This window comes from Budorcas taxicolor, chromosome 5 (genome assembly GCF_023091745.1).
Source record: "Budorcas taxicolor isolate Tak-1 chromosome 5, Takin1.1, whole genome shotgun sequence".
NCBI classification, from domain to species: Eukaryota; Metazoa; Chordata; class Mammalia; order Artiodactyla; family Bovidae; genus Budorcas; species Budorcas taxicolor.
In genome coordinates, this window is record NC_068914.1 from 68091307 (window position 1) to 68192671 (window position 101365).

Sequence of the window (101365 nt, forward strand, 5' to 3'; positions counted from 1 at the left end):
CAAGAGTCTTCTCCAACACCATAGTTCAAAAGCATCAATTCTTTGGCACTCAGCCTTCTTTATGGTCCAACTCTCACAAAATATTTTTTAAACTCAGTACATAAACAGCACTTCACAGAAAAGATTATATTTTAATAACACTAAAATTTAGGAAAAACACAATGTCAGAATAAATGACTTTTATTCTTACATTTAACTTTAAGATGACATTTTTATTTATACTTGTTTTTCTCATTTCTCCATGGAGCAGTGAATACGTTATTTGTTCACTGTGTTTGAGAACCACTGGACAGCCATATTTTCCAAAACCCCTACATTTCTATTTTTTTTACTAATTCATAGCTAAAGGTTTTAAACTTAAAAAAATGAATCATAGGATTTCAACAGTAGCTTTTGTGAACTATGCAAATAGAAGATAATAGAATCATAAGGTCAGCTTTGTGACTTTGCAAGATCCAAATAATAGAGAAAAAAACATTATTTTTATATGGTTCTAAGAGAAAATAAAAGTGAAACTTAAACCCATTCTTTGGCCATGAAGCTTGAATAGAAGCTACTTCTGTTCTGAGAGGAATTCCTATAAAGTTCTTGAAGTAGAAATGAAATTTCTGAGTATGTAAGAGCCAAATCATTTGTGAAAGATCCAGACCTTGAACTAACTCCAAGCAAGACCTAGAAAGGAACACAGAATTCTTAGGGAAACCACATAAACTAATGGCAGCAAAGACATTAACCACCGATCTCTCCATCCATAATTGTCTCCATCTTGAAAACAATTTGATTGGGATGAAGGATGCTATTGCATGATTTGTCAATCAGCTTTCCAGGTCACTCACTAATTTTCAAGTACATATTTACCAAAGAGCTAATGGTAACAACTAGCATTTGATGAGCACACACTAGGTGTCTTGCAGTGTTTGTGGCCTCCTCTCCTTTTATCATCACGGCTATTCTCTGTGACATGGCAATATTGTTCTCATTTCTATTTTAAAGGTGGGGGAACTGAAACTTGGAAGACATTAGAAACTTGGCTCAAAGTTTACACAGATGGAACCAGATCACAAACCGATATAGCTAACTCCATGGTCTTACTCTTAACCATGGTGTCACACTACCGTTCTAGATCCTATTTTATTGTTTTTAAATCTTAAGGGGAAATAACAATAATACTTCCTCATCTCACAAGAAGAGAAAACATGCACCAGTCATAAATGAGCATCCTGGAAATGACCTGAACTACAGGAAATCTTCCATCACAGGCCAGGCTCCCTACTTTGTTACCCTTGGCAGATCCCAGCCTTGGCGTTCTCAGTTCTCTCTTTTTGAAATGAGTGATGTCTGAACAAACAAGGAATTCATAGGGGCAAACGATTCAATCAATTTTTTCTTTCCTTAAATTCAAAGTTGGCTCCTAGTTAACAATTTAGATGGGGGATAGTGTAGGAAAGGAAGAAGATGCTAAGATTCTTCAGTATTATTTTAGGAAATTGGCAATCATTTCATTTCTTTTAATTATACAGCTGCTGCTAAGTCATTTCAGTCATGTCCGACTCTGTGCGACCCCATAGATGGCAGCCCACCAGGCTCCCCCGTCCCTGGGATTCTCCAGGCAAGAACACTGGAGTGGGTTGCCCTTTCCTTCTCCAAATTATACAGCTAGTAAGGCCATTAGACCCAATCAAAAAATGGACAGAAGACCTAGAAAGACATTTCCCCAAAGAAGACATAGATGGCCAATAGGCACATGAAAAGATGCTCAACATCACTAATTATTAGAGAAATGCAAATCAAAACTACAATGAGGTACCACCTCACACCAGTCAGAATGGCCATCATTGAAAAATCTACAAATTACAAATCCTGGAGAAGGTGTGGAGAAAAGGGAACTGTCCTACATTGTTGGAAATGTAGGCACTATAAAAAACAGTATGAAGAGTCCTCAAAAATCTAAAACTAGAGTTGCCATATGCTCCAACAATTCCACTTCTGGGCATATATCCAGACAAAACTATAATTCAAAAAGATACATGTACTTCAATGTTCACAGCAGCACTATTTACAATAATGAAGACATGGAAGCAATCTAATGTTTACTGAAAGATGAGTGGATAAAGAAGATGTGATATATATATTATATATATATAATATATATATATTATGGAATACTACTCAGCCATAAAAAAAGAATGAAATAATGCCATTTACAGCAACATGGATGGACACAGAGATTACCATACTAAGTGAAGTAAGTTAGAAAGAGAAAGACAAATACCATATATCACCTACGTGTGGAATCTAAAATATGACACAAATGAATATATCTATGAAACAGAAACAGACTCACAGACATAGAGACTTGTGATTTCCAAGGGGGAGGGAGAGTGAGGGAAGGGTGGATTGGTAGTTTGGGACTAGCAATGCAAACTATTATATATAGAATGGATAAACAAGGTCCTACCATATAGCACAGGATATATTCAATATGCTATAATAAGCCGTAATGGAAAAGAAATTTTTAATTTTTATTAAAAAAATAGTAAGGTCATCAGAATGATAGGCACACATGAAGAAATTTATTTATGAATTATGGTACTGACAGCCAAGGACTGTGAAGGCTCTGAGATTATGCCCTGCAAATTAACCTGTAAGCCTGCCATGGATTCATGAATGATGGTACAAACCATGATACTCCTGAGTAAGACACAAAAGAATTTACTACTCAGACCAATACTGCTAACCAAAGTATCAGCACATTCTTGCACTGGTTCCCAGAGTCCCAGAGTTCCCACAGGATGACAGGAAAGGGGCCAGATAACATCTGCACAAGCACTGGTTTGCATGACAGGAGAGGAACCCTGACTCTTTCACACCTTTCATTACATGTGTGTGTTCTGTCGTGTCAGACTCTTTTGCAACCCCATGGACTGTAGCCTGCCAGGCTCCTCTGTCCATGGGATTTCCCAGGCAAGAATACTGGAGTGGGTTGCCATTTCCTTCTCCAGGGGATCTTTCCAACACAGGAAGTGAATTCGTGTCTCCTGCATCCCCTCATTGCAGGAAGATTCTTTACCTCTTGAGCCATTGGAGCTTCCAGAATCTTTCATAATTGGCAGCAAATAAACCTGTTCCTTTGCTGCAGGAAGTAGTACTTCTATTTTCCAAGGCCATTTACTATACAAATATCTTTGAAAAGAGGGGCTAGAACCAGTACAATCAATGCCTCTGCTCATAAGACATGCAGAAATGTGAGAGACCCATGGGAAACTATCACCCAACAACAACCATTCTGCTTGTTACAAAAGTACATGTTTGAAGGCTGTATCTTGTTTAGACTCACGGACTTTTCTAAATGCTGCAGCACCCAGAAATTATTTGCCACGCTCTTGGACTATTCCTTTTCGAAAGGGTCTGTTTTGCCACTACGCTTGTATTTTATGCAGATCCTAATGAGTCAAGATGGCTGGATGGCATCACCGACTCGATGGACGTGAGTCTGAGTGAACTCTGGGAGTTGGTGATGGACAGGGGGACCTGGTGTGCTGCGATTTATGGGGTCGCAGAGTCAGACACGACTGAGCGACTGAACTGAACTGAACTGAATGAATCAATGGATTCTAGAAATAAAATGTTCACACAAATGCAGTGTGGAAACTGACCCAGAACATTCCAAGTTAACGTGCTGTAAATGTACAGTGTAGGTGGTTATACCAAGAAGACTGTTGTATACAATTTTCAATAGCAAAATGATCTCAATAAACAGTGATGAGGCTCTTTTTGGCCCCATGGTGTGGCTTGTGGGATCTTAGTTCACTGACCAGAGATTGAACCTGTGCCCCCTGCACAGGAAGCATGGAGTCTTAACTACTGCACTGCCAGGAAAGTTCCCGTGAGGCTTTTTTAAAAAGTATGATTCTTAAAGTCCAGACTGGGGCATATTGAATCCCCATCTACTCATTATCTCTTTTGAAAGATCAACTAAAAAGTAAAGGAGTATCCTCTCTTAAGACCAGTTTTCTTATATGAATCCAAAATTTTGAGCTATGATATATATTGCCTACTCTACCCTTTATATGAACCAGAAATTAGACCTGCATTTAACAATCATTATGCTTAATTATGAATAAGAACACTATAAACATATTATTCCTTTATGATAGACCAAAGTATCACAGACCAATCTCATAGATGAGATTGCACATATTTGTTCAAGTGAATAAAATAAATATTATTTTCTTGTATTGTATTGACAGTCTCATTTATTTATTCAAGTCATACCACACAGCATGCAGAATCTTATTCACCAGCCAGGGATCAAACTCACATCCCCTGCACCAGCAATACAGAGTCTTAACCACTTGACTGCCAGGGAAGCCCCAATAATGATGATTCTTAATTGCACTCAAGTCAAACTAAATTTTGGACAAAATACATTCATGTTAAAATGACATGGAAAGGCAGATGGTGGTTGTCAGTGTCGGGCCATGGGGTGGGAGAGGTGAAGGTGGTCAAAGGGTGTAAAATTTCAGTCATAAGATAAATATATATATTACATTGGAATTAATGTACAGCATGGTGACTATAGTTAATAACGCTGTTTTGCACATTTGAACGTTGCTAAGAGAGTGGATCTTAAAAGTTCTCCTTTTAAGATAAAAATTATAACTGTTATTGTGGTAATCATTTTGCTATACACATATATCAAATCATTATGTTGTACACCTAAAACTAACACAGTGTTATATGTCAATTATATCTCAGTTTTTAAAAAAGAAAGAAATAGAATGTATAATGGTAAGAATATACCAAAGCCTATAAGTCCCACTGGCATTTTTTCAGATTTACCACAATCCAGTAAAGGGCCTCACACATAGTTGAAGTAGATAGTTGTCAAATGAGGAAAAATATTGATGTAAATGAATAAGCACTCTTCTCTGTCATTTATACCTTGCTTACCCCATTTCCTCCTAAGGAAGATTGGTTTCTTTTCCTCTCACCCATCAACACTATCCTCACCCAGAAAACTACACTAGTTCCTTCTTCCCAGTGGCTCACATGCTTCTGAGTCTCACAGAACCATCTTCCAATAATTAAAAGCTTAATATAATGAGGTTCAGAGATCTATATTCAGAACATTCCTTGTAAGTATTTCTTTTGCTTGCCATAACTCTAGATAGCAGGCCTGAATTACAAAAATTAGAACAACCAATGAAGCTTAAAGGCAAACCATTCTGTTCCTCATATCCATAGGTTTATAGCTGAACTCCATGCAAGGCATTTTCATTGTCATTTCTCTAAATCTTTTGAATGTTGCTCTAAGTCTTATACTTTCCCATTTATTCCCACATGCAATGCCCCACATCATTCATAAAATGAAACAGTAGCAAAGATTTGCTGCTTCAAAATGAGGACATACTGACATTTCCGTAAATTCATTTTACCCAGGTATAAATACCCAAATACTGACAAAAAACATGGGAAAATGTGTCGTGATATAGAATTGCACCTCAAATATAGTTTTTTGATGGTGTTTATCTGGCAGAGTCCTATATATCTGTGTTTCTGTAGCTTTGGATACACAGCCCTATAATACATGAAATAGAATTGTCTCCTAATTTCAATAAGGCCTGCTTTGGCAAATGGTCAGAAATAAACCCAAAACTGACTGAAAGACAATTTTTTGATGTTTTAAGAAATGCAACATTCAATGGAATCAGAGGTTAGTCTCAAAAGAGATGTCATTCTCCTTCTTTGAGTCTCATAAAACACAAACACACACAAACATAAATATACACCCTGGAGAACACTTACCAAGAGCTAAGCTCTAAAATTAAAGAATCTGTAGAAAATACAATGATGCACCTGAAAATATTGCCTCAGTATTTCAGTATTCAAGTTTTCATTCTCTCTTTTGTGTGATATTCAATTACACAGAAAACAAATGGAGTAAACAATGAAAATGGCATATGGGATTTTTTTCAATTACTATAAACTGCACTCTAAAACAAAAAGACCATTTATGTAGCAATTGCATCTAATGATGTGCATTTTTCTCCTGTCAGGCTACCCTTGATTTTAAAAATACCTTCTTTGGAGCCTCAAAGTACTAAACCCAGTCATTAACTCCTTTATAACAACAAATTATTTCTCCCCATAAATGCAAACAATAATAATCTTGCTCTAATCTTGACATTTCTGTCAAAAAAAAAAAAAAAACTTTTAAAACTTTGACATTTTACTAAGAAAGACTCAGTAAGGTATTTACATCTTTCTAGAAATATTTCATCAAGCCCACTGTGACCATTCTAAAAGAGCAAAAAGGAAAAGTATGAATCTTATTGCTTTAATTTAATGTATTGCTTTAGAATAAGAAAAAAGAAGCTACTCTTATATACAAATGCAACACTGATGAAAATATCAAAGCATATATCTATAAGATTAATCTTCTAGAAAATTAAAATACTATAATTCTTATTTAGATTCACTTAAATGGCAATATTTAAGAGATGACTCAATAACAATTAAAATTTTGCTCCAAAAGATGAAAAAAACTAATTTAACACATTTAGACAGAAACTCTATATAACTCTCTCCATATAAATATATATATATAGCTATATATGTAACTATATATTCTGTGTATAGAATACATGCAACTGTAATGATATATTTATATAAGTAATTATATATTATATAAGTAACTATATATTTATATAAGTATAGATAATGAGTATATATTCATAAAAGTATTTTTATATATTTATATTATACATGTAAATTAAATATATATAAGGGTTCAATCCCTGGGTGGGGAAGACCCCCGGGAGAAGGGAATACCCACTCTAGTATTCTGCCCTGGAGAATTCCATGGACTTTCCATGGGGTCCCAAAGAGTCAGACACAACTGAGCAACTTTCACTTCCACTTTCAAGAACATATATATGTATATATATTCACTGTCTAACTTACATCATTTGAACTTGAACTGGTAAGTACTTACCATAGATGCCCACTCTCCCCCCCAAAATTTCATATTTTAATAGGAAACATTCCTTTGAGTCAAAAAGAACTTAAATATCAATGACAAGCTAGCGATGACATTTGAAACTCTTCTGCCACATGGAAAGCAAACTCTAGCACCCATCTTCTCCCACACCTCAAAACAGTACTACGTACCTGCAAAAGTTTTGGAGTTCCACCCATATACACCTGCCACAATGGGGCAGTCAGATAACAGATGTCACCACCAGCCAGTCTTCCTCCTGGAGATGATGCAGTGCAGTTCAAGAGCAATGGGCTCTGGAAGCCACAAACCTGGAATCCAATCCTTTTGCTAATGTTGAGTCTTGGACTGTTACTTCACTTCAGTCGCTCAGTGATGTCTGACTCTTTGTGACCCCATGAACGGCAGCACGCCAGGCCTCCTTGTCCATCACCAACTCCTGGAGTTTACCCAAACTCATGCCCATTGAGTGAGTAATCCCATCCAGCCATCTCATCCTCTGTCGTCCCCTTCTCCTGCCCCCAATCTCTCCCAGCATCAGGGTCTTATCCAATGAGTCAACTTTTCGCATGCAGTGGCCAAAGCATTGGAGTTTCAGCTTTAGCATCATTCCTTCCAATGAACACCCAGGACTGGTCTCCTTTAGGATGGACTGGTTGTATCTCCTTGCAGTCCAAGGGACTCTCAAGAGTCTTCTCCAACACCAGAGTTCAAAAGCATCAATTCTTCAGCGCTCCGCTTTCTTCACAGTCCAACTCTCACATTCATACATGACCACTGGAAAAACCGTAGCCTTGACTAAACAGACCTTTGTTGACAAAGTAATATCTCTGCTTCTCAATATGCTATCTAGGTTGGTCATAACTTTCCTTCCAAGGAGTAAGCGTCTTTTAATTTCATGACTGCAGTCACCATCTGCAGTGATTTTGGAGCCCAAAAAGATAACGTCTCACACTGTTTCCACTGTTTCCCCATCTATTTCCCATGAAGTGATGGGCCCAGATGCCATGATCTTCGTTTTCTGAATGCTGAACTTTAAGCCAACTTTTTCAGTCTCCTCTTTCACTTTCATCAAGAGGCTCTTTAGTTCCTCTTCACTTTCTGCCATAAGGGTGGTGTCATCTGCATATCTGAGGTAATTGATATTTCTCCCGGAAGTCTTAATTCCAGCTTGTGCTTCTTCCAGCCCAGCCTTTCTCATGATGTACTCTGCATAGAAGTTAAATAAGCAGGGTGACAATATACAGCCTTGACATACTCCTTTTCCTATTTTCTTTTTCCATGATCCAGCAGATGTTGGCAATTTGATCTCTGGTTCCTCTGCCTTTCCTAAAACCAGCTTGAACATCTGAAAGTTCATGGTTCACGTACTGCTGAATCCTGGCTTAGAGAATTTTGAGCATTAGTTTACTAGCGTGTAAGATGAGTATAATTGTTCGGTAGTTTGAGCATTCTTTGGCATTGCTTTTCTTTGGGATTGGAATGAAAACTGACCTTTTCCAGTCCTGTGGCCACTGCTGAGTTTTCCACATTTGCTGGCATATTGAGTGCAGCACTTTCACAGCATCATCTTTCAAAGGATTTGAAATAGCTCAACTGGAATTCCATCACCTCCACTAGCTTTATTCATAGTGATGCTTTCTAAGGCCCAGTTGACTTCTTATTCCAGGATGTCTGGCTCTAGGTGAGTGATCACACCATCGTGATTATCTGGGTAATGAAGATCTTTTTTGTACAGTTCTTCTGTGCATTCTTGCCACCTCTTCTTAATATCTTCTGCTTCTGTTAGGTCCATACCATTTCTGTCCTTTATCAAGCCCATTTTTGCATGAAATGTTCCCTTGGTATCTCTACTTTTCTTGAAGAGATGTCTAGTCTTCCCCATTCTGTTATTTTCCTCTATTTCTTTGCATTGATCACTGAGGAAGGCTTTCTTATCTCTCCTTGCTATTCTTTGGAACTCTGCATTCAAATGGGAATATCTTTCCTTTTCTCCTTTGTTTTTCACCTCTCTTCTTTTCACAGCTATTTGTAAGTCCTCCTCAGACAGCCATTTTGCTTTTTTGCATTTCTTTTCCATGGGGATGGTCTTGGTCCCTGTCTCCTGTACAATGTCACGAACCTCCATCCATAGTTTCTTAGGCACTTTGTCTATCAGATCTAGTCCCTTAAATCTATTTCTCACTTCCACTGTATAATCATAAGGGATTACTAGTTGCCTTCTATCTCTGTGAGTTTCAGCTGTCCTCATCTGTAAAATGAGGAAAATAAAACGAGCCTTCAGTGTTGTAGTAAAGGTAACACATACAAAGTTTCAGGCAGAGTTACAGGACAGAGAAAGGTAGGCATGAGGGAACCCTCCTGATGGGGGAAGTAAGACAGTTTCCAAAGTCTGAAGCAACGAAAGTATTTGTGAGATCTCCAAACACTTTGTCTTGGGCCAATCCTGAACACCATTATTAAGGATGGAAATTATTTTCTTTCATGCATTCACTCATCTGTTAGGTCCACAATTACTGAGCTTCTTATCTATGGTAGCAAGGCTAACCCTAACCCTAATATATATACATATATATATGTATATATATATACATACCCATATATAACTATAATATACTATAATACACAGATGCTATCACTGGTGAAAGGGTGAAGAGAGGGCTAGAGATGACAGTCAGTGAGGCCCTAAAAACAACAGGGAACATTTCAGGTCAAGTCACATAAAGTCAAAGAGGGATTAGTAGAAGGACACTCCCAGTGGGTATCAGGGCCACATACAAGTGGTTCACACCAATCTCTCTAGGAATATGAAGCTGGGAGCAATTGTACCAGAAGATCAGTGGGACAGTCCCTCCATCAACATCGTGACAGGGACTCAGATGAGGAGTGGTCTGGCAAGTGGTGCATTCAGGCCACAAGGGGTTCTAGGCCTTTTCCAGACCAGCTGGACCATCACAATATGAATGTCCTTCAGTTCAGTTCAGTTGCTCAGTCATGTCCAACTCTTTGTGACCCCATGAACCGCAGCACGCCAGGCTTCCCTGTCCATCACCAACTCCCAGAGTCTACCCAAACTCATGTCCATTGAGTCAGTGATGCCATCCAACCATCTCATCCTCTGTCATCCCCTTCTCCTCCTGCCTTCAATCTTTTTTTCCAAGTGAGTCAACTTTTCGCATGAGGTGGCCAAAGTATTGGAGTTTCAGCTTCCATCAGTCCTTCCAATGAACACCCAGGACTGATCTCCTTTAGGATGGACTGGTTGGATCTCCTTGCAGTCCAAGGGACTCTCAAGAGTCTTCTCCAACACCACAGTTCAAAAGCATCAATTCTTCAGCTCTCCGCTTTCTTCACAGTCCAACTCTCACATCCATACATGACCATTGGAAAAACCATAGCCTTGACTAGACGGACCTTTGTTGGCAAAGTAATGTCTCTGCTTTTTACTATGCTGTCTAGGTTGGTCATAACTTTCCTTCCAAGGAGTAAGCGTCTTTTAATTTCATGGCTGCAGTCACCATCTGCAGTGATTTTGGAGCCCAAAAAAATTAAGTCAGCCACTGTTTCTACTGTTTCCCCATCCATTTGCCATGAAGTGATGGGACCGGATGCCATGATCTTAGTTTTCTGAATGCTGAGCTTTAAGTCAACTTTTTCAGTCTCCTCTTTCACTTTCATCAAGAGGTTCTTTAGTTCTTCACTTTCTGCCATAAGGGTGGTGTCATCTGCATATCTGAGGTTATTGATATTTCTCGCAGCAATCTTGATTCCAGCTTGTGATTCCTCCAGCCCAGCGTTTCTCATGATGTACTACTCTGCATAGTACAGTACAACCAGTCTGTTGTTCTTAGATACCAGCAATTCAAGAGGGTAGGTTAGTTAGAAAGAAGAACCTGCAAGGGAGTAGAGAAAGATTTCTGGTAATATAACCTTCCAGATAGAGTGAGGGAATCAGACTTATTTTATATTTGATAATATGAATAACCAATCTAAAAGTATCAAATATAAATTAAAATAGAATGATGAATGATAAAGTGATGTTTATTCTGTTTGATTCTATAAATTTCTGATTGTGTTAATTGTGGTGATGATGATAGAAAATAATAGCAGTTACCATATCCTGTGTATTTCCTGTGTCAGGAAATGATTTAAGTGCTTAGTATTTACCTTTCACAACAACCCATGAAATAGACAGTATTACATCGCCACTTTAAAAATGAGCAAATGTAGAAACTGAGAGGGTAAGTAACTAGCTGAAGGTCACACATATAGTAAGTGATGGAGCTGGTTTTCAGACCCAGAACTGCCTACAACTTCAGAAACTTCACTGTTTCTTACTGCTTATATGCTAACTGGATTTCTAAATGGCTCTGCGGACATTCCAAACAACAAGAACTTAACAAAGTGCTATTTACTAATCTTTATTATCACATAAATATTACTAACATTACTATGAATGTGATAAATTTCTATCTATCTATCTATATATATATAAAGAGCTTTAGGTCTCAAAGTGACCTTTGAGGTAAATTTAATCAACCCTCAAATCTACAAACAAGGATCTGAGCTATCTCAAGTTTCATTGAACAATAACTAAACCACCAATGGTTCACATTAAAGTGCTAGACAAAGTGAAACTCTGTTTATATTTGTTGACAATGATGATAATTACAGTTTGAAATAAAATGACAATGCACTAACAGGATAGGATCTGCTTACTCTGGGATTTGACACAAAAGGTTGAAAAGTTTTCAAAGCTCATTAACTAACTTTGTTGCTGAACAACATGACAAAAATCAAGGGGCTTCCTGGACACAGGTTATTTGGCTATCTCTTAATCATTCTGAAATTATCAAAGGTATGTCCTGGTTTAAATTATCCTTAGTGAATTAATTTTTATTAAAAAACCTGGTTGTCCAAAACTGAATTTATTTTTCTCTCAAGCAGAGCAAACCCTTTCTAAAAGTAATTGAAAATAAAAGCATTATTGAAAAAGCAAAAACTAATCAAAATCAATTACAGAATAAGGCCAATATCAACCATTATAGAATAAGACCATTGGCTAAAAGTAAGAGAGAGAGAAAATTTGACTAGTGGCTTTTAAAAATTATTGTTGATTTGTTTTTTAATCTCTCCATCTTTAATAGAATAATTTTTTCCCATAACCAGTTTACTAGTTATTTGGAAAATGTATTTTTTAAGAAAAAATTTACTATCACTATAAAATGACAAAATTAATCCTCAGTTTTCAACCTCATTAATAATAATAAAAGACTAAAATGAGATACCATGTTTATGCTGTGAAATTGACAATGATAAAAGACTTTCCCCGCCCCAAATTCTTTATGTTGGTGGGGGTGTGAGAAAACAAGTTTATGTGTTTTAATAATACTAGGAAATAAAGTAAGGCAGTCTTTCTGGACTCCATTTGGCAATATTCCTTACAGTGTGTTTTTTCAAAAATATGTACTTTACACAACAATTCCACTTCTAGGAATGTGATCCTATGTTGCCTTGTGTGCAAAGTCTTGCTTATAGAGACAGTAATATCTGGGGTGTTCATTATAGCAAGAAGGAAGGAAGGAGGGGAGGGAGAGAAGGAGGAAGAAAGGAAGGAAGAGAATTTAAAAAATCAAAATACCCATCAGTAGGAACTGCTTAAATAAATAAATATCATGCAGTGCATTCATAAAAAATCAATATTATTTTTCCATTAAAAGCGATATTGTGGATAAATGTTATTGAAATAGAAATGACTCACCTATGTTACTATTTTTTAAAAAATACAAAACTCAATGTAACTGTATGCTTCCATTTATATGAATTTCAAGAACAGGCAAAACCAGTCTGTAGCAATAGATATCAGAAGAGTGTTTGCCTAGGAAAGTGGAGAGCAGGTGAAGAAAGCAGACTTATTTGAAAAGAGGTGAGGGAACTTCTGGATTGGTGGAAATGTTCCAACCTCGGAATATAGCTGGAGAGGGAAGAAGAGGAACAGGGTAAGTACATATGGCTTAAGACTCATCAAAAGGTATGATGATTTGGAGAGGACTCTTGGGTGCTGGAATTATGTTTGTTTAGCTTCCTTTTTTCTTTTTTTCCAAGCTTGTCAACCAGCATTTTAATAGTTAAAATAAACACAAATATACAAATGTATTCAAATAAGCATCAATGACCCTGAAAAGAGAAAGTGTTAGTCACCCAGGCATGTCTGACTCTTTGTGACCTTATAGACTCTAGCCTGCCAGGCTCCTCTGTTCCTGGTATTCTCCAGGCAAGAATAGTAGAGTGAGGAGTCATTCCCTTCTCCAGGGGATCTTCTCTTGCCCTTAATCCAGACATTCCTTCCCACCATCTCAACAGGTAGTGTGTGGATTACCCAAAGCATCAAGGAGCTACTTGAGATTCACGGAGCCCTACGTTTCTGTGGAGGGATACCACTGAGTATACCTGCTGGGTGGAGGTCCTTCCTGGTTTGCATTCGCCAGTCATTTGTTTCATCTTCCAGATAGCTTCACACACCCAAGTCACATAAGAATTTGGTCATTTTGAGGCGTGCTTTAAGTAGATCTTATTAATAGAACCCAAACTCCTCTTAGGTCCAGAGGAGAAACCTTCAAATTACTGAAGGCAATGCAAATGCTTTAGGGCCCAGAGAAATTCTTTCACAGGTGTCCCGCAACCTTCTAACTATGATTTTGCCATTAGTTCCAGCACCATGAACAGCTGAGCCTGTAGAACACCATGAACAGTAGAGGGGCCTATTACAGAGAAATTAGCCCATCTTTACCAGACAGGGAAGCCTTCTGTGCCAGATATGTTCAAGGCCAAGGCTGGGTGTCTGCCACTTCTTGCTGGAAGACATGTTCACATGCAGTCCACAACTCTCAGCATGGGCTGCTGGGTGGTTAACCATGCAGTCACAACTGCCTCCTAGCAATAATAGCACAAACAACCTTGGGGCAGTTAGTTGACAGGTGAAAGAGAGAGGGAATAGTCACAAGAAGATGAAATGTAATTACATTCCTCCTCCTTAAAACCTCTACAGGATGGATACAAATTGAGAACTGAGGTATTTGGGACAAGTGAGAATGGAAGTCTAGCGTCTCCTTGGGATACAGCCAAGGAAGCTGGTGAACAAACAGAATTAAGAGAAGCTTGGGCTCAACAGTGTGGCTTGGGTCTGGATCAGGATGTCCACAGGATCTGTCTCACTAGCCCGCTAGACATCTTGCCCATAGGACCTTAGATTTACCTGGTCTCAAATTGAACATCCCTGCATTGCCTCTGTCCCGCTACTTCCTTTGCAAAGCCATCTCAGTGAATGATACCCCAATCTACCGCTTTATCAGAGAAAGAACCTAGAAGCCATTTTATACTTCTTCCCTCTTCTTCCACACCTATCAGTTACCAAGTCCTATAGATTCTATCTTCCTAAATAATCTTTCTGACCAGCATTTCCTTCCAGTTTGTGCCACCAGCTGTCACAAAACTTGTTCTCTAATGTATGCCTGACCTTATTAAATTACAGATTGGATTATGCCATCCTAGTCCAGTCTTTCCACGGCTCTCCATCATCTACCTGGAGGTTTCTTGAGACAATGCCTTCTGCTGCTGCTGCTGCTGCTGCTAAGTCGCTTCAGTCGTGTCCGACTCTGTGTGACCCCATGGATGGCAGCCCACCAGGCTCCTCACTGCCAGGTATTTAAATGTGCAAAGTTAATGATATGATATAGCCAAGCAGGAGGCAGTATGGACCTGGAAAAGACCTATCCCACTTAGAGGCATTCAAGCCTAAAGCTATTTTACAACAGCTGCGCTGCCCCAGTAAAACTCTTTCTGAGGTTATTTTGATACTCCTGTCTATACAACACAGTCCAAACTCCTTAAACTCCCTGCGTTTAGCTCTGTGAGGTAGCCAGTATCTGCTTCTTCGGCCTTGTCTTCAGCTATTCTCAGTAAGTAGCTTTCATTTTCCTAGATTCTTTTTCACACAGCAGTGCCTTTGAACATGATCTTCGCTTAGCCTGGGCCCCTCTTCTTTCCCTATCTTGCCTGGAAACTCTCATTTTGAGACCTCTGCTGCTGGCCTTCTGGAGTCCCAGGGGGAGTAGCACTCTGGACATCCATCTGTTATTGTTCTTCTTTCTCAACTTACAAATATTTATTTTTCTTCCCTACTAGACAGTACTTAGGGAACTTGTCTAAACTGCACAAATTATATGCTACAAAATAAACAGCAAAGGCAAAATTTTCTAGAGACAGTTTTCCTCCACAATATTTTAAAGGTTGAAAAAATATTGCTTGAATATCACAGAACACTTTTATTTATTTATTTATTTATTTATTTGGTGTTAATTTTGAGTATGTTTAGAGAGTTAATGGAGAATTTAAGGGGCATCTGAATATGCACTACTCTATGACTTTAGACAGTCTCTGCCCACAAGACTTTATTGAATATGATATTGCAACAATCTCTTTCTTAAACTTACTATTTTGTACTGCTGCTGCTGCTGCTGCTAAGTCGCTTCAGTCGTGTCCGACTCTGTGCAACCCCATAGACGGCAGCCCACCAGGCTCCCCCATCCCTGGGATTCTCCAGGCAAGAACACTGGAGTGGGTTGCCATTTCCTTCTCCAAAGCATGAAAGTGAAAAGTGAAAGTGAAGTCGCTCAGTCATATCCGACTCTTAGCGGCCCCATGGACTGCAGCCTACCAGGCTCCTCCGTCCATGGATTTTCTAGGCAAGAGTACTGGAGTGGGGTGTCGTTGCCTTCTCCGATTTTGTACTGGGGTATAGCCAATTAACAATGTTGTGACTGTTTCAGGTGGACAACAAAGGGACTCAGTCATACCGTATACATGTATCCATTCTCCCCCAAACTCCCCTCCCATCCAGACTGCCACATAACATTAGATATTGCAAAAATCTTATGCAGAAAAGCTGCTTTAGGCCTTGATCAGTTTCACAAAATGTTAACAGGATAATATTAATTATTATTGTGAATTTTTAGTGTTCAAAAGAAAGAGAGGAAGGAAGAAACTGTTACAAGTTCCAGTGCCTTTTAAAAAGTCACTTGAAGAAATAAAAGGGAACTCAACTCCACTCCCACAACTGGGTCACAAGCTCCATTGGCAGAAGCAGTTGAGTGCTCAGTCACATGAAATAGTTCTATTTCTCAGAACTTGTCCAAAGGGACCTCTCCTGCCTGCAGAGATAGAAGTAAGGAAAAAAGAATCTTTTCTGTACCTTTAAGTTTGACCTGCTTCATTTGTTTCCCTCCCTTCCTGCCCATTGATTTAAGTCATTGGAGAGACATGGAAATAAAATGGGAAGTTGGAAAGGAAAGAGACAGTAAAGGACGAAGCGGGGGGCAGTAATGGGGTCTTTCGAGGTATCCATGCCTGCAGTGGCTGAGGTTAAATGAAGTCTATTACAAAGCTACAGTAACCTTGCCACTTTCTACCTTGCACATAACAGGTTGAGCTCTAGCACTGACTTAAAGGTGAGTGGTCTGGAGTGAACTCATTCATTCGTTGTTCACCAAATCCTCCCAGAATTCTTATTTAATAATTATTGTTAAGATTATACATGATTTTATTCTATTAACCAATGTGAAAGTGATTAAGATTTGGCTGGGAAAAAAATACAAAGGCATTCTATTCTAATATAAACATGCTAACAAAAGAAAATCGGGAAAATATAGAAAAGCATACAGGAAAAAAACCCACCTATACTCAAGGATCTGTATATAATTATGACTGTATTGTATGTACTTCTTACACTTTAACTTTGTTACAAGCTCTTGCCTTGTTTTTAGAAACTAGTTTTTTTTAAATAGTTATAAATTTTGAAGTGGATATTGTAATTTATATAACCATTTATTACTAGACTTTTTTTTTTCAAAGATTCTGGAATAGCAATATGGATTTAACCCTTTTAAAAGCTCTCAATACCAGCAATGAGTAAACAAGAATGCCTCCAAGATGGTGTAGGCAGCAGTAGGAGAAAGATTTAGAAAGCTTTTAGCCATTGGTTTCTTTTACCCAAGAAAAACAAGTACAATATCATGAATTACAGACAAAAGCAGGAAATACTCTGAAATTTCCTCAAGAAAAATGTACTTAAGTCTTTACTGACTTGAAGTTCCCACCTTTAGCAAGGCTTTGGGGGAAGAGAGGAATGTTAAACAAGGAGTACAGATAAATGAGGGGTGGTGTAAAGATATGAAGTTGGGAATAAGAAAACACAGGCTCTTAAGTGACACCCTGAAGAGTTTTTCTCCCATTGCTGCCTTGGATGGTGACTAGACTATCTGATAAGCTTGCCACAAATTCTTAGGTGGAACACTTTCTTAAAGAACTTTAACAACCATTTGTTAACAGTAATCTCCTTTCTACCCTAAGTGTCTTTTCTCCAAATCATTCATCTTTTCCCACGCTCTTTATACTTTACCAGCAACGGAGTAAGGGGCAGATGTTGTTTCACAGAATGCATGTGGCTGGAATCACTACTGTGGGAAAGAATGCTTTGAAAGGAATAGAGAATTTAGAGTCTCCCTAAACAGAATTTTCCTGGACTTTTGTAGCAGTCTGGGGGAAACGTGCGACTATTGTTATACTTTCATTTGATTTTCACTTAAATCAAATTTTTTCTTAGATAGTTATCTTAAGGGACTTCCCTGGGAGTCCAGTGGTTAAGAATCTGCCTTCCAATGCAGGGGATGTGGATTCAATTCCTGGTTGGGGGACTAAGACCCCACATGCTGCGGAGCCTGTGCACCACAACTAGAAAGAAGACTACACACCGCAATGAAAGGCCCACCTGCCACAACTAAGACCCAGCACAACCAAAGATAAATAAATATTTTTAAAAAGAAGTTTATCTTAAAATTTTGAACTCATTCTGTTTTGCCAAAAGCGTTTTTAATTATTATCGCAGTTTGTCCTCATGAAACTCTGAGAGATGGGGGGGGGGCAGGTATTAATACTTCCACTTCAGAAAGAAAACAGTTGGAGATAATAAAGGAACTGCCATCAGAACCCAGAGAGCTTGTCTTTCAGCCCAGTGTGCCGTTCCCTATAGACTAGACTGTCACAGTGGCTTTGGCAAATGGCATTGTTAGAAAACCTAAGGACAAATGGCTCGTGCTTCTGTGATCAGGTATCTCACAACAGTTTTGTACTACAGTTTCAAACCTAACATAAACCCTGAGAATTTTTCTCAATTACATATTGATGTATTCTGTCTTAAAACCTCCCTGTGCACATGTGCTATATCAGTTCAGTTGTGTTCAACTCTGTGCAACCCCATGGACTGTAGCCTGCCTGGCTCCTCTGTCCGTGGGATTCTCCAGGCAAGAATACTGGAGTGGGTTGCCATGCCCTCCTCCTGGGACTCTTGCCCACCCAGGAATCAAACCTGCATCTCTTATGTCTCCTGCATTGGCAGGAGGTTCTTTACCACTAGAGCCACCTGAGAAGCCCCAAACCTCCCCTAGTTTCTTCAAATGTGAATTTTCAAAATCTTTTATCTAATTAACCCACCTATAAGTAGAAACCAAAGATAATTTTATCATTTTTTCTAAAAAGTTAAGAGAGATAAAGACAAATCTTCACATACAGTACCACATTTGAAAAACTATGGTTGAGATTTAAATGGTAAGCAAAACTATGAAATGCAAGCGTGTCTCTTAAATGCCGAAAAACTACACTATGTGTGGCTTAAATAAATGAATATTTATCCTGACATTACCGGACTCGGTCAAATAAAGTAGAACAATACTTTTTTTCTATGATTAGCTATATAAATGTTCAGCCTGAAAAATTCATCAATAGAAAACACATCTGTGTATGGATGTTTGCCTTTTAAACTAATGTGACTTGATAAAAAACTGGAATACAGAAGACCCCTGAAGAAGATAAAACTGAAATAGAAGATGTCTTCTAAACACAATACTTTAATGTATTACTAATTTTCTTTTCAAAAATGAAAGGAAACTGATCACGCAAGCTACCTTCACTAGAGATGGAGGAATCTGTGTATGCATATGTGTATGCATGTGTGTGTTATTGTCAAAGAGCAATTTTCAAGAGCCCTCAGCTAGCCTCTGAATATAGTTGTAGCACTTGAACACCCTGAATTAAATGCTGTACTCTATATGGAAATACTACTTTGTACTGTTTCACGTTTCCTGAAAAGACTGCAAGTGTCTTCAGGTTAAGAACTCGGTCTTCTATTTCTTTTGTATTCTCCACAATAGTATTGAATTTAAAGAAATAAATTCATCCAGTGTTCCATGAGAACCAGTCCAACTAACCATCCAGTCTTTGAAATAAGTTATTCTCATTCTCTAAGCTACAAAACCCAAACCAAATGTTGTCATTACTATTTTGTGGAACATCTTGACCCTACAGTAATCTGCATTTGTATGATATGGTTTCAAGTATGATGATGATAGTGATGATGACTTTCCTATGGTCACTCCCTGAAGGTTTTAAAACCTCAGACGTATTTGTAAATGTAATGAAGATGGTAAGGCAGTAACTGAAAGCAGGGAGTCCAGCATCGTTGAATCTCTTGTAGATTGTTCACAGCATGTGGAGAGACCTCTTAGGAAGGAAAGTTGGAATAATCACATAGCTATCTGGGAGCTCAGCCACATTAACTCATATTGACCTGTAAGTATTACTGGAAAAATTCTTGTCTTACTCAAATCTATAATCAATTCCTTTTCATGTGACAGGTATTTACTAAAACTGCCTTTGCTGTGTTCTATCTGGTTCCAGACAATTTCTGTCCCTATAATCTGAATTTTGATTTACAATCTTATGAGCAACTCATGACTGTAATATCTTGTTATTGAACGCCACATATGGACTGACAGTGTCACCTGATTCCAACTTTGACTCTAGCTTCCTAATAAAAAATTCAGACTTGTTTTGCCCTTGTCTGGGACTTATAGATGGGTCTGCTTCAGATAGTGGTCCTTAATCTTTTTGAGGGGTTCCCTGAAAATATATGAACACTGTAAACTCATCTCCTCTAAAAAAGATATATATGTTCACAAACACACAGAGATTTGCATACAATTTCAAGAGGTTCATGATCCTTTAGAGGCTCCTTATATGGACCATCTACTGGTAGTAACCTACGGTGTAAAAGAAAAAAACCAAATCCTACAAAAACAATGCACACCTGTATAATCTAGGATTGGTTTTTATATCTATCAATGAATAAGTTCCTTTCGACTTACAGATATAAGGGAGAAAGAGATAAACTCAGCTATGCAGAACCAAATTAATGAACTTATATGGTTCTGACCTACAAGTTTCTAAACAGCCAGAAAAGGTCAAAGACCTCCTCTGTTTCAGTCACTACAAACAGATACAATTAACCTTTGCTGGAGTTTGATAAAAGCTAGTTCTTGTCTTCATGACTTCCAAGATTTTCCTCCTAAAAAAAGTCACCAACGTGATATATGTATATTGTAGAAATGTTGGAAAGTGAGGAAAAGCATAAATAAGAATTTTTTAAATCCCTCACAATCCCAGCAATAAAGACACCCAATTGTCAATATTTTAGTGTACCAATTTTCAGTCTTTTTTATTTATATTTGTTAGACTTTCTCAACCTCCTTCCTTCAAATTCTCTTTCACTTTTATATAAGGACCTTTTTTGCATTCAAAGACTTAGTTCAATATTCAGGCATATACAAAACTTCCAGGTGGTCTAGGACTTGTCCCAGGCCTGCACACTTTTGAGCTGTGAGTGCAAATTCACCTCCCAGTTATCTTTATCTAAACAAAGCATGGTCTTTAGCTAAAGGTTAGGCATCCATAAGAGACTGCTATTGTGTCTTCTGTTTATTAGCTCTGCATCAATGTTTGTCACTGTGATGATAATTATAGTTTGGAATCCTGAGTTCTACTCTTGTGTCCACTGCCATCTTCCAGTTTTGTGAACCAGATCAATTACTTAACTCATCTGTACTTCAATATTCTCATCTGTAAATGAGCACCTGGAAAGTGTGTAGAGCAGACTCTCTAGGAAGCACTCGGCGGATGCTAGCTGTCACCATGACCATTCATACATTGTTGTTGTCTCCATTCCTCTGTGATCTTTTCTGTGTTGTGTTAGTCCTGCTGTCACTTTTGATCAGAGGTAAAGACTCCCCTTTTTAAACATGATCACAGCCCCCAAAGTAACTATAATTATTTAATATCATAAAATATTCAGTGTTCACATTTTCTAATTGTCTTCTAAATGCCTTGTTGTTTGACTCTAGAGCAAAACAAGGTCTGTACATTGCAACTGATTAATATGGGTTCTCTTATGAGCAGACATCCTTTTTTCACCTTTATTCCCAAACGCAAATGTAAAATTGTTGGGTAGCAAAAACAACCCTCTTCAAATGAAGCAGAAGTTCAAAATGCTGTCCTGGAGGAGTTGGTGAAAATGTCAAGTCATTGCCTTTGCCGAGGAGATAAGCACTCAGCGTATACCTTTCTCTGAGTGATAAAGACGGAAAAGAGGAAGTGTGCTTCCCAGTAAACTTTTTTATTAGCCACAGAGAACTGCATTACAAACATGATGCTCATGAAACAAAGTGCTCTACAGTAAGCAGGAATTGAGGAAATAGAAAATGGATTGCAAATCTGGAAACCATTCCTTTATTTCAGTGAAAGAGAAGATTCTAAATGGTCAAAACAGTCTACTTTTAAAGTTCTGCAAATGGGGGTTGGCTTGATGAATCCTATTTAGGATTTTTAATCCTAAAGCTTGAACCTATTAAGGCTTTCCCATTTTCAAACTTTTTTCACTCCATTCTAGTCTGTCTTTGGTAAAAGAAAAAAAAAAATCACTTTAGGTGACAAGAAATTAATCCAAGAGTTCCACTTTCATTGTTAAGACTGTCTGTTCCAGATTCCACCTTAAACAAAGCTCCCTTTTCATTTTAAAACAGAAAGAAACTTCAGTGTTACAACACAACACACACAAAATAATTACCATGTAATAGAAGCAAGATAAGCACACAGTAATATAGTGTAGGGGTTAAGAACCTGGACTGCAAAGACAGAACACTGCCCTCTGTTTCTTTGCCTGTAAAATGGGGACAATAAACAGGAATTGCTTCATAGAAGAGCTGCTGCTGGGGTCACTTACATGAGATCATGAGAAGCACCCAGCACTGGCTAACACTCAGTAAAGACTGGCTGTTATTATGATGAGAAAGACTCAGGAAAGGACCTTTTGTCATGACTGGTTTTATCACAGAAGTTTACTTCATGGTAACATTGTGAGTCAGTTACCACAGAAGGCAGCAAGCTCCCTGCATAGACATTTTTAAAAGAACCCAGGTCAAAGAAGTATTCTATACAGGCAGTGTTAAACTGTTTCCCTCTCTGGGGTTCCAAACATTTGAAAACTTCATTTAAAAAGAAGAGGCTCTGTGTATAATAAGTTCTAGGTAAGACAATACTGTGGTAAGTGAATTAAACAGCGATTAACTTGAAATCGGACTCTGATCCCAAAGGGAACCAGCCAGAGTAGCCCAGTTCTAACTGGCCCTGAGGAGGAAAAACAAGTTTGCATCTATCTCAACTATGATCTGGCTAGATATGATCTAAGCTTTGAACAGTGCCTTTCAGGTGGACAATACACATTAGACAACACTAAGGAGGGAGCTTTGAGCTGGGGTGTGAGGAACCGACACAGGGAAATGAAGACCTAACACGTGATTCAGCCTTTCTCTACTCCCTCATTTCAGTCACACAAGTTTCTTTTTCTGTTAGGTTTCTCTCAAATAATTGCAATAAGGTATTAAGTTAATCGGTTAACAAAAAGGGGTGGTAGTTGCTATTCATAGTATCATTCAATGCTTTGTTGCAGAATTCCTTTTAAATGAAGTTCCCTCCCTCATAATGCAAAAACCCACAGCCCTTCCCAAGGCCCTCTCCATTAATCCTCAAATCCCTGAGGAAAGGAGGGAGAAAGAGATCTTCAATGAAAATTTCCTTATTAATACCTTAATCTCATGTTTCTTTAAATGCTTTCTAGTTTTAAAGGACTTTTAGATCCATGGTTGTAGCTTAGTTAAGCTTTGTCCAAGATAGTATAAGTACTACACATTTGAGAGGTGAGGAAAAGCTACCTATGGTAGTTAGGCACGTGTGAGACTTGAACTCAAGAAGCTTTCAACCAAGTCCTACAGTCTGGAGGCAGAAGCATGTAACCCTGTGCTCACACTCACTAGTTTCGTGCTGCTGCCTTTCCTGCCTTTGGTGAGCTGATTCCGTGCATCTTCCTCTTTCCTCTCCAGTTAATCCTGATTGGTGTTTCACCTCACATAATTACTACATAGGAAGGGCTTGAGGGAACCAACATTCACCCAACCAGCATTTATTGAACGCCACCTAGAAACCAGACCTTTGAAGAGTTTTAAGCAGAGAGAAACATAGTCTTTCTTGTCACTTAAAAAGACTACAGTGAAATTAATCACTTTATCAATTTGAACCAATGATCTAAAAATAATATTTGCATGTTAGCTGTACTGGGGTCCCTACCTAGCTGTGCTCTGTCCCTGTTTGTAAATCTGGAACTAAACTTCAAGTGGCTTCTCTAAGAAAGTTAAGGCCTAGAAAATGTCTCTGCACAGCCTTGATAAGGTTTCCAATTGTGTCTTGGTAAAACCTAATTTCTCCTTATTCAACATTAAGTCATTGTACAATCTTGCACCTGCTAGGTTCTGAGGGCAAGATGAGTTAAATGCAGTAGTTCTTAAACTAAAGGAGGTCAAGGCCTAGAAAAACAAGACTAATGCCCACTCTGAGCTCTCCAAAGCCTTCCCCCTCCTCTGAATGGTCAATCCTCACAGTTCCCTGGGCCAGAAGGGGAACCCACCTCCCCAAAACCGTCTGCAGGCACACTAGTCTTTTTCTTTCATTTCTGAGGACTCTCCTCATTCCCTCCCTCTCTTCTTCGCGTAAGTCCCAGTTCCCTACGCCTTGAAAATGCTCCTGGTCAACTTAGCTCCTCCTCCTCCTTCAGCCTCAGCTCTTGGCCTGCTGCTTTTTTCTGACTTGCATATCTGGTCAAATCTCCCCATAAAACCCTCTACCACCTGAGACCTTGTCAACATTTGTCATTTTACACGTACTTGGGTGATTGCTTAATATTTGTCGGCTCTCAGGTGCCTACGCTCCGGGCAGGGCAGGGGCTGGTTTGAGATGCCAGGGCCTGGCACTCAGGAGGCCCTCCAGGAATGAAAACTGAACTGTTAGATGGGGCTGGACCTAGGCGGCCCGGGCCCTGTGGAGGTGACAGGATGGAGCGGGGTGAGGGGCTCCCCTGGGCGTCCTTACCAACTTCCTTCACATTAAGGTAGGTCTCCTGGCTCCTTATCCTGGCGCTTGTGAGAAAACACAAAAATCGTTTGTCCCAAGTCCCCGAGAGACTGAGCGCCCCTAGATAGCAGACATTCCATTCTATTTGGTGATGGCGGCCCCAACACCTGGCCATGTCTGTTACTTAGCAAGAGATACACTCAGAAGATATTAGCCGTAGCCAGCATTAATGAGTGCATTCTGGAAGGCGGGATAAAATGGGAGCCGTTATCCAGGGCTTCTAACAAACGTCTAAGCTTCAGTTGACTCTTGAAAGAATACAAGTGATGCTGCCTCCAACCAAAGATTAAAAAATAAAAAGGAAATGTGCTTTCTCCCTTCCCCTGCAAAACAAAAACAATAAAACGTCTTCATCAACGTCTTCACCTTTCCAGGCCTCACTCGTCCGCCCCACACTTGACGGGCGCTCTCTGGACGTCTACACAGTCACTACAGAGGCTGCCAGCGCAACGAGGCCTCCAGGCGTTTTCTGACCAGGAGCGATTTTGCCGAGGAGGTATGTGGTTAGGCCCCGCTCGTGGAGAGGCTATTTAAGGTCCTCGCAGGTAACATTACGAGACTTATAAACACTGGGGGAGACTTCTTTGCTTCTTTCCATTCGAGGGCACCTACCTAGAATGCCGGTTCTCCCGCGCTGGGGCGGAGCACCAGCCCGCCCGCCCCGCCGAAATCCTGCCGCCTGAAGGCTGAGGCCCCGCCCCCGGCGCCCCTCCCAAGTCGCAACGGTTCCCGGCGCGCAGGCGCGCAGGGCGGTGCGCCGAGGGGGGCGGGGCGTGCGCGGCCCCTTAAATACGGCGAAGGGGGCGGTGCGAAGCTGCCGCGGCGCTGCTGCCCAGTAGGCGCCAGTTCCTGCAACTGTCTCCTCGTGGCGCGAGCCTGGAGCCTCGCTTTCTCCGGCAGCGAAGGCGGCAGCAGGAGAGAGCGGAGGCGAGCGTGCGGCGGCCCCATGGAGAGCGGCGGACGCCGGGGCAGAGGCGGCGCTTCCACCCCGGTTCCCGGGCTCCAGTGACCGACGCTCGCGCTCTGCCCCGCGTCGGAGCGGTCGTCTGCTCCGGGACTGACCCGGCCTCGCTGCCCTTCCCCGCGCCGCCTCCTCGCTTCCCTGCGCCCCGACTCGCCCTCGACCCCACTGCCCGGCGGGGTGGCGGGGGCCGGGGCAGCAGCGGCAGCAAGAACCTTCCTCTATGATGAAGTTCAAGCCCAACCAGACGCGGACCTATGACCGCGAGGGCTTCAAGAAGCGGGCGGCGTGCCTCTGCTTCCGGAGCGAGCAGGAGGACGAGGTGAGGGCGGCCGGCGCGCTTGGTCCCCTCCGCTAGGGCGCCGGGGCGGGGTTGGTGTGGGAGTCCGCGCTGGCCGGGATAGGAGGTCTTTGCGCTTGCCCTTCCCTTTCTCCATCCCCTTCTCAGCAGACCCTCCGTCTAGCCTCAGGGCTGGAAGGGATTAGCCCCCTCCCACCTTCCCTCCCGCCCTCCCTCTCTCCTTCCTTCCTTTCTCTGGGTTGATTGTGGAAACAAAGGGGCTCACCCAGCCCTGCGCTCTCCCACGGGGTCGTGGTTAGGACTGGAGGCCGAGACGCCTCCTGGCCCCCTGGAGGGTCCCGGGCCGTCTTGCTCCCGCCTAGCGGGAGTCACCACTTTAACCTGCAAATGGAGCGTGAAACCAAATAAAACCTTGAGTGCTAACAGAGGGTAGAAATGGCGTGAATGTTGCAGCCCCAGCCCTTCTGCCTCTTGTTATATTTTCCTCTCCCCTGAAATAGCAGTTTGCGGCTTCAGATGAATGTAGGCATGATTATGGAATATCCAGACAGTCCCCGTGCTTTAGAAACCCATTCGGTCTGGTTCTATCAGTTCCACTTTTTGGTGGATCCTTTAGTTTACAAGCGCTTGGCGTATTTATACTGGATTAAAAAAAAAAAGCCTCCTCTTTTAAAGTTTTCTGACTATAGAATGATGGGTAGTGAAAAACGTGGAATCACCAGAAGGGAGAAGGTGGACTAGAGGTGGGCAAAGTTGCCATTTTCTGACGGTAATCTCTACCTTTGCATATTTATCAGAGCTTCTTTGGTATGTTTTTCTTGACATCTGGCGAGGAGCAGTCTTTCTTGTTCTAAGAGGAAGCAGCAGTCTTCTGGTTGATTCACTCATCAGCATTGGGTTGATAGTAAGGCCGTTGAGGTTTTTCTGGAGAACAGTTTATACTTACTTCTGTTTCGTTTATTTAATTTAAAAATGGTTTACTAGTTTTATTTTGCGTGGAGCAATAAAGTCGATTGGTAGCTGATGAAAATCTTGTAGCACTGGCACTTCTAAATGGTTAGACAGGAAAAGCATTAACATTGAGTTCTGTTTCCATATCCAATTATGTCCAATAAAATATTAAGCTAAAGCTGGAGGCAGGAATTTAATGGCTTCCTTATTGCTAGTCCCTGTAGTTAGGATGAGTATGACATAGTGTACTCTCAGTGGCTTATATTGTTATGCTAACAAAAATCAAAGTACCTCAGAATGGTGCTCTTCAAACTCTATTTTTTTAAAAGAAACCAAGCCTTTTAGTGTTGATCTCATGATCAGTTGAGGGTCTCTATTGGAATTTAAACTTAAATTCCAAAGGAGTTTTCTAGAGAAGTTGATGTTTTGGGGCTGGGCCTGTTTAGGAGAGCCAGAAAGTAGAGAATGGCTTTTAGCATTTACAAAGTCAACGGGCTTTTTAAGTGCATTCTGTTAAAAAGATTAGAAGGTCCTTGAGGGAAGGACCACGTTAGCACAAAGCAAACTTTAAATATAAAATAATACTTACCAGAAGTGATCAAGATAGGTCAAGAATCTTATCTGATTGGCTCACTATTGTATAATTATTTTCTTAGTTGAGTGCTTACTAGGTGCTGGGCACTGCCTGAAGACATTTAAGTTTGTTACATTTACTCCTCTTAACTGCAGCTTTATAGGTGAGGAGACAGTTGCAAATCAGAAGTACTTTGCCCAAATGAGGTAATTAGGAAATGGTAGAGTTGGAATTCAGCATCTGGTCCCTGCTGATGCTGGGCTCTGAGCACAGGGCTAGGCCCAGAGCAGTTGGGTGCACAAGGTTTGCTGAATGAGTGAGATCATCCAAGGCTGAGTTTGGAAGACTTTAAAGTAGTGACTTTGAAGTCTTGCCATAATGTGAACATGGAATTCAGGCTTTGTAAAAACGAAGGTTCCCAGGGGAAAATATGGGAAATGGGAGGAAATTGAAACGGCTTGTATTGTGTGAATGGTAAAGCAAGAGTCTGAGGAGAGCATCAGAAGTTGATCATAGCAGATAAATGAGTTGGTTTTCTGCTTTGAAATTGTTTCTACAGTAATAACGGAGAAGGCAATGGCACCCCACTCCAATACTCTTGCCTGCTACAGTAATAACGGAGAAGGCAATGGCACCCCACTCCAATACTCTTGCCTGGAAAATCCCATGGACGGAGGAGCCTGGAAGGCTGCAGTCCATGGGGTCGCTGAGGGTCGGACACGACTGAGCGACTTCACTTTCACTTTTCACTTTGATGCATTGGAGAAGGAGATGGCAACCCACTCCAGTGTTCTTGCCTGGAGAATCCCAGGGACGGGGGAGCCTGGTGGGCTGTCGTCTATGGGGTCGCACAGAGTCGGACACGACTGAAGCAACTTAGCAGTAGCGGCTACTGTAATAAATGCTAGATTCCTAGCCTCTAGTGGAATCAAGAAACTAGTGCCATTATAAAATAAAGAGCAAGATTTGAAGAATTTATTAGATAAGCTTATTACGTAAAACTTTGTAAATGTGATAACCCGGAGGTTGTGAAACCAAGTCAATCAGTTTGTTAGAGAATATCCTCTGAGGGAAGGCTCTGGAATTCTTTAAATAATGCACAGCCAACTTTAACGTCTGGTTTAGATCTTCAGGATCTTCGTTTCTGTTGTTGTGTTTATAGAGTTTAAAGTGAAGTAAAATAGTAATTGCTTTTTGACCCTCAAGCTGTGCAGTGTTCCAGTCTGGCTCTGTACTTAAAGGGGTTCTAAGTAGACTTTAGAATAGGTTTTTGTAGGACGGAAAGGTGGTCTCACAGCAGTTTTTATTCTTTGGGGTGTGGTTTTATGTATTTTCCCATTGCATCTCTTTCTTCCCTGTGAGGTAGATAATAAACATTAGCATCTGTAAAGGAAGAAATTAGGCAATGGAAGTAACTTGTCTCAAGGTCACAGAAGCTGACAGATCATTTTGAGCCTAGGCCCTTTATTTCTAAATCTCTTGTTCATTTGATCCTCTCCAACTAGTTATTTCTATAGGGAACCACCCTTTTGACAGTTGGGCTTCCAGTCAAGGCAACAAATAAGTATTCTATAGAGGAGCTGGGATCTCTGCCTTTGCTGTGAAAGTGGACAGTACATTCACGAAAGGAAACCTGAAATGGATTCCATTGAATGTATTTGCATATATGATGGTTGGAACCAGGTTGCAAGATGAGAAGTGTCGGCTCCTAAGGAACATGCTCTGTATAGCAGGAGGTTAGACAGATGACTGATATGAAAAGAAAAAAAGTCATATCCGACAGTTTGCAACCCCATGGATGGTAGCCCTCCAGGCTCCACAAAAAATTCTCCAGGCAAGAGTACTGGAGTGGGATGCTGCTATTCCCTTTTCCAGGGGATCTTCCAGACCCAGGGATCGAACCCGGGTCTCTTGCATTGCAGGCAGACTCATTACCCTCTGACCCATCAGGGAAGCCCATAAAAGGCAGTAAAGTGCTGGTGAAGTACTGTCGGGCTTCCCATCTGGTGCTAGCAGTAAAGAACCCACCTGCCAGTGCAGGGGACAAAAGAGACATGGATTAGATCCTTGGGTCAGGAATATCCACTGGAGTAGGAAAGGGCAAAATCAGTATTCTAGTATTCTTATATTACTAGTACTCTAGTATTTTTGCCTGGAGAATCCCATGAACAGAGGAGCCCAGAGCACTACAGTCCAGAGTCGCAAAGAGTCAGACATGACTGAGCGACTTAGCATGCAGGCAAAAGTACCATGAGGAGCTCCAGAGTTAAGATCCAGCATGAGTCATTTGGAGTTGGATTTCAGTGAGTGGGTAAGGAAGGACCAAACATCATAAACAGCAAGACTTGGGGCTGTGGTCTAATTGAACTGTAGCTTAGGAGAACAGAGAAAAAATAGTGGCTGAAAAACGAAGAGCACCTTCAGTGTAAGATTAAGGAGTTGCTTGCTGTATTTCAGTTTTAGATTTATTCAAGTTTGGGGATTATCTGGCAGCAAAATAGGATAGAATTCTAAAGAGAGAAACAGAAATGACTTGATCCTGGGTGGAATCCAGGCACAGTTGCAAGTGAGAAACATACAGTCTTAAGAACTCGCATTTGGACTTTTTGCTGTAATTGGCTTGTAAGCTCGCTGAGCCAGTAGCCTTGAAACCTGTGGAACTCTAAACCAGAGCTCTAATAAACAAAAACTAAGCCGTCCCTGTAGCTCAGGTGGTAAAGAATCTGTCTGCAATGCAGGAGACCCGGTTACATCCTCGTCAGGAAGATCCGCTGGAGAAGGGTGTAGTAAATAACTCGAGTATTCTTCCTTGGAGAATCCCACGGACAGAGGAGCCTGACAGGCTGTAGTCCATGGGGTTGCAAAGAGTTGGACACAATTGAGCAACTAACACTACTACTAAGAAATATTATGGCCTCTCTCTACTAGTACTTTAACCCCTAGAATCAATAAGCCTTTTCAGACATGTATCAAGAGCGTTGAGTCCTTGAATGTTCTTACTTCAAATGGAAACCACTTTCATCAGAATTAACTATCCAAAGGTGGCCTTTTCTAACTGCCGGGAGATGTCACCAGCCTCCTTCATCTGTGCCTGCAGCTTTCTTAGACCTAGAGAAGGGCTGCTTAGCCTACCCAGTCAGCCACTTCTTCAAGGGAAGGCCCTCATGTATGATTTGCATCTGTATTTATTCTTACGGATTTTGGTGTATCACCAAGGCTTTCTCCAATTTTGTGAAAGTTTATCCCATCCCCAGTGGAAAGTTTATCCCACTTCAGAACATTAACATGCTGGGAGAAAAAAGTCATGGTCAACACAGCTTACCATTATCTACCAATCCATATAATCTGGGTTAAATACATTTTCACAGAATGTGTCTTTATTTCTGATCTTACAGCACTCTGCCTCTGTAGCCCAAAAAGTAGTACTAGTTTGTGAGTAATAGAACTTCGTAGTGGCTAGTGGATATATTAACTATTATTGTAACTTACTACCTTTTAAAATGTATATGTGTGTAGTGGGTGTTCCTAATATACTGCTGCCCTAATTTTGGCCAAATGCCTATAAAACTGTTAAGTACAGTAGAGATAGTTTTAACCATTCGTGTTCTTGTTTGTGATAATGTGGGAAAGAAAGACCAACAACCCCAAAACAGCTTCTAAATATACAGATACAATTTTGCAAAATAAAATTCTTTATTCTTATATTTAGGGATCACTTAAGGGGTTCTCTGAATAGCTTTGTGTTTTCTGAGAAAGATGTGGTAATTTATAGTGACTACTTGTTCACTTCCCTGGTGGCTCAGATGGTAAAGAATCCGCCTGCAATGTGGGAGACTTGAGTTCCATCCCTGTGTTGGGAAGATCCCCTGGAAAAAGGAACAGCTTCCACTCCAGTATTCTGGTCTGGAGAATTCCATGGACAGAGGAGCCTGGTATGCTAGAGTCCATGGGATCGCAAAGAGTCGGACAGGATTGAGCAGCTTTCACTTTCGCTTGTTCCTGGAGGCAGGCTGTGACCAAGAGCCATCGTAAGGGTAAAAGCTGAACCACAGGGCAATTTGGGGCCCCTTGGTGTAGGGAACCAACAGTCCATGTACCTCCCACCTCTGAGGGCATGGCTGTATTAGGTAGACATCGAACAGCATATCCTAGTTTACACGCTTTTACACATCCCTCAGTGAGGAGGACTTGGGTGATATAGAGTAATATTATAGAATATTATTGGAATATTATTCCAATTCACAGACAAACCTTTGTCCAGCAAGATTCAGGGCTGGTTCCAAGTTGGTTATCACTATACTGTTGCTACTAAAAGTGAGAGATACCTCTGTTCCAAATCTTGAAACATTGGGTATCTAAGAAAAACACATATGAAAAATAACTTCTCAACAGTGCCAAGTGAATAGTATTTTATTCTGATAATTGACCAATACATGAAAAGAGGGATAAGATCTGATAGTGTAGTGGGAGGAATGCTGATATGAAGGTGGCCAGGTCGAATTGGGGAAGAAGTGTCTTCACTTTTCACCACTCTAATGCCATTGGCGTTAGGGTTTGAGTGTGATTCAAATCTAATCCTGCAACTTGGTGGGTTGACTAGCCTCCTTTTTATAAATCTTTCCTCTGGTCTCAGCTCTGGCTTATCTGGAAAGTTAAGTGTCAGCTTTCGTCTTTATCATCTTGTCCGACGCACAAAATCTAATAGGTCTAGAAAAGTAGTTGAAAGAGAATTTAAAACCTATGAATGACCATGTATGGACCTGTCAGCTGTTAGTGTATCCTCTTATTGAAAGAGTTTTTGTAACCTATCCTTTGTTACCTCAGTAATACCAATTATTTTAAAGCTTTGGTCATTTCTTCCATAAATAACAGTAATATTGGGGTTGGAAGGAAAGCTATGACAAACCTAGACAGCATATTAAAAAGCAGAGGCATCATTTTGCCGACAAAGGTCCATATAGTTAAAGCTGTGCTTTTTCCAGTGGTCATGTACACATGTGAAATTCAGACCATAAAGAAGGCTGAGTGCCGAAGAATTGATGCTTTCAAACTGTGGTTCTGGAGAAGATACTGGAGAGTCTCTTGGACTGCAGGGAGATCAAACCAGTCAATCCTAAAGGAAACCAACCCTGAATATTCACTGGAAGAACTGATGCTGAAGCTCCAATACTTTGTCCACCTGATGTGAAGAGCGCATTAGAAAAGACTCTGATAATGGGAAAGATTGAAAGCAAAATGAGAAGGGGGCAGCAGAGGATGAGATGGGTAGATAGCATCACTGACTCAATGGACATGAATTTGAGCAAACTGGGAGATAGTGGAGGACAGAGGAGCCTGGTGTTCTGCAGTCTCTGGGGTTGCAAAGAGTCAGACATGATTTAGCAACTGAACAACAACAAATACTGACCAAAAATATTTTGTTTGGATTTTTACAAAAATCTGAAAGAACTTTTCTCCCAACCTAATACATAAATATATTCATTCACATATATATATTTAGTGGCAAGTATCAATAGACTTACCTCATAGCAGCTGCACACCTTTTGTCTTGCACAACTTCCAGCAAATTTCACCACTTTCAGATTTTGCATCACAGACATCTAAGAACCAACCTAGGATTGTGAAGCCAGTAAAATTATGAATACTTTTTAGCTGTCTGAGAGTAGAAAGAAGTCTGTAAAGGTTAATGCAGCTGGAGTGAAGTCGTGAGGGAAGTCGCTCAGTCGTGTCTGACTCTTTGTGACCCCGTGAACCCCACCAGGCTCCTCCGTCCTTGGGATTCTCCAGGCAAGAATACTGGAGTGGGTTGCCATTTCCTTCTCCAGGGGAACTTCCCGACCCAGGGATCGAACCGAGGTCTCCCGCATTGCAGGCAGACACTTTAACCTTTGAGCCACCAGGGATGTTCTAATGCAGCTATAGAATTTAAAAATTGTGATAAGCATTATTTTGAGACAAAAGTATGGATAGAGGTGGATAGTCTGAGAACCCTTCTCTCTAGAAGTTTTTGTTTTTAGTAACACCTTTCTTAGAGCATTAGTTTGCATCCTAAAGCTGCATTGTAGATCTAGTACACTGGGGATGTTATAGAATGTTAAGATGGCTTTGCAGGAATTGAGAGGGAGATACTGAATAATAATATTCTGTGGTGTGGGTTTAGATTCTTCCAGTCTATAGTAGGGGTTTTAACTGTCCTTATCTCTGCTTATACTGTTTAGATTTCTTTTCTTAATCCCACCTACCCCCTTCCCCTACCACATAGCCTTGACCTCATCTGCACCCTCAGGTACTCAAGATGAGTAGGCAAGTACTTAATAACATACCAGTTTCCAAATCTGTACCATCACCAAAGCCTCATTATCAGATCTCTTAATCTAGTTGTTTAGATACTGATTATCTAAACATTTGGATGCTATACCTTAGGTATTACTCATTTTAAATTGATCATTTTTGGAAAGATACATTTGGAGTTAATGGCTTGATAAAATTTAATCACTTTAGAATGTCAAGGGACTCTTGCAGCACAATTTCTTGGTTTCTCAGCTAAATCATTTGGAAGAGAAGTTCAGTCATATGACAGTGATGTCCTGTAGATAAAGATTTGGTTTTAAATTGGAAGCTTAAGTGTTAATTCAGAAACAGACACAGACTGTTCTAATGGTTTTTCAAGATTATTAACCTTATGTAAATTAATTCTTAAAGACTGTTGTGGTCAAATAGGAACATATTAGTCATTGACCTAGATACATGACACTGAATTTCATTTTTTTTCAGAACTCAAACGTTATGAATATCGATGGTTTTGAAACTCCCTGTTTACTCAATGAAGATGTACTTTTCTGGTGGCTAGTTCCCTGCACCACCCTGTTCCATTATGAAGCTGATCAAGGAGGTTGCTTTTAGAGCATAGAATTAGGCAGTAAGAATTTTATCCAGATACTAGAAACCAGTTTATCCCTAACTCATGCCTAGGAACCAGGAAAAGAAGCTTCCAGCTCTGTGGTCAGAACTGGTGGTTACCATTTGCTTTTTCTATGATACAGGATATAACACTTTTGTACCTTAAACCTTTTTTGTTCTAATTTAAAAACATATTCATTTGCCAGTCTTGATATAGGGTCACAGCCTTTGAATACCATAGACAATTGGCAAGTATACTTTTTGAATAAAATCCAAAGGTGAAATCTGATTTGCAGTTCCACTTGGTATAAAGTAGGATTTTAACTTTCTAGATTTTAAAAGTTTCCTTCTTCTGGTCTTTTTTTTTTTTTTTTTAAGTAATCTTAGCCATACTTAATTTGATAGCAATTTTTAACAACCCATCTTTAATGAATTTTTGCAGAGCCTTTTTGATAACTACTTCCTGCCCTCATTTTATCATTAACGTTCAGTGATTACAAAAACAAGTGCAACTGGCAAAATCTGGGGAACAAGCTTGTCTTGACAGATGAATCCAACTCAGTTGGTGGGAAAGCAGAAGATCCAACTGTGATGGCCAACAGTACTCACAGTAGTGGGTACAGTGAGGCCCATTGTGCTTGGCCTACTCACGTGGGCTAGGATCTGAGGTATGTTATACTCCTTAACACTCAACAGTCTTGCAAGGCTAGTTACTTCTTTTTGCAGAGGAGGATGCTGTAACTAAGAAAGCTTAAATTTAAGGCTGTCTTACATTTCACTTTACCAAAATTTCTATGTTTGGACTTGGTGGTGCCCTCAATGTCAGCCATTTGGGTGCTCAGTCATGTCTGATTTCTTTGTGACTCCGTGGACTGTAGCCCACCAGGCTCCTCTGGCCATGGGATTTTCCCAATAAGAATATTGGAGTGGGTGGCCATTTCCTCCTCCAGGGGATCTTCCTGACCCAGAGAGCGAACCTGCATCTCCTGCATTGGCAGGTGGATTCTTTACCAGTGAGCCATCTGGGAAACCCCGTTAGTACTTTAGCTAAGGGTCTGGCAATTGTTAATTTACAGTGCTTTCTCTGGACGTGCCTCTGTTCTGCCTGTTATATACTCAGAGGAGTGATGTAGTAAAGTCCTGTCCAGATCAGAATTGAGAGAAACTGTGCTCAGGATTCTTGAGTGTTAGTCAGTCCACCACTATGTGGTGATGGTGTGTCTGTAGGCCAAGGCATGCTGCCGCTTTTCAGATCGAGGGGAGTTATGCATTTGAAGTTCTTCCCTCATCTCCCAACCCAGTTTTCTTGAGGTTTGGGGGAAAGGTGGGATTTGTAAACTGCTGTCAGCCTGGAAGTTTCCATTTGGGCAGATTGGGTTCTGGAGCTTACTCTTGTAGGTGAATCCTGGGCTGGCTATAAATTCCCAAGGGCCAGCCCTTTATCTGGCAGTAGGGACAAAGCTGGGCAGACAGTTGGCAGTGTCAGAAAACCAGAATCTGCACTGAGGATCAAGCTTTGCTGTCAGCTGATTATTTTCTGGAGAGAACTGTTTGCATTTGCTTAAAGGCAATATACTAAGGTAATTTTGCAGACATTTTTTCTGTTCAAGTTGGTCAAGACGCCTGCCTGTTACTTTCATAAACATCATTTGGTTATTTATCATAGTCTTTCCCCACCTCCGTCCTCTCAACTTGGGTGAACCTAACCTAGTGCACAAATTTTCACTTACAGGATGGATGTTTACTTCTTGTTTCAGATACTGTTAAAAAGTGAACTGGCAGGATACTACTCTGTATTAATACAGTATATGGGGTTTTTCGTTTGTTTTATAACTGTGTACACATTTCAAGCTTAATGCCGTTCTTGACCTGGATTTGCAGAGTTTCCTGTAAAGGACAAACAGTATTTTAGGTTTTGTGGGCCATACAGTTTCTGTTGAAATTGCCCAACTCTGCTGCTGTAGCATGAACAAATAAATGTGAATGTCCGTAGTACTTCTGGGGCTGGGGTTTACAGTTATGGTCGGGCTTGCAGGTCCTGTTGGTGAGCAGCAGTCGGTATCCAGACCAATGGATTGTCCCCGGAGGAGGAATGGAGCCTGAGGAAGAGCCTGATGGCGCTGCTGTGAGGGAGGTTTATGAAGAGGTAAGATGGAGAGTAGGGCATCCTGGGTAGGGTTCACAAACAAGGCAGTTTGCTAAGCACACCGAAGAAGAGGCATGAAGACAGGGAGGCCACACAGTGCTGTTTGGTTGTCTGATTCAACATTTTAAAGCACGTGACTACAGCTAGCACTTTGGTAAGCAGATTATTTTTTTCTACCTGGTAAAATAGTTAAAGATCAATGTGAAAATCCCCCAGAGCTGAATAACACAGTTATATAACAGTTAGTCTCATCAGTGATCAATATATAACATGATGGCCTTGCCCTAAAGCAAGGTTAGTGTTAACTGAGCAAAAATGTACAGAGAGAAAATTCATCATGTGCTACAATTCATTTTCAGACATACATATAGGAAGCCAGTCGCTTTCATTTTACTGGCTTTGTCTAAAAGTTCAGTAAAATGAGGGCACACACATGCACAGAAGCACACTTGGCCTGCTTGTCTTCTCACAACTGATAGGAGATGGAACTTACTTTTACTCAGGAGCAAAACAGCGTAGATCAAGGGCCATAAAAACTTCTTGAACAGCAGTTAGAGCATAATGAGAAGTGAGTGATAAGGCTCTCATTGGGTGTTGGTGTGTAATTGGAAAGGTTTTCTAGGGACGGGTCTTAAGGGATAAGCATTTTCAGAGAAAGCACATGCCAGTCTGTTAGTTTTCATTCTGGGTTTGTGGCACACACTGAAGTTCCAGTCTGTCACAGTACCAGGTAAAAGGAACAGGACTGTGCAGTGGAAGGGGAACAGAGAAAATAACTTGCACATAAATTCTGTTATGTAAAAATTTTATATTTCGTCTATTTTTTTTAATAGGCTGGAGTAAAAGGAAAATTGGGCAGACTCCTGGGCATATTTGAGGTGAGTTACAAAAGTAATCCTCATCTTGCTGATAGAATTAATGACTTCTTCCTTCCTAACAGGCCAGATAATCGGCAGCAGCCTGAACTAGATATTCCTCTGAAGCTACCAGTAGGCAAGGAAGTCATAAGGATTTAGGAGGGAGGGAAGTGGAAGCTGTTTGACTTTCATATACTATTACTACAATATTCTCCGTATCACCTAAGGGCTTAGGTCTCTCATGGATACTGCCTGGAAATGAACCCTTTGCCTTCAGCATGTAACACTGGATGATATGCCTAACGACTTTATCCTGAAAGGACACCGTGAGGATGCAAAACTCAGATGCACAGACTCGACACTAGGATAGACTTCTCTGCTATAATGTGTTACTACTTGAGGCAGAATGGAATTTGTGCAGAGGAAATTTGAAAGTGACAAGTATTCCATGGAAGGTGGGGAGAAATGAGGTCAGGTCATGAGACCCAAGCTGTTCTCAAATATATTTTCATACAAGATTCAGACCTAGATACATGGTATATCAGACACATTGTGATTTTTTTTTTTTCCAAGATACCCTTTAAGTGTTAGCTTAGTCCTGCTGATAGGACTATACATACAGTCCTTAAAGATTTTATCTTTTAGCCTTTCTCAGAAATCAGAAAAAATTCTGATTGTACAGCACCTGGTAAAATTGATGACTCCCAGAATACAGTAACTGTGGAAGAGTACAGTTCATAAGGTACTATAATTTTCCAGAATTCACCACTTGCCTTACCCAGTTAAATAGCACCATCTCCTGGTTAAACTGAAAAACACTGAGTCTTCTGTAACTGAGTAACCATGGTACACATTAGTGCATATGTGAATATGCTGACAAGATTTTTAAAGAAAACTTCTCATGTTTGTGTAACATGGGAAGGCAACAGTAATAAGTGCTTTATAATCACTATTTAAATTTCATAGAATCTGAACAGAAAATGGTAATCAGTGTACCTTTCCCTTTAGAAAAATATAAGGGAAAATTAGAATGTTCCTGCCTAGTCACCATGGTGATTTTGATTAGTTTGTGAACATAGCAAATAAGTGTATTGATTTTCCAGGCATAAAGGTAAGATGACAGATCCTTAAACATAATGTTTTAAGTGAGAGAGGCCTCTGTTTTATTCCCGTTCTCTTTCATTCCCAAAGACATAAGATAATGATTGAGTGAATTACTCGGGTGATTTGTGGTAAAAAAAAAAAAATTAGGGCAGTTGTCTGACGTCTTAGACTATAGCAAACAAGGTTACCTTTAGTCAAGGTGAAGATGAGCCCCTTCCTTCAAGGCCAACTTGTGTTTAATTTTGAACCTAGACACAAGGCTAGGTGGCAGTTTTAATAGGAGTAAAAACTGAGTTGGAGCATATAGGACATGGCATTCTAGAAATGGACTGTCCTCATACTATTCTCAACTTTTGCTGTGCGTAGTTCACCAGGAAGCTTTTACATGCTTAGGCCTCCTCTCAGACTAACTGAATCAGTGTCTCTTTAAAAAAAAAAAAGAAACAAACTGCATCCTGGGTGATGAAATAGATGGTCGAGGTTGAGAGGCCCTGGTCTAGGTTAGGAGGTCTGCTCATGTTTTGTCTTACATAAATGCACTCTGGTGCCGAGGGTTGTATGACTGAGTATACTTGCCTGTGTTGGCAAGAAAACTATGCTAATGTAGGCCACACTGAATTCTTCACTCGAAACATGTGCATGACTAGCTCTTGTAGATTAAAATGCTTTTCTTTTTATATTCAAGCAGAACCAAGACCGAAAGCACAGAACATACGTTTATGTTCTTACTGTCACTGAAATACTAGAAGACTGGGAAGATTCTGTCAATATAGGTAAATTCCCTTTCCTTTTGCTATCTGAATTCTTTAAATTCACACTACATGTGTATTTTCAGTTTGCATCTTAAATTAGTTTCTGGCTGCTTTTTAGAGAAGATCAATATACATCTCCCAGTTTGAGTTATCTTACAATTGTAAGTTAACTTCATTTATTTTTATTATATATTTATTTATTTTTATTTCATTTGGTGTTTTTTAGGAAGGAAGAGAGAGTGGTTCAAAGTAGAAGATGCCATCAAAGTGCTCCAGTGCCACAAGCCTGTACATGCAGAGTATCTGGAAAAACTAAAGCTGGGTTGTTCTCCCACCAATGGAAACTCTACAGTCCCTTCCCTTCCAGACAGTAACACCTTGTTTGTAACTGCTGCACAGACCTCTGGGCTGCCGTCTAGTGTAAGATAAGAGAGAATTGGAAAGACCTCTTCCACCCTGTGCAGTCTTGTGGGCAGAGGCTTCTTTATTATCCTTCACAAACATCTGAATGACGCTTGCAAACTGTCTGAATTTGCCATGCAGGATTTTCAAACAATTTGCATGTTTTTCAGATGCTTTCAAATCTTCTTTAAAAAAAAAAAAAAAAAAGATAGTGTAAAATATTTTAATAAGCCAAAGCCATGTGGAATTTTTTTTAGATGCCTTAACTGTACCCCCCTTACTCCAGTCCACCCACCCACCTTGTTATTTTGGTTGGCATTTTCACAGCATTTTTTTTTTCAGTTTGTCCATTTGCTATCCATCTGTGGGTTTTGTCACATCAGCTTATTTGTGGGTACGTATTCCCCCCTCAAATTGTTTTAACAAAGCACACACACACACAGACAAAATCATTTTCACGTATTCAACAAATCCTTCTGTTGTGGGAATTTATGACAATAATTCTTGATATTAAAGCAGTCCATCAACCCAAAAACTTGTTTCATAGGATCACAATTTTAATTCATAGATCCCAGATTTGGACTGTTTTTTCTATATGACCCTATTTTCAGGAATTTGTCAACTAGTGTCAATTTTCCCAAGTGGTATTACATCACCTGATATGGCCAATTCCCATAAAGGGACTCAACAGTCACTTTAAGACAAAGTTTAACTCTATAGAGCTAGTGATTGTTAGGCAGGTACTATAAGCAAATTGCATGTAGTAGATAACATCTTATCATGAAAACTGTACTCCTAGAATTTGCGTTAACATGCTCCATGGCCAGTTCCCTTTATCCATACTCTCTCTTCACACAGAATACATGAGAACTATACGTCCCTCAATGTAAACTAATTTTAAAAACATTTTGTTTTCTAATTTAATGACATCGGTTAAACTTGCTGGTAAAGGCCAGTCGGTGCTGACTGCATCACAGTTGAGTGAAATGGCCTTCTCGTTCAGCTGTTACAGATGTAGATTGTTAAGGCACCTTAGAACATCTCATCTTTTATAGCTGGTCAGTAGGTATTATATAACTAAATACTGGGGCTCTGGAACATACCTGGACTAAGAATTTGTCTTACACTTGTCTTTATATTCACTTAAATCCAAGAATCCCATCTAACAGAAACACATGAATACCTTGTCTGTACTTTGCTGACCAAGCAAGAAATGAGGTGGGGCAAAGTGAAAGATGATTCTATATGTAAACATCATAACTGGTGAATATAAAGTAGAAAGTAAGCATAGTTACACATTTGTTCTCTAAATTGTCAACCTTTAAAACATAATTGCTGCTAAAAATAGAATACTGTTACACTTAAGGAAAATTGGTGCCACTGTTTTGAAAATGAGATCTTGTGCCATAAATGCAGCTGAACTAAATATAAATATTAGTTCACAAATGAATGCTGTCAAAGGAATGAGTAAAGTAAAAAAACTTAACCAATGACATTTCATCCTAAATTATGTAATGTGATCAAACATGATCATCCAGAATTTTTATATTTTTCTTTGTACAGAGGTTATGTATTCTGGGTGGGTTTTTTTTGTTCTTTTTTTTTTAAAGGAAACATCTTAAATCCCACAGATTGACACTTTGTAGTTTTTTCTCAGTAATCTCTGAAGTTTCTTTAAATTATATACTTAACACAGCAGAGAGAACTGGATTGTTTTTGTATATAAGACTTGTGTCCACCTGAAATGTCAGAAGTACTGGGGGAGGGAGGCTGGGTATCTTGTATATGATATTATTAGAGGTAATAATGCATGAACTTATTTTATAAACTCTTGGACTATGTATTTGACATGTAAAATATGTACAGTATTAATGTCAGCCATTTCTTAAAAGTGAGCCTATAAATATTGTTGTATAATTTTCTTTGGTCAGAAACATTTGGAGTAAGTAGAACCACTGGGTCAGGATTTTCTTCAGTGCTGTTTAGCAAACCACCTGTCTTTAGTCTGTGCAACTAGGAAAAATTTGTATAATGCATCAAAATACTTCAGTTGTCACACTTTAAATTTCACACTTCACTATTCTTTTGGAACCCAGCCTAGCAAAATTTCCTAGAGGAAAGGCCCTAAAGAGACTTATTTCTGTTAAGAGAAAAAGCTGACTTCTGCAGACTCAAGAGCTGAACCTACTGCAGATAACAAATAGTGTCTACTAGCTCAACTCTTCAGAGCTTACAGAGTGCTGGGGCTGTCACTTGTGCTTTCTGTGGGGTAGCAGGATAAATTTGGGCAGCTAGAATTTTCAGTTCATTGTGCCTCCTAATTAAAGAAGTTTATAAAGTAACTTGTAGACACAGAGTAGCAACTGGCTTGCATGTTTGTTGCTGGGTTGTTGGTTTTTTTTTGTAAACTGGTGAAATTTTTCAACCAGGCATATGCCATTCAATTTTCTGTCAATCACACAGAACTGAAGGGGAAATGATTGTTGTATACACTTTGCTTTGCATGGTCTCATTTGAGATAATTGGTGTAAGAATCTTGACTTTTTTTATATTTGGAAACATCAAATAAAAAACGGAAATGAATTTTTTTTAACACAGTTTAGCACTGTCAAAGTGAAAACTTGTCTGGCGTTGCACAGTAACAGCTTTACTCACTGTCTTCCCATTGACGGCCATATAATTTTCTGTTAGTCGTTTATTTATACACTTGCTTTTTATGATTCTTACTAGTGGAATTAACCAACATAAAAGGAAGGGCTCACCGGTAAGGTGTGGCCATCACTCTCCATTCTTACGTTTTCCATCTTATACAGGACATCAGTCATGCCACTGTGGTTGTCTTATTTATTGCTGTTCTCCTTTCCTAATGGAATTTGTGTTAAAGTAATTGTTAATTTTCAAGGGGCTTGGCTTATCCTGAGTACTTTGGTGTACTGTGTTGCAGATACTTTCTACACTATGGTCACGTTAATTATTACAGCTGTTTTAAAAAGGTGACGGGTGAGGCCATTTACCCAAAATAATTGTTTACGTAAGATGAACTTTAGAATCCTCACATAAAAGTTCTACTCAGATCTCATTTGGTTTTGATTAAGATTGTTGAATTGGGAAAGAAAAAGCCTGGCATTTTCTAATGTCTTCACATTGGAATGCAAGAATCTCCTATAGATCTCTTACATAGAACTAGTTAGTTGAGTTTATTAAAGTATGATTTGTGACAGATATGTTACAGCTGGAATGTTGTAGCTGACTGTCCTCAAATGAAGCTTCCATCCAGTACAGTCCCTCGTTTCCTAAATTCTTAATGCAGCATTCACCGTTAGCTGCACAATGGTCAGCATTTGCTTTATGCCCAGCGTTAGTGCAACAGCATAGAAAAGTTTCTACCCTCAAGGAGCTTATATTCTAGTGAGGCACAGAGATGAGTTATTTATACATCAGAAAATGTCCTGGAAGATGTAAGCTCTATTTTTTAAGACATGTACCATTTTCAAAAACAGAATCTTTATTTGAAAATGTGATTCCCCATCAAATACTCTCATACATTTTATATGGAACTGTAGGACAAAACTCAGGTTGAAAAGTGATCTCATCCCTGGTGCTGCTCCTCTCCTTACTTTTAGTACCTTCCTGACTAAATTCCCTTGCGGCTCAGCTGGTGGAGTCCGCCTACAATGTGGGAGACCTGGGTTTGATCCCTGAGTCGGCAAGGTCCCCTGGAGAAGGGAAAGGCAGCCCACTCCAGTATTATGTAATTCCATGGTCTGTAGAGCCCATGGGTTCGCAGAGTCAGACACAACTAAGCAACTTCCACTTTTACTTGACTAGTTCCCTTAGCTAAATTCCAGCAGTAAGATGGGAAGGCCCCAAGTGCTATCTTGGCACTGCATTATGGCAAAGACCCTAATTTACTCAGAAACAGTCTTCTATTTCTCTACTTTGATGTGATTTCAACTGATTATGATCCTAAAAGTTACTCTTCCCAATATGTGGAGTACTACCCTCTGGACATCACGTTATCTGGTTCTAAACACTAGTGCCAGACATAGTACTGTAAATCTTCCTGCTTTTCTCAATTTTTACTCAAATTCATTCCATAGTCCATGAAATAAATACTTTATTTGGCTATTACTGTAAAACAAGAGGTATGTGGTAATTAAACATACCTTTTGATCAAGTTACTACACCAGGAATCTCATCTCTAGGAATGCAGACACAAATGTACCTACCAAGGTAAGGGAACCAAACTGGTGAGGCATGGAAATAAAATGCCCAGGCCCAAAGGCGTGATGGTTAACTAGGAATGTGTCCACATGGTGGAATATTATACAGACATAAAAACGGTATTTAGGTTAAAGATGCCAGAATAAACTGGTATGGCAATGTAGTACCACTATTAAATTTTTAAATGCAGGCCTCCCTGGTGGCTCAGTGGTGAAGAATCCACCTGCCAGTGCAGGAGACACAGGTTTGATCCCTGATCCAGGAAGTTCCCCACATGCCATGGAGCAGCTAAGTGCACGTATAGTCATTGAACCAGTGCTTTAGAGCCTGGGGGCTGCAACTTCTGAAGCCCACATGCCATAAAGACTGTGCTCAGCAACATGAAAAGCCACCACAATGATGGCCCATGCTCTCCCCAGTTAGAAAGTCTGTGTATCAACAAAGGCCTGACACAGCCAAAAATTTAAAAAAAAAGAACCGCATATAACTCACCTACTTCTGGGAACCTAGTCAACAAAAATGCTTCAAGTTGCACAATCAAAATATGGTCAAAGGTGTGTACTGCATTATTTATAAAACTCACATCAACTTAAATGTACAAATTGGGTGGGGTTGTTAGTCATCTATTTGATAGATAGCAAAGAAATGTGCTGCCAGAGATGGAGTTCCTTTCAGTAACTGCTAATTGAAAAACACTACACGGAATTTCCTGTTAAAGGTCACTTTTAAAGAAGCCTGTACAGATTTTTAAAATCAAATCCTGTATAATTTTGAACATTCTGAGTTCAATGTTCATTCCTGTCAACATTGAGAAATTTGGCATGAAAATATATCACAAATGAAAAAATCAGGGCTTGATAAATGCCCAATCTGTATAACTTGTCAAAGTACGTTAATATCAAAGCAGAAAAATGAAACCTGCACAAATCATTCCTGTTACTGGAGTGACAGTTAACATATCACTTTAAAAAGGCTTCCCAGATGGAGCTGGTGGTGAAGAACCTGCCTGCCAATGCAGGAGACCTAAGAGATGCAGGTTCACTCCCCGGGTTGGGAAGATCCCCTGGTGGAAGAAATGGCAAACCACCCAGTATTCTTGCCTGGAGAATCCCTATGGACAGAGGAGCCTGTCGGGCTATGGTCCACGGGGTCACAAAGAGCTGGACACGACTGAAGCAACTTAATGTGCACACATCACTTTTTAAAAGGGGAGGGGGAGACATATCTTGCTTTTAACACAAGAGCAAGTAATCAGTCACTGTCAAGTAGGTAGGGGTTAACTCAGCCTGGTGCCCGCGTGCTCGGTCGTGTCTGACTTTGTGACCCTATGGACTAGCTCGCCAGGCTCCTCTGTCCATGGAATTTTCCAGGCAAGAAGCAAGAATACTGGAGTGGGTTGCCATTACCTTCTCCTACAAGCCAAATGGAGACCCCAGCCTGTTTTTGTATATTCCACAAACTTGGAATGCTTTTCACATTTTCAGTAGTTGGGGAAAAAATACTCTGACATGAAAACTGAAGTTTTGTCAGAGCAAAGAACAGCATGCCCATTTGTTTATAACTGTCTTCTCACCACACTGGCAGAGCTGAGTAACTGAGACAGACCCATGGCCTGGAAAGCCCAAAATATTTACTGCTTCAGAATGAAAAACAAGGATTGCAACCATTTGGTCCTACTCCTTTGGTTACTCACAGTTCTAATACTTCCTGCCAAAATATAAGGAGAAGAGCACCAACTTGAAATCTAGTGCAACCAACCTATCACGTCTAAGCTGCCTGACAGATCTAAGCAAGTCTTCTTGAGTAGTCTACTCTTAGAACATAAACCAGTATACTTTGTGAACTTACTAGATTATAATGAAACTTAGAGAGCTATTGGAATTTACTAATGATACGCAAGTTCATGAAGTGTTCCATTTTTGAGAGATGGTTGGATGGCATCATCGACTCAATGGACATGACTTTGAGCAGACTACGGGAGATAGTGAAGGACAGGGAAGCCTGGCGTGCCTGGGGTCCATGGGGCCGCAAAGAGTTAGACGTGACTGAGACTGAACCACAACAATCTAGATCATGAACTATTTATTTCAATAGGAGTCACATGGTGGGTGATATGGATCAGGAATATATAAAATGGAAATGCGCTGGTTATTCTACAACAGGGAACCTGAGCTACCTATCAAGTCTCATATTTCTAAAGCTTTTTTGTCCCATAGGTAAAAGTGATTAGCAGAAAATGTTAAAGCTCATTAAAGAGCACCATGAAATAAACTAAGATCATGGGATTCAGTTGTTGCTCTGCTACAAGAGACAGTAAGGTCTAAATATCCAGGCACTTACCGTATGCTTCTCCAACCAATCAGAAACTACATAAAGTCCACAGATGCTCAGCTTGGTTATTAGCAAGTCTGCATTCATACAATTGAAATGCTACAACTGGCACATATCAAATTAAATCAGCTAACAGGAGCAAAGATGAATTGCCAGGAGGAGGAAGGACCCAGACTCTTCAGGTTGAGTTCTATTCTTAACAAGGAAAATTTTAGTCCAAATCCCAGTTTTGCAGCCAATGGGGAACTTGTCCAATTTGTAACATAAAGATGTAGCAAAACCAACTCTTGGAACAAATCCTCCTGATTTCCGACCTCAATGATAAAAAAAAAAAGGAAATTAATGCAGGGGGTGGAAGATATAGTTAAGGAAACAAAGTATCATCAGTCTGGGTGGTGGTGTACAGATTTTTATTCTTAGTATTCCAAGTTATTACATTCAACATGTTTTGTTTTTGTGATCATTGTCATTTAAAAATAACCCCCAATATAATTTCTTAAACTAAGCGCATGCTGCACGGTTAAATGAAATGTTGCCCCCAGTCCCAAAATACATTATTCTAATGAAATTACATTTTTTAAAATAGATTGTTGAATTAGCTGCCCTATAATCATGGTATTTTACCTTTTTCTTTTGGCCAGCTTTTATAGATAAGGCTGTATTTTTAAACCTTTGCAACTGCAACTAACAAAAAGTTGATGTGGCTAGAGTTAAGTAGCCAATTCCTATTATTCCCATACCATTTAGTTCCAAAACTGTGTTAATGTTTTACAGGATTTCCCACCCCATACTCTCCTTTACTAGTGCTAAACCATAGCACCTATGGTTTTTTAGGTATAGTGTTTATTTTTAAACGCTTCTGAAATTTTGTATTAAAGTATGTTCTTGGTCTACAGCATGGTTTAAGTTATACATATCTCAAATCTAAGATCTCATTAGGCAGCTTCTGAGCAGACCAACACTAACTAGCATGGAAGTAAATCACAGCAAAGGAGACGACAAAATTTAAAAATCACACGAAAAACATAAGGCTCCTATCAACCCCTCCAGATTTCAGAAAAGCTTTTGAATGGGCAGCTGATGTTCAAGAAGCCATTTATCAAAATACTCAGATTCTTCTCCTCTCCCAGGGCTCTGCACAAGCTGGTCTCCTGCCTGGAGGTACTGAATCCAGAAGCAGTCCCTCCCAAGCGCGTACGTCCCCTCTCCATCAGAGCTGCCACTGCTCTCTGTCCATGTGCCCCACCTGCGTCCCTCATTAGATGAGGAGGTCCACGAGGGAACATCCTGTACCAGCCCCATTCACCTCATCACCCCTGACAAACAGTAGTGCATCCATAAGCTAAGCAGTTACAAAGTCAAAGGCTTACCAGGGAAAAGGATTACAGAGAGGAGCAGGTGGGCTGGGAGGGGATTCTAACCGGCCTGAGAATCACTTAGTAGAAGAATGACAAGCTCATCTTAGGAAGGCAACTACTCAGCTCCTCCCAGCAGGTGCCTTGCATAAGGCAGGTCACGTCTTCCTGTTGTCAGAACTTTAGATCATTCAAGTTACCAGAATTAGAGATTCTCATGCGACTCTCACAATTTTTCTAAAATGTCAGCATTGAACTCAAAATGTTTTGACCAACCATGCCGTGTGGGCCAAAGAGAACAGGCCCCAAAGCCAGACATTGCCACCAGTTTTCACACTCTCTCCTGGCCTCTCCCAGAGCCTTTTAAAGTCTAAGAAAGCCCAGCCAGCACACTGGCTCTGGTTTCATCCCACTGGTTGGGGAAGCAAGTATTATCAAAACCATAAGGGCTCTTATCAAAATTACAAAGGAAAAAACCATGTTGCCGTGAAATTAGGAATTCACGTTTGTACTTCTATAACTCAAAAACTCAGTAGACATCAGAGTCCTATTTTAGATACATTTTTGTAGATCAATAGGTTTAAATCTGGAATTTTATAACTTATAAACCACCATGTCATACTAGCTATCATCTGAGCAATGCCACCTGCAATAAATAAAACTAATCTCTATTTAACTGCTTGAGTGTTCACTCATTTTGGCGCCAGTATGAGATTCAGTTCCCTTAGTTGTAAGACAACCTCTAAAGAGATCAACAATTGTTACAAATGACAACTGCTGTTAAGCTTTTAAATTTATATTTGGTTATGAACAATTTTACTCTGAATTAAACTAATATTTGTTTCCAAGCAACGCATTTATTGAAGGATACCAGTTACCAGTCATCAAAAACTTTTGTATGTTGAAAATGTCATTTTAATAGATATTCTTCATCTTACATAGGAGCACAATAAAATACACCACATTCTGAAGAAACTCCAGAAGGTATGAGAATAAGAGTGGGGAAAATTCAGATCGGCTACAATATCCATTACCTTAAACTGCAAGAGACAAAGGTTCCAACCCACAGGTTAACATTTACATACTTATTTATGACTGACTACATTAATGTCTTAAAATAACAAGACTCAGGCATTAGATATGGAAAGGTGGGAAAGAACAGCTTTGTGGTGGGGAAGAACTCTGTCAATGCAGATAATTGCAGATTATCAAATTAAAGAATAAAAGGAGCTCCCGCACCAAATATTACAGGGATGACAATAAAAATCATTAACTGAGGATCTGATGCCCTCTAGGGAAGAAACCTTTCTGATGATGCTTATGCAAGCTGACTGCTTGAGATCTGCTCAGCAGGTCTGCAAGAAAGACTGATAAATGCCTCAGCAAACCCCAAATGATTACGAAATTGCTGTTTTCTAATAACAGTGGTCACACACGAAGTTTTGAGACAAGAACTAAGAGCAAGGTCATAACCCAAATCCCAGACACAACTGTGGCACAAGTAGAAGCCCCACACAAAGTCAGTCACTGGGGTGGCTGTGCTGTGACTCTCCTGAACAGTGATTTCCAAACACTGTGGCAAGACACCAATGATCGCCTAACCAATCAGACAACACACACACACTTCTTTCAAATTTCTAGGAGGTAAAAAAAAGTCACATACTGATGTTTTAGGCATGCTCAGGGCCAGCTTATAAATACTTCATTCAGTGATATATCTTAACACAAATCTGCATCAGTGAAAAGAGACTGGCAAAATCTACCTCTCACCATTCAACTTGTCAGATGGTGAAGATCAAAATAGAATGTTCCATCAGTTTTCATTTTTAAAAACGATTGTCACATTGGGAAAATGAAATAAACCCAGTAAAAGAAACTGTACAAAGGCAAAGTAGAATAACAAAAAATATTTTACTAAAACATAAGATTTACAGGAGTTTCCAGACAAGCCATACAAAATGGTCACAAGCTTTTTCTTGAAGGGAGGATTCTACACTTGACAGCAAGGTCACAATGTTATTAGTGAGGGCTGTGATGTCTGTTTAATGTTTCCATTTTGGTTCGAACAATCAAGCTTGTCCATCTACAGCGTCTAAATCAAGTTAGACTTGGCTAGAGAACATATTCTAAAGAACTGGTTAGCTGCTTTTAACCAATGCAATTAGATCACCATAAAAAGGGGGAAAGGAGCCCATAAAATTAAAATAAAACTACCTTCCCCCCCCCACCAAAAAAAAAATAATAATAATAAAATAAAGAAAAACACCCACACCCCTGCAGCTAACCCTGACAACTACCTTCATTCACAGTGCTTTATACTTAAACCATGATGGGGGAAATGAATAAAAGCAGAGAGGAGCCACTGCTTTTAAACGTTTCGCAACAATCCAGATGATACTTCTAGCCTCTGCTCATGCTTTACAACAGTGAATCAGGACAAGACATAGATTTGCTAATGTGCATTTAATCACCAAAGGATTGAAGATGTCTGGGTTTTTATTCTGTAATGTTTCTAAGACTGTGTCCATTAAATGCAAACAAAAAAGGAAGAAGTCTTGGCAGAACAGGAGAAGTGATGCACGCTTGACGATCGAATCGATTTAAATATTATTCATGGCATATAGCCTAGTCCATGCTCTAGCTGTGGACAAAAACAAATGTGATTATTACTTAAGTTCAATATGTTCCTTTCCAAATTCTATACAAAGTAAACAAACAGAATTCAGTTAATTATGAAAACAGCATGCTATAATTTCTTAAATTCATGTCATTTTCTATAATCTAGGTCAGGGCAAAAAGACTGTACCAAAACATTACAGTGGAATTCAAAAGTTCTACAAAATTCTAAAGGATGAAAAGAGTCGTCTCCTTCCTTTCTCATATGATGCTCCTCGTTAACTGTTAAAATTTGTAGCAAGAAGCTTATTGCTTTCAAACTCTCTAACTATAAACGGACACATAGTTTAATTTAATCAAACAGATTACAAAAACAGCTCAAGGAAGTTTCAAGGTCTTCCATTATCTTTACACATTGCTAAATGAATGGCAGGCACTCAGACATTCGTTATATCGTGTGTAGACCTGGGAGTCATGTAGTGGACCATAAGATGGAATCTGAAAATCTTTTGTTAAGAGGTTATTTACATACTATTAAGAGAGATCTGATCTTCTCCTTTTAACGAATCTTTTCTTTTTCTGGTTAAAACTAAAAGTTTTTGAAAAGGTGATACACAGGAATTCCCTGGCAGTTCAGCGGTTAGGACTTGACACTTTTACTGCCATGGCCTGGGTTCGATCTCTGAACTGGGACCTAAAACCCCTCAAGCAGAGCAAGACACAACCCCCTGCCCCCCCAAAAAAACCTGTGGTACAGGTTGTTCTTAAAGTGGAAGTGGTGTGAGGAGAATGAACAGTAAGTACCTGTTTCTATGGCTTGGGCTTCATTGGTCTTCCACTGCTCCGCTACGTCATTTGCTAATGGATCGTCTGGATTGGGAGCACTTAACAACGCCTGGATCGATAGCAGAACTGTGCGGATCTGCAGAGCTGGGGACCACTTATCTACAAAGGCAACAGGCCCAGAATGACCATGCATGAAAACAACAGCCCCAGAGCGGCTGTGGTTCCCTCCCATACTTCTGCAGTCTTCACATAAGGTAAGATTATAATATTCAGATTCTCAAAACAGAATGTTTACGAGAAAAAAGGAAAAAATCTTAACAGCATATGATGATAAAGATAACACTTACCTTTCAAAATATCTAAACATATTCTTCCCAACTTGTCTACATTAGGATGATAAATTTTGGTCATGAAACGTACTTTAGGGGCTGCCATTGGGTATTCTTCTGGAAGGAATAGTTCAAGTTTAAAAGTCCCTCCCTCAAAGGGGGAATCCTGAGGGCCGGCAATGACCACATGAAAATAACGGGCGTTGCTCTCATCTGGTTCTGCTTTAATGCCGGGAACTGGTTCTGCCAGCAAACGCTGGGTTTCCTACAACAGAAAAACATAACACATTTGTGAAACAAATACCATTTTGCTAAACACCAAAATAAAAATTAGAGAAATTTACTTCTTGGAATTGGATATAAAAGAACCTCTCCAATCTCTCAAACGGTTTCTATTTACCTTATAAAATGTAAAGTTCAAAGAAAACAACATAAATCATCATAAGCAGCTGCAAGCAACCGCCAGCAAATACTGATGACATCATGTACAACTGCAGCTACAAATGTCTACAAATATGTGGAGAATAAGATTAGACTAATGAAATTGATCTTATACCCATGGGAAAGAAAAGGGGAAAAAAAGAGAACAATAGGATTACTACATAAGTAAGGTAACCTGCTCTGTTTAAACTTAACCAAAACCAAGCTGTTTAAAAAGCAAAACTAGTTTTTAAAGTCACTGAAAATCTCCCCTCTGAAAAATCTAATGGAACAAAGGAAATACAAGTGCCGAGGCACTTAAACAGGGCTGGAGATCGGCTGGTCTCCAAGCTGATTAGTCTCTAAAATCGAAAATGAACCAACCTCAAATGGACCCTTACTGCTCCCCCAACAATATCATTAGTTCTCTTTTCCATCTTTCTCCCTCTCCTAATTGACTGAACATTCTTTCTCTTGTCAACCTCCAATATCTCCATCCACATCTTCACTTTTGGCTGACAACTCTGTTTTGTACTACAGGAGAAAACAGAAACCCCTCCTGAAGTTCTCACTGTCACATCTGCACATCAACCTGCATCTGTGGGCCCAGGTGCTCTGCACCTTTTCTTCCGTTACTAAGGGTGAAAGGACTGTCACTCTGGACTAAGACCAATCTCTCCTTTAGATCTTATCTCCTCACCTCCTCAAGGACATTGTTCTAGCATCGCCTTCCTCTCTTGAATCACTGTTTCTCCTCTATTGGATTTTCCCCAAACTGTACAAAGCTACTGCAACTTCTTAAAAAAAAAAAAAAAGAGGGGGAAGGAAATGACCCTGACTTGAGTCGAAGCCCCCCCACCCTCGCTGCTGCACCACTGCTTTACTCCTGTTTGAAAGTCATCCAAACTTGCATGTCTCCAACCTCCCTCCTCTGCTCTGGTCTTGAACACCTCTCTCGAAGCAGGCTTTAGCTGCCAGCTTGCTTGTTGAGGTCATCGATGAGTCCCCCATGGTTAAAGCAAACGGCTAACACTGAACCTTCATCTTAACTGACTTAAAAGCACCATCTTAGCCAGCTGGTTTGTGCTCTCCTTGCAAGACTTTATCCAGCTCCTGCAGCCACTCTCTCCTGGCTTTCTGCCTAGATGCATGGTATCAACCTCATACCAACACTCAATATAGAAGGGCACCAGGGCTCTGTCTGAGGTCTTCTACTCTGCCTACACACTCTACAGTGATCTCATCTAGTCTGATGAATTGAAATAATCAATCCACTCCATGTATGAAGCCTCCCCAAATGCATATTCTGCAGAGATTTCTCCCTGAATCATGCCCCTATTCATAACCCTGTGCTCGACAGCTACTCTTGAATCTCTAGTAACCATCCCAAACTTAGCATGACCTTCCCCACCCTTAACCTGCTCCTCCTCAGAGCATTCCTTGAGTCATTCAGAAATCCATCCTTCCAACTGATCCAATTCCTTCATACCTCACCCATCCAATCTGATCAGAAATCCTGTTGCCTTAAACTTCAGAATCTGCCCATGACTGGACACTGCTATATTTCTTATCATCACTCCACTGCTAGACTTGTGACCCAAGCCACCACCATTTCTTACCCAGCAGGCTGCAACAGCCAGCTAACTTATTCTGCCTGCTTCCGATCTTGAGTCCCTCAGCCCCTACCTAGTTTGTATTCCACAGACCTTTTAAAAATCCAAGTCTTTATAACCTCCACCCAAAAAGAATGCATTTATTCCACCTACCTCTTAGTCATCTTCAGCTATGCTTCCCAACCCTCACCGCCCTCCTCATCTGCTCTGTTAAAGCAGGACTAGCTGCTTTATGCATCTTCAACCTGTCATGCATACTCCTCCTTCAGGAGCTTTGCATTCTTTTTCCCCTAAGTGGAATGGCAAACCACTTCAGAATTCTTGCCTTGAGAAACCCATGAACAGAATGAAAAGGCAAAAAGATAGCAGGACACTGAAAGATGAACTCCCCAGGTCGGTAGGTGCCCAATATGGTTCTGGAGATCAGTGGAGAAGTAACTCCAGAAAGAAAGAAGGGAGGCAGCCAAGGCAAAAACATCCCCCAGCTGTGGATGTGACCGGTGACAGAAGCCAAGTCCGAGGCTGTAAAGAGCAATCGTGCATAGGAACCTGGAATGTCAGGTCCATGAATCAAGGCCAATTGGAAGTGGTCAAACAGGAGATGGCAAGAGTGACCGTCGACATTCTAGGAATCAGCCAACTAAAATGGACTGGAATGGGTGAATTTAACTCAGACCTTTATATCTATTACTGCGGGGAAGAATCCCTTGGAAGAAATGGAGTAGCCCTCACAGGGAATGAAAGAGTCCAAAATCCAGTACTTGGATGCAATCTCAAAAACAACAGAACGATCTCTGTTTGTTTCCAAGGCAAACCATTCAATATCACGGCAATCCAAGTCTATGCCCTGACCAGTAATGCTGAAGAAGCTGAAGTTGAACGGTTCTATGAAGACCTACAAGACTTTCTACAACTAACACCCAATAAAGATGTTCTTTTCATTATAGGGGGCTGGAATGCAAAAGTAGGAAGTCAAGAAACACCTGGAGTAACAGGCAAATTTGGTCTTAAGAGTACAGAATGAAGCAGGGCAAAAGCTAATAGAGTTTTGCCAAGAGAACGCACTGGTCATAGCAAACACCCTCTTCCAACAACACAAGAGAAGACTCTACACATGGACATCACCAGACGGTCAATACTGACATCAGATTGATTATATTCTTTGCAGCCAAAGATAGAGAAGCTCTATACAGTCAGTAAAAACAAGACCAGGAGCTGGCTATGGCTCAGATCATAAACTCCTTATTGTCAAATTCAGACTTAAATTGAAGAAAGTAGGGAAAACCACTAGACCATTCAGGTATGACCTAAATCAAATCCCTTATGATTATACAGTGGAAATGAGAAACAGATTCAAGGGATTAGATCTGATACACAGAGTGCCTGATGAACTATGGACGCAAGTTCATGACATTGTACAGGAGACGGATGAAGACCATCCCCAAGAAAAATAAATGCAAAAAAGCAAAATGGTTGTCTGAGGAGGCCTTACATATACCTGTGAAAAGAAGAAAAGCAAAAAGCAAAGGAAAAAGGAAACATATACCCATTTGAATGCAGAGTTCCAAAGAATAGCAAGCAGAGGTAAGAGAGACTTCCTCAGTGATCAGTGCAAAGAAACAGAGGAAAACAAGAGAATGGGAAAGACTAGAGATCTCTTCAAGAAAATTAGAGCTACCAAGGGAACATTTCATGCAAAGATGGGCACAACAAAGGACACAAATGGTATGAACCTAACAGAAGCAGAAGATATTAAGAAGAGGTGGCAAGAATACACAGAAGAACTATACAAAAAAGATCTTCATGACCCAGATAATCACAGTGGTGTGATCACTCACCTAGAGCCAGACATCCTGGAATGTGAAGTCAAGTGGGCCTTAGGAAGCATCACTACAAACAAAAGCTAGTGGAGTCGATGGAATTCCAGTTGAGCTATTTCAAATCCTAAAAGATGATACTGTGAAAGTGCTGCACTCAATATGCCACAAAATTTGGAAAACGCACCAGTGGCCACAGGACTGGAAAAGGTCAGTTTTCATTCCAATCCCAAAGAAAGGCAATGCCAAAGAATGTTCAAACTACCATACAGTTGCACTCATCTCACACGCTAGTAAAGTAATGCTCATGATTCTCCAAGCCAGGCTTCAACAGTCCTTGAACCATGAACTTCCAGATGTTCAAGCTGGTTTTAGGAAAGGCAGAGGAACCAGAGATAACTGCCAACATCCGATGGATTATCCAAAAAGCGAGAGAGTTCCAGAAAAACATCTATTTCTGCTTTATTGACGATGCCAAAGCCTTTGACCGTGTGGATCACAACAAACTGTGGAAAATTCTGAGAGATGGGAATACCAGGCCACCTGACCTGCCTCTTCAGAAATCTGTATGCAGGTCAGGAAGCAACAGTTAGAACTGGACATGGAACAACAGATTGGTTCCATATAGGAAAAGGAGTACGTCAAGGCTGTATATTGTTACCCTGCTTATTTTACTTATATGCAGAGCACATCATGAGATGCGCTGGGCTGGATGAAGTACAAGCTGGAATCAAGATTGCTGGGTGAAATATCAATAACCTCAGATATGCAGATGACATCACCCTTATGGCAGAAAGCAAAGAACTAAAGAGCCTCTTGATGAAAGTGAAAGAGGAGAGTGAAAAAGTTGGCTTAAAGCTCAACATTCAGAAAACTAAGATCATGGCATCCGGTCCCATCACTTCATGGCAAATAGATGGGGAAACAGTAGCTGACTTTATTTTGGGGGGCTCCAAAATCACTGCAGATGGTGACTGCAGCCATGAAATTAAAAGACACTTACTCCTTGGAAGGAAAGTTATGACCAACCTAGACAGCATATTAAAAAGCAGAGACATTACTTTGTCAATAAAGGTCCATCTAATCAAGGCTATGGCTTTTCCAGTAGTCATGTATAGATGTGATAATTGAACTATAAAGAAAGCTGAGTGCCGAAGAATTGATGCTTTTGAACTGTGGTGTTGGAGGAGACTCCTCAGAGTCCCTTGGAGATCCAACCCGTCCATCCTAAAGGACATCAGTCCCGAATATTCATTGGAAGGATTGATGCTGAAGCTGAAACTCCAATACTTTAGCCACCTGATGGGTAGAACTGACTCACCGTAAAAGACCCTGTCGCTGGGAAAGATTGAAGTTCACTCCCTCAGATCCCAAGATCTCCATTCAGATGTGCTTTCTCAGTGAAGCCTCCATAACTGAATCTGCAAACACCTTTCCACCCTACCCCACACTCTCCCTCTAGCCCTGCTCCTTCTCACCCCCTACACAGTTTATCTCTAGGGCTCTAAACGTACTATATCTCTCTTATTTTGTTCGGAAGGGGGGGATTTGTGTTTGTTGCATTTACTGCTGAATCCTCAGCTTTGGAACAGTGCGCAGTACTATAGATGTTCCGTAACACTTGCTGAAGCATGACTCTATTTAATGATACAAAGAACAAGGAATAAACCATCAGAAATTTCATCTTTAACATTAAAGCAGTTTTTATTCAAAGCAGGATGCACACAAGAAAACGAATCCACTGAGGTACAAGGAGAAATAATCTATATTTATAAATATTTAGTCAGAAAAATGTTAATATTCAATACGCAAACTGACAATAGTATGTATAGTTTTATATATTAGCTCATTATTGACCAGGGGATTTTTGCAGAAACTAATGCCCATGACTGGCGATTTTTCTCTTGGCTGACCAAAAATTAATAATTTCACTAACAGTATGCAGGTTATTACATTCAATAGTTACAACTGACACAGCTGAACAGTCTTATAGTTTTCATGAAATTCCTTCAGTCCACTCTTCTATATAAGCAAAAGCGCTCACTCCAGCGATGTGAGTTTCATTTTCACTTTCTGTATCAGAATCAATCACTAAGGTTTTCTTTTTGTTGGTCTAATATTCGTATCATCTTAATCAGAACTATATTCTGAAGACCGATCATCTTCTGAGACATTAGTATACATGTCGCTAGGCTGACAAGAGAACCATCTACATAAAATTCACTAGAAAACTCTTTACTCAAAATTTTGTGATGCATAATTTTTGAAAATTTTATGTTTATAATATATACACAAGGTTGGAACAAAAGCCTAACAGAACAAAATGTGAATGATAACAACCACCACAAGCTGTATAATGAACTCTTGATCAAGTTTAAGCTCTAACAACTTCCCATGGTAATGTTAATTGTATCACCCTCTAAAAATGTACTGATGTATCTCCAGTCAATTATGCATTAGCAGTACATTTTCAGCGCTTTCCTGGTTGTTCAGTGGTAAAGAATCTACCTGCCAATGGAGGAGACGCAGAGTTCAGTCCCTGGGTTGGGAAGATTCCCTGGAGAAGGGAATGGCTTCAGTAGCCTTGCCTGCAGAATCCCACAGACATAAGAGCCTGGCCAGCTACAATCCACAGGGTCGCAGAAAGTCAGACACGACTGAGCAACTGAGTGCACAATACATTTTCAACATTTTGAATATGTACGTGTAGTCAAAAAGGCTTAGAACACTGCAGTATTTAAGCTTCAAAAATTACACACCTTACGCTACTTCATTCTACAGCCTGTAATGCATATACTAGAAAAGATTTCTCTGTTAGCACAGTTATATACTGAAATAGTCACAAGATGCAGGTATAAAATCAAATTCTTTTCCAAAACTCATAGCCATTTAGAGTAATGCTTCAAGACTAGCCTGCTTGATTTGAAGCATTCCAATGCCAGGGCAAATAAAAAACTGAAATGCTATAAACTACTTTCAGCAAAATATTCTTTAGATTCAAACAAAGTCAAACATTTTTGGAGCATTAAAAATCTCAAAAGGCAATAAAGAAGCCTCCCATCTTAGGAAGTCTTCCAAAATGTAACTAGAACAGGAGTCTGGTCTTCACTTTTAGGAGAAAAAGTAAAGCTATTAGGATGAATATTAGGCGTAAAGGAATGAGAAAAGTGGATGGTAAAATTCCTTGAATTTTGACTCCTCACCTCCATCTTCCTTTTGTTTTATCCCAATTCCTCATATTTTTAGAAGAGAGAGGCTGGGGGAAAAAAGCTGGGGTCCAAGAGTCCCAAAACACCACTCCCTGGTTACACAAAATAGTAGCAACTCTATTCAAAGCTATAAAAAGCTGCCAGAAAAGCCTCCAAGATCACATCTGAAAATAGGTTCAAAATCACTCAGTACAATTATCACAGGCAGATGGAGCTTCACTTCTTCATCTTCAGTTCACCCTCAAAATCAGACACTCTTTCTTAAGAACATACATATTAAATGTATCATGTGACCTGATCATGTATCAGATTTAATCGGAACACATTCTAGAATAAGCTCTTGGGTATGCAAAACTTTTTGAAATAGTTTTTAATGTGCTCTCAAGTTCTGATAGATTTTGATATAATGAATACCCGTGCATAATTATTTGACTACACAGCACTGATTTCCCAAACCCACAGCATAAATTATAGGAGGAAAAAAAGACTAAAACCCAAACCAAATGGAACAACTCTCCCCCTCAGCAGAAATTGTCGATTTTTTTTCCCTAAAAGGGCAAAAACTGGGTAGGAACTAAAATCCTTCTGCTACTACTCACACACAGTTAACTTGAGACACATCCTAGTTTTATACTATCCTTTGGCAGAAAGACAGCCAAGTATTCAAGTCTTAGAAACAACAGGTTCGAATTATTACTGCCTCACTTAACTACATTCCTGCAGAAATTTACACTGCTCTGAGCTTCAGCTTCCTCAGCTAGCTATATATAGTTAACATTACCTCTCATGTAGAACTGCTATGAGATAACACTGTAAAACGACTTGACAAATGAAGTCCCATAAGAAAGCCAGTCTACACATAACCAACTCAAAAATAAAACAGGGTGAGAACAGAGCAAAGAAACAAGTCTCAAGATTTATTAAATAACAGTATTCATTTTTAAAGAAAACAGAGTAACTTTTAGTTGCATTTTGTGATCCTATCTGTTTAAAAGCAATCCTGGGACTGAATCTCAAGTATAACTGGAGTTAGACCATGCAACATAGGAAGTAATGCAGACTATGTTTAGAAAATCCACGCAAAATAGAAAGTAATGTAGACTATGTTTAGAAAACTGGTTACTAAAAAATAGAAAGGGAAGTACATAAAAGCAGAATATGAATTTAAGTGGCAACAAGATTAGGTCTCAAGGAAAATACCTTATTTTACCGAAGGCATACAGCAGTTCATGCTACAAATACTTTCAAAGGAATTAAATAACATCAAATTGATCTGATTATCAACAGCTCTATTGGGACTCGAAGAGCTAATCCCAGAATGACACCACTGTAAATAATAACACTAAACTCCATTAATTAGGACTTCTCCTGTTTTTAGATTCAATAATAATGTGCGTACACTTCCCTGGTGGCTCAGCTGGTAAAGAATCTGCCTGCAATGCAAGAGACCTGGGTTCGATCCCTGGATTGGGAAGATTCCCTGGAGAAGGTAATAGCTACCCACTCCAGTATTCTGGCCTGGAGAATTCCATGGACAGAGGAGCCTGGCAGGCTACAGTCCATGGGGTTGCAGAGTTGGACACGACTAAGCAACTTTCACTTCACTATGAAATAGTGTAAGGTCTCACACGTTCTACGGTAATGAATTATGTACAGTAAAATTTTAGATGACAGTATTTTTACAAAGAGTGGTAATCTGCGTGTGTGAAAAGTTGCCCCATTTATTAACTATTCACATATACACCTCCTAATGGCTCAGACGGTAAAGAATCTGCCTGCAGTGCGGGAGATCCGGGGTTCAATCCCTGGGTTGGGAAGATCCCCTGGAGAAGGGAATGGCAACCCACTCCAGTATTCTTGCCTGGAGAACCCAGTGGACAGAAGAGCCTGGCGGGCTACAGTCCACGGGCTGCAAAGAGTCCAACACAACTGAGAGACTAACACACTTCGCAAATAGCCCCCCAACATGTTATACCTACAGCAATTAGATTTTTCCCCATTTAGAATATTCTCTGAAACACAGAACTGCAATTGTGAATCTTTTAACTCATCTAAGATCTAAGTATACTAAATAACTCATCAATTTCTTATCGTAAGTCATAAAATCAGAAATGCCTCAATGATGCCCACTCTGTCTACTGCAACCTGTCACTATATCTTTAAATGACTCTAAAATATTAATAGGGAATTATTTGGGGAGATAATCAATAAAGCAAAGGTCAATTTTTCATTATAAACACAACTGTAAATTACTTGAGGGCATCTGCAAGTTCACCCTTGACATTTAAGTGGGCATTTAAAAAACATAACCAATGTTTTTTGAGTATTATGCTCCTAACATTTTATCCATGAGCCCTATGATTTTTACCATGTGATTTTGCTTATTAACACAATAAATTTTAGAAACACATATGTCTCATTACAGAAGTGGCCATATGTATTCTAGCTGCCTTAGGAACAAAACCAAAGTTGTGCTCAACTTCCTCACTGTATTCCTTCCTTACAAATCATGCCAGGTAGAGGTACATCATGATAAAAATGGGTCAGTGAAAGCTTTTCTCCACAGCAGTGCTGTTGACAAGAACTACAATATGAGCCACATGTGTAATTTAAAATTTTCTAGTAGCCACATTAAAGAGTAATGTGGTAAAAAGAAAAACATAAAATTAATTTTAATGTTTTATTTCACCCAATATAGTCAAAATAGCATTTCAACATATAACCAATGTAAAACTTACTGACATAGTTTATAATCTTTTTTCATACTTAGTCTTCAAAATCCAGTGTGTGGTTTATACTTAGAGCACATATCAATTTGAACTAGCCACCTTTCAACTACAATCTGTGCATGAAGCTACTAGCTACCATACAGGACAGTGAAACAGAAGACAATCCTGTTATAAAATAATTTTACTTACAGGTCATAAAGAATAACTTACTTTACTTCCTATAGTGAGTAAAATTTGGTAGAGAAACTTTAAAGTATCCCTGTGTGGGCTCAGTCGATCAGTCATGTCTGACTCTTCATGACCTCATGGACTGCAGCCCTCCAGGATCCTCTGTCCATGGCAATTCTCCAGGCAAGAATACTGGAGTGGGTTCCCATGCCCTCCTCCAGGGGATCTTCCCAACCCAGGGATCAAACCCAGGTCTCCCACATTGCAGGTGGATTCTTTAGCATCTAAGCCACTAGGGAAGCCCTATTTTCTGCTCAGAAAATTCTTCACAAACAAGTAATGTCAGGGTAAATGGTGCTGCAGTGGTTGGTTAACACTGGGTGCTTTTACTCCAAAGGGCAGAGGTTCAATCCCTGGTCAGAGAACTAGGATCCCACAAGCCAGAGGGTACAGACAACAACAACAACAACAACAACAACAACAACACAAAAAAGAGTAAAGTCACAACATCTAAATCACTAGAGACAGGAATGTGTGTTACTGTTTGTTACAGTCATAAGACTGTATTTGAAAATGATGACTTATAGCAATTAAAAAACACTGCATGGAGAAAAATTGATTCAAACAAGGCAAATTCATGATGAACCAGGTTAATCAGTGAGAAATAATTTTAATTTTTATGGCTCACACTACCCCCTAGTGGGTATAAGGGTATAAGACATAATCTACTTTCAATTCCTTTTCCTTGGTAAATGAAAAATCTGATGATCATAAAAATTAATCATGTTATCCTAACTCATCGTTTTTTAAAAATGGCTTATTCTAAACTTAGATGAGAATGATGATTCTCAAGGCACACCCTCCTCTTCCTCCTTTTTCACCCTTTTTCTACTCCCACATACTTATTTTTAGGTGATACATTCAGAAAAGGAAAAATGGAGGTTACTGTTTCAAAGGCTCTGGATACTAAGGACTAAATCTTAGATCTTAGACCAAGGTATCACACTTTGTTGAAAAACTTTATTTCCCATCAGACTGCTAAGTAAGTGTTAGGAAAGTAATACCTATTCTACTTGGAGTAATACCCAAGAGATAGGATGGGATGAGTTGCACAAGAAATCTGTTTTAATTTTTCTCCTCTACCCAAGACCAGATCAAGACTTTGGTGTTAAGTTCAGTGAAAAGGAATGGAGACTTAGGAGCCAAAGAAGGACTTTTCAAAGGCTAAGTATATCTGATCAACTTATTCCTCAGGTCTGAATTAGTCTGGAAGCATCTGCCCTGTACTCCCAGTTTCCTGCGCATTAATTATCTCCACTCCTCTTATTATAACTAGCACAATCATTTGGTTAACTTGTTCGACCCTACACTATTTGAAGATGGGCATTCCAGCTAGCAAATGGTAGTTTTAAGTGCTAAACACAGGTTTCTTCCAGGAATAAAAGCAGGCACACTCAGGTTCCACACAGAGCTGATGAGAAGGATTACCATACCTGCTGTGTTAGTAACTTCCACCCCAGGAATGGCATGTACGATTTATTCCAATCACTGACAGTGGACAAAAATCTGAAAATTCTTACTAACAAACTGTGCATCCAACAAAGAAAAGTGTTAGGCTGAATTCCTTGATTTCCTTGTCTGCTGTCCCCTAGCTCTTCTGCCCCACTAAATGCATGAGGACACGCTGCAGTCTGTTTCTTATACTCCCCCATCACTAGTCAGTGAATTCCATAAGGTCAGGGACTCTACTCAATTATCAAGCAAAGTCCCTGATTCACAGAGCATATAAAAGTTCAAGTAATAAAACAAACTAGGTCAAATACTGATGTTTGAAATGTATCATTAACTCATTTAATCCTCAGACCCATTCCACACATGAGGAAAATGATGAACTAAGAGTGACCACTTAACAGGGACTTCCCTGGTGGTCCAGTGGCCAAAAGACTCTGAGCTCCCAAAGTGGGGGTCCTGGGGTTTGATCTCTGCTCACATCATGCAGATCTGAGATCTCTGCTCAGATCAGATCTCTGTTTGATCATGCACACAGCAACAAAGATTTCCCTCTCTGCAACTAAGACCTGGAACAGCCAAAGTAAAATTTAAAAAGGAAAAGAGTAACCATTACAGTATAACAACAGTAAATCTCAAATGTTTGCCATGATGATAAAATAGCACAGAAGTTAAGGAAAGGTTTCATGGTCATGTAGAAGTGCTTCATGGAAAAGGAAAATTAAACCATGTCACCTTTATTTTCCTTTTGGGACTGTCAACTGAAAAAGTATATAGTCTTATTAAAACAAATAAGGTAGGAAAAATATGCAATATTTGATTTAAAAATTGGCATATATAATTCTGGCTTCCCTGATAGCTCAGTTGGTAAAGAATCCGCCTGCAAGACAGGAGACCCCGGTTCAATTCCTAGGGTGGGAAGATCCTCTGGAGAAGAGATAGGCTACCCACTCCAGTATTCTCGGGCTTCCCTGGTGACTCAGCTGGTAAAGAATCCGCCTGCAGTGTGGGAGACTGGGTTTGATCCCTGGGTTGGGAAGACCCCTTGGAGAGGGAGAGGCATACATAATTTTGACCTCAAACTATCTGTTCTATGGTAAGCCATTTTCTCTCTCATATTGCACAGATCATTGTGCTCTGAAATGTTATTGTGACTCTGAAATACAAACTTACTAACAAATGTATTAATTCCTTATTTTGCTCATAGTATTACTGTATCAACTAACTCTGAGTAAGAGAGTCTGTTGCCCCCTCCCACCCCAGGAATTTATTTCAACATGAGTGTAAAGCATACACTGTTCTTGACTTAAAATTTCATAAAATATAGACAGAAGTCAGTCTTTTAAAGATGCATTTTAGAGTGAGACTGTCAAGGTCTTGAAGCAGGTAAAGGTTTGAGTTAGAGACACTGTATGGACAACAGGACTACATCAGGGCATATTTTTTCTTGGCTATTTCTAAAGACACTTTACATGTTTTTTCCCTTCGTTTTTCCCATAAGATTTGTAAATACTGACATCACAGTTAAAGACAGTATCAACTACTCCCTCATACAGCACTCATGAAATTCTTGGTGGTAAAAATGTCCTTTGAATACCCAGCACTGTAATTAGACATGAGTAGACTCGCAGAAGCTATTTCTCCATTTCTCCTGATTTCTTGTTTGATGGATGCCGTAAAACTTCATGGCCTGAACTGACTGTAGCACAAAAAATGAAAATAAGCCTTTAATGATTTGAATAACATAACTGTCTTAATGAATTCTGTCTTCGGAATGGTATCTTAGAACTCTGAATGAAGGGGGGACTGAGAAACAGTAAAGCTTCATCACCGGGATTGCTATTGTACCAAGGTACTTAAGGCACTGTTAATAAACTTACGCAAACAAAAAAGAAAACTCGCATATTTAAGATTCTGTGAGGGGACGTGTAAGGGTGTCTTCTGAATTCATCCTGAACAGGAATAGGGGAAATTTTTGAATGCCTGTTCCTGTATGGTGAACACTAATTATGAGTGATGGTACACCAGCAAAAACCAGTGTACTTGTAACATTTTTAAAAAATTCAGCTAAGTTAAAAATGATCTAGACTATGGGTTTCTTACTTCAAGCTTTAACTCATTGTTTGAAGTTGGAAATTCATTTTAAGGCCTGTATGTGGTAAGCTTAGCCATGTATCTATAAATTGGTCCACTATTAAGCAATGATAAAAATTCCCCATTTGTTCACACCTTCCCCTCCTCCTCCTTAGTGCAATGTTCAGATTGAGAGCTTGAGAAGAATGTAAAAATCTGAAGTAATTGTTTTAGAAAAAAAAAAAAAAAAAACTTATCTATGGTCACACATAGGCCTGCCTGGCACCATAAGGCAAAAGGAGACTCACAGCAGACCTTCTTCATTCCTTTACCCAACAGCTAGAACACCCATGTATTTGGAGATTACACTCCCCAACCTTCATAGATCCTCACCTGCCTCAACAGAAGCTTTAGTCTTATTTCCTAACTCTCCTGCAATCCAGCATGTGAGACCTAGGCTCATTCAAAACCTGTGCTTCAGAAACTAAAGATACGAAATAAGGATGCCTTCTGGAATGAACAGCAGGAGTTACCCATAGACAGCCAAAGGGAGCATCAGCAATCACACCGCAGTGTGCGATGCATACAGTGTCCGCAGTGAAGTCGGTGACGTTGAGTCCCAGCCGTGTTCCTAGCTGCCTCTCCCTCTGGCGGTCCTGAAGACTGTGTTAGATATATCATAAACCAGTAAATACTACTGCGGATTAAAACAGCCAAAGCTGGCTTTCACTGCTTGCTAAAAATAAAGTCTAAATTAGAAAAGAAAGTGGAGGTTACGAGCTAATGGCCTGGGGGGGATGAAGAGGTTAAGAAGCAGCTATCTCTGCGAATTAAGCAGGGTCAGAGGAGGAGAGCAATGAAGCTGGCTAATCTCTTTATCAAAGAACTTCTACCAAGTTTAAGGGCCTTTAAAGAGGGAGCTAACTTCACATTAGACAGCTAACTTCAACTAGGCAGCCTAGTGTGCCTACTAGGGATAAAACTTTAGAGCTAAGAATCTGAATTTAATTCCAGTTCTAATTGTATAAAACCGTACAAATTCATTTACCTCCTCCACCTACTAAAACGTGGTCCCTTAGACATTTCAAAGGTTCTCTCTAGCACTAAACTTGGCTGAACATTTTATTATTGAGATGGGTTAAATCTTACTGCTGTATGCTTCCTTCTACTGGAAAGTCCCCTTCTGTAATATTCTTTAACCTTGTAATCACTGTTCAATACTCAATATTTCATCATTTCATCTTTCCTGTTGAGAAAAGGGATATTATGCATATAGTATTATATGCCCAGCATCTATGTCAATGCTTAAATATCTAAATAAGGAAGAAATTTGTTGCTCATGGTACCTGCTTTCCCCCCAAGATTATTTCACCTGCTCATTAAAAGAAAAAAAAAGAAAGAAATCTTGAAATTGCCATACTCCTAATAACCAAAATCTGGTTAACATTCCAGCATATATTTGTTCTGATAAAGACAAAAGTCCTTAGAAACAGTTAAATACGTTTACACTTTTTCATTTATTATGTCACTGCATGGTGCTTTCCTGGTTGCTTTATAGATAATAAATATTCTTTGCAAACCAAATGACACAAACAGGCACTTCTCCTGGCTGGCCTACTAGCTAGCAGCTATACCTCTACAACTACTATACATCATCTATTCAATTCTTTTCCTTGATTACTAGTTACTTCGAGTTTAAAACATGGCAATCCCAGGAAAATTCAGGTGCTAAAAGCTTGAGGACTCCACTAATAGGAAAGGCCTCTGTTGATATTAACAGACAAGATGACAGATGGAGGGAGAGCAGCTGAAATTTTCAGCGAGGCAAACAAAAACAAGCTGCAGTTGCTCCAGGTTTGCCCTCTCAATCCAACTGTCTCACTGGCACAGTTTTGTCTGAAATCCAAACCACCAGAAAGGAAAAATTAAGTTTTTTTCACACTGCGCATGCAGTGTGTGATAAATGAGGAAACAATCAGATATTAAGAGTTCTGCCTCCCCCGAATAAGCATCCTTTAACAAGTTGTGCCACACTGCACAACTCCAAGAACGTGCCGCTCAGCTAGCAGGAGTGGCACCCCGTGAAGTTACGCAGCACAAGATCCTAAACACTTTGGGTTACAGAATAAAACTTCAGTTTAGCATTTGTAAAAATAGTTTAGCACTGTCTAACACATGCAAAATTAACTCTTCTTCTCTCTCTCTCTCTATATATATATATAATATATATAATTCTAATAAAATCAAAATATATGATTATCCCAAACATCCCATTTTCCTACCAACTGTTGACAAATGAAGATTTGCTCTACTTTAAAAATCTATGCCCCACTTCAGAAAGCTATGTTTAATATCATCTATTTTGTTGAACATGAAATGACAATCATAGCTTCCCCACACAAAAGATGTTCATTCTTTTTAGACTTACAGAGAGGCAGTATCTTTGCAAAATCAGAAAACGGTAATCTGCAATATTAAATAAGGCTCAGAATTACATTAGGCTGTTTTCTGCACTCTAACCCTCCCCACCACCCTAGACCAGGATTAGTATATTTAAGCAGATAAAGAAGCAGAGGTCAAGTGAGGATGTCCAAGCTAGTATCTGGCAGGGCTACAGATCAAGTGCAGAGAGCCTGGCCCCAGACTCTGTATGCCTACCACACATCTCCACATAGACAAAATCCTTTAGCTCCTGAGAATTAGGAAGTAGATCTAAGCCATAAGACATTATTCTGCCCACAAAGCAGCATTCCTACCATTTTGAAAGTCAATTGTCACGTAACAGGTAAGCAACTGACTAAATGCTACTTAATATTGCTGCAAAGCAGGGGTGCGCCTCCTCCAGAAGGGCGTCCCTGACACGCTCTGCCACCCCACTGTCGGTCTCCAAGCCACACCAGCTCCTACAGATCAAGGCCCAGGTCTAAGGCTTACAGGCTTCCCAGGTGAAGCTAGCAGTAAAGAACCTGCCTGCCAATGCAGGAGACATAGGAGACGCAGGTTCAACCCCCACCTTGGTAAGATTCCCTGGAGGAGGGCATGGCAACCCACTCCAGTACTCTTGCCTGGAGAATCCCTTGGACAGAGAGGCCTGGTAGGCTACGGTCCATAGGGTCACAAAAAGTCGAACATGACTGAAGCAACTGAGCAGGAACGCACTGAAGTTTACAGTCCCAAGGCTGAGCACCACAGTGTCTCACATTCCAAATGAATGAACAGATCGAACTTTCAAAAATGGTAGGCTCAAGGCTTTAACGAGCCAGACAGTGGCTGTACACAGCTGGAGTACACAGAAAGGAGACTGTTTAAAACTTCAAACCCAATCTTCACACACTATCTTCAAACTTCTGCTAAGAAGTCCTGCCTTGATACCCTCTGTACAGGTTGTGCACTTAAAAGGACCAAATACTAAGCACCGGAGGAAGCAGGCTTTAGTTTCTCTTGTCCCTTTAGCAACCGTGAGGCTCCAATAGTTATGTTCCTCAACTTTAATAATGATAATTTGCTCAATACTAACTGGCTGACATATTAAAGATTCCATCCTCTACCTCAAGATTTTTGGCAGAATTTGAAATAAAATTGCTCAAGAAACCAAATTAACATGAAGTTAAAGATTTCAATATTTCACAGATTATCTATTTGGTTGTAAGTTAAATAATCTTAAGAGATCCAACTGGAGTATAACTCAGTACATGTAATTTTTTAAATTCTTCTGTGATTTCAGATTTTATTTTGTCCTGTGCTATTTAGCCAGAGGAGAAATGACCACAACAACTCAGATTTTAATACAACTGGACTGCAAGGAGATCCAACCAGTCCATTCTGAAGGAGATCAACCCTGGGATTTCTTTGGAAGGAATGATGCTAAAGCTGAAACTCCAGTACTTTGGCCACCTCATGCGAAGAGTTGACTCATTGGAAAAGACTCTGATGCTGGAAGGGATTGGGCGCAGGAGGAGAAGGGGACGACCGAGGATGAGATGGCTGGATGGCATCACTGACTTGATGGACGCGAGTCTGAGTGAACTCTGGGAGTTGGTGATGGACAGGGAGGCCTGGCGTGCTGCAATTCATGGGGTCGCAAAGAGTCGGACACGACTGAGCAACTGAACTGAACTGAACTGAGCTGAAAGAGGCACAAATTTACACACTAAGGCCGAAGTATTATTTGATAGAACACCTGTGTACAGTAATACTGGGTCAAATTCATCTACTTCATCCAGGCAGCCTGAGTCTCTAAAACAATGTGATCAAACATTTAAAGAATATTAATGCTGGAATGAGGGCCTGCTGGCAACGTGAGCTAATATATTATGTAGAAATATATCTGAACCAAAAAAATGTTACAAAATCATAAAATAACTGATTTAAATTGTCCAAGTAAACAATGGCTTCTTTGAGAAAAGGAATTTGCTGACTGGGACACAGAGGTTGTGGACACTTTTCAAGGAGTACCCCTTTGTTGAATTTTGTAACATGCAAGTACTACTTATCAAAAACAAAAAACAAGAAAACTAAATAAAATCACCTAAAGAAACTGAATGTGCATTTTGAATAACCCTATTTTCAAAGTAATAATGTCTCATCAAGACAATCTTTAATTAAAATTCAGAACAGACAAAGATTAACTCACAGCAAAGCCTATGGGGAAAAAGATGCCGTAAATCTAACAGTGCAGACAAATATTCCTTCCATATAAACTGAAAACATACTTCAGAACAGTATGATCTTTCAATTAAGTGTTCTGCTGGGGTGATGGAATGTTCTAAATCTTAACTTAGATGGCAGTTTCATAGCTGTACACATTTGTCAAAACTCAAGCTGCACACTTAAAATGAGTGCATGTAATTGTATGTAAATTTAAAGTTGATTTAAAAGAAAAAAGTATAGTATGTGTCATGAGCTTACTGAGGGAAGGAAACGGGTCTTAGTTTAGGGAAACAGGGTTCTTTATTCTAAGCCTGAGTGAGTAATTGCTAGGATTTGGGGGCAGGAACAACACAATTTGACCAGACATGAGAGAATCTAAGCAGTGGAGCAGTGCAAGAGAAATGAGAAAAGAGGGGAAAAACCAAGAGCCAACAAGGTGGGGCACACCATTTGCTGCTAAACTCCTAACTCAATAAAAATCACTCAACATGCAAAATGCTTGCAACTAAAAGACCTTGTCTGGGTTATAGCACGTACAATGACAGAACCACATACAAAAAAGGAAACCTCAAGACCTTAAACTACTAATAAATGGCCAAACTTTGGGCAGGACATTGAACTTTCAGAGCCTAAAGAACTGGATAGCTAGATGCATTTAGTTAGAACTCTAAGGTGCAGGAATTGACAACTGATTGATCCTTAAAATTGACCTGGATATTCACATACTATACAGTTTCATGTAATCCTCAGAAATGTGCACAGAAACCTATCAAGTGGCAGAACAAAGACCAAAAGGCCACTCTATAGTCAAAAGCTCTTTTCATACATCACAGTTAAGAGTCTGGAATCCTCAGCATCCAGCAGAGCTTCACACCTCTGCATTCACGTTAGGTGAATCAACATGTCTCTTAATTTGCTCTGGTAGTGTACGAAGCAGTGTCTTTAAGGCTGATGTAGGGACATCAAGGACAGGCGACCTTGTCTCCCTTGGCATACTCTCTCTCTAATCCCCACTTGAAGGCATGCAGTTCTGTCTTTCCTGAGATTTGAGGGCTGACTAAACAAAGTGGGGGATTTAACGATATGGAACAAAGAGTACATAATGCTTTCAAAAAAAACGACAATCAAAAGAAATACACACATTTTAAAAACCTGAATAAATTCCTAACTCTGTAGGACTCAAGTCAAGCCAAATATCGCTACATCTCAGGGGATTCCTGCTCTTCTCTATCAAGGGCTAGACCAGAAAGTCAGTTTCTGTCTTTAAAACCTCTACACTGGGAAATTTTTACCTGTGCCAGATTAAATATCTTTCAACTGAAATAAATTCTGTACTTATGACTCTGGGGGTGGAACTTTGCAAACCATATTTCTGCTCTTCCAGGGCTCACTGTTAACCTCTGTACACAGGTGGGTGCTTAAACTGCAAGGATGGACTCGCCTCTTCAGGCTTCTAGCCCACCCGAAGCGCCTGTCAGCACTACCCAATCAATATCCCAGCTGCACATTCATCTAACAGCAGCTTACTCCACACCAAGAACCAGTTTGGGGTTTTTTTTGTGGAAATATGGAACATTTATTTTAGATATCAGACAAGAACAGAGCTAAGTAATCCAGTTTTACTGCAGCATTATAAAAACTGTCCCTTCACCACAGTGTAAGGTTTAAATGCATGTGGACCTGCGATATAAAATGCAGGAAGACAGCTGCTGCCCTGCCAAGCGCTTCCAGTCCCTCCCCAGGCCCTGCTGCAATACTGGTGGTCCCAAGAGTTACAGAAGCAAACCATTTAAAACGATAACAACAAAGCAATTAAAAAGACAAATCAAAATGCCTCAGTAACTGTATGTCCAACTCAAACTTTATCTATTTAAATGTTGTATTAGCTTCCCACTAACAAATCTTTATTTCACTCAAACTTGGAACAATAAATCTTCCATACTGATGTATCTTCCTTGCCTAATCAATTCAGAGGAAAAAATCAAAATGATTAGTAAAGAAAAATGTAGGGGGTTAATGCACCTTTTTAATTTTAAATATTTTTAAGGTTTAAAAATTGCTTCAAGTTTTAAATTTCTGGTCGGAAAACATTATCTGAATGAACACCCTAACAGCAAACCGCTGTAAAATATTTTCAGCTGCATTTGGGGCAAAGAGGAAGGGATTACCTTCAAAGCACCCCAGCTTTCTTTATGAGAAGGTCAGTGGTACACTGGTTTGTATCACTGCAACATCCATGAGGTGATCTAAGTTGCTTTTCCTCCAGCAGGGCTTTATGTCAGAAGGGCATTATGCTTGATCTCCAAATTTGGCCGACAATTTACTGATGAGATTCCTAACCTTTGGATTGCTCTGATATTTTGACATATTTGCCGGGTTCTGGGTCACATCCTGGAAGGCCACCATAACTTCTGGATCCTGCATGCCTGCAATGCAGGACCTCTGGATCACTACGAATTTCATTGAGCCTAGGCTTTCCCAGCATTCCAGGCATGCCCCCTCCCATTCCAGGCATTTCTCCAGGAAAATTACCAAGCATTCCCCCAGGAAAGCCACCTGGAAAACAGCCATACTGAGAACCTGACTGTCATCTGGCTTCTTCCTCCCTCTGGGCTCTCCCATGTTCTTCCCGAGCCTTCTTAACCCTTTCTACTCTTGCTCTGATCCTGGGCTCTTCACGTTTTCACTCACACTTTCTCCGATGTTCAGCAATTTTCTGGGCCCTTGGCTGAACTTCCTTCAGCACTGCACTAGCATCTTCATCATAATCCAGCTTACAGGGAAGGGCAAGATCATGGGCAGCCTCTTCCCAACGGCCCAGAAGTCTGTGTGCTTTCCCCTGCCACTTACTTGTATGGCTGAGCTGAACCAGGATTTATTTCAATAGCTGTCACAGTCTCAGATGGCAGCATTTGGCTTCTGTAATTTGATGAAGACACTGGCTCTCTTGGCATACAAAACTGCCAAACGAGGCTTTAGCTCGATGGCATCTGTGAACGAGTCAATGGCTTTCTGGAGTTCACCATCACTTAGGGCATCAGTGGCAGCCACTTTTTTATCATTTGCCTGATCCATCATCTCCTCAGTTATCTCTACATTCTCATCTCCCATTTCCTGAGAGGCATCAGCGTCTGGTTCAATCACCTTCACTGTCCATTTCTAGATCACTTTCCTCACTTGATGGGTTTGTCTTTTTGTTTTCCTCTGCCTTCTTAGCATCTGTTTCTTCTTCCTTGGTATTTTCTTCCGATTTAGTTTTATGAGCAGCAGGTAGTATTTTACCCCCAATGCTCTCCACCTACTCCCCCAGGACGCACATTTTCTCAGTGTGCAGATCGCTCTGGTCCTGCTTACATATTTTCACGACGGCTCGAAGCTCACTCACTTTGCACGGGTCCATGGTCTAGAGGCGGCTGGTGCGGCCCGATTCCAGGCCTGGGCAGCGTGATCACATAAAGCTGCCGTGGGGCAGAACAGACTAGAACCTTCCTGGCCACTGGCTCCGCCAGCCCAACAATCTCATGACCCCAGGTCCTTCGCCTGTTCATTCCTACTCCCTCTACTACTGCCCTGCACACTGCTTAGAAACTTCTAGAAATGTGGCTGTTTGTGCTGCTGCCTGTCTCTCCATCCACACATTCTTTTAGTAACTCAGAACCAGTGCTCTAGAGGGACCATCCTCCTTTCAAGGAGGCGGGAGCTGTAAGCCTCTGCAAGGAGTCTTTTAGAATAGAATATTCTCTTGCGTGTGGCCATTAAATAGAACATGATCCCTGACGCTGGCCGAAAGAACCAGTGTGATTGGCAGAGCATCCCCCTGGAACCCCCATCAGAGGGCTAGACTCGCTTCAGAGTTCTGGATCCCAGCTGGGGGTCCTTCTCTCAGTGGCTAAATTTTAATAACCTCAACTTCTTCGTTTCTGACCCCAGACTTAGGAGAATGACAAGGAGTTTAAAACTAAAAGGTGTGGTGATGATGATGATTTAGTAGGTAAGTCATGTCCAACTCTTGCGACTCCATGGACTATAGCCCACCGGGCTCCTCTGTCCATGGAATTCTCCAGGCAAGAACACTGGAGTGGGTTTTCATTTCCTTCTCCAACTAAAAGGTGTATCAGAGCTACAACAGAAAATATAGCTTTGATTTGCTCTAGCACAGTGTGTGCTTCCTACAGCTGCTACATCTGCAGTACCCTGAAGTTCTCTTCTCATCCTTTAGTCACCTAAGTAACAACCTGACGTGTGACAGCTCGCAGGTGTTCACAGAACTGCCAGAGGAACGGATTAGCCCAGCCTGCACACTGCCTGGTACCACCCCACCCCTCTGACCCTCCACACTCAGCAAGACACAAAGGACAGCTAAGAAGCAGGAAGGCAGCTGTGCCAGTTAAGGAAATGCCAAGTCTAGAGCTGCCCACACAAGCACCTCAGTCCCCAGGTGTCTGGGAGCCCCTCCACTTGACACTGGCGGAAGCTACAGTGCCCATATCCAATAAGTAGAAAATAATCAAACTCAGGATTCAAAGGCAATTTACTGGTATCAAAGTGAGTTTCACAGAAGTCAGGACCAACCCTGTACGAACTAAGACCCACCCTTCCTCACCTTTCAAGGCAGAGGACCTCGGCTAGATGTTCTTTAGAAAACAATCTAATAATACGCTCAAAGTAAGCCACACCCAAGTGTGAATGACCCAAACAGAATTTCACAATCATGGTAGAACTCCCAACAACTATACAACCAGCTTCTTCCCAGTCAGGTAATCTCCAATACCCTGATGAAAGATTTAGGGTCCAGCAATTCTGTACACAGCTTGGTAATACTTTGAGGTAACAACTTCACACATTTGGGCATCAAAAATAATCTATAGAAAAAAGCATGCTGCACACATCAATATTAAGGAAGGTGATTTTCCTGCCAGAGGATACAAATATTCTGTCTCAATCTTTCTCACTTTCACTATAAATCATTTTCAGTAGATGTGAGAACAATAAGACTCTTGATACTGAGCAAAATGGGCAACATTTCTGTAGTTCACAATCACATTTTTTTCAAGACAACTGTTTTCCAACAGAAGTTGTATGATTAACTCTATAATATAAATGACAGAAGAAATAGTATGATAATGTGAAACACCTACAATTTTATAATTATAATGTGAATCTTTGGACTTGGATTTGCAACGTGTATCTGGGGCTCTAAAAGACACAATCTTTGGGACTTGCTGGTAGTCCAGTGGTTGAGACTCCACACCTCCACTACTGTGGGGTGTGGATTGCAACCCTGGTCGGGAAAGTAATCCCACATGCCACGCGGAGAGGCCCCAAAATTAAATAAATAAATAAATAAGTGTGTGTTGGGGGGGGCGGACATGATCTTTTTATAAAAATGAATGTTAGTGTGTTTATATACTAAAAGCAAATATTTTAATTAAAGCATTCTGACTACACATGCCAGCTAACGGCAAAATGAAGTAGATGATATGTACCAAGCAGAAAAAATTATCTCAAGTATTTGTTTTAATCTGCCATAAACCACAGAGATACCTATCAACAATCACTATAAGCAACACAGTTGATACTCAGCATACTAATACTCTTAATGTTTAAAATATTAACATTCACTGGTCATAATTTACATAAATATATAACCCTAATTGGCCTGATGATCCAAATGAACTAATCAAGTAAACACTTTACAGTAAAGGAGTATATGTGTGCATTCTTAAAATATTAAAATTGTTATAAAAGAGGAAATGTGCAAGTTCTATTTTCTTCTTTCATTATATGTGTATGTGTGTGTGTGTGCGTGCACACGCGTGCTCAGTCACTCAGTCACGTCCAACCCATGTGACCCCCATGGACTGTAGCCCGTCAGGCTCATCTGTCCATGAGATCTTCCAAGCAAAGATACTGGAGCAGGTTGCCATTTCCTACTCCAAGGGAGCTTTCTGACCCAGGGATCAAACCCTTGTCTCTGGCGTCTCTAGCATTGGTAGGTGGATTCTTTACTACTTCGCCACCTCGGAAGATAGTAAACCTAAACATCTGCATTTTAAAGTCCTACCTGAGGGGCTTAAGGAGTGAAAGGCTGCTCACTGATGAGGACTAGCTTCCTGGCTATCCGAGTCCCACTGCACACTAATACAGTAAGGACCCGCTGGTGCAAGCCCTGCCACGACGGGAGGCGGCACTGGGCTTCTCCACCGCCTGTTTATGGCCCAGTTACAACTAACCCGCTGTTATCAATTCAGCAGCAGAAAACAAAAGGCTAGTGTATCTGCAGGAACCACGAGGGCAGGCATTTAAAAAGCATATACGGGGAACCTGTCTGGCGGTCCGCTGTTCAAGACTCCAAGCTTCCACTGCAGGGGACACAGGTTCAATCCCTGGTTGGAAACAAGCTGCATGGTGTAGCCAAAACAAGAATGCAAAATAAAACAAAACATAAGCATATAAAAGGCACTCAAAACCCTGACCCAAGTAGTGCCAAATACTGTATTTGTCTGATTACAGAGAACAAATTAAAGTATCTTTTCACCAGTTGTAAAAAAGAATGAAATCTTGCCATTTGTAACAATGTGGATGAACCCAGGGATACAATGCTTAGTGTGATAAGCCAGACACAGAAAGGCATGGTGTCACCTATGTGCAGAATCTTAAAAACAATTTGTTTAAAGTAAAACTCGTAACAGATTAGAAAGGTGGTTATCAGGGTCTGAGAGGAGGAGGGAAAGAGAATATATGACCAAAGGATATAAACTTTCAGAAGATAAGTTCTGGTAACCTAATGTACAACAGCTGACTATAGTTAATACAGTGTATACTTGAAATTTGCTAATAAGTATTCTTTCTGACCACCAGAACAAAAACAACAAAGGTAAGGACAGATGTTGGCTTGTGGTAAATCATTTCACAATGTATACATACATCAAAACATCCCCTCATACACTTTAAATACTTACAATTTTTATTTTTCACTGAAATGACTCAATTAACAATAGGACATTTGTTTCCTAGAGTGCCTTTATAGGATCCTAGAAAATAAAGCAAATGACTTCAATTTTATGCCTGATTTTCATGTAGAAAATAGTATGCTAGTTTCTAAACCACGATATACTTGATGCTAGGAATATAACCAAGATGACTACAGTCAAGATTCTCTGAGAGAGTAAAAGAAAAAAAAAACCCGAACTCAACCAACACAGAATGCTGGGCAGTAACACTTCACACGAAGGATGTTCTCTTGCCAACATGTCATAATTCAAAAGTTAGAAAATATATCATTTTAACTTGTAAACACCATCAGTATCAGCAGTTGTATGGGAGAGGGGAGACAAGGAAGGAAATGTCAATGAAGAAAAGACCAAGTTGTGAAAAAGCCTTACCTGCCAAGTCAAGGAATACGAACTCGAGCCTAAGCTCACCATGATCACACTGGGTGTTTTTAGAATAACGTGGCAAGGGGGAAAATGAAGAGGGTGAGAGAGAGCATGCACACGTGTGTGTGTAAGTGAAGATAGATGTGTTCTCTGATTAATGCAAAAAAAAAAAAGTACAGGAGCAGGTAAGAGCCCACATACAAAGATAACTGGAAGGATGAGAAACAGGAATAGGTTAGGAGAAGCAGAGGAATTTCTGAGGTTCAATCCACTGGCTTAGTAACAGACTGAATGTCTAAGGGGGTGGGGAGAGAAGTAAATGGCAGGCAACTCAGTTAATGTTAGTGTAATTAATAAAGAAAAGAAACACTGGAAATACTGATGCAAGGGAGGGGAGAGAGCAAAATGAATATACTCCACTGTAAAATAAAAACTGATTTCAAAATGTCTTCAAGACATCTAAGCAGACTTGGTAGGTAACTGGAGAGACCTGAAACCCAGGACAAAGGCCTTCTTATTCATTATACTGGAAAGCTATATAAAATTTCAGAATACTGCTACTACTCAGCAGTTGTGCCCCCCCCCCCTTTTTTTTTTGACAATTGCTTAAGGGCCAATTTAAAAGCCTAAAAAGGAAAATCAGTTCCAACATTAAATAATCATAGCTTCTTCTCAATGAAAAGTTTTAAAAAAGGAATCAGATATAATGGAGGCCCAGAGAAACTGACTTGGCCAAGGTCACATAGTTTCTTAACCCTTGAGACAAAAATAAAAGTCAATGCTGGTTCCTACTCATTATTTACCAGAATTGGCTCAAATTTCTCAGTATCCAGCGATAAAATCCAATCTTTTTTATTTCTGGCTTCGCTGCTAGGCTTACAGGATCTTAGTTCCCTGACCAAGGGCTGAATCCAGGCAGTGGACTCCAGCCACTCAGCAGTGAAAGTGCTGAGTCCTAACTCCTGGACCACCACCGAATTCCCAAAATTCAGTCTTTAAAATAAAAATGTACTGCCCACTGACAATTTAAAAATAATAATGACTCACAAGGCTAAAGAAATTTCTTAAATTTTCGAGAGCAATGCAGATTTCAAATGTGATTAGTTTTATGGAAACCAACAGATTTAAAACTTCTGCTTTGCTTCATTCAACATTTAATTTCTTTAAAGCATTTATTTAGGAAAATGTCAGTCCAAAAAAAAAGTCTGTAAGGGAATAAAGTATTGATACATACTACAATATGGATTAACCTTGAAAACATGCTCAGACACCAAAGCCATATTATGTGATTCCGTGTACATGAAATGCCCAGAATAGGTGAACACATAGGGACAGAAAGTGGCTAAGTGGTGGCCAGGGGCTGAGGGAGTGAGGAGAGAGAACTGCTGAAGATGCAGGGTTTCCTTTTTCAGGTGATGAGAAAGTTCTGTAATTAGATAGTGTTGATAGCTGCACAACTTCGTGAATATGTTAAAAACACAGAATTATACATTTTAAAAAGAGTGAATTTTATGATATGTGATTTGTACATCAAAAAATGGAAGCATTTGGTTTTCCTTTCATATTCAGTAAGTTTTCATATTCATATTCATTTTTATCTACAAAGTGGAGATCAGAACAGCAAAAGAAAGTAAAGGGGAAATAATTATCCATATTACTTGATTATTTTTAGTATGTAACATTCTGTATTACTATATTAATTGGATTTTTAGCAAATGACTATAAATCCATGAACTACACTTCTAAAGGAAAAAAAACTTCAAATTAAAAGACTGCATATGAAGTGTCTGTGGGCCAAGCAAGTAAGTGCTGACTCACGTTACGGTTTTAGCACTGCTCAAGTGTCTTCCTAGAGTTTGGTATGTCTAACCTGGAATAACATTCTCCCCACACTCCACTTTTCCCCTTATCTTTCAAAATTCAGCTCCAATGTCACTCCCCTAAAAACCTCTTTCCCTATACTGATCTGGAGGGATCTCCCCACTGAGAATGTCAGCCGTCAACATCCTCACTGATGCCTCTGTTTTCTATATATGATAAGGTAGCTGTACATGTGATTTTAATTCCACCACATTCTACCTATCTTTGCACTGGAGCCAAGCACATACAAGGCCACTGTTTCTGCAAGGTACACCCTACAAAATCATCTGGAGATCTTAAGACAAAACATAACAAAAAACCAGGCTTGGGCTGACAACTGTTTAATTTATAAATGCCCAAAGAGTTCTGATGCACAGCCATAAACTAACTGCTCAGATTATAAACAAGTCTTCACAGAAAATATCTTCTAGTTCCTACTACTCAATACATCAGCAACCCGCCCAGTTAAACGGGGAAAAGATTCTGATAAGAAACAGACAAGGTTTGGCCAAGTGTTCTGATTTCTAATCACAGTCAGTGGCAGGAACCTGAATTGAGATCGCAACCCTTATCTGAACCACCACTATAAAGACAGGGTAGACAGTACTTCACAGGGGTGGGGGGTGGGGGGCGGCGGTTATTACCTAGTGGGGATAGCTCTTTTATAACTAAAGGTAAAAGACTGTGCCATCCACTGTGAAAAGAAATGACTTCTTTAAAGCCAAAGCAAGAATAACAGTATGTGCAAGTGTCGGGGGAATTTCACTGGAAAGTACTTTTCCTTAGTCTCTCTGAGGCAGTGAGGAAATTAAGTAGGTACATACCCTCGAGTGGAAAACACAAAATTCAATTTAATATGTAAACGAGTGTAACATAATCTATTTTTAGGCTTACTGAATGAAAACCATCTTGTTTCAAACTCACACTGGAGAGGTCATGGTCTGAGGCAGTGACACCTCAAACGTATTTCCCCATCTGCTCTGTAGTTCCTTCTCACTGGAACCCCAGACGCCCCCAGATCCAGGGGCCCAGGAGAGCAGGACAGGACCCTGCCGCCCCAGAGAGGCATTCCATCTTGAGGCAAACTACAGTCCTAAGGAGGACTCCCGCAGAAGCCTCTAACTAAGCGACGGTAAGGCACCATCCACCTCCCGCACTGGATTTCTGGAATCTATGATGCGTTCGTTCGCTCTCTCTCCCCTTCCAGTATTCGTATTTGCTGTCCCTGTGTCCACGCTCTCCCTCCTTTCCAAATTTAAAAACATTCCTCAGCAGATGCCTTTCCTCTGACCATGGTACTCCAGGTTTTCCTTCTTTCATAACACACCTCACAGTAATTTCCTGTTTCACAACTGTTTCACCAGACAGGGATACCTGTCTTGTTTACCTGGTTTAGTGAATACATACTATGCCGTCAACAAATATCCATTTAATTGAACTGAAGCATGTTTTATGAATGGATGGTAAAAGGCAGACAAATCACAATGGTACAGAAGACTGAGCTTTGGCCTCAGGCTCCTTCTAGCCTACGACGGTCTTTGGCCACCGTCCAATGGTAAGGGGTGTCTCTGATTTTCCTGAAGAGCTCTCTGGTCTTCCCATTCTATCGTTTTCCTGCACTGAAGAAGGCTCTCTTACCTCTCCTTGCTGTTCTTTGGAACTCTGCATTCAGATGGGTGCATCTTTCCTTTCTCTTTCGCCGTTCATTTCTCTTCTTTTCTCAGGTATTGGGAAGGCCTCCTCAGACAACCATTCTGCCTTTTTACATTTCGTTTTCTCAAGGGTGGTTTTGATCACCGCCTCCTGCACGTTACGAACCTCTGTCCATAGATCTTCAGGCACTCTCATCAGATCTAATCCCTTGAATCTATTTGTCACTTCCAGCGTATAAGGGATTTGACTTAGGCCACACTTGAATGGCCAAGCGGTTTTCCCTACTTTTCTCCAATTTAAGTCTGAATTTTGCATTATGAAGCTCAAGCTGGAATCCAGATTGCCGGAAGAAATATCAATAACCTCAGATATGCTGATGACGTCACTCTAATGGCAGAAAGCAAAGAGGAACTAAAGAGCCTCTTGATGAAGGTGAAAGAGCTGGCTTAAATCCCAACATTCAAAAAACTAAGATTATAGCATCCGGTCCCATCACCTCATGGCAAACAGATGGGGAAAAAATGGAAACAGTGACAGAGTTTATTTTCCTGGGCTCCAAAATCACTGCAGATGGTGACTGCAGCCATGAAATTAAAAGACGCTTGCTCCTTAGAAGAAAAGCTATGACAAACCTAGACAGCATATTAAAAAGTAGAGGCATTACTTTGCTGACGTAAACAAAGGTCCATATAATCAAAGCTACGATTTTTCCAGTAGTGACGAATGTGAGAGTTGGGACCATAAAGAAGGCTGAGTGAAATGAACTGATGCTTTCCAACTGTGGTGCTGGAGAGACTCTTGAGTCCCTTGGACAGGAAGGAGATCAAACCAGTTAATCTGAAAGGAAATCAACCCTGAATATTCATTAGGACTGAAGCTGAAGCTCCAATACTTTGGCCACCTAATGCAAAGAGCCAACTTCTTGGTAAAGACCCTGATGCTGGGAAAGATCGAGGGCAGGAGGGGTAAGACAGGATGAGATGGGTGGATGGCATCATTGACTCAACAGACACGAGTCTGAGCAAACTCGAGGAGATAGTGAAGGAAAGGGAAGCCTGGCATGCTGCAATCCATGGGGTTGCAAAGAGTCAGACACGACAGAGCAGCTGAACAACACGGTGACTGAACAACAGGCTAAGGGGGTAAAGGGGACAGTAATCCCAATGACCCTTAAAGGTCACTAAAAACACACCGACTTTACAGCAATATCATTTTCCTTAGTATAAACTACAAAGAAATCTTAGAAAGCTATGAAGATATAAAAAGCACCCATAGTCTCAAGACACAAAGATAACATTTACTGCCCTTCTTTCTAGTATTTTTCTAGACTACAGAGCCTTCAACCACTGGATGGTGACAGACTCTTAAAAACAGAAACCGATTTGCCCAAAACAGACTAAGCCTCTGACACTGGCATATTGTGACAGCACTGGAAACTAATGCCATCCCGCGCTAAGTCGCTTCAGTCACGTCTGACACTGCGACCCTATGGACTGTAACCCGCCAGCCTCCTCTGCCCATGGGATTTCCCAGGCAAGAATACTACTAAAGGAGTTTGAAAATATGAAGACAAAACAGTCAGTTAAAATAAAAAAAAGGCAAAATATGTCAACATTAGATTCTGAAATCAGTACCTAAATGTACTTCAAATTACAGCCAAATCCTAATTATTCAGAAACATCTGAGCTACAGGCCAACCCCAAATTATAAAAATGTCTATTCCTAAGTATCTTCAGGGGATTTTACAATAGCTACATCCAGAATTTTAACAAACATACAACACCCTGAATGGTGTGGTGCAGCTCTTGAAAAACTAGATGATGAAGAATTCCTTCCCAGTTCCCCAGGTCTTCCAACCACACATTTAATAGTTTCTGTCGCCTGAAATGCCACAGCCACAGATCTCACTCTCTTAGACTACGGTGATCCTACATCCTTCGTAATCTACAAACCAAACATGACTACTTAATATTAAAAAGACCAAAACCAAAAAAACTTCACTTGGGAAGCATTTTTAAAAGCTGCTAAGATTTTAACTGAAGTTAACTGAACCCCTATTTTTCATATCCTAATTTGTAAATCCACAGATGTCCTATATTACATTTGCAAATAAACCAAGAAGAAATCTTTAATAAGGGGGGGGGGGAAGAATCCTTATTTCTTAATGTAACACTGCTACATACACTATGCCTTTCAGATCTATTTTGGTTTTAACAAGTAAAATCATGTAACATTAAGCAGCCACATCAGAACCAGGTTGACTAGAACTGTAATGTCCAAAGCCCCTGTTGAAAGCTATCCTCATTTCCTTGGTTCTGCTATTTATTCCTACACTGTTTATGCATCCATAACTCAGACTCAAATGTATGTTCAGAATCCATACTATTTGAATCCAAGGCAGGGAAGTTATTTTCTTCTTAAATCCATTTACACACAGGTAAAACAAATCACTATAGACAGCACAGGGAAAAAAGTATAAATACTAACTTGCCAGCCAGGAATCTTAGTCATTCGATTTCTTTGGCCTACAGTCTCCTCATCAGAGAAGTAGAAGGATAATGTTCTCTACTGTATATAGCTGGAAGTCATCACAAGTGTGGAAAAAACTCAGAACCTCTACAAAGCAAATGAGAAATATTTCTAATACAATTATTTAGAAGGCCGGTTACACAGGAAGTACTTAATAATTTGACAAAACTCAATTTCTATTGTGGGAGAGTTGATCAATCTGGCCTGAACAAACTGCATGACAAAGAGGAGCTTAAAAAAACTCAACTGACTGCTATTTTTAACCTACTTTCAATTATGCCTACATTCCATAATCAAAACATTAGGTAGCATATTAAACAATATCCATACAGACTGAAAGTTTAATCACTACAGTGATTAAACAGTAGTTCAGGGACTCCAACCTAGAATCCATGGAGACTGAGGGAGTTCACAAATAAGCTTGTCAAGAACCTAAATGCCCAGAAGTCATATGCAAAAAATACAGCTGACTGTACTAGGAAGAAGCACAGAGGATTCTTAAATTGGAACAACAACCAAAAGAGCTAAAAACCAGTTTCTACTCATATTTTTACTATATGGGGTTATCTGCTTCCTAAAAATGTTTTCATTACAATTTATAACAAGTGCATCTTCAGATCATGGTAAGTTTTTCATGCCTTTTTTTTCCTTAAATGGGAAAAAAAACCATCATCAGCCAAAGATTTTCAGGGCTTAAAAAAGGGGTTGGTTTTCTGAATTACTTTTCTTACTAAAAACTACCATATGTACTAAAATACGTATCAAATGATATTAAAATATGTATCACTTTTAGTGACAAAAAACCTATTTTTTCAAAATAAAAATTATTAAAATAAAAAACAGAACTCAAGACTCAGTACAACATCAGATTACATTTTTAACAATTTGAAACTAAACCTCATGAAACAGAAAAACAAATTGTAGGAAAAACTGATGAAACTCTAATCTCAGAAGGTTGGTTTGCTAGGTTTTAATCAAATAAGTCAACTCCTTGAGTAACTTAGTAACTGTTTGCTTAGGCTATATTTTATTGATTTCATGATTAATTTTGAGAAGAAAATTAAAGGAATATCATTCTGTCAATGTAACATGTAAAACACACAAATTTGTTTTTAACCAAGCTGCAACTACAGATCTCTTTTATCTGTCCCCAAAATAACTCTGATTCTTTATGACAGACAGATTAAGGAGGACCTTTTATTTTAGGGAGCTTTCACCCTATGAGACTTTTAAGCTTTAATTGCTCTGTCATTTCTATATAGACTAAAAGACGTTTAGCTCGGGAAAAAGACGAAAGAAAAGCAAATTCTATAATTCAAGCTAAACACATAACTGCCAAGATTCCGTGTAACTCATATATTTGCAAAATATCACTGTGTAAGACTACATCACAGCAGTTTGTATAGCAAAATACAGGGAACAATCTAGAAGTAATCAATATGCAATTAGTAAAATGAAGGTCTAACCACAAGGTTTCTCAAAACAGTCCTTTAAAAAAAACTAGTCACCTCAAAGATATATTTAGGGGCAAAGGGAGGAATTAAGATATAGTATTTACTTCATGTGTGTGTGCTAAGTCACTTCAGTTTTGTCAGACTCTGCAATCCTACTGTACGTAGCCTGCCAGGCTCCTCTGTCCATGGAATTCTCCAGGCAAGAATACTGAAGTGGGTTGTCATGACCTCCTCTTGGCAGGAGGGTTCTTTACCAATAGTGCCACCTGGGAAGCCCATTTATTTGGGGAGCAGGGGAACAGGCCGAACACAGACTCACGAAGTCTCTCTAGTCTTTCAGGAAAAACATACAATAAAAGTTGTGGCTGTCTGGGGAGGGGAACTAGAATGCTGAATAAGAGATGAGTCTTAATCTTCCTCTACGTATCCTTCAGAACTTTTCAAAGGTGCTCTATGTATTTCCTAGTCAACAAAAGACTGATTTGTTTTTAATGAATCTTATGGGTAGAATTAGAAACTTTCAGCTCAGACATCAATTCAGATAGAATTTACTAGGCAGTGACAATAAATTATATAGAATAACTCTCCTAAAGTTTTCTTCCAAAGAGATTGAATAGCATTCATTCAACCAGTATTTCAAAGTCTAGGCATTAGATTTGTAGATTATGCGTTGGGGGGATCTGAGCAAAATCCTGCCTTCATGGAGTTTCATGGAGAGTAGAGACAGAGTAAATAATGTGACTTTGAGTAATGATGACTGCTATACCGAAGAGAGGGAAACGGGGGATAAAGAGCAATTATGGGGGTGGAGCAAGGACCGCGTTTTAGGACAGTGTAGGTAACCCTCTCTGAGGACAGGACATGTAAGTCGAGAACTGAGCAACGCGGCAAAGTCAGCAACGCGATGAACAGAAGGAAAACCCTGTGACTGAGCATGCAGGGCCTCTTACTGCTCAGGGCACAGCAAAGCGGCAGGATGGCTGCAACGGGGCGACCTAAGGAGAGAAACGCGGGCCGTGGTCTCAGAGGGAGGTAGATCCCAGATGCATGGAGGGCCTCGTAGCTAGGAGGAAACAAAGTCAAGATTATAAATGCAATGGAAAACCTTTGTGGAGTTCTAAGCGGCAGAATGACTAGATTTATATTTTTAAAAGTAACACTAGCTGCTGTTTAAAAGATCAATACAGTAGGCCAGGCAACAAATGATGGAACTGAATAGTGGTTTCAGACAGACAGGGAAACGTATCTGATTCAGGGGTGGGTGTGGGTATGTGTTAGTCACTCAGTCATGTCCAACTCTTTGCAATCCCGTGGACTGTAGCCCACCAGGCTCCTCCGTCCATGGGATTTTCCAGGCAAGAATACTGGAGTGGGTTGCCAATTCCTTCTCCAGTGGATCTTCCCAACCCAGGGATCAAACCCAGATCTCCCACGTTGCAGACAGGCTCTTTACTGTCTGACATTTGAAAAATAGAGCCTGCAGAATTTACTGCTGGATTAGAAATTGGAATTTGACTGCAATAGCAACTGGGTGAAGAGTAATTTAAAACATCATCTTTATGTGTATAGTTACAGTTGTTAAGGTACTTTTACATGCATTATGTCATTTCACAGTAACAAGAGGCAGGGGAAGGTCCACTGGGTCGAGATCCAAGTTCTGCCCCCTCTGCTGGCTTTGAAAAGCCCTAGGAAAACTCCTTTGAATGGGCTTCTAGGCCCTAAAACAGTATCGTTCACTTCACAAGATTTCTGCAGGTACCAAGTGGTTGAAGTCTTTTGCAAATGTAAATAATGCCCTTTTTGAGGCAGAAAGCATCACACTGGCCAATGAGAGACACTATGTTCCCATCATTCAGGACAGCAGTACCCCACTGCCACCACCATTATATTCCACATAGAACCTTGTATTGTAGTTGACAGAAAACACGCAAACTTCTTAATTCTGATATAAAATATAAACGTGTTCACCAACTATGGAAAAGCCTACATAATATAAGCATGGGCAATAGGCAAAAAAAATTGTATAATCTTTCAATCCATCCTAGAAACTAGAGAAAACAGTTCCTTTTGCTATAAACGGCATTGAAGTAAAACCACCTCTTGCAAGATAAAATCCAAACCAAGGAAACTTTCACTAGAGATGTTATCACCAAGACTTCAACTTTTTGCTTCAAGACCTATCTGTAAGTTCATATAAAAGTCCCACAGAATTTATTTTTCCCATCCAAGGCTTTCATATTATTGCAGAATATATCCAGCCTTAAGCAAAAATGGAAAAAATATATGTAAAGTCTTTAGTTCATTATGTATTTTTGAGAGTTACCTTGAATGTCAATGTGTACCGTGTACTTATACTTAGTCGATAACCTGAATACCAGCAAATAAAAATCCAAGGATATTTGGTGTATAACCCTATCCTCCATCCCTCATATTCAACTGGGGCCTCAATAAACATGACCATTGCGGCCATGCGACTGTATTAAAACTGAAACCACATCGTAAGTACCCTCCAAAGCACACAGTCATTAAACTGCCTTGGACAGAGTCGAAGACAAATCTTTAACACAACAAATGAAGGTTTGCTTCATGCAACATTACGAAGGGTCATATCATTCAGACTCCAGAGCACAATGACAATCTGTTCTACTTCTGTACTTTCTAGTAAGACTTTCTACCTTACAAAACACGTGGTATTTCTCTACATGAAGAACCTTTAGGTCAGAGACACCCCATCTGAGATATATTTCACTGCAACTGCAGGAACACTACACAATACATCATCCTTCAACAGGTCTATCACTTCACTTAGCTTGCCATCTTCCCCTAAACTTTAACGACAAGTTAAGTTAAATACACGTTCACCAGGTTATAGCAAGCAAACGATTTTGCAATTTAGGCACTTGAACTCGCATAGTGAGCAACACAGAGGTTCAGCTAATTTCCTTCATTAAAAATGATCAAAAATTCTCAAGGTTTTGTCTTCGTGGACTTCAAGGAACATTTCACATCTGAGTATTTGATGTTTCTGTAAAGAACTTACAAAACCAAGATGAATTTTCTATGGTTCCATTCGTACTTGTCAAAGTATATATTCATAAGAAACCAAAAAACGATTTTTAAAAAGTGCAGGAAATACAGAGGCAAAGTATTTCACAAGATCCCCCATACTCTTTCCCCCAATTCCCGCCCGGTCTCGCGTTAAACCAATTTCCTGCAAACAGAAACAGCTCTAGAAGAGTTTGCCAAGCAGAGTAAAATCACTTCGCTGAGATAACGAACGGAAACGCATTTAAAGCAGAGGAGATCGCGGAAGCGAGGGCGGCGGGGCGCGAAGCCCCCACGTCCCCGGACCCCAGCAGGAAGGGGCGAGCATGTGCCGGGCGCTGCAGGACGCGCGGCCCTCCCGGAGCCGCCTCCTGAGGCACAGGGCCCCGCCCGGCCTCACCGTCCCGGTTCATTCATTCTGAACCTGCGGCTACCGCACCCCTGCACTCCCGCCCCGGCTGAGATGGGGCTCCGAGGCCGAGTGACCGCGTCGGGCCACAACCCCTGCCCGGAGTCCGGGCCCCACCGCGATTCCCGCGCGCCCGCGGCCTCTGCTCTGGGGTGGTCTGAGAGGCCGCGGAGGCCCGTGCCCAAAACCAGAGTCCCGCAACACCGCAGCCCCACCCTCTGCCTAGGAGCGGGCCAGGCCTTCCTCGCTCGCGGGGGAGCCTCCTGGGGGCCCCCGATCGCCGCCACCCGGGTGCCCCACTGCGGCCGGAAGTCTCCCCGGCGCCCCCTCCCCAGCACCCGACTTCCCTCGCCGCCGCGTCCAAACCCTCTCCTCGCTGCCTCGGGCCTCCTACCGCAGGCCGCGGGCCGGAGAAAGCGAGGGGCCGCGCTGCGCGGTACGCCGACAGGGCAAGAGCAGAGCCGGGGGGCCCAGGCGGTTACCTTGATAATCCTACGGGGCAGCCCGGCCATCTTGTCAGATCCCGAGTTCGGCCTCTAGTCTCGTCTCCGGCTCCGCTCGCCTCACGCACGAGTGGAAGTCCCAGGCTCCACTTCCGGGGGACGTTGCCGCGCCCGCCGCCGCCGCCGCCGCCGCCGCCGCCGCCGCCGCCAAGGCCCCTCGGGAAATGTAGTTCCTGCTCGGGCGCGGGCGGGCTTCCCTCGGACCTGGCCCCCTCCCCCGCGTTCCCCGCCCCAGCCTCGGCCTGGGGGTGGCGGAAGTGACGCGCCGCGGCGGGGCAGGGACTTGGGGGAGGCGGCGCGGGGCGGCGCGGAGCTCCGGCGCTCGTGGCCGAGCCTGCCGCGCGCTGGTGGCACTGAGTGGTCCGCGCCCCGCAGGCCTCTTATCCGCGGCCACGCCCGCGCCACTGGGCGACGTAACAGAGGCCTGGCCGCCGACGTAACCCATTCATCCGTTCGTTGGCTCATTCAACGTTACTGCATTGCGCGCGGTCTGGGCTGGCGGTGGGCAAAAGACAGGTCAAATTGATCGCAGGCTCTTTCCTCAAAGGGAAGCGAAACACCGAAACTCCCAAGTAGGGTCTCGAAAGTTTTCCAGTAAAACTCTAGCCAGAATTTTGGTGCCTAAATTTTGCATAAGTCGAGCCTTTTCGATACACCCCTTAGTCCTAGGAAAGCTAAAAGAAAAGGATTTGGAGAGAGTTTGGGGCGGGGAAGAATGGTTTCTGAATGCCTGGCCCTAGCGGTTGACTTGCCGATTGGATCGCTGGAGGAATGACCTAGGAGAGGATTAGAGAGTAATCCCTAAAAGAAGGATTACCCTTAGAGTGCCGGGGTGCTAAAGGATTAAAGTGAGGGTACCCGAAAATCGGATTGTTGGGAAACCATTTCGTAACACTCTGATGATTGATTGCTTGCTCTGTGATGGCCTTTATGCGGTATTATTTTACTTTCACATCATAGCAACCTTAAGGTGCTTCCTCCACTTTACAAATGAGGCTCAGAGACATTCACTTTTCCCAAGGTTGTGTGGGAAGTTTTGTTCCGAGGCAGATCTACCAAAACATGGACCCCTTAACTACTTTGCTATGGAGTTTACTCGCCCAGTAGCTCAGACAGTAGACGGTGACTAAAAAAGTGCCCGGTGCTGTGTTAGTGGATGAGGTTACAAAGAGGCTGACCCTGCCTTCCAAGAACTAAAGAGTACAGTGGAGAATAGCGACAAGTCAACAATTACAATTCAGTGCCTGAAGGGCCATAGTAGAGGTTCCTTCAAGATGTTATTTGAACACAGGCATTAATTGTTTCAGAAGTCAGAGAAGGCTCCTCAAAGGAGAAGTGGCATCCTTAAAGATGAAGAAGAATCTAACTGACTTGGTCAGGGGAGCATGCCAGGCCTAGAAAGCCTGTGAATTGCACTGAGCTATAAGAAAAAAAAAAAAAAATTAGTGCATTAAAGAATTGAGAATATGAATGCAAGAAACCTAGTAAGAACAATAAGAGAAAATGTCATTAGCGTGATGCTAAATGATTACATGGACTATCTCATTTAATGATAAAGTGTATCAGGTAGGCTGTCTTATTACTGTTATTTTTTAAATGAGAAACCAAGCCTCAGAGGCAATAATGAGAACTTTGAATAGCTAGAACTCTGAAATGAGTAGTTCTGTCATTAGAAGAATTTGGGAAAGTAAATGACATTGGACAGAGATACTGGGCAGAATATTTCAGAGAGGTCCAGGAACCCACCTTGATAGGAAGAAAGGCAGAGTGAATATGGGATTAGAAGGGTTCTAGTCCAGTGCATAAAAAAATCAGCTTCAATTTAGTGCTGAAAAGGACAATAATCATTTATTTAGTACTTGAATCTGCAATTTGGGCAGGGCTTGGCAGGGAAGGCACATCTCTTTACATGCTGTGTCAGCTTGGGCAGCTTGACTGAACCAGAAGCACTTCCAACCGGCTCACATAGCAGGCAAGTTGGTACGAGCTGTTAGTCCTGCTCCAAGTGGGCCTATCCCTGGAACAGCCTGGGCTTCCTCACTACCTTGTGGCTGGGTTCCAAGAATGAGTGTTCTAGCAGGCAGAAATGGAAGCTGAATCACCTTTTTTTTGGCCTAGCCTTGGAAATCAGGTAGCATTACTCCCGCCATAATCTATTGGTTGACTTCTCGTCATAAAAACCCACCCAGTTTGAAAACTAGGGCACATGGCCCCCCTCTCTTGAAAGGAGAGCGGCAACTTCTAGAAACTAGCAGGGTATACATATGATAGAAAATAGGATTGTGGCCAACTTTGAGAAACACAAACTGCCACAGGTGTATTTGTCACAACGTGTTTACAAGCCGCCTGCCTTAGAATCATCCACAACACTGGTTAAAATAGCATTCCTGGAGCCCTTTTCCAGAGATGCTAATTTTCTAGGTCAGTACTGGGGCCTGGAACTCTGCATGTAAACATCATGGGTAATGTTGATAGATCCTAAAATTTGAGAAGGAAAGATTTTGAATAAACAGCAAAAATGTTGCCGGTGCCTTCTTTTGGCTATTCTGTATCAGAATGGATAGTGAGAATCGTGGAGGTTAAGAGTGAGAGCACTGAAGCCCCACCTAGATTTGAAAACAATTTGCTTAACTTGGCTGATCTTTTGTTCACCTATAAAGTGTACTTCATGTGCTTATTGTGAAAGTTCAATGATATACAAATATGTATATTAAGTACTTAGAACACTTCATAACATATAGGGCTATTATTTTTGTAATCTTGATGAGAACCATGTATAGTTTTCCATAGGAAAGCAGATTTTTTTGTAAAGCACTTTAAGCAACTAGTTCTTTTGTGTTTTGGGCTGTGCTGGGTCTTCACTGCTGCATGCAGCCTTTCTCTAGTTGCGTTGCTTGGGCTTCTCATTGCCATGGCTTCTCTTGTTTTGACGTAGGTTCTAGACACAGGCTCAGTGTTTGTGATGCCCTGACTTAGTTGCCCAGCAGCATGTAGGATCTTAGTTCTCAAACCAGGGATCAAACCCGTGTCCAGATTCCTAACCACTGGACCACCAGGGTAGCCCAGGAAACCAGATCTTTTAAAACTTGACAGTATAGATTGTTTGGCCAAGATCAGTTTGATGGCCTGAAATTCTCTTAGATAAATATTATATATATGTAATATAATATACCCCCCAGTGGCTCAGCAATAAAGAATCTGCCTGCAATGCTAGAGACACAGGAGACAATCCCTGGGTCTGAAAGGTTCCCTGGAAAGGGCATGGCAAATGGCAATCCACTCCAGTATTCTTGCCTGGAGAATCCCACGGACAGAGGAGCATGGTGGGCTACAGTCCATAGGGTCACAAAGAGTTGGACATGACTGAAGCTTCTTAGCATGCACTCATATATATACACACATATATATATATAAATGTCTTTACCATTTTTTTTTTCCCCTTTGAGAACAGCTTACACTATACTTATCTGGAAAATAAAATCCAAACTTCTGATTTATGTAAGTCCTGTAGAACAGGATCTATTTTAGAAGAACAGGTTGCCACAGGGCTGAGATGCAGTGTTTATTCTCAGGTTAGAAAGCTGGTTAAGAATCTTAACATATTTATAAAATACAGAAAAAATAAAGATATCCACAAAACAGCTGGAGAACAGTAGTAAAACAGACTTTTACTCTGTGATGGATAGGGAAGCCTGGCGTGCTGTAGTCCGCAGGGTCGCAAAGAGTTGGACATGACTGAGTGACTGAACTGAACTAAACTGAACCTTTGGATTTTGAATGTGTTACCTATTCACAATATAAAATAATCCAGTTCACTAATTTCAAGAGTCTGAAAGGTGTTCAAAGTTCTTCACATGCTGTCCAAGAATGATATCACAGGGACTTCCCAGGTGATTCAGTGGTTGGGAAGCTGCCTTGCAATGCAGGGGACACAGGTTCCATCCCTGGCTGCAGAACTAAGATCCTGCATGCCAAGGAGCAGCTAAGCCCATGTGCCACAACTAGTGAGAGCCCCTGAGCCACACTAGAGAGACATGTGTGCCGCAGCGAAATATCCCACATGATGTAACAAATATCATTCGTGCTGCGACTAAGACCTGATACAGCCAAATAAATATATACATAAAAAGAATGATAGACAACTACAGAAAAAAGGGGAAAAAAGCTAATTTTTTAAAAAAGAATGATATCATGTACTCAAAATTCAAAAGATGCCGGTCCATGGTATTGAGTGAATAAGAGCGACCAAATAGCCTCACTAAACTGAACAGCGCTAGGCAGAACTCTCGCTAGTTAATCTTTTTTTGGCTCTTCATCAGACCTCCTTCTTGCGTAGGTTTTTTTTTTTTTTTCCCCCAGGCTCTGCTCCTTTCAGAACTCAAACTCCAAGGGCCTTTGCACTATAATACAGGGAAGAGGGCCCAAGAATGCTGTGTTGGAGAATTTAGAGGACTCCTGTTCTATGCAAATCTGACTCTTCAAAATACTGTTTTAGTGCTTCCTGTTCCTTCCCCAGCCCCTCCCACAGATATTTCAGATGTTCACTGCATGCCTGCTAAGTCAATCATGTCTGACTCTTTGTGACCCATGGACTGTAGCTCACCAGGTTCCTCTGTCCATGGAATTTTCTGGGCAAGAATACTGAAGTGGGTTGCCATAATATCAGAAGCATATGTACTATTTACCCTGCAGGTAATATCTTAGGACATTTCTACCTGAGCTCCTCAGAATCATGGATCTTCTCTATCTCGGGCATCTCTGGATCCCTGGGACGTAGCTCAGGGCTAGGTCTACATCAGACCTCCCAAAAAGAACTGGTCAAGGAAATTAATCCATGAGTTCAGGCTGAAGACAAGCACCTGTTTGAGAACGGCTGCCTAAATTCCTCATCCATAAGTGGTTGCTTACAGAAAACACAGGATGTTGATGTTCATCCCTAAACTTTTCAAGTTGACTTCCTGGAGGACAACAGAATTTTTTTTTTTTTTCTTTCACAAGCTGTCTCATGCTTTTTAAAGACAGAGTAGATCAGTTTGGAAAATGATAGATCGGTCACCTTTAATAGAGGTCCTATGAGCAATAGCCTTCATGTAGAAGTATTTGTTGGCAATACACTTTTTGTTTCTTAGCGAATAAGAAAACTGTTTCGTGGGCAATCAAGACAGAAGTATCTCTGAGAAGAGGGTTCATGAACACTGACTCAGGGAGGAAGTTGGTGGGGGAGGAAGAAAAGGCTGCACACTGATTTTACAAAAGAAAAGAAAAAAAAAACAAAAACCCTGCTGCTTCATATTCGTGACTTCAACATAAATAGCTGAGCACTTACAAAGTGTTAGCCCACACAATGCCAGCCTGTGAGAAGGAACCCAGTGAGGTCATCCAGGGTCAGAGGAGCACTATCTCAAGGTGGAAGGACTCTGGAAAGATGCGACCTAAGAGGATCAGGGTAATAAGACTGGCCTTTTTTCACCACTTGATGCTTTACCAAGCACTTTTGAACACTATCTTACCCACAGGAAGCTTTAAGTGCACGCACCCCTAGAGACATTAGCCCCCTGTTAATTCTGAAGGAGGGTATTCCTCTCTTTGGGCCAGTTCCCAGTGGAAACAAGATTCCAGAGGATGGTGACTCAAGGGTTGCCCAGAAGCCGGACTGGAACAGGAACTCTGAAAGCAAGGCTTTCCCCCGGGCCTCCTCCGTGTGTCACTCTTCCAGGTACCCCAGAGAGCAGTTGCCCAAGGTGACTCCACCTGTGAGCGCTTACTCAGCCTACCCAGTCTAAGCTCTTTCCCCACATCTCCTCTGGTGTGCCCTGCCCAAGTTTCTTGTCAGAACACTCCCATCACCTTTCTTCCTCCACCCATCACTGATCTCTCTCCAGTCCTACTGACCTCTCAAACGCTTCTTACTTGTGTCTCTCTTTCTGCAGAAAGTGCTGGCCTGCTTCCAGCATGATTAGAAGTGTTTTGAAAACTTTGTTTTGCTGTCCAGTACAATGATTTGGGGTGTAATATGCTCTGAAGCTGGAGAGGGCAATGGCACCCCACTCCAGTACTCTTGCCTGGAAAATCCCATGGATGGAGGAGCCTGGTAGGCTGCAGTTCATGGGGTAGAGAAGAGTCAGACACCACTGAGCAAATTTGCTTTCACTTTTCACTTTCATGCATTGGAGAAGGAAATGGCAACCCACTCCAGTGTTCTTGCCTGGAGAATCCCAGGGACGGTGGAGCCTGGTGGGCTGCCGTCTATGGGGTCGCACAGAGTCGGACACGACTGAAGCGACTTAGCAGCAGCAGCAGGCATACTCTGAAGCAGAGGTTTTCAAACTTTGGAGTGGAAATCACCTCAGGGGCTGGTGAAACATACAGGTGCAGGAGCCCCATCCAAGATTTTGAGTGCAAGTCACAGGCGCCTATGATTTTAACAAGCTCCCTGGGTACCACTGAGAGGTCCAAAGCTTGAGCATCACTGTCCAATATTGTCTGATCTGCTACAGAAAGCAAAACAGTTATAAGACCAACCTTGATTTATACTTCTCTTGTTCCTGTTTTTCTAATTCCTTTTGGCCCGATACCCATATCTTTCCTCCTATCTGTTCTAATTCACTTGGTTCAAGTGTTAGATATTCCAGATTGTTGGGGTTTTAAGTTGGTCCAGGTGTTCAGTGTTCCAGATTGTTGGGTTTTGAGGAAGCCAATAAATAAAACCTAATTTAGGTTCCTGAAATTATAACCCATTGAAAGAGATGGAGACCAAAACATTGTCTTCATTACCAGTAAAGCTAATGGAAGAAAACAACTCTAAGTCTGCAGCGCTTTGAGCTTATTAATAGTTCCCCAACCTGCTTTCCACTTGCAGGCATAGCCACCCAATTGTTTAGCACGGTCAGGCAGCTGCAGGCCCCTTAAACCAAGACAGAGGAGATAGGCAGGCATAAGAACAGAAGACAGGCTGGGAGAAAGAAAAGAAGAAGAGAAAGAAAGGAGGAAGAAGAGAGAAGGAGAAAGGAAAAGAGAGGGGAAAGGGAGGGAGGTAGAGAAAGAGAAGCGGGAAAGAGACACGGCTGAGAGGACCCAGTTCTTTATTTTAAATTCACCAATTAGAAAACTTACTCCTGTTACCTTCTAATCACAAAACCAACTGACATTTTCTTAACCTCCTGCTTGCTTTCTATCTCGGCTTCCCAAAGGCAACCTCAGCCCACAGTCTGGACAATCTCATCATTGCTCTGAAAATCCCGTGATCCATCATACCTATGTTCTCTCTATCATCTTCACATCTTATTGCCTTGTCACTGATGTCATGTTGCCTTTTTACCCATGCATATTCTTACTTGCTATGTGTCTAGCAGCACATATCGCCTCTTCCTGCTTTCCTTCATTCTCTACCTGTTACAACATATTAGGTCCTCCCCAGGAACTGTTGTTGTTGTTTTTGTCTGTTTGTTTGTTTTTATGAGCAAGATAGAGAGGACTTGCCTGGTGGTCCAGTGGTTAAGCCTCTGTGCTTCCACTGAGATGGCATGTGTTCAATCCCTGGTTGGGGCACTAAGATCCCACATGCCCAGGGTTCCTGGGTGCAGGCATAGAAATTGACTCCAACTAAAAGATAAGGAATTTATTGGGAGGACATCTGGTGGTTCATATGGTCACAGGGAAGGCTGCAGACCAGGCTCAAAATACAAAGGGTGCTGACATCCCGGAGCTGCACAAGGACGGGAACCTGGGGACTCACTCACCAGTTCCCTGTTGGGCGCTTCTCCGGTGCTCTCCTCTGCCTGTGGGTGCTCCTGAGTCCAGAGCTTCTCAGATTCAGATGCCCATTTCTGACCAGGGTGGGCTGATGCGTATGGGAGACTTGGATCTAATTGCACCTTATACTGACTTTCAAATATCAGCGTTCAGCCCTTTCCTCACCCCCGCTTCCTGAATAGGTGGTGACACCAATTGTTTGAACCTTGGTACAGCCTGCAGGCTTAACTTCGGTCTGCTCAATCAGGTGCCATTCTTGCATCTCTTGCCGTTCACCTCTGTTCTCATTGTTGTTTGAGTATAATTTTGGAAAGTAGAGGACAAAAACATCTTTATACCAATATGAGCATTTTTTGTGTCTTTGAGGTAGCTTTCCTGCACAAGGAGATTATCCATAGATTAGTTTAAGTAGCGTTGTTTTAATGAACATTCAATTTACTGAAGTGAGAGTAAAGTCTAGTTTTTCCTTAAGTTCAATTTACAAATCTTATTATTCTGCTTATTAGACTAGCAACTAAAATAAAACTCTTTTAAGGGAACTTTCCATAAAATAAAATTAAATACATACATTTGAACATTTGAAGTTGCATCTGTAAATTTAACATACTCAATTTTCTTGTCCAGCCCTTCAATTTTCTCATAGGTAAACATTCCCAAACATCTAAGTAATTCTTATAAATGAAAAACAATTTAAATACAGTGAGTCATCTATTAAGTATTCTAACACTGCTTCCAAACAATATAATTATTTCACACTTTTCAACATAGAATCATAAGCCTAGATCAGTCACCTAATGACAAATTCAAATTGGAATCACAGTTTACAGAAAACACAGGAGACGGGAACATGTTAAAGTTTGCTCCAAGATGTACTCACCAAAACCCAGACTGTGGGAATCTCTACCAGACAAACACCTTGTTTCTTTACCAAAGAAGTGCAAGGAAAAAGGAGAAAGATAAATGGGAAGGAACTCTTAAATGAAAGGGACTTAAAACCTGATATTAAGCAATTGAAAAGTGTGGATCTAATTTGGATCTGATTCAAACAAGCAAACTCAATAGAAAATATGTTCATGAACCATTTGGAAAGTTGCATGTTGAACCCACCTGCCAATGCAGGAGACAGAAGAGATGTGGGTTCAATCCCTGGAGGTAGGGAAGATCCCCTGGAGGGAAGATCCCCTGGAGGAGGGCATGGCAATCCACTCCAGTATTCTTGCCTGGAGAATCTCATGGACAGAGGAGCCTGGCAGGCTACAGTCCATAGGGTCACACAGAATGGGACACAGCTGAAGTGACTTAGTAAACACACGGACTGAGATATTTCTAGATGAAGTAATAGGCTACTTGAGATTTGCTTCAAAATAACAGGGAGAGGTGCATGATGGGAGTATAGATGAAACAAAATTGCCCATGAGCTGATAATTGTTGAAGCCAAATGAGGTGTGTGTGGTGGTTTCTTATACTCTCATTTCTAATTTTGTATGTGTTTGAAATTTCTGTAATAAAAAGTTTTTTTAAAATGAGAATCAAAGCTAATCTATCAGGCCACAAAGCAAGTTTAATAGTCCAGATTCTCTTATATATTCTAAATACTTCAATATAAACACAGAAAATACATGTTTGTGAATGTATTATGTTCTCAACCCCAACTGGAAAATAATACTACATGGTGGGTTTGATTCATTTATTTAATTATTTGTTTTTGGTTGTGCTGGGTCTTTGTTTCATGGGCTTTCTCTAGCTGCAATGAGCGGGGACTCCTTTCCGTTGCCGTGCACAGGCTTCTCATTGCAATGACTCCTCTTGTGGAACACAGGGTCTAGGGCATGCAGGCTCAGAACCTGCGGCGCTCAGGTTTAGTTGCTCAGTGACATGTGGGATCCTCCCAGACCAGGGATCGAACCCTTGTTCCCTGCATTGGCAGGCAGATTCCTATCCACTGTACCACCAGGGAAGTCCATACGTGTGTTTGATTTATGTCATCATTTCTACACTTCATTCCAAAGTCTCCGAGGAGCTAAAAGTCACTTAAAAACTGAAGGAAACAAGTAACCCCCAAGTACCTTGGGGTAACCTACACAAGCAATTTGAGATGCCTTCTAGGCTGATTGTGAGGGTGAGGTCTGGAAGTGCAGTCTTCCAGGATCTTCTTCCACACGATCTGGAAGGAGAAGCAGAGCCCCCTCTTACGGTTGCCACCCATACCCTCCAGATGGAGTGTTACCTGAATTCATGTTACACATATTACCTAATTTATCAATGTGATGTGAGCCTCCAATCTCCTACCCAAGTTGTTTCACTTATTTGATTTATCAGCATATTCAATGAAGGTATTACTGCTCAAAGCTATTCAGAATTCTTCTCCTATTCCGTTAAAACTGGAGGATCATACTGTTTATATTTAAATAACATCCAATTGGATTACCAATCTCTGGCTTTACAGTCAGAGCACCAAAAACATGCCAAGGACACTTACTCTGATATGGTGCGAAGAACTTCCCTTTCACTCTTCCAAATCCACTCTTCACCTCATCCACTCTGTTCTCCTGGAAGTTAACCTGATTAGACGACACTGCATAGAGGGGGTTCTTTCACCTCTGGTTTCTGTTTGGTTTGGGCCAATGACAAGCCCTTGCAGGAGACTGGAGAGGGAAAGGATAGGGAAGTCAGAGTAATTATTATCCTGGATTGTTCCTGGCAAGGTCACATCAGGCTGGCGATGCCCTTCAACAGCTGATTACTCTCCTCCAGGTAGCCAACTATAGGATTCTCTCCTGGAGTCTAGGAACTGCTCTCCCTGTTTATTCCTTCTGATCTGGAAGGAACAGCCAATAGTACCAAGCCCGGGTTATACTACTATTGCTCCATGCGATTTCCACTCACATCTCCTTAAAGAATTCCTCCGTAAATAAACTGCTCAGAGTGATACTGGCTGAGCATGTCATTTGCTTTCTTCTGAGACTAAGTGCTATACCAACTTAAAGCTAGAAATCATTATTTTCCATTGTAGACTAAGTCCTTTTTTGAATTTTAATTACATTCATTGGATTATTCCTGACAGTCAAAAGGGAAGGATTACATTTCAATGTCTAAGAAGTAGGTAATCTCTTTGGGTAAGATATTCATAAAAAATTATTACACAAGTATTTATTAAGCACCTACAAGGTAAAATTATTTCTAGTACTGAATTGAGTGCTTTACAGTATGTCAGGTACTTTGCAAAGCATTTGGGAAGACCCAAAGGCACATTTGCTTACATCTCATTGTTATTGTTCAGTTGCTCAGTTGTGTTCGACTCTTTTCAACCCCACAGATTGCAGCAAGTCAGGTTTCCCTGTCCTTCACCATCTCCTGGAGCTTGCTTAAACTCATGTCCATTGAGCCACTGATGCCATACAACCGTCTCGTCCTCTGTCGACCCCTTCTCCTCCTGCCTTCAATCTTTCCCAGCATCAGGGATTTTTTCCAATGAGTCAGCTCTTCGCATCAGGTGGCCAAAGTATTGGAGTTTCAGCTTCAGCATCAGTCCTTCCAATGATTATTCAGGACTGATTTCTGTTACGGTTGACTGGTTTGATCTCCTTGTAGTCCAACGGACTCTCAAGAGTCTTCTCCAACACCACAGTTTGAAAGCATCAGTTCTTTGGTGCTCAGCCTTGTTTATGGTCCTACTCTCACATTCATACATGACTACTGGAAAAACCATAGCTTTGACTAGACAGACCTTTGTCGGCAAAGTAATGCCTCTGCTTTTCAATATGCTGTGTAGGTTTGTTATAGCTTTTCTTCCAAGGTACAATTGTCTTTTAATTTCATGGCTGCAGTCACCATTCACAGTGATTTTGGAGCTCAAGAAAATAGTCTGTCACTGTTTACATTGTTTCCCCATCTATTTGCCATGAAGTGATGGGACCAGATGCCATGATCTTAGATTTTTGAATGTTGAGTTTAACCCAGCTTTTTCACTCTCCTCTTTCACTTTCATCAAGAGGCTCTTTAGTTCTTCTTCACTTTCTGCCATAAGGGTGGTATCATCTGCATATCTGAGGTTATTGATACTTCTCCTGGCAATCTTGATTCCAGCTTGTGCTTCATCCAGCTGGACATTTCTCGTGATGTACTCTGCATATAAATTAAATAAGCAGGGTGACAATATACAGCCTTGATGTACTCCTTTTCCTATTTGGAACCAGTCTGTTGTTCCATGTCCAGTTCTAACTGTTGCTTCCTGACCTGCATACAGGTGTCTCAAGAGGCAGGTCAACGCTCTGATATTCCCATCTGTTTCAGAATTTTCCACAGTTTACTGTGATCCACACAGTCAAAGACTTTGGCATAGTCAATAAAGCAGAAATAGATGTTTTTCTGGAACTCTCTTGCTTTTTCCATGATCCAGCGGATGTTGGCAATTTGATCTCTGGTTCTTTTGCCTTTTCTAAAACTAGCTTGAACACCTGGAAGTTCATGGTTCACGTATTGCTGAAGCCTGGCTTGGAGAATTTTGAGCATTACTTTACTAGCATGTGAGATGAGTGCAATTGTGCGGTAGTTTGAGCATTCTTTGACATTGCATTTCATTGGGATTGGAATGAAAACTGACCTTTTCCAGTCCTGTGGCCACTGTTGAGTTTTCCAAATTTGCTGGCATGTTGAGTGCAGCACTTTCACAGCATCATCTTTCAGGATTTGAAATAGCTCCACTGGAATTCCATCACCTCCACTAGCTTTGTTCATAGTGATGCTTTCTAAGGCCCAGTTGACTTCTTATTCCAGGATGTCTGGCTCTAGGTGAGTGATCACAGCATCATGATCATCTGGGTCATGAAGCTCTTTTCTGTACAGTTCTTCTGTGTATTCTTGCCACCTCTTCTTAATATCTTCTCCTTCTGTTAGGTCCATACTATTTCTGTCCTTTATCAAGCCTATCTTTGCATGAAATGTTCCCTTGGTATCTCTACTTTTTTTTTTGAAAAGACCTCTAGTCCTTCCCATTCTGTTCTTTCCCTCTATTTCTTTGCATTGATCCCTGAGGAAGGCTTTCTTATCTCTTCTTGCTATTCTTTGGAACTCTGCATTGACATGGGTATATCTTTCCTTTTCTCCTTTGCTTTTCACTTCTCTTCTTTTCACAGCTATTTGTAAGGCCTCCTCAGACAGCCATTTTGCTTTTTTGCATTTCTTTTCCATGGGGATGGTCTTGGTCCCTGTCTCCTGTACAGTGTCACGAACCTCCGTCCATAGTTCATCAGGCACTCTATCTATCAGATCTAGGCCCTTAAATCTATTTCTCACTTCCACTGTATAATCATAAGGGATTTGATTTAGGTCATACCTGAATGGTCTAGTGGTTTTCCCTACTTTCTTCAATTTAAGTCTGAATTTGGTAATAAGGACTTTATGATCTGAGCCACAGTCAGCTCCTGGTCTTGTTTTTGTTGACTGTATAGAGCTTCTCCATCTTTGGCTGCAAAGAATATAATCAGTCTGATTTCGGTGTTGACCATCTGGTGATGTCCATGTGTAGAGTCTTCTCTTGTGTTGTTGGAAGGGGGTGTTTGCTATGACCAGTGCATAATAACTGTTAGCTACTATCAT

The 101365-nt window shown here is 40.8% G+C and overlaps 2 protein-coding genes and 1 pseudogene across 4 annotated transcripts; 1 reads left to right on the plus strand and 2 right to left on the minus strand.

Annotated features, from left to right (window-relative positions):
* Positions 1-25251: 25251 nt before the first annotated feature.
* NUDT4 (nudix hydrolase 4) lies at positions 25252-47905 on the plus strand. 3 transcript variants are annotated; one of them, XM_052641271.1, is made up of 6 exons: positions 25252-25689; positions 36129-36239; positions 37073-37117; positions 38886-38973; positions 39179-39372; positions 47040-47905. In XM_052641271.1, the coding sequence occupies exons 1-6, from the start codon at positions 25591-25593 to the stop codon at positions 47169-47171; spliced, it is 669 nt and encodes a 222-aa protein (XP_052497231.1). In that variant the 5' UTR covers positions 25252-25590; the 3' UTR covers positions 47172-47905. The 3 variants fall into 3 exon arrangements, with proteins under 3 accessions (XP_052497231.1, XP_052497232.1, XP_052497233.1); XM_052641272.1 differs by having other exon boundaries at positions 38889-38973; XM_052641273.1 differs by lacking the exon at positions 47040-47905 and having other exon boundaries at positions 38889-38973; positions 39179-41947.
* A 1251-nt stretch (positions 47906-49156) lies between these two features.
* UBE2N (ubiquitin conjugating enzyme E2 N) lies at positions 49157-88132 on the minus strand. The gene is made up of 4 exons (XM_052641274.1): positions 87995-88132; positions 51014-51260; positions 50685-50825; positions 49157-49905 (listed from the first exon to the last, which is right to left on the minus strand). Exons 1-4 carry the CDS (start codon positions 88022-88024, stop codon positions 49865-49867), a joined length of 459 nt encoding a protein of 152 aa, XP_052497234.1. The 5' UTR covers positions 88025-88132; the 3' UTR covers positions 49157-49864.
* LOC128048829 (hsc70-interacting protein-like) lies at positions 71473-72583 on the minus strand (annotated as a pseudogene).
* Positions 88133-101365: the final 13233 nt, after the last annotated feature.

Coding starts and splice junctions, on each gene's coding strand:
- UBE2N (XM_052641274.1), bottom strand. CDS start 88,024: ATGGCCGGGCTGCCCCGTAGGATTATCAAG. Junction 51,261..87,994: donor TGCCCCGTAGGATTATCAAG/GTAACCGCCTGG, acceptor TTTCTGTTGTAG/GAAACCCAGCGTTTGCTGGC. Junction 49,906..50,684: donor AGCCCAAGCCATAGAAACAG/GTACTTACTGTT, acceptor TTTTGTCCACAG/CTAGAGCATGGACTAGGCTA.
- NUDT4 (XM_052641271.1), top strand. CDS start 25,591: ATGATGAAGTTCAAGCCCAACCAGACGCGGACCTATGACCGCGAGGGC. Junction 36,240..37,072: donor TGAGGGAGGTTTATGAAGAG/GTAAGATGGAGA, acceptor TTTTTTTAATAG/GCTGGAGTAAAAGGAAAATT. Junction 39,373..47,039: donor CCTCTGGGCTGCCGTCTAGT/GTAAGATAAGAG, acceptor CTCCTCTCCCAG/GGCTCTGCACAAGCTGGTCT.